General features: G+C 43.1%; 5 protein-coding genes across 10 annotated transcripts; 1 reads left to right on the top strand and 4 right to left on the bottom strand.

Moving 5' to 3' along the window:
- Positions 1–49,439: 49,439 nt before the first annotated feature.
- Positions 49,440–85,832, top strand: dhx34 (DEAH (Asp-Glu-Ala-His) box polypeptide 34). The gene is made up of 16 exons (XM_083695943.1): positions 49,440–50,528; positions 51,088–51,399; positions 53,071–53,325; positions 53,906–54,008; positions 54,171–54,388; positions 54,573–54,747; positions 54,881–55,074; positions 55,200–55,301; positions 55,394–55,651; positions 56,708–56,881; positions 57,007–57,112; positions 57,265–57,371; positions 63,841–64,107; positions 84,225–84,410; positions 84,506–84,656; positions 84,887–85,832. Exons 1-16 carry the CDS (start codon positions 49,791–49,793, stop codon positions 85,021–85,023), a joined length of 3,483 nt encoding a protein of 1,160 aa, XP_083552069.1. The 5' UTR covers positions 49,440–49,790; the 3' UTR covers positions 85,024–85,832.
- Positions 85,833–93,113: 7,281 nt separating this feature from the next.
- On the bottom strand, positions 93,114–94,629 carry spred3 (sprouty related EVH1 domain containing 3; the record flags this gene model as incomplete). The annotated part of the gene is made up of 2 exons (XM_083694517.1): positions 93,114–94,124; positions 94,444–94,629. The coding sequence occupies 2 exons, from the start codon at positions 94,627–94,629 to the stop codon at positions 93,114–93,116; spliced, it is 1,197 nt and encodes a 398-aa protein (XP_083550643.1).
- A 10,160-nt stretch (positions 94,630–104,789) lies between these two features.
- On the bottom strand, positions 104,790–107,377 carry psmd8 (proteasome 26S subunit, non-ATPase 8). The gene is made up of 7 exons (XM_083694985.1): positions 107,245–107,377; positions 106,816–106,888; positions 106,497–106,599; positions 106,211–106,376; positions 105,872–105,972; positions 105,615–105,726; positions 104,790–105,473 (listed from the first exon to the last, which is right to left on the bottom strand). The coding sequence occupies exons 1-7, from the start codon at positions 107,353–107,355 to the stop codon at positions 105,336–105,338; spliced, it is 804 nt and encodes a 267-aa protein (XP_083551111.1). The 5' UTR covers positions 107,356–107,377; the 3' UTR covers positions 104,790–105,335.
- Positions 107,378–109,255: 1,878 nt separating this feature from the next.
- Positions 109,256–116,855, bottom strand: ehd2b (EH-domain containing 2b). 5 transcript variants are annotated; one of them, XM_083695564.1, is made up of 8 exons: positions 116,517–116,855; positions 115,636–115,727; positions 114,699–115,182; positions 113,757–113,933; positions 112,603–112,718; positions 111,394–111,806; positions 110,830–110,994; positions 109,256–110,625 (listed from the first exon to the last, which is right to left on the bottom strand). In XM_083695564.1, the coding sequence occupies exons 3-8, from the start codon at positions 114,917–114,919 to the stop codon at positions 110,077–110,079; spliced, it is 1,641 nt and encodes a 546-aa protein (XP_083551690.1). In that variant the 5' UTR covers positions 114,920–115,182; positions 115,636–115,727; positions 116,517–116,855; the 3' UTR covers positions 109,256–110,076. The 5 variants fall into 5 exon arrangements, with proteins under 5 accessions (XP_083551690.1, XP_083551692.1, XP_083551691.1 ...); XM_083695566.1 differs by having other exon boundaries at positions 112,621–112,718; XM_083695565.1 differs by lacking the exon at positions 115,636–115,727.
- Positions 116,856–117,390: 535 nt separating this feature from the next.
- bicra (BRD4 interacting chromatin remodeling complex associated protein) lies at positions 117,391–128,620 on the bottom strand. 2 transcript variants are annotated; one of them, XM_083695909.1, is made up of 13 exons: positions 128,525–128,620; positions 128,355–128,400; positions 125,325–127,385; positions 124,988–125,173; positions 121,600–122,223; positions 121,332–121,515; positions 121,091–121,188; positions 120,869–120,997; positions 120,680–120,729; positions 120,444–120,592; positions 120,243–120,337; positions 119,925–120,030; positions 117,391–119,776 (listed from the first exon to the last, which is right to left on the bottom strand). In XM_083695909.1, the coding sequence occupies exons 1-13, from the start codon at positions 128,563–128,565 to the stop codon at positions 118,068–118,070; spliced, it is 5,478 nt and encodes a 1,825-aa protein (XP_083552035.1). In that variant the 5' UTR covers positions 128,566–128,620; the 3' UTR covers positions 117,391–118,067. The 2 variants fall into 2 exon arrangements, with proteins under 2 accessions (XP_083552035.1, XP_083552036.1); XM_083695910.1 differs by having other exon boundaries at positions 119,925–120,027.
- Positions 128,621–144,179: the final 15,559 nt, after the last annotated feature.

Here is a 144,179-nt window from a genome sequence, read left to right as displayed (position 1 = left end):
AGTGATCAGCTTTCCAATAAAGTCTGCATGGATTTACTGTAGGCTATAGCCTATGTGGTTAAGAAAATGTTTTTAAGGCTACAGAAGCCACTAATATTTGCCGAATGCAAATGTATGGTTAGGTACAGGTATATTGGCCACCACGTCACTGTAGCATGTCTATAGTAACAAAATACTTAAAGATCAAATTTGCCATAAGGGGCATGTCCTTTCTCATTTATGTGAGAGGCCAATGCCACATTTATCAACCAATATCCTATGTGGGAAATCTGTTTGAGTGTTTTCAATGTGTGGAGGGCACCCTGCCCGGGCTCATACAGCCTATTATGAGTCATTTAGTCATGTGCTTGTGAGTGGAAAGCAAACTTTTACCACCACCTTATTATGTATGTGTTATGTGGCTGATACAATTACAGTGCTGTTTGATCTTCTATGAATGGTGATTAATACCCCCCTCTCTCAGCCCAGAGAACTTATTTATAGTTGAATAGGTCTGCTCTGATCTTACAGGCTAGCAACACACACAACAAACTTCTATTTGAAGGGGGTGTTACCTGTTTCCAAAAAAGGTTGGAGGGGGCGGGCAGAGAACTCACCTGGATGACGTCAGATCGATCGCACGTCTTCAGAAGGACATACCTTAGTTTTGAAGGATTTTGACTTTGGTTCTAAATATTAATGTTCTGAACAAAATTGCATATTTCAGACCAAAATGGTTGCGTTTAAAATGTGGCCGACGTTATGACGATGTCGCAGGCGTACCGCAACGGCACTAGTGAGTCAGCTCGACTATTTCAGTGAAAGTGAAATTCACCTTGTCAAAACAACCACCAGGAGGCATCGTTGAACAACCCTAATATGTATGTACAGACTAATTCTAATTGATATATAGGGTACAACAGTACAATCCTAGAAATGTAAGCATCAGAGAACATGCAATAAAGTTCTACAATAATATGACAGAATTACATGCTTTTATTTCTCACATTCATAACGTGAGTGTACAGTAGATTCCTCCTGTTTCCTCAAGCCTGTCTCTCCCAGGCAATAGGCTGTAATAGGCAATATTAGGCTATTTTTAAATAAATCATTTAAAAATGGTATTGTATTGTATTCATAGGCCTACTGTATCTATATTGATATACCCTATCACAATCAAAGAATACCATGACAATGTAAATATCTAGAGACAAAAAGAGCAAGCTTGCATAGAAAGATTTATAGGATACTGTAAATACATCTATTTTAAGGAGTCCCCTCATTCTAGTACCATTGGCCGCCAGAGACTCTCTATTTGTTTCTTATGTTATCTCTTTTAGTAAATTGGCGCTTTTTATTTGACCAGCTTATAAACCTGGCCCTTTTGTTAATTTCTGTTCAGTCTGAGCCTACTACGTTGTATGTACCTGTATACCTACATTTTCTAGTAAAGTTTCTAAGTTTTGGATTATTGCAAACCTTGACTGCAAGCTGTCACCATGGCCATCCAGCAGCACCAGGCGCAGGCGGCATCTCCTACTGACCCACCTCCACCGATTCATCCCAAGCATGTTAGCCAGCAAACCAGGGACCTACGACTGCTTACTCCAGAACGTTATAATGGTAATCCAGGTAGGTGCTGGGGGTTTCTGGCACGATGCTCCTTGGTTTTTGAACTACAGTCTGCTATGTTTCCTAATGATCACACTAAAGTGGTATATATAATTTCAGCACTCAGCAGTAGAGCTCTCTCTTGGGCCACAGCAGGGAGATGAAAAGGGTCTTCTACCATCCTGTCAGTAGTTTACCCACTATGCTCAACTGACCACGACCTCACTGTCGCGGGAGGACTTTGGAACTGCCAGTCAGCGGTCCGGAAAGACGAGGCTATCTCAGCTTACGCCTGCTTCATGTCCCTCCACTTCCTGGCTCTCACAGAGACATGGATTACACCGGAAAACACAGCTACTCTGGCAGCCCTCTCTGATGCCTACTCCTTTTCTCATTCCCCTACACTCTTTTGTCACCTCCCTTGTCAAACTTCACATTGTTGTTATCTATCGTCCCCCAAGTCAGCTTGGCGACTTCTTAGAGGAGATGGATGTCCTTCTCAGCTTCTTCCCTGAGGACGGCACACCGCTCACACTACTGGGTGACTTCAACATCCAGTCAGAGAAGTTTCACTCATCTGGAGTACTTGACCGTCTCTTCTCCTTCGACCTTACCCTATCCCACTCTCCTCCGACTCATAAGGCAGGCAATCAGCTCGACCTTGTCTTCACCAGATCCTCCCATACCTCCAACCTTACTGTTACTCCTCTTCCAGTTTCTGATCATCATTTTAGATCCTTCTCCCTTCCCCTCAAATCCACCCCCTCCCAGTCAGACTCTACCCACACTGTATCCTCTCGTCGCAACCTGCGTATCCTCTCCCTCACAATACTATTAACACAGTTTCTCTCTTTTTTTTTTAAAGTCTAGCATTGTGACTGCCAATGGCCCCTGGTCCTAGCATAGATTTGTATTTCTTATGATGACTGATGTATAGATGATTCACTTACTCTAGACAAATGTACTTGTTGTAAGTCCCTTTGGATATACAGTGGGGGAAATAATTATTTGATCCCCTGCTGATTTTGTTAGTTTGCCCAATTACAAAGAAATAAGCGGTCTATAATTTTTATGGTACTTTTATTTTAACAAATAGAGACAGAATATCAACAAACAAGTCCAGAAAAAACACATTATATAAAGTTATAAATTCATTTGCATTTGATCGAAGGAAATAAATATTTGATCCCCAAGCAAAACATGACTTAGTACTTGGTGGAGAAACCCTTGCTGGCAAGCACACAAGTCAGATGTTTCTTATAGTTGGTCACCAGGTTTGCACACATCTCAGGAGGGATTTTGGTCCACTCCTCTTTACAGATCCTCTCCAAATCCTGAAGGTTTCAAGGCTTTTGCTTGGCAACTCGAAGCTTCAGCTCCCTCCACAAATTTTCTATAGGATTAAGGTCTAGAGACTAGCTAGGCCACTCCATGACCTTAGTGTGCTTCTTCTTGAGCCACTCCTTTGTTGCCTTGGCTGTATGTTTTGGGTCATTGTCATGCTGGAAGACCCATCCACGACCCATCCTCAGTGCTCTGGCTGAGGGAAGGAGGTTCTCGTCCAAGATCTTATGGTACATGGCCCCGTCCATTGGCCCCTCAATGCAGTGAAGTCGTCCTGTACCCTTAGCAGAGAAACAACCCCAAAGCATAATGTTTCCACCTCCGTGTTTGACGGTGGGGATGGTGTTCTTGGTATTGTAGCATTCAGCATTTCTCTCCCTCCAAACACGACGAGTCGAATTTATGCCAAAGAGTTCAATTTTGGTCTCATCTGACCACATCACCTTCTCCCAAGCCTTCTCTGAATCATTTAGGTGTTCATTGGCAAACTTCAGATGGGCCTGTACATGTGCCTTCTTGAGCAGGGGGACCTTGCGGGCACTGCAGGATTTCAATCCGTTACGGTGTAGTGTGTTACCAATGGTTTTCTTGGTGACTGTGGTCCCAGCTGCCTTGAGATCATTACCAAGCTCCTCCCGTATAGTTCTGGGCTGATCCCTCACCCTTCTCATGATCATCCTTACCCCACGAGGCAAGATCTTGCATGGAGCTCCAGGCCAAGGGCGATTGATGGTTATTTTGTATTTCTTCCATTTTCTAATAATTGCACCAACAGTTGTCTCCTTCTCACCAAGCTTCTTGCTGATGGTCTTGTAGCCCATTCCAGCCTTGTGCAGGTCTACAACTCTTACCCTGATGTCCTTTGAATGTTCTTTAGTCTTGCCCATGGTGGTGGAGAGGTTGGAATGGAAGAGATTGATTCTATGGTCAGGTGTCTTTTATACCCATAACAAGCAGAGATTAGGAGTACTTTAGTTTCCTAAAGTGACAAGACTAATCTGTGTGCCTCATGGGCATATAACCGGTCTGTATGAGCCAGAATTCTTGCTGGTTTGTAGGGGATCAAATACTTATTTCCTTCGATCAAATGCAAATGAATTTATAACTTTATATAATGTGTTTTTTCTGGACTTCTTTGTTGATATTCTGTCTCTATTTGTTAAAATAAAAGTACCATAAAAATTATAGACCACTCATTTCTTTGTAATCGGGCAAACGAACAAAATCAGCAGGGGATCAAATAATTATTTCCCCCACTGTAGGTGTCTGTTCACGGAGTGTGGTGGACATTGCCATTGAGTTTCGTACTCTCGCCGCTGATAGCAGATGGAACCCCGAGGCCCTCATCACCACTTTTTTCCACGGGTTTACAGAGGAGGTTAAGGATTACCTGGCTACCCAAGAAACTGGCTATGACTTTGACACCTTTGTGGATATGTCCATGCATGTGGATAATCGCATACAGGAAAGATGATGAGAACACTGGTCCAAACAGCTCCTGCTCCGTCATCACCCGAGCGCCCGACAAGTCTCCCAGAGTCCCCTTCGGTCTACGGTCAAGGAGGGTGGAACCCAACTCACTTAGCAGGAATGGGATCTTAGAATGAGGGAGAGGTGCTGTCTCTATTGTGGACTATCGGGTCACTTCCGCTCAGCCTGTCCAGAGCTGTCTGGAAAAGGACAGACTGGTGATGAGCGGTGCCTGGTTTCCTCAAGACATGACACTTGGCATTCAGGCCAACATCTTGTTCAATCTTAATTTCATCAACCCAGAGAATCTTGTTTCTCATGGTCTGAGAGTCCTGCTTTTTGGCAAACTTCAAGCGGGCTGTCATGTGCTTTTTACTCAGGAGTGGCTTCCATCTGGCCACTCACACACCATAAAGGCCTGATTGGTGGAGTGCTGCAGAGATGGTTGTCCTACTGGAAGGTTCTCCCATCTCCACAGAGGACCTCTGGAGCTCTGTCAGAGTGACCATTGGGTTCTTGGTCACCTCCCTGACGATGGCCCTTCTCCCCCGATAGCTCAGTTTGGCCAGGCGGCCAGCTCTAGGAAGAGTCTTGGTGGTTCCAAACTTCTTCCATTCTTGGGGACCTTCAATATTGCAGAATTGTTTTTGTACCCTTCCCCAGATCTGTGCCTCAACACAATCCTGTCTTGGAGGTCGACGGACAATTCCTTCGACCTCATGGCCGGGTTTTTGCTCTGACATGCACTGTCAACTGTGGGACCTTATATAGACAGGTGTGTGCCATTCCAAATCATGTCCAATCAATTGAATTTACCACAGGTGGACTCCAATCACGTCGTAGAAACATCTCAAGGATGATCAATGGAAACAGGATGCACCTGAGCTCAATTTCGAGTGTCATAGCAAAGAGTCTGAATACTTATGTAAATGTGATATTTCTTTATTTTTATTTTTAATAAATTAGCAAAAATGTCTAAAAACCTGTTTTTGCTTTGTCATTATGGGGTATTGTGGGTAGACTGAGGGAAAAAAATAATTTAATCCATTTTAGAATAAGGCTGTAACATAACAAAATGTGGAAAAAGTGAAGGTGTCTGAATACTTTCCAAAGGCACTGACAATATCTCATCTTCTCTAAGAACCCTCACGAATACGTTCAACATGTTAGGCAGGTCCCGCAGCACCTCCTGAGTCAAGGTAGAGAAGAGCCATATTGGTTATAGTTGATCGTTTCTCAAAGACCTGTTGATTTGTGCTCTCCCCAAACTCCCTACAGCCCGGGAGATGGCAGATCTCATGGTCCAGCATGTTTTCTGAGTGTTTGGTCTCCTGCTGGACATCGTCTCCGGGTTGGGGTCCGCAGTTCTGGAGGGCCTTCTGGATACCATACTCAGTCGAATGGCCAGAGAAAGAGGGTCATGAAGAGAGAGCCACCTACTGTGGGCTGAGTATGCGCACAACACTCTAACCTGTTCCTCCACGGGCATGTCTCCCTTCCAGTGTCTCTCGTTTACCAGCCCCCACTGTTCCCAGAGCAGGAGCCTGAGGTGGGGGTGCAAGCCACGCAGAGGTTTGTTGGTCATTGCCGCAGCATCATCGAGGGTCAGCCTGGGTCCTGGATTCCAGCCCATGAGGAGAAACACCACTTGTGCCTTGTTATTTGACCAGTTTAGCCCTTTTGTTACTCTGTGTTCAGTCTTGAGACTACTACGTTACTGCTTTTCGTCTTGAACATTGGATTATGCTGCTGTTTTACAGGTCCCTGCCACTCGCTGGAATTGATTTATCTGTTGTCTTTTACTACCAAACCTGAGAAATCCTTGGATTATCCGCTCCTTTGATCCTTGAAGTGCTCGTCAGTGAAGCACTCGCCTGCTTGTCTGCCGGCCTGCTCCACAAACTCCTTTAATCTAAAATACCTTTCTCCCTGGCCTTCATTGTTAATTCAGCCTTCATTGCGTTGCTGTCTGATGGGCCTGGCAGTTAAATCGCATTGAGTAAGTCTCCGCTCTCCCGTTGCTGTTTTTTCTGCTGGTGAGAATTGTGTTTTGAAAGTGATTTCTGACTGTGGGTTCTAGTGCTGGCTGGTTTCAAGTCTGTGGTTGGGCTCTGGCTTGCTATGTATACCGTTTGTGGTGGGGTTTTTTTAATGGTCTGATTCTTGGTGGTCTTTTTGTTCCGACACGGACATTTCTATTTTTCTACACTTTACTTCTGGATATTACTGTACTGGATATCTGCACACATCCTAATATTGGAACATGCCTCCTTTTAATTCTCCTTCAGTGGACATTGAGGAGGCTTCTGCAGAAGAGCCGCCACTCTCGCTCACAAATTGTAACTCGGAGGACATTGTTTTTCGTATCTATGAAGGGAGACTCCTATTTAGAGTCAGAGGTACCTTTCATGTGTGGAAGGTGAGGAACCTTTCATGTGTGGAAGGGTAACTAAATGAAGCTACTTCCTAGGTGCTATCTTGGATTCTGCTGGTGATCCTACACAATCATGGAAAACAATTAATGCCCTGAAGCGTGGAAATTCCTCTTCATCCCTACCTAAAGAGGTTTTGTCAGATTCTGGCTCCATTACAGAGAAAATTCAGATAAGAAATGCCATTATCAAGCATTTTATTTCAGCAGGCTCTTTGAGAGAAATGGTGGTTTTGCTGACCATGGTCAGGCAGGCGACTACGCTCCCATCTCCCAGCCCCCAGTTGGCTCAATCACAGATCAGTCAACTACTGACAAATCTTTTTAATTTAAACCATTTTCTACTTGTGATGTACTAGATGCCCTGCTTAAAATTGATTATTTGGGTCTGATCTGCTTGATCCAATCCTATTGCAGCTTTCGGCCCCCCTGATTGCTGAGTCATTGACACATATTTTTAAATTGACTGTTATCTCAGGTACTATCCCCAAGGTTTGGAAGGCAGCTCATGTGCTACCTCTCCATAAATGTGGTGACCCCTCCAACCTAGATAACTACCACCCAATAATCAAGCTACCAAAGTATTCCAAAGTATTAGTTCCTGGTGAACTCCTAGTTAAGAACCTTTTTATCTTTGCATTCTATTCTAAATGTGCACCAATCTGGCTTTAGACCTAGTCATAGCACAATCTCAGCTGCTACGCTTGCCTTAGGTAATGTATTAAATTGCCTAGATCAGAAAAAAAACATTGTGCTGCCTAATTTATAGATCTCTCCAAGGCATTCGACATGGTCAACCATTACCTATTCATTCAGAGGTTGTCTGAAATTGGCCTGGATCAGGCTTCATGTAGACCAGGGGTGCCCAATACGTCGAGAGTAGTGCGGTAGTAGGGAGCTGGACCAAGTAAGAAGCCAAAAACTTACCACTTCCATGCAGAATGGGAGGAGGACTTTTTTTTCACCATGTCACATTCGAAATGCGTTTGTCTGATCTGTCAATCTGTCATTGCTATTCCAAAGAAGGGAAATGTGGAAAGGCATTTTCGAACTGTTCACAAACAGTACGACACTGACTTCCCTCTGAAAAGCAAGCTGAGAAAAACAAAGGTGAGCGAACTAAAATCACAGTTAATCGGACAGCAGTCGTTTTTCACAAAGCCGAATTCAAAAGCAAAGGCAGCCACGAAGCATCTTTTCGGGTGAGTCACTCCATCATTAAGCATAAGAAGTCCTTCCAAGATGGAGAGATGTTCAAAGAGGCCTTCGTTGAGGCAGCGGACTCGTTGTTTCGGGGTTTTAAAAACAAACCAGAAATATTGTCTTCAATAAAAGCTCTTCAGCTGTCAAGAAGTACAGTTACAAGGCGCTGTGAAGTAATGGCCGATGATTTGACACAGCAGGTTTGGAAGGACATCACGGACTGCGAGTGTTTCTCACTGCAACTAGACGAGTCCACAGACATAGGTGATATAGCCCAGTTGTGCATTTTTATTCGGATGGTGTTTACAGATATGCAAAAGAGGAGCTTTTAACAATACTGCCCATGAAAGAACACACGCGGGGAGAGGACATTTTTCAGTCTTTCAAAAACGTTATCGATAAAACCCAGCTCCCGGTGTGTAAATTAATGTCAATTACCACGGACGGTGCGCCCGCAATGGTGGGCCGCTCGAATGGATTTATTGCCAAGTGCAGGTAGGACGATGCCTTCCCCGACTTCCTTAATTACCACTGCATAATACACCAACAAGCATTGTGTGCTAAAATGCTAAACATGAAAGAGATAATGGATGTGGCAACGAAAATCGCCTGTTCTATTCGAGCGAGACCTCTACAAAGACGACTGTTCTGTGCACATCTGGAGGAGGCGGACTGCAACTACTCTGACCTACTGCTACACACTGACGTGAGATGGCTTAGTAGGGGAAAATTCCTGCAGAGATTTCGAGAACTCTGTCCGGAGATAAAGGACTTTCTCCTTGACAGTAAACATGCAGAATATACGCAACTTAATGACAGTAAGTGGCTGCTAGACTTGGCATTTTTAACTGATCTGACCAGGATGCTGAATGACCTTAATTTAAAGCTGCAAGGAAAAGAAAAAAACGTGGTCAATATGATCAGCTCAGTTAATGCTTTCAAACGAAAAATGCAACATATGTCCTCAAAGCTGCAGCGCCATGATTTGGGGAACTTCCAAAACCTCGCATCAGAGCTGGAGACGCAAGGGAAGGTGTGTGCGCAACTTGACAGTGCGCGCTACACAGAGCAGATTGAAAATTGTCTGTTAGACTTTGACAAACGGTTTCAAGACTTTGCTTTACTCGAGCCAATCGCTACACTTATGTGCTATCCATTTAGGGAAGATGTTGATGTTGATTTACTCGCATCAAAAATTGCAACACTGTTTCAACTGAACTCGTCTGCAGTGGAGGATGAGATTTTGACACTACAGGCTGACATTGAGCTTAAGTCCAGGGCTCATGGACAATTTTTTACTCACAGAAGAAAAGTATCCAAACATGAGGAAATGTGCTACCTCCTTGACTGCATTATTTGGATCTACTTTTATATGCGAATCAGCCTTTTCCCACATGAAGATTATTAAGTCCAAATACCGCTTTTTGGGCATAACAAAGGGTGTTCCACAAGGATCAATTCTTGGTCCAGTTCTTTTTACATCAATAATATTGGATTATCTGTAAATAATTATAAACTGCATCTATATGCCGATGACACTGTTGTATATGCTATATACCAGGCTCTTTCTGAGCTACAGTCTGCATTCACTGTCCTGCAGAGAGCATTTGTTGGGCTGATGTTGGTGCTTAATGCTGTTAAGACAAATTATATGTTATTTACCAAATCACAGAAACATTTATCTGATTTATGCATATGTACTTTGGGTGGTGCTCCGATTGAGCGTGTCCCCACTTATAAATACTTGGGCATTTGGTTTGACAAAGACTTGACGTTCAGAAAACATACGGAGGAGCTTGTTAAAAAGCTAAAAATTGAAGGTGGTGTAACGTCTCGTCCGTTTTCTTAGTTTATGTTTGTCTTTGTTTCATGTGATTCATTTTTTGTTTCCTGTCTGTTTTGTCTCTCGTTTCAGACACTTTACCACCTGCCCTTATGTGTTTTTCCGCCTGTGTGATTGTCATGCCACCCTGATTAGCTTCACCTGTTCCTCATCATCCTTCCCTGTGTATTTCATCTGTGTGTTCCCCTGTCTCTGTCAAGTGTTCCAACTATTTTTCCTAGTGATAAGTATTACTGTTTTTTTTAAATGTTTTTGACTTTGCATTTTTGCCTAGACCTTTTCGGATTATCTGCCTGCCTTTTTAAACTGCCTGCCTGTGTACCAAACTCCCTTTTTGTGTATAAAGCCTTACTGTATAAACTCCCGGCTTACCTAACCTCATTATTAAAATTCATGGACATAAATGACCTATCCCATTCTCAGAATTGGTTAATTCTTGAGGTTCCCCGGGTCTCCACCAAATTGGGTCAATCCCCTTTTAGTGACGGTGCACCTAACTGCTGGAACAATCTACAGAAAAAAAATCTGTTGGATGTTCTGGTGCCGCTTGGGGAATTTAGCGTGTCAATTGAGGACCTCCTTGGTGAAAGATGTGATTGATTCTTCTAACATTGTGGTTTTATATTAGGTATTTTGTATGTGTTGTTTTGTTTTGTTTTGTTATTGTGGACAGGGTGCACCTGCAAAAGAGGCCTTGGTCTCAGTGTGTTTCCCCTGTATAAATAAATCTTAAATAAATATTACTTGGAGAGCAGAGTCAGCTCACAACATTGACATCAAGCAAATGTTTAAATATACACTGTGTTGCACCCATGAAATGAACATTGTTAATGTTGTTTTTGTTTAAATCATATTCCCAGTGTATCTTGTGCAGTTCAGTTAGGAAGTATTTTAGCATCTAGTGAGTTATCGTAGGCTATATTATTTGTGAGTTTATTGTACATTGACACCCCGAATAAAGAGAATACACATTTTGATAAAGATGCTGAGGAAGAAATAAAAATGCAGAAAAGTTTTTATTTAAGGTATCATGTGTTAGTCTACAGACTACAGAATATATGGCCTACAGTACATTGTGCCATTTGTAGTGTACACGACACGGACAGCCCGAGAGGTTAGCCTTAGGAGAGCGCAACCATTCATTTATCCTGTTCTTGACGCTTCTTCGATCTCCATCTGTCATGGCAGCGTTGTGTCTGTTGTAGAGTGGGATACTTACATCTTACCACTAGGGGCAGTAGTGCCGTTGCTGTGTACATTAACATACACTCTCCATCCTGAGCGTAGGCAGTTGAAGTTTGGTCGCTATGCCAGAGAGCCACGTTTCGGGTTCTCAATAAAGAAGTCGTATAAGTAAAGTCTGTGGCAGTCCATTTAATACCCAAGATACTACATATGGCAACGAGGATAAATACATAATCGGTGAAGATAAGATGTTTACAGAGTAAGCGACGGAGGAAACTGAGAAACTAGCAACAGGCTAGTTAGCTAGGAAACACTAAAGGTGTGAAGATATCGACGTTGGGCAAGCTAGCACATGCTTCGCTCTCTCTTTGGCAGCAGTGACTGGACGACAGACAGGATGGCAGGCACATTCGGTTCGGTGGCATCATTTGACAACACGACACAGTTGTGGGAAGAATATTGTGAAATTCTGGAGCATTTTTTTGTTCCAAATGAGATCGACGATGCTGGAAGGAAAAGGGCCATCCTACTGAGCTGTGTGGGCGCGCAGACCTACGCATTGATGAGAAACTTACTGAGCCCGGCAACGCCAGGAGAAAAATTATATGAGGACTTGGTGAGTCTACTGAAATCCCATTTCAACTCTAAACCGAGTGAAATAGTACAAAGATGGAAATTCAACTCAAGAAATAGGAAACCTGAGGAAAGTGTAATTGAATATGTGGCGGAGCTGATGAAGCTCGCGCAGGACTGCAACTATGGAGACACGCTCACAGTGATGCTACGTCACAGATTAGTGTGCGGGATAAATGACGACAGAATGCAGGAGACTTTTGTCAGAGGATGGTTTGACATTTGACACAACGCTAAAGAAAGCGCTGGCCATGGAAGGACATAAAATAATTGAATTCGATGAGCTATGGGAAAGGGAACCGTGACCGTTTACAAAGTGGACGCCCGCGCGAAGACTCAGCAGTGCAGGGGGCGCCAAATGCTACAAGATGTGGCGGGAGCAGCCACTTGGCAAACGAGTGCAGGTTCGCGGGAGAAAAGTGTCACAACTGCGGTAAGACAGGGTACATAAAGAGGGCCTGCAAAATGACATTGAAAGAGAAGTTGAGCACTCACAGACTTAAAAATATTAAAGGGGTGAGAGAGAGACATTCAAGGAGTGCACATTTCATACAGGAAGAGGAAGAGAGTAGTGAGGAGAGTAATGAGGAGGTATTTATTATACAGCAAAATCGACAGACTCAAATTAACACTAATAGAGGTAATTTCAACACTTTTAAAGTGTCTGGAGGGGTCCACTCCCCACAGAGTGAATTTAACACTTTTGAAAGTGTTGCCATGTTTACACTATAATAGAGTTAATATCAACTCTTTCTATAGTTGAAATTTAACACTGCTAAACACTTACCAGTGTTAAATTTTTTCAACATCAGTGCTTAGTGTTAGAAATTAACACTCTGTGATTTGCATACTATAAAAGGAGTTGCCTCATTAACACTATAAAGTGAAAATATGCTACTTTACAATTAAAATAAAACATTTAAATATTTAAATAATTCGTAATAAACCAATTAAAAATAAGAATGACATACAAGTTGATTGCTTTATAAATTGTATTTTTTATTTTGTTGTCATCCAGATCTTGATGGCAGATAAATGGCAGACAAAACAAAGACAATTTAAATGTACACGTCACACTGGCTCCTTTCTGTAGGTTAGCAAAGGTACAAAGTAAATATGCGTGGTTTTTATTACTAAGCATTTCATCACATCTTATTTACAGATGGAATGAACAAAATTAGATGATGTATGTCGCAGAATAGTACCAGACTTTGAGGCTTATTTATTCAAAATAACAACTTCACTGCGACAACTTTGTGACAGAAGTGCAATCTGTATTTACTGAGAACTTTTCTACATATAAGAATAGGGCACTATGTATGCTTTGTGACTATTCTCATTAGAGCACTGCTTGTCAAATGGTTTGAAATGAGTCAGTTCATCCACGCAGATAACAGAAAACTCATCCATTTGGTCTTCTATACAGTAGGCATTAAAGTGGTCATCATAGTACATTGTTTCTACATTACAGGCTATTATGAAAGCACGCTCTTCGTATATAATAATATCACAGATCTTTTTGAAAGCAGGGAGATCATCGGTACATCCAGTGCATATGAACAAATCAACCTGGTACTCAGTAGCATCATTTCTGACCCAGTTGGTGCTTGAAACACTTGAACATGCTTCTAAATATAATGTCTGACTAAGTTCTTCCCCACCTTGCAAGGTGCTGATTGTTTTTGATGTTGTAGGACCAAATTCAAATCGTCTAAAACAATAATTTTCAAATTGAAACGCCAATTGGCACTGATGCTGCTTCACCAATGATTTGGTGAGATTTTTGAAATTTTTACCACATCTTTTGAAAAATGTGTGTTTGGCTTCAAATCTCATGCACCACATATGAATAAGAGGGCCAATTTTTTGTATGCATCTCGGATAGTGTATCATCAAATGGTGCTTGGGGATCAACTTCTTGTCGGGAAACAATGCTTTGAACAGAGTATGGTGATCACAGATCAGGTTTCAAGTAAGATATCATCCCATCAGTTATGGTGTAGGAAAACACTATATTGACTATCTGTATTAGAAGCAGAAGAAAGTTCCAGTGACTGTTATCCCTTTCAATGACATCACCCAATATAAGTGGAGTGTTGCGCAGAAGACACCATGACTGGACGGCATTCTGACCCAGGTGTTTGCTCTTATCATCCATCTTTAACCCACTTGGTTTGTTTTTATGTTCTGTGTAACCGTAATTGAAGTTCTGTATCCTGTCTGACAATGAGTTCAAAGAGACATAGCCCTGTTTAACAAGGTACTCAAAAACCAGCTTAAGTTCATACTGTACCACACCCTCTAGCAAATCATGCATTATATCAACGCAGGGGTGCCCAAATTCTTCCCAGTGGAGGGCCAAAATTTAATCTGGGGGGAGGGTCGTGGGCCAAAATGTTAATTTTGCAGTACATTAAGTTGAATATGGGTATATATAGCATGCGTGTGCAAAATAAACACTATCACAAAGTAATTTTGAAAAAGGAATGACACTGTTTATTGTGCTTCACATTAATGTTAAAAAAATTACTGACGTCAATCTGGCTTCTTTAAATTAGAAAAATAATTGAAGCACTATGAAATATTTGAAGACAGACATGGAACATTACTAGGCCTTGGGCCTATATCTTCAAATACAAAGACATTTAGTGCAAAGTACCATGGGACAAAACATGTCTCCATGGGGCCAAAATACATTCTTCACTGGTTTGAACAATCATTTTAAAATCAGGAATAGTAGTAGAATTGGACAACAGCTTGAGAAGGTTTGTAGAAATCAGTACTGTACTTACAAGTGCAATAAACAAAGTAACATGGGACAAAACAGGTGGGGCTACGATTGAAAAGGAGTAAGTGCAACTTCATGGAGAAGGAAGTGACATTCCTAGGACACAGGGTGGACACTACGGGGCTGCATCCAGTGTCAGAGAAAGTTAAGGCGGTCCAGGACGCACCAGCGCCTACTACAGTCACAGAACTGAAAGCGTATCTGGGACTGTTAAACTACTACTATAGGTTCCTACCGAATTTGTCTACGCAATTGGCTCCTCTGCACAAGCTGCTTAGGAAGGACGAGCCATGGTGTTGGGGATCAGAGCAAAAACAGGCCTTCAACCAGTCAAAAGAACTGTTACAGTCGAGCAGAGTGTTTTATGTACATTATGATGTTTTAGTACATTATGATGAAGGAAAACTACTGATACTATCCTGTGATGCCTCGGAGCGGTATTGTCACACCTTATGCCAGATGGGGTTGAGAAACCAATAGGGTTTGTATTGCGCACACTCTCACCTGCTGAAAATAACTATTCACAACTTGATAAGGAGGGGGAAGCTATCATATTTGGTGTGAAGAAGTTTCATAAATACTTATATGGGAGGAGGTTTGAAATCTGTACTGACCATAAGCCTCTTATCAGTTTGTTGAATGCCACAAATGGCATCTCCCAGAATAATGAGATGGGCAGTAACATTATGAGCATATGAGTATGTCATTACTTACAGAGCAGGCAAGGACAATGGTAACGCTGATGCTCTCAGCTGCCTTCCTCTCCAAGCAGTCCACCTCCTGAGGAACGAGTGCTGATGCTGGATCAGGAGAACAGCCCAATGATGACCTCGCAGCAAATCCAGAGCTGGACAGCCAAAGATCCAGTCCTGTCGAGGGTCCGTGAGTATCTACTGAGGGGGTGGCCAAATCACAATGAGGGACATGAGTTTGCTGCTTACAAACAGAGACAGCACGAGCTCAGTGTCCAGGACGGCTGTGTGCTGTGGGGAGCCTGTGTCGTCGTTCCAGAGAGAGGACGCACAGCAATGATGGAACAACTGCATCAGAGTCATCCCGGCATGACCAGAATGAAAGGCTTGGCCATGTGGTAGCCTAATATGGATTCTGACATTGAAAAGAAGGTAAAATCATGCATCACATGTCAAGAGCAGAGAAAAGCACCTGCTAGTGCCCCACTCCATCCCTGGGAGTGGCCCAGTAAGCCATGGAGAAGGCTACACATAGACTATGCAGGTCCCTTCATGGGGAAGTTGTTTTTGATATTAGTAGACGCTCACTCAAAATGGATGGATGTATACCCAGTGAACTCAACTACGTCAGCTGCTACCGTGGATCATCTCAGGCACAGTTTCAGTAGTCACGGCATTCCAGATATGATCGTTTCAGATAATGCTCAGTGTTTTGTGGGTGAGAACACCAAAGAGTTCATGACAAAGAATGGAATCACACATCAACTCAGCACCCCACCACCCTTCTTCCAATGGGCTGGCTGAGTGTGCAGTTCAAACTTTTAAGAGCTAATGAAAAAGAGCTCAGGTAACACATTGGAGACAAAACTGAATAGAGTTTTGTTTACATATCGTATAACTCCACAGTCCACCACTGGACTTTCACCTGCTTAGATGATGATGGGAAGGAAGTTGAGGTGCACATTAGACTTGATACACCCAGATCTAAAGAGTAAAGTGGAGGCTAAACAAGCAGGACAGAAAACATACCATGACAGACACACAAAAGCTTGCAGTTTTGTTGTCGGAGACTCAGTGTATACCAGGAACTTTGGGTACGGCCCTAAATGGATACCTGGGCTGGTTCAGGAGATCACAGGGCCTGTGTCGTACACTGTACTATTGGGGGATGATCGAGTGGTACGTCGGCATGTTGACCAGCTGTTCAGCAAACAGGAAAATGATATGCTGACAACACTGTGCTGTTGGGGTGATTGTTCACAACAGAGAGCCAGCATTGATGTGCGCCTCTCGGTAGGGGGGGGTTGGTGGCAGCTCCTCTCTGAGTCTGGGGCTGGCAGGGAGTGCTGGGGGAAGCTCCTCTCTGGGGCTGGCAGGCCCTCATTTAACAAAATCCGTTCATAGACGATATGCAAACATTGATTGTACTGTAGCCAAAATGTTGCATATTTTAGAGAACAGTTATCAATTCCATTATACATCAAGATAGTTACAGATAGGCTTACTGCTAATTTGTCAGTTATCACTGACTGGTACACTTTTATTTAATATCCCCCAAATATTAAATCATGTCGCCAGTTATGATAGAAAGATGTTTGATTGAGAAGTGTTTTAATGGGAGGACTGGGCTTTCTTCACTGCAGCCTCCCCTCACTTAGAGACACTCCCAAACCACATCAAAGAATCCATCACACTTTCCTCCTTCAAATGATCCCTCAAAAAGCGCTTATACAAAATAAATGCATTATTATTATTAGTATTAGTATTATTATTTTTATTATTATTAGTAGTAGTAGTAGTAGTAGTAGTAGTATTACATTGTGTGAACGAGAGAAGGCTGCCCTTGCTGAAAATGTGGACGTTCGCTCCTGATTACTATGATTTTAATGATAACAACTGCTACTTTTCTATCCAGTCTCAATCCCACTGAAACCAAAAATCTTTACTGTCTGGCATGAAAATTCCTAACTTCATTCTGTAATCAATATGTTGCATTATTAAAGCCGAATCACGCTTCTTCACGTCAGACTGCGCTAAAACATGTCCCCCTTTCACTGCGCTGTGAGACAATGCGTGATGATGGTATGAGAGTAGATAGGAGTTTGTCCCCTGTGCTTGGACCCTGATATTTAAAACATTTACCTCTTCATCTCTGCAATTGATGAGCTGCTATAATAAACTTGATTTTGCCAATCTATCTGATAAGGCAAACCATAATGGTGGTGGCTTTCAGCAGCACTTCATACCTTGTGTCTGCTTGCAGCAGCGGCATTGGGGTATACCACCGCTGCGATGTCGGTGTGCACGTATAAACCACTGGTCCACTGTATATTGATATAGTTATACTTAAAATTTTCAGCTAAAAATGTTACATTTTGACTGGAGGTGATATTTAAACTTTTTAAACTATAAACTTGAAAGTGCACTTTTAACATGGAGGTCTATGGAAACCAAAAGATGCATTTTTTTTTTAAATTACTACCGCTCCTACACCTTTTAAGCTATTCACACTATTTCAACTGTAATATGTGGCAAATGTGATCTGATACTGTACCTTATTAAACTTTTTAAACTATTACGTTTTTTGTAACTCCAAAACCTCTGGTGGAATGATTTAGAACAACATTCTGTGAGCTCCTTTGTTACTGCATCTGCCATAGACCTTTCAGGACTCTTAAATAAAAACAATAGGAGACCTTAGAATAATTAAACAAGATGCACTCTCTTTGCTAAAACAATCCTGAAAAGCCACACCTCTGTACTGGGGTAGGAAATTAAGTTTCCCCATTGACAAATAGCTTACTGTTGGCCACCTTATTTTTATGTTTCATGCTCTTAATGCTGGTTAGGCAACAATCCATATTTCAATAAGGACCTGAAATGATCTCCATTCATAAATAGAGCAATATTTATTTATTTTTATGTGCAGAATTACTTGTACTATGCCAAATGATAATTTAAAATGTTCAGTGCACTACATATTGATTTCAGTGATTTGCTGTTCATTCTAACCTGTTGTGAGACAGTTTGATCATCCACTGAATTATTTTTGTTATACTCTCTGCACTGCAGGTCAATTAGCTCCATTTGAAGCACAGGAGGGGCATCTTGCACATCGAAGGAGAAGGGGTCAGCACTTCCTAAGTCCTCTGTACCTTGCACTGGGTGACAGGATATATTTTCCTTCCACTTGGTGTCACTCCGGAATCACGTTTCAACCAACCAACCATTAACGTTGCTAATTCGCGTTGGCTAACTTGTCAACAAACACCACCGGAAGCTGTCACGAGCCTGAGCTATGGTAGCCCATAAGTGATAAAAAAATATAAAACGCCCAGGGCAACGACTCAGCAAAAAGGTGCGTGTGAGAAAAAACGCGCAGGCCGCACTAACACTAAACTTTGATGTCAAGTAGGGGGCCACAAAATATCGAGTTTGAGACCCCTGTCTTAGAGACTGATATTCCAATGTCCAGGTTTAAAAATACAGGAGCGTGATCGGAAAGCACTATAGAGCCTATGGAACAGAACTGCACAATATGCATATACAGGATGTAGAGGGAATGAAAAAAGAGTCAACCTAGAATAACAGTCTCCGCTGCAACTATTTGGGAAAGCCACTGTAAGGGTCTATATTATTTCACAAGCATCTGATTTAGAAGCTGAACATGCCTTTTGTCTTGTTCGAGGGCCAAACTAAATTAAGACCATACAAAGCATGTTAAGAAGCTGCTGTTTTTCACTAAGCGGAAAAACTATTTTTGGCAATAGACCGAGCTGTTTCTTGCCTACGAACTTAAAAAAGGTGAAAGATCAATCAAATGTCTACAGATGAACGATGGTTCTGTGACCTATGACCTAGTATTAATCAATAGCACATTTGTGGAAGTTTACAAGTCTCTCTATACTTCAAAAAATGTCTGATGAGATAGTATCATATTTGGATCAGATCTCTTAAACTATGTATAACAGATGAGGATCGAGCCATTTTAAATGGGCCTTTCACTTCAGAAGAGGTTTTGGAATCTTTCAAGGCAATGCCTTCAGTAAAAGCTCAGTACAAGAGCATTAACACTCTGAATATTGAATATAAACAAAATTGAGAGATGAAACTAATGGTCAAACTGCAATCAAAAACATGAAATCTTACTGCCTTTAGTCAATATTCAGACATCACGCCACTCATGATCAGAAAGGTCCTGAATCAAGGTCAGGACTCTGGGGTTCACATGAAAACGGGATGTGCTTGTCTTCTCCACTTTCGTGCCCTTCTCTGGTTGATAGAGAAGAAATACCTTGGGAAATTGAAGAAAATAGACTGTATTAATAATAAAATAGCTTTATTACAAACACACACACACAAAAAAACATAATTATTCTTATTTTAGATATTATTTTAAAGCCAATGGTAATAGGTGAGATGACAAGTCCCTTAAATCACCGTAGCAGCTACTTTATATTAGTTTCAGTTAAATAAAATAATCCAAAAAGACACACCTCTGCAGAAACTCCAGGGTTGATGCCAGCTCTGATGGGTAATGGATGTTGAAGCAATAATAGCTCCCAAACATCATGCACAGGGCAGAAGTGAAGGAGGGGATGTTGTCATGTACAATGGTTCGATCCACACTCAGCATGAAGCGTCTTGAAGAGTAGCAGGATTGTCCTTAAGAAACAAACAGAAACAAAAGAAAACATTTGATCTCAATTAAAAACAGTGCTTGTTTTCATGAGATGTTTCACAAAACAACATAACACAAAAAACCCCATTATACAACATGAATTTGTGTCCAAATAAACACAAAACTGAGAAGGAAACAGAAGAAAGAATAGAGATATTCAAAAGACAGAATGAAAGAAAGTCCAAAAAAGGAAAGAAAAGTTAACTTACCACACACAACAATGGTTGGGGTTAAGGGAACTTGGTCGATCTGCACCTCCCCAGCAAGGCATGTGTCCTCCACATAACAGAACATTGCATCTTCTTTCTCATCAAAGTAAGAAAGCAGAAGCAGCACCATCTCTTTGATGTTTTCATGGCAACCACTCAGCTCTCCTCTCATAACTTGAATCTTTATCACAGCCTGTAGAAACTTTTTGCCCTTCTTCACGCAAACAGTATTCATGTAGTTCTGGAGACGTTTCCCCTTCAGATCCACATTCCGCGTGAATGTTTCTTGCAGCCCAATTCTGGTGAGTTCCTTAAAGTGAACTGCCATGCCAAGTTGGTCAAACCAAAATGGCCACTCTTCCAGGAGGTATTTTATATCTTTCCCCTGGTTGACTTGTTTACGCTGTGTGTAGAAAGTCGACTTCATTAGTCGTTTGACCTCCTCTGGACTTGCATCAGTTTGCTGACACATATTTTTCAGCTTGTCTTTACTCTGCTGCTGGCTCTCTGCAGTCTCTCCAAGGGGCAGGAATTTAAGATCCCAGTTGATGCAACCATAAGTGTCCTGGATGGCTGCTCACTTCTCTGGAGGAATTTCATCTGTGTCCGAATCATCAGTGCGATGCTTTTGTTTTCTGATTTTCAGGGTCGTAGATCGCTTCACATTCTCAATCCTATTCAGCAGTTGCTTAAGGAGAGAGTGATAGCCTGGCCCAATAACGTCTCCCTCTATTTTGTCTTGTAGAGATTTGGGATATTTTGCCACCATCTTTTTGGCAACTTCAGTAGAGTTCCTTTTACTTACGGAAGAAGTTTTTTGTGTCATCTCACAAACCACAATCCGGACCAACTCCCTCCTCATTCGTGGACTTGGTCGTTTCCCCCTCTCCAATGCCTGCATCAGTTCCTCTGGGAACTTCTCCCATGGTATGATAAACGTGTCCACCCAGTCTATACCAGGGCTTTGGCAGCTGCTGGAAGAGGTTGAGGCAGAACTTCTGGGTGAAAGAGATTGCAAGGACGGGGAAGGTCCTGGCGAGGCACTAACAAATGAGCATTCGGGTTCAGGAGTGTGGCCTGCAAAAACACACACATACACACAAAAAATGTTTAGGAACAATATGTGAATGTTTTTATATTTAGGACTGATCTTTTATGTAGGCTACTTTCGGGACTGGTTGCATCCTGTACTGCAATATTTTACTTACATTTTCGCTTCCAGGCAGCAAGGACTTTTCGAGCTTGAATTGGCCGTAGGGCTGACAACAAATCAGCTTCCTCAATGAACTGAAAATCATTGTATGTCTCCACCCCAAGGGATTGTAAGGTCTCTTCTAGAATGTCTTTTGACACCTCTGGAAGCTCGGGCAAGACTTCAGTGATTGCGGTGCGTAGAAATGTTTGTTCCAAGTCAGTCATTCCTGCTATTAAGGAAGACTGACATCAGTTTTCTAGATTAAAAATGAAAAAAGACAATAGTAGTTTAGACATATAGACAGGCAACATGGTACCATATACTGTATTCAGATAAGAGGCGTCTCTACTTTGAGTATATAATGTGACAGTGAGAGAAAATGTACAACTTTTTTTTTCTGTATATCTTAAAGGAAAAAATGTGGTCACTTTCCGAGGAAGTAATTTCGAGTAAGCATACATGTGCATTTTTAGAGCGCATTCTCTGGCCAAGATCATATTTATTGTTCCAAAACACTGTGTTTCAGTGGAATTACTTGGTGCCCATCAAGCATGTATGACGGTAACGGATAGAAATCTTCCAAGTCATTTATGTTAACACACTGCATCCTTGTACTCTGTTTTGTTACCAAGTACAGGTGGTATTCAGTGTGATAGTCAGATGTATGTGTGTCCATCACAAAATACACAGCTAGATTATTTTGAATTAAAATAATGACAAGCTCTCCGAACTCCATGGACTCCTCATTTTTTGATACAATGAAATGGCCTTTTTTATATGATGTACCTTTAAACTGTATTTCTGTTGAAACACTGGTATCATTTTCTGAAAAGCCAAAATCGCTAACTGCATGTTTAATTGGGTCACTGTAAAGGTTGGGGAAAAACGTACAACTGTCTTTGACTTGCAGTAACTGACTGCATCCTGGCCCAGCCGAAAGATATGCCTGAAACATCTGATGTCTTTCGGATAAAGTTAGGCAGATGTTTTTGAAGTTTTTTAAATGTCTGGCAAATCTCTTGAAGTAGCTGTGTTTGCTTTCAAAATGCATTGTCCATACTCTGATCAGGGGGCCAAATTTTAAAGTTAGTGCTGGATAGTGCCGCAAGAAGTGGTGTTTTGGTTTTAGTGGACTCTCAGGAAACAAACACTTTCTTGAATCCAAATACTCTTGGATGATAATATCAAGATAGGCTACCTGTGACAATTAAATCTTTTGTGCACAAATCAATCAATCATCGACAATATCCTTAAGCTGGAGAGTTAACTGCCACACATCATCTTCTGGATTTTGCACTTTGTCACCAATTAATACAGGCAGCAACCTCAAGAAATTCCAGTTCTGGATGGCTTGACCCGAAAGTTTGGACATCTCAGAGTTGGCAGCACATGGTTTTGTGAGAGCATCAGATCCTTTGTACTTTTTTTTTAGATTAGATTAGATTAGATTCAACTTTATTGTCATTGTGCAGAGTACAAGTACAGAGACAACGAAATGCAGTTAGCGTCTAACCAGAAGTGCAAAATAGCAGAAAGTGCAATGAACAGTATTTACAGGTAGTGCAATATATGAGCAGTAAGTAGTGCAGTATAATATAAGTAGTGCAGTGTGAGCAGTATATGAGTAGCATTAGCATTATAGCAGAGTAAATAAGTTACAGTATGAACAGTGTAGCAGCATATGAACTGTATAGTAATGCAGTCTAGCAGTATATATGTAACATTAACAGTACATGAGGTAGATAGCAGAATAAATATAAATATGGAATGCCGTATGAACAGTATAAACAGGTATGTACAGTATGTGCAGAGTATTAACAGTAGTATTAAGAAAATATAAAGATATGTGCATTATGAACAGTATGGACAGATATGTACAGAAGAGCAGTGGTATTGAGTAAGAGCAGGGGAGGGGAGTGACAGTGCAATTGTCCGGGTGGGGGGGGGGGGGGGGTTGCAGGGGTAGTAGGTTGTCAGGTAGGTGCAGTGTTCGAGTTCAGCAGGGTGACAGCCGCAGGGAAGAAGCTGCCTCTGAACCTGCTGGTTCGGGTGCGGAGAGACCTGTAGCGCCTCCCGGAGGGAAGTGGGGTGAAAAGTCTGTGGTTGGGGTGAGAAATGTCCTTGACGATGCTGCGTGCCTTACGCAAGCATCGTTTGCCCTGGACAGCTTCGATGGAGGGGAGTGAGGAACCGGTGATGCGTTGGGCAGTTTTCACCACCCTCTGCAGTGCTTTCCGGTCAGATGCCGAGCAGTTGCCATACCACACTGTGACACAGTTGGTAAGGATACTCTCAATGGTGCAGCGGTAGAAGTTCACCAGGATCTGAGGAGACAGATGTACCTTCTTTAGTCTCCTCAGGAAGAAGAGACGCTGGTGAGTCTTCTTTATCAGGGTGGAGGTGTTGAGGGTCCAGGAGAGGTCCTCAGAGATGTGGACACCCAGAAACTTGAAGCTGGTGACTCGCTCCACCTCAGTCCCGTTGATGAGGATGGGGGTGTGTGCGCCAGCTTTAGACTTCCTGAAGTCCACAATGAGCTCTTTGGTCTTCCTGGTGTTGAGAGCCAGGTTATTTTCGTTGCACCACACTGTTAGGTGCTGGACCTCCTCCCTGTAGGCCTACTCATCGTTGTTGCTGATGAGACCGATCACCGTTGTGTCGTCTTCAAACTTAACAATGGTGTTTGAGCCATGTACAGGTGTGCAGTCGTGCTTGATGCGCTGGTTCAAAAGTGAATACGTAAGCCATTTCTTTTTCTTAATGAAATACTTCAAGTACAGCGCAACATTATAGGATAAGACACCCTCAAATATGTCATGACCTAAACAAGGTGGGAGACCAGGCTGGCAAACATGAAAAGATTTCAAAGCATTGAAAATAGAGTTTACCTTAATTCCTTTGATGAATTGACTGTCTCCAGCTTGTAGCTCACCAACAGCAGTATCGTAACTTTCAGGGGTGCGCTGTGGACCACAAACATTTGGATCATCACTCTGAAATTCACTTTGTGTGACTTCACAGTAACTACAAAAGTAGTAAGAACGACTGAAGTTTTCAGTAAACCCACCAATGCCGTGGGAGCCCAAATTTTCCCCAGCAATACAAAACAAAGCCCCTTTGACTGTTTCAACACCTATAGTTAGTCCATTTTCTTCCAAATCTTTTAAATCCACTAACATCTCAGAGAAAACCTTAGCAAATCCAAAGTGTTTTAGGTCATTCTCTCCACAAAGCAAGACAAGGGACATGTGATTAGTATTGGACTGCACATGAACAGGTAAATTTGCCACAGAAAGATAGACTGCAACAACCTTGTGTTTTTTCTTAGCAGAGCCGAGGGGATTGACAATGTCAAAAGCATCCTGGTACAGAATTAGCTTCAGGCATCCTGGATTGTCAATGAAGAATTGGTTTGACTTAAAACTTTGTCCATCAATTATGTCACCAAAACCATCTGAGTCTGTTTCACAAGATTGTTGGGACACTGAATTCTTCCACAATTCTGATTCTAATAAGTTAATTAACGTTTGCTTCAGAGGTATGTAGTAAGCAAACCTTTTTGTCAGATTTTCATCATTTCCTAATGTAACTTTTTTAGGAACTATGTATTTGAACATACTTTTAAGTGTCTGAGCTCTTGAATATATTGTTCTCAGTGGTCCCTGGTGACAGGTAGAGAACAGATCGGAATCCTTCACGCAATCACAGATTTTAGCAATAGCATCATCTGTTAGACTCATGTCATGTTTTAAAAGTGAATGCGGTTTATTTAATGTGTAATTGTTACGTCCCCACATTTGTGTGCGTGTGGTGTCGTTTGTCTGTTTGTTTTTCCCTCTGTCTCTCCCAGGTATTGGTTCATCCCCCTGTCAATCATCGTTTCGTCCGTCACTCCCCTGTTGCCCTTCGACCAATGGGTTCACCTGGCGGCCTCCATCAACGTATCAGATCATCATCCGTCTCTGTTTAAAAGTCCCGCGCACTCTTCAGGAAGGGGGAGGGGTGTGGTAGCATCGTAGCGGTTTTACTCTGTAATTTGTACTCGTATCCTACTGTTCTGGTTAGTTGTCTGTCCTACCATTGTGTCCGCTGCCACACCTGTAGTTAGCCCCAGGGGAGGGCGAGTTAGGCAGGTAAGACGCCCATGGGCTTACACCTCCATCACGCAGGTTGGTTTTGTTATATACATCAGGTCAGTTTCCCCAGGCGGGCGCCACCTCTTGTATTTTGGGTCTAGGGTAGGCGGGCAAGATTTAGTTAGTTAGTTAGCCGATGTTTCATAATTAGAACAGATAGGACTAGAAATTAGCTTTGGGGTTATTTTTGTTTTCATTTATTTGGCGCCGTCTGGCGTCCTCCCCTTAGTTCCCTCTCTATGTTTCCCCCCGTGTTGTCTGGTTGTTTGTTGTATGTATTTCTAATAAATCTGTCTTATTTTCATTTTATACTCAGTTGTTGTGTGTGTTGCACTACCACCGCACCAGCGGGTCTCAGCCGCATACACAGATACAGTATGTTATGTTTCTCCCCCCTTTTATATCCCTAGACGTAGTATCTGGGGGGGGGGGGGGGTTCGTAACAGTAATCCTGCCCCAACTCATGCAGATTTTGCATCTCTTCGACAATAGTCTGTATTGTTGAAGCTGGAAGGAGGAGCTGCCCTTGCAATTTTAGGTAGAATAAACATATTTAATCATACCAAACACATTCCACAGGCTCTCATTAGCATAAAGTTGGGGATTCGCTCTCTCAATAAAAGTTGAAAAAAATATCTATATATTATATAGATAATATATTACATACAGTCATGTTAAAAAGTTAGGACACCCTATGAAAACATTTGTCTTTTTCAATATACTCAAACATATGGACATTTGATCTTAATTTTACTTTAAATGGAGGTAATATAACTAAACAAATACAACTGAAAAAAAAGATCTTTAAACATTTTGGTAAAATGTAATTAATAGAAATGCTTTTTTCTTAGAATCAAGTGCACCACATCAGGTACAAATGATAAGAACATCGTTAGAGAGGATTTTGGAGGAGCCTGTCTTATTTAAACCTCAGACATTAAGTTTGGTTTTCTCTTGACTGTTGAAGTGAGTGGTATCACCATGGCGAGATCAAAAGAGCTCTCTGAGGCCTTCAGAAAGAAGGTTGTAGATGTGTATGAGTCTGGGAAGGGATTTTAAAAGATCTCCAAACAATTAATAAATCAGCCATTCCACTGTTCTGAAAATTATTTACAATTGGAAAACATTTAAAACAACTGCCAACATGGCCAGGTCAGGCCGTCATAGCAAGGTCAGCCCAAGAGCAGACCGCAAGATGCTTAAAGAAGTCTCCAACAATCCTAAAATGTAATCAAAGGACCTACAGGTAGCTCTTGCCACAGTTGATGTCAAAGTACATGCATCTACCATCAGAAAGAGACTGCACAAGTTTGATTTTCATGGGAGGTTTGCAAGAAGGAAACCCTTGCTGTCCAAAAAAACACAAGGGCAAGACTAAAGTTTGCCAGAGAACACCAAGACAAAGACCAGGACTTCTGATACAATGCGCTTGGGTCAGATGAATCCAAAGTTGAATTATTTGGGCACAGTAACAAGACATGTTTGGTGCCAACCAAAGACAGCATTTAAGCACAAAAACCTCATACCAACTGTGAAGCATGGGGTCGAAATGTCATGGTTTGGGACTGCTTTGCTGCAGCAGGGCCTGACCAGCTCAACATCATAGAATCCACCATGAATTCTTTATTGTATCAGAGGGTGCTTGAGGAAAATGTGAGGCCATTCGTCCAAAAGTTGAAGCTGAAGCGGATGTGGACCATGCAACATGACAATGACCAAAAACATTCCAGTAAAGCCACAAAGGAACAGCTCAAAAGTAAAAAAATGGAGAGTTCTAGAATGGCCAAGTCAAAGCTCGGATCTTAATCCTATTCAGATGCTGTGGGGTGATTTGGGTCATGGATGCAAGATACCCCTCAAACATCACTCAGTTGAAATAAATCTGCATGGAGGAGTGGGAAAAACTTTCTTCCAATCGATGCCAGAGACTGGTAGACAGTTATAGGAAACGTCTAATTGAAGGTTATGTCAGCAAAAGGGGGCAATACTTGCTATTAGGGCATAGGGTGTCCTAACTTTTTCCTCAGTAGGAATTGGCGTCTTTGTGCATTTTTTAATGAAAAAAATGATAAAGTTACATTTTCATTGTTTTTGGTTCAATTACATCACCTTTATCTAAAGATATTGTTAGAAAGAAGATCAAATATTGATAAGTCCAATTTCTTTTTAAAGAACTAAATATTTTGTGGGGTCTCCTAACCTTTTCACATTACTGTATAAGTATAACATATGCATTTGTTAGCTGTAATAAGGTTTCTTTATATATAACAAAATTCTACTTGACAAAAACTGTTATTTTAACACTATTATGTTGTCATTTATATTGATTTTTGCATTGCAATTTTTGCATTTTGATGTTGGCATTGTATTGATTTTTGTATTACGGTTTTTCTGCGTTAAAACTACAGTAATAGGTAATTTATACAAATAAATATACATATTCTTTATTATTTATTATAAAGAATATGTATTCTTCATATTCTTCTTTATTTATTATTCTAAATTAACAGTTATGTTTGGTTAAGTATTTTACTAAATATTATTGTAAAGTTAACAGTGCTAAGTTGTATTTCCAATTACATTTTTTTTATGTGAGGATTTGACGGCATTGCAGTGTTAATTCTACGGACATCTTTTACAGTGTAGGCAAAGAGCTAATGTTATTTCTCTAAATGCAACCACTTAAGTATGCACTCCAGTAACAGTAAACGCAATTAAACAAGTTTATTCATTCATAAAAATCGATATATGTATATATTTTCCTCTGGAAAAACCCAATTACACTGATTTTCTATCATTTATGAATGTGAGGCTGACGCACATCTTTAGTGCTGTATCGGTGCATCGGTGGAATATGTGCCGGTACAGATATTTCTATGAAAGGCAAATATCGGTGCTCTGTCGGGGTCTACAAAACTTCTCCAATTAATCTGTCAATCATTTTCACGTTTTTATCCAGCTAATGTTACATGACCTTGAAACTTGCAAAGGACCTGCATGGTTGAAAGTCCAGTCGTTATTTCGTTTGGAAATGTTCACACTGAAATGAGCCAGCCAGCAGAGACACTCACATTCGCTAAAGGCTGATGTCAAGCAGGACGTTTACTCGGAAGAATCATCAGAATACATGTTCCAAAAGTATCTGCACACAAAAGCTTCCGTTGCTTATGTCGGCTTCCAGCTGAAGACTACATGAACGTTGAAGTCTGACGTCACCTGATTCATTTCAATACCTCTGGGCAGCCACGTGCAGGCCTCTGCCGATCTGGGTTACCAATACGAGAAGCACATGGGAACGCGCCTCAGCCACCAAGCAATGTTTGCAACAAGGGCAATACAGATACAGTACATTATTCAGCAGATAAAACAAAACCACTATAGAAGCAGATTTTCTTTAACCAAGGCTAACGCAAATATAGATAAACAGTAATGGGTAGCCTACATCGAAATTATTGATTTTGTTTTGTTCTGATGTTTAATAATTTATGCCCTATTAGGATCAATGACTGTAACAGAAGGAAACCCATAGTGTAATTTATCCAGATTCTGTGCAAATCCTTTTTTGTATTATTTATGAGAAGCTCCTAATCTGGCTAGGTGTTCAAAATATACCAAGCAATTAGTTTCAATATGGCCATGTTATTTAATCTGTAGTTATGCCATAACAGTAATTATGCCTATGCCTACAATTTGAGATGCAAGATGACAAATGCTAGCACAGCTAATCAACATCAAGATGAAAATGACGTGCTGAATTACCTGTGCATAATAAGTAGCCAGGCCATAGATCAATAGGCTCTGTTGCTTAGTTTGTCCCATCTTTCATGAAAAACACCAGTACGATTAGTACAATTATAAGCAGAACAAGACGGCATTTTGACACACAACTGATCGGTTTGAACTATTGAAAGAAATTGATGCAAAATTCTCAAAGCTTTATACACACATTTTTGGGGGAGCGAATGTGTAACAGGTGGTTTAACCTTCCTGTAGTGTTCGTTGCTAACCTGCCACTCATGGTGTTCGCGGCCAAATTTGGCCAGTCTGTTTTAACTGCTATTATTTTAACACAAAAAACATAAATCATCACCAAATTTTGTTTAAAGACCTTTTTAAGGTGAAACCATGTATGCTGTGTGACAATGCTGTGTAGCATTTGTCTCCAACTAGAAGTAAAAATGAGTAACTGCAGTGAATATAGAAAGAACAGACACTGAAAATCTGTTTCTCAATGAAAATGTATTGTAAAAACATAAACAAATTCAAAAGAGAGACCAAATGAACATAACATTTACATAAACAGTCCTCTGTGAGTGTGTCTGTGTGTATGGCTTGGAGCTCTGCCCGGTCCAATTCTCCACTTGTCCCCAAACACACGCCTCCCCTCCAAGTTTGTCATGTCCAGTAAAGTTTTCTCAATTGACTCTGGTAAAAAGAGTTGGAATCTGGACTTGATGTCATCCACACGAGATGTTGCATACCGTGTTGGACCTGGGGTCATCCTCACTATGTTTTCCTCTCTTGCTCTGCCTTCTTTGTCCATGGAAGATGAATACCACAGCAAGTTGCCATTCTTGGACTGGAATGTCACCTCAGGGGTCTCTTCCTCAGGGGCCTCTTCTTCATCTGTTGACTTGGTCAGTCTCATAAAAGTCTGGTTCAAAATCTGGATCCATGTTGTCTTCCATTTCCGAGACGTCCTCCTCTATCTCTGGTTCAATTTCCATCTCCTCTCCATCATCGAAAATATGGTCCAGAGCCTCTCTGACAGACAGTCGCCTTCTCAGTCGCTTATACATTGTGTTCACAGAGTAAAATGAGAGCAAGGCACAAAGAAGGCTTTATATATGGGGTCTGTGAGAAGATATGATACATTGTTTAATCTGGAAGGTGTGGTTCCCATGGGGGGATGGGCACATACAGTAAGCACAGAAAGAAAGGTTCCCATAAATACAAAATTGTTTAGTCTGGAAGGTGCAAAGAGAGAGGTTCTCATAACTAACACCAAATTGTTTGCTTTGAAGGTGTGAGAACCAACCGCCCTCTGTGTGTGTGTGTGCAGGGGGTGTGTGGGGGGGGGGCTGAATGTGTGTGGGGGGGGGCAGGGTGGGGGGGATAGATGAAAGGGTGGGGGGCTGAGGGGGTTGTGGGTGACTGGGTGACTGGGTGTGTGTATGGGGATGTTTGTTGCTATTTAGTGTTTCTCATTCATTTCTTATGGCCGGTCATTTTTGACCGGGAACACCACAGGTGTAACAAAGTTGACTAAACCACTCAAAATTCAATGAAAGTGGTGATCAGCAATTTGATATGTTCAAATGCCTAGTGTGGAGGATATCATAAGATCTTGAGGCAATCAAATGAAAAACACGATATTTATGATTAGTTAAAGTTGTAAATCGGCTAGATTTGACCCGAACACCATAGGAGGACCCAAGTGCAGAGAGGAGACAGGAGTTGCCAAAATCAAACATAGCTTTACTTAGAATGTCGCAGGGAAACACAGGTATGTCCATAGAACTGGACAAAATAACTAGGCATAGGTCTATTAACTAAAAGCGAAGAACAAGGAAAACAATAAAGGAGTCTCTGATGGCCAATGGTGGCCAGTAGGGGAAGCAGCAGTAAGACTCGTCACAGAACCCCCTCCTCAAGGAACGGCACTTGACGTTCCCCCGGGACGCCCAGGGTGGAGTCGACGAAACTCTTGGACCAAGGCCAGATCCAGGACGTCATGGGCCGGAATCCCGGATCACTCCTCGGGCCCATACCGTGTAGATGGGCTGGACCCCATTGATGTGCAGAGGCGGTGGCAGCCTAGTAGCGGGCTGGACATTGGTCTGGGACACAGACTGGAAGCTGGTCTGGGGCATGAGCTGAAAGCTGGTCTGGGTCACAGGCTGGGGCTAGAAGCTGGTCTGGGTCACAGGCTGGGGCTTGAAGCTGGTCTGGGGCAAAAGCTGGAAGCTGGTCTGGGGCACGGGCTGGGAGCTGGTCTAGGGCACAAGCTGGATCTGGTCTGGGGCATCGGCTAGAAACTGGTCTGGGGGGGCACGACCTGGAAGCTGGTCTGGGTCACTGGCTGGAAGCTGGTCTGGGGCACAGGCCCTTTTCTTACTGAACACTTTGTTAAGGCCAGCGCATCTGGGAGAACTCAGGACAACTCAGGAGGGTCTGGAGACTGGAGGAGCTGAGAAAATGGGGGGGGGGGGGGGGGGTTAGGGATAGTGTGAACCCGTCCGGAACCCAGAGGTCTAACGGAGCAGTAATAACGGTGACAGGATGGTCAAGCAACAGGATGAGGAGTACTCCTCACAGAATGTGGTAGGCTAATCACAAATTGTGTAGCAATTACAATCTTCGGATTCAGTTCACTTCTCACTTGCTGATCCTGGGAGGCCGTCAATGACAAGGTTATTCCTTCTTGACTGGTTCTCTGCCTTCCCCATAATGGCAAGGAGGCTCTCGCACACTGGATGAATCCGATTGCAAGATAGATCATCCACATCCCTCTGCATAAACTGGAGACTAGTTTTAAGTTACTGGACATCCTTGTATATGACATCCAATCTTTTATTGGAAAAGTCAAAGATCATCTGCACAAAGCCCTGGAAGCTTTTTTCTTGTCGTTGAATTGATTCCATGAATAAAACTTTCTGCTGCCAAATCATAATAATCAATTAAATGTTATTGTCCTTTAACTTCACCATCATCTTAGGCATCCAAGTAATGGATTGCCATCTAATGATGGTGAGGGTGCCTGATGTGGACAGTGACCCTCTCCACGTTAGCTGGTATGAGCCATTGGCCAGGTAGGATACAAACCAGTAGAGTGCAGAGCCTGAGATTCCCAGCTCTGAGAGGGTGGAGAGAAGGACCTGGTGGTTTACTGTGTCAAAGGCAGCAGACAAGTCCAGAAGAATGAGAACAGAGGAGGAAGCTCTAGCAGTGTGGAGGGCCTCTGTGATAGCAAGAGGACTGAGCAGAAAGAAAGGAAATGAGCAGTCTCAGTAGATAGATAGATAGATAGATAGATAGAAACTTTATTTATCCCAGGGGGAAATTCAGTAGAGTGAGTATCCTTGAAGCTGGATTGATGTGGGTCAAGGAGATTCTTCAGAGAGAGAAAATGCGAGAGTTTGTTACAAACAGTATGTTCAAGAGTTTTAGATAAGAATGAAAGAAGGGATATAGTTTTGGACAACACAATCTCCATTTCCTCTCCTGCTCGAAGGCCTGTTTTAGTAGCTCACAGAGATTCAGACAGCCATGGTGCGGGGGGAGAGGATTCAACATCAGTGTCTATTGTTTATGCCTCATAGTCATCATTAAAATCAATTAATTATCATTCAATTTTTATTGGGCTCCTATATTGCTCCTATATATCACATTCATGATTGTGTGGTATAGCTACATGTTACAACTATTATTGAGAATATACAAAATAATAATGCATGTACTGGCCTATACTGAAGACAATATGATTTTATATACTGAAGTGTTAGTGTTCAATTGTAGTTCTGGATGCAAAGTGTGGAACTCTAGCATGGATCATAGTTTCAATGCACATTCTCAGTGCCTCGCTTGTGCTGATACAATCCCTGCATGTTCCCTCCCCTTGGCTGGCTCAGATGCTTCCATATGATGTCAGCACTTTATAGCGGTAAGAGAAATGCTTCTATCGTCCAAGTTGGGCTATAAAAAATGACGATGGCCATGGCATGAATTTGTATATTTGAAGTAATTGTAGAACTTCAAAGTCATCCTGGAATCGACCTAATTTGAATAGGAACAATACTGACTCCACCACTGTTATTGCATTGGGAATTGTTTTGGGGGGCCAGAACTACAAGTGAAAATTACAATGGTACCTGGAGTGACTGCTAGGTTTTGCAGCGGGCCTGCCAGACGGCTGACTGATCCCCTGCTTCCAGCACTGAGAAATGATAGGCAGCAAGTAGCCAGCCAATGAGCCGCACACACGCAAGTTGTGGATGTCCAGAAGATTTTGGAAAGACTTGTCAGCGTAAGATGCCTACTCCTTTTCTCATTCCCCTAGACTCTTTGGTCGAGGGGGAGGAACAGGACTCCTCATCTCGCCTAAGTGGTCACATAATTTCCTTCCCCTGTCACACCTGTCCATAACCACCTTCGAATTCCATGCTGTTTCTGTCACCTCCCCTGTCAAACTTCACATTGTTGTTATCTATCGTCCACCAGGTCAGCTTGGCCACTTCTTAGACGAGATGGATGTCCTTCTCAGCTTCTTGCCTGAGGACGGTACACCGCTCACACTACTGGATGACTTCAATATCCAGTCGGAGAAGCTTCACTCGTCTGGAGCACTTGACCTTCTCTCCTCCTTCAGCCTTACCCTGTCTCACTCTCCTCCGACTCACTCCCCTCCGACTCATCAACCTTGTCGATCCTCCCATACATCCAACCTTACTGTTACACCTCTTCCGGTTTCTGATGATCATTTTGTATCCTTCTCCCTTCCTCTCAAATCCTCCCCCTCCCAGTCAGTCTCTACCCACACGGTATCCTCTCGTCGCAACCTGCGTACCCTCTTACTCACCGCTCTCTCTTCCTCTGTCTTATCCGCCCTACCCTCTATTGAATCATTCTCCCTTCTATCCGCAGGTGGACTAGAGGTTAGAGAGGCTGGCCAGCAATTGGGAGGTTGCTGGTTCAGTCCCCACCCTAGGAGGGAGCCGGATGTGAACTGGTAATTGGAAGGTTACTGGCATCATATCTAAGGCTCCTTGTGCCCTTGAGCAAGGCACTTAACCCCTAACTGCTCCAGCGGTGCCGAATATGGCTGCCCTGTGCCCAAAGCCCAGAGCTCTGTTCTCCCTTGGGGGTGTGGTGTGTGCAGTGTGTGTGTGTTGTCTTGGGATGGGTGTGCATGTGTCAAATTGATGAGAATTGATTTTTTGGCCAAATAAAGAGTCTTCTTCTGGTGCAGCCTCCTCCACCCTCCTGTCCACTCTTTCCTCATCCTTCAACTCTCTCTGTCCATAGACCTCAAGGCTAGAACAATCCTCTCCACGTGCTCCCTGGCTGTCTGAAACCCTGCCAGCTTGTAGAATAAGGCTCCGGGCAGCTGAGAGGAAATAGAGAAAAACCGGCCTCCCTGATGACCTAGACCCTTATCTCTCTCTCCTCCTCAACTACACCTCATCTGCATCAGCTGCTAAAGCTTCTTACTACCATTCCAAAATTCAATCCTCTGCCTCTGACCCAAGGAAACTGTTCTCCACATTTTCCTCACTCCTCAACCCCCCTCCTCCTTCCTCCCTGTCTGCGGATGACTTTGTCACCTACTTTGAAAAGAAGGTTGATGACAGCTCTGTCCCTCTACCTCTCACCAACACTGCTACCTCTCCTCCCAAACCCACTGCGCTACACCCGGTCTCTGGTTTATCAGATTTTTCCCCCTCTCCCCTGATGATGTTCTAAAACTGGTCACATCCAAACAGGCAACCACCTGCCCCCTCGATCCTATCCCCTCCCCCTTTCTCCAATCCATCTCCAAAGACCTCCTTCTGTTCCTTACCACCTTAATCAATTCCTCTCTATTCACAGGATCTGTCCCAGCGGCCTTCAAGACAGCCAGAGTCAAGCCTCTTCTCAAGAAACCAAACTCTTGACCCGTCCAACTCTTGACATCGTCTAAGATGGCGCTGAGTATGGCTGCCGTGCTTCGGGCTCCTGAACGACTGTGGGGGGACATGCAGCGTTCGGCCTGTAGAGGGCGCTATAGGACCGTGGCCAGGGCTACGGGGGGACGAGGCTTTCTTGCACACCGGGTGCGAATGAAGCCTCGTTTAACGAAATGCTTAAGATGTGTGTGCCTCTGCATTTCAGTAAGTGGGCTGGGAACGGCGGAGAAGGAGGAAGTAGGACGACTGAAAAGTCGCCGAGCGTTTAAAGGGCTGAAAAGCCAGAGACTGTATGAGTAACAAGAATTGTCTTAATAAACGGGACATTCCCTCACCAACACGCTGCGTCTGCCTCTGTGTGACAACGAACCTTGCTACAACGACAATGCTGCTTTTTGCTTATTTTATTGTTATTTTGTGTTATTTTACCTTCTAAAGTAGCCTGCTACTTTAGATATGACAGAGATGCACTACTGCACACGAGAGAATTGATGACCATGTACCCAAAACCACTTTTTTTCATTGGGACCCGCTGCTCGCTCCAGACGCTGGCCAAACAACAACAATAGCTGGACCACAACAGAAGCGCCGACGGCAGCGATGACGACCGAGAGGCCGCAGGGCTGGAGTGCTGATGAAGCTGAGACACAGTGGAAACAAACCTCTGCTCCCCAGCATTCTGCTAGTGAATGTCCAGTCACTAGACAACAAGCTCTGCGAGCTAAGAGCAAGGATTGCCTTCCAGAGAGAAACAAGAGACTGTAACATCGTTTGTTTGACTGAAACCTGTCTTACAGAAAACAGGCGATTGCCCTTCCGGGGTTCTCCGTCTGCCACGCAGACAGGTCAGCAGAACTTTCTGGACAAAGCAAAGGAGGTGGGGTGTGTTTTATGATCAATAACACTTGGTGCAAACCAGAGAGTGTTCATACACTTAAGACTTTCTGCTCTCCAGACTTAGAATACCTAGCGCTGCTGTATCGCCCTCACTGGCTACCTGGCGAATTCACTGCCGTTATAGCAATAGCGGTGTACATTAGACCAGTAGCAAACACATGTACAGTGCTCAGCAAATCAGACCACTCCTCCATCCTGCTCCTGCCCACCTACAGACACAGGCTGAAACTCGCTCCACCCACCGTGAGAACGATCCAGGTTTGGTCCAGGGAGACAGAGGCTGTTCTACAAGACTACCTGGACGATGCGGACTGCGACATCTACTGCGAGATGAATGACGACATCCATGGGTACGTGCAAGGAGTCATGGGATTCATACAACACGGAATACAGGAAGTTGTCCCCAAAAAGACTGTCCGGCTGTTTCCAAATCAAAAACCATGGATTAATAGCACAGTCAGAGCTGCACTCACCACGAGAGATACAGCCTTCAAATCCGGTGACATCACCTACGACAAGAAAGCCCGCTACGACCTCCGCAGAGTGATCAAGGTAGCCAAATGGGAATACAGCAATAAGATAGACAACTATGCAGCAACAACTCACGCAGCATGTGGCAAGGGCTACACACCATCACAGACTTCAAAGGGAGACCTGGCTGCGAAGCTAGTGTTGCTAGCTCTCTCCCGGACGAGCTGAATAGCTTCTACGCCCGCTTCGAGAACTCCAACGCCACCCCACCAGAGAGGACACACACCGCGGACAGCACTGCCAGTGCCCTGGTCATCACCGAAGCAGACGTGCGCAGGCAGTTCGGGCGCGTCAACATCCACAAAGCGGCCGGACCAGACAGCATCCCAGGCCGGGTGATCAAACTGGCTGGTGTGTTCACGGACATATTCAACCTCTCCCTCTCCACAGGAATAGTGCCCTCCTGATTCAAGTCATCCACCATTGTCCCAGTGCCGAAGAAGAACAAGGTAACATGCCCAAACGACTGGCACCCTGTTGCTCTCATTTTTGAGAGGCATGTCAAGGCCCAGATCTGCAGCATGCTCCCTCGCACCCTGGATCCTCACCAATTTGCCTATAGGCAAAACAGATCCACTAACGACACCATCGCCACCGCACTCCACTCCGCCCTCACCCACCTGGAGTAGAGGAACACCTACGTGATGATGCTGTTCGTTGACTACAGTTCAGGATTCAACACTATTGTCCCCTCCAGACTCGTCACCAAGCTGAGAAACCTAGGCCTCAACCGTGGCCTATGCGACTGGATACTGGACTTCCTGTCGGACCGATGACAGGTGGTGAGAATGGGCTCGAAGACCTCCACCTCCCTGACCCTCAACACAGGAGCCCCCCAGGGCTGTGTCCTGAGTCCCCTCCTCTACTCCCTGTAGACCCACGACTGCGTGGCCATTCATGGCTCCAACTCTGTGATCAAATTCGCTGATGACACCACAGTGATTGGCCTGATCACAGATGGTGATGAGAAGGCCTACAGGAGAGAGGTCGACCGCCTGGCCCAGTACAGCCAGGAGAACAACCTCTCTCTCAACACCGACAAGACCAAGGAGCTGGTGGTGGACTTCAGGAAGAAAGGCCGGAAACAGGACCCTATCACCATCAACGGGTCCGCAGTAGAGAGGGTCAACAGCTTTAAGTTCCTTGGCGTCCATATCTCCGATGACCTCACCTGGGACGAGCACACCAATCAGGTGTTGAGAAAGGCACAGCAGCGCCATTTTCACCTCAGGTGGCTAAGGATGGTTGGCATGGGGCCCGAGATCCTGCGGACCTTCTACAGGGGCACTACTGAGAGCATCCTGATGGGATGCATCACTGCCTGGCACGGCAACTGCACCGCCCTCAACCACAAGGTGCTGCAGAAGGTGGTGCGGACAGCTGAGCGCGTCAGTGGATGTGAGTTTCCCTCCATCCAAGACATACAACAAAAGATGTGTCAGCAAAGCCCAGAGGATCATCAGGGACCCCAGACACCCCAACCACAGCCTGTTTGAACTGATGCCGTCCAAAAGACGGTGCCTCAGGGCCAAAACTCAGAGGCTCACCAACAGCTACTTCCCCCAGGCCATCAGGCTCATGAACAAGCCTACCCCGAACTCTTGACTTTACCCCCAGCACACCCACAACATGGACTTCACTAGCACACAGTCACTTTAAACAAACACCTCTTACACCAATGGCACAGTGCAATAATAATGACATTCCACTGACCCACTTGCCCTCCACTCTGCTCGAGCTTCCTCCCCCTCCTCTGTTCTCATACTTCTGGACCTGTCCGCTGCATTTGACACAGTAAACCACCCGATCCTTCTGTCCACCCTCTCAGAATTGGGCATCTCTGGCTCTGCACTCTCCTGGTTTGCATCCTACCTGACCGATCGCTCTCACCAAGTGACGTGGAGTGGAGAGCCCTCACCACTGGGGTCCCCACTGTCCTAGGGCCCTTACTGTTCTCCCTCTATACCAAATCTCTTGGCTCTGTAATTTCCTCACATGATTTCTCTTACCACAGCTACGCAGATGACATTCAACGTTTTCTCTCTTTCCCCCCTTCTGACTCACAGGTGGCAACAAGTGTCTCTGCGTGTCTTGCAGACATTTTTTAGATTAGATTAGATTAGATTAGATTCAACTTTATTGTCATTGTGCAGAGTACAAGTACAGAGACAACGAAATGCAGTTAGCGTCTAACCAGAAGTGCAAAAAAGCAGAAAAGTGCAGTGTGAGCAGTATATACAGGTAGTGCAGTATATGAGCAGTCTAGTAGTGCAGTATAGTATAAGTAGTGCAGTATATGAATTAGCAGTAGCATTATAAGCAGAATAAATAGGATGCAGTATGAACAGTGCAGCAGCGTATGAGCTGTATAGGCAATACAGTCTAGCAGTATGTGTGTATTAACAGTAACATTAGGGTAATAGCAGAATAAATATGGAATACAGTATAAACAGGTATGTACAGATATGTGCAGTGTATTAACAGCAGTATTAAAGAAAATATAGAGATATGTGCATTATGAACAGAAAAGACAGATTATGTACAGTATAGACAGATATGTACAGAAGAGCAGTGGTATGGAGTAGGAGCAGTTTGTACAAGTGTGGATGCAGTATGTACAGTTTATAGGAGTACTGTAAGGGTAGTGCAATCATCGTTTGCCCTGGACAGCCTCAATGGAGGGGAGTGAGGAACCAGTGATGCGTTGGGCAGTTTTCACCACCCTCTGCAGTGCTTTCCGGTCAGATGCCGAGCAGTTGCCATACCATACTGTGACAGTTGGTGAGGATGCTCTCGATGGTGCAGCGGTAGAAATTCACCAGGATCTGAGGAGACAGATGGACCTTCTTTAGTCTCCTCAGGAAGAAGAGACGCTGGTGAGCCTTCTTGATCAGGGTAGAGGTGTTGAGGGTCCAGGAGAGATCCTCAGAGATGTGGACACCCAGAAACTTGAAGCTGGTGACTCGCTCCACCTCAGTCTCGTTGATGAGGATGGGGGTGTGTGTGCCAGCTTTTGACTTCCTGAAGTCCACAATTAGCTCTTTGGTCTTCCTGGTGTTGAGAGCCAGGTTGTTGTCGTTGCACCACACTGTTAGGTGCTGGACCTCCTCCCTGTAGGCCGTCTCATCGTTGTTGCTGATGAGACCAATCACCGTTGTGTCGTCTCCAAACTTAACAATGGTGTTTGAGCCATGTACAGGTGTGCAGTCCTAGGTGAAGAGGGAGTAAAGGAGGGGGCTCAGCACACAGCCTTGTGGAACGCCGGTGTTCAGGGTGAGGGTTGAGGAGGTGTGGTTGTGTAGCCTAACAGACTGCGGCCTGTTGGTTAGAAAGTCCAGAATCCAGTTGCAGAGGGAGGGGTTGATGCCCAGTTGACTGAGTTTGGAGATCAGTTTGGAGGGGATGATGGTGTTGAATGCTGAACTGAAGTCAATGAACAGCATTCTCACATAAGAGTTGGTATTGTCGAGGTTAGACAGGGCGGAGTGAAGTGCCCTTGAGATGGCATCCTCTGTACTCCTGTTCTGCCGGTAAGCGAATTGGAAGGGGTCCAGTGTGGGTGGTAAACAGGTCTTGAGTTGAGCTAAGACCAGCCTCTCAAAGCACTTCATGATGATGGGGGTGAGTGCAACTGGGCGGAAGTCATTTAAGCTCGTTGCAGTGGAGTGTTTTGGCACCGGCATGATGGAGGTAGTTTTGAAGCACGCGGGGACAGCTGCTTGGGCTAGGGACAGGTTGAATACATCAGTCCAAACCTCATTTCTGCTAGGATGTAAGCCCACCACCTCAAGCTCAACCTTAACAAGACTGAGCTGCTCTTCCTCCCAGGGAAAGCCTGCCCTCTCCAAGACTTCTCCATCACAGTAGAGAACTCTACTGTGACCTCCCAGACAGCCAAGAACCTTGGGGTGTTCCTTGACAACAACTTATCCTGTGTGGCGAACATCACAGCGACAGCACACTCATGTAGATTTTTCCTCTACAACATCAGAAGGATATGTCCATTCCTCACCAGAGAAGCAGGACAACTTTTGGTCCAAACACTTGTCATCTCTTGCCTTGACTACTGCAACGCACACTTGGCCAGTCTCCCCGCCTCCACCATCAGGCCTTTGCAGCTCATCCAGAACACTGCCGCACGTCGGGTGTTCAATCTCCCCAAATTCTCCCATGTCACTCCTCTCCTCCGCACCTTTCATTGGCTCCCGGTAGCAGCTTACATCAGATTCAAGACCCTGGTGCTCGCCTGCCAGGCGGCAAATGGAACAGCCCCTCCCTACTTGCAAGCAATGGTCAGCCCTCAAACCTCTGCCCGATCACTCCACTCTTCCACCTCGGCTGGCCGCCTGGCACTGCCGCCTCTACGTGGATGCAGCAGCCGCACTACTCAGGTGACGGCTTTTCACTGTCCTGGCACCCCGCTGGTGGAACGAGCTTCCCACTGCTGTCATGACTGCACTACTACTGCACTAGTCACTACCAATCTTCCGCCGTAGGTTGAAGACCCATCTCTTCAGGCTACATCTTAACGGTCCCTCCTAAAGACCTCTTCACCCCCACTACCCCCCTGTACAAGTTTGTCTCCTGTTAAAAAAAATAAAATAATAATAATTGTTCCTTCTTCTAGCATTGTGACTGCCTATGGCCCCTGGTCCAAGCATTGATTACTTTATCTTATAATGACTGATAGATAGATGATTCACTTACTTAAACAAATGTATTTGTTTTAAGTTGCTTTGGATAAAGGCATCTGCTAAATGCCATAAATCTAAAACTAAGAACCAATGCTAAAAATACACTCACCAAACAGTTTATTAGGAACACTACACTAATATTGGGTAGGGCCTCCCTTTGCTCTCAAAACAGCTTCAATTCTTTGTGGCATTGATTCCACAAGATGTTGGAAACATTCCTTTGATATTCTGGTCCATGATGACATGATTGCATCATGCAATTCCTGTAGATTTTTCAGATGCACTTTCAAGCTGTGAATCTCCCGTTCTACCACATCCCAAAGGTGTTGTATTGGATTCAGATTTGTTGACTGGGAAGGCCACTGAAAAACACTGAAAACTCATTGTCATGGTCATGAAACCAGTTTGAGATGACTTTTGCTTTGTGACAAGGTGCAATATCATGCTGGAAGGCGGGGGGGTCTCAACCCGAGATTTCCCCGCCGAACTATCCGCTGCTAGGTGACTTCCTCCTCGAGCAGTCTCGTGACGAGACCCTACGATCGGCCTATGACCAAGTGATAGCGATTGATGGTACTTTGGTACGGCCAGACACAGTACGCGCCCACCCCTATTTCGCGATTATCAGCAACAGGTTGTACCGAGTAAGTCGTGACTCACATAGCCAGGAGGAAGTAACCCAGTTGTTGGTTCCCCGTAGCCGCCGGGAAATGGTCTTCCAGGCGGCTCATTTCAACCCCATGGCGGGCCATTTAGGGTATGATAAGACACTAAACCGTATAATGGCTCGATTTTATTGGCCGGGAATTCGGGCAGAGGTGCGTAGGTGGTGCGCTTCTTGTAGCAAATGTCAGTTGGTAAATCCCCCAGGCATTCCACGGGCCCCCTTGCGGCCCTTACCATTGGTCAAGGACCCATTCGACCGCATTGCCATGGATATTATCGGGCCATTTGATCGGTGTACACAGGGATATCGATTTGTGTTGGTCTTGATAGATTACGCAACCCGATACCCCGAGGCAATATCGCTGCGCAATATTTCTGCCAGGAGTGTAGCGCAGGCATTGTTTCAAGTAATCTCCCGCGTGGGAATCCCGAAAGAGATTCTCACCGACCAGGGCACTAATTTTATGTCATGCACCCTCAAAGAACTGTACGGGTTGTTGAACATCTAGGCGGTTCGAACCAGTGTTTACCACCCGGCCACTGATGGCCTTTGTGAGAGGTTCAATCAGATCTTGAAATCAATGATCCGGACGTTTGTACACAAGGATAGTCGGAATTGGCATAAATGGCTAGATCCCCTGCTGTTTGCGGTACGGGAAGTCCCCCAAGCTTCCACCAGGTTTTCCCCATTTGAATTACTCTACGGGCGTAAGCCCCGGGGTGTCCTAGACCTTCTTAAAGAAAATTGGGAGGAAGGGTCTAGCGACAGTAAAAGTGAGATTCAATACGTCCTGGACTTGCGCACAAAGCTCCACGCCCTAGGGGTTATTTCACGCGAGTATTTGCAGCAAGCCCAGGAGCGTCAAAAGCGCCTATACGACAGGGGAACTAACCTGCGAGAATTTACACCGGGAGACAAGGTGCTCGTACTGTTACCCACCTCCAGCACGAAATTACTCGCGAAGTGGCAAGGGCCGTTTGTGGTCACACGTCGCATGGGGGATGTGGATTATGAGGTAGTACGCTCGGACCGGGGGGATAGCTTGCAGGTGTATCACGTAAATCTCCTAAAAAAATGGAACGACGTGGTCACTGTTGCTCTGGCTACAATAATTCCAGAGAGAGATGAGTTCGGACCGGAAGTCCCAAAATCAAAAGTTATCACTCAGGTCGGTATTGATAACCATCTCTCTGCTAGCCAGGCCACGGACGTTGCAGATTTGCAAGCTAAATTCGCCGACGTGTTCTCTCCCCTGCCCGGTCCGACTACGCTTATCGACCACCATATGGAAACGCAGCCGGGTTTAATGGTGCGCACGCGTCCCTATAGGTTACCGGTACACAAACGAGACATTGTGTTCTGGGAATTGAAAGCCATGCTGGAGCTGGGTGTGGTCGAGGAATCCCGCAGTGACTGGTGTAGCCCCATCGTGCTTGTCAACAAGCTGGATGGGGCTTTACGGTTCTGTGTGGATTATAGACGGGTTAATGCGGTCTCCAAATTCGATGCCTACCCGATGCCCCGGGTTGACGAGCTCTTGGACCAGCTTGGCACGGCCAAATATTTCACGAACATCAAAACTAATGAAAAAAAAGGCGACAATTCTGAAAATTTATAAAAAATTAAAAACAAGAATAACAGGGTTGGAAAAGTCATCAGTCCCCTGATTTAATACTTTGTAGAACCACCTTTTGCTGCAATTACAGCCATCAATCTGTTTGGATATGTCTCTACTAGCTTTGCACACCTAGATTGGAGAATATTTGCCCATTCTTCCTTGCAGAATTGTTCGAGTTCAGTCAAATTCCGTGGTGAGCGGCGATGGACTGCTCTCTTCAAGTCCATGCACAGATTTTCGTGGATGGACTTGGATTTAAGTCAGCATGCCTGAGTGAGCTGGAGGTGTGTCTACCCACCCTGACCACCTGTGGCCTGGCTGTCAGAAAGTCCAGGATCCAGGCACACAGGAGAATGTTCAGTCCTAACCCAATCATCTTATCAGCCAGTCTGGTGGGGACTATGGTATTGAACGCTGAGCTGTAGTCTATAAACAGCATTCTCACATAGCCCCCCTTCTGACTGTCAAGGTGAGAGAGAGTGGTGTGGTGGACCTGGGAAACTGCATCGTCCGTAGATCTGTTTGGTCTATATGCGAACTGCAGTGGGTCCAGGGTCGGAGGGAGGGAGGAGCAGATGTAATCCTTAATCAGCCTCTCAAAGCACTTCATGACCACTGAGGTTAGAGCCACGGGTCTATAGTCATTTAAGCAGGCTGGAGAGGTGGTCTTGGGCACAGGGACGATAGAGGATCTTTTAAAACAGGTGGGAACTACTGAATTTGCCAGTGATAAGTTGAATATGGTAGTGAACACAGGAGCTAGCTGGTTAGCCCAGGTCTTAACTACTCTCCCCGGAATGCCATCCGGGCCAGCAGCTTTCCTAGTGTTCACCTTCAGCAGAGCCCTCCTCACGTCGTGAAACATCCCCACAACATAATGTTGCCACCACCATGCTTCACAGCAGGTATGGTGTGTTTTGGGTGGTGTGCTGTGTTTGGTTTTCGCCAAACATAGCACTTGGAGTTCAGTCCAAAAAGTTCAATCTTAGTCTTGTCTGACCATAAAACCTTTTTCCACATGGCAACAGAATCTTCCAGGTGTGTTTTTGCATAGCACAAACGAGACTGAGTGTGGCACTTTTTCAGAAAAGGCTTCTTTCTTGCTACCCTGCCATACAGGCCAGCTTTGTATAAAGCTTGTGAGATTGTTGTCACATGCACAGACAGACCAGTCCCAGCCATAAAGACTTGTAAGTCCTTCAAAGTTGCCTTTGGCCTCTTGGTAGCTTCTCTGATCAATGTCCTCCTGGCTCGTCATCCAGTTTGGACGGACGGCATGATCTAGGCAAGGTGTTGGTGGTGCCATACACCTTCCACTTCTTAATGATGCTCTGAACGGTACTCAGAGAGATAGCTAAAGCCTTCGAAATCTTTTTGTAGCCTTCACCTAACTTCCTTCCTACAACTTTATCCCGGAGGCCTTTTGAAAGTACTTTTCCGACCATGGTGAATTCTTTGCAGAACTATGCACTTCTAGTAGTGGAATCCTCAAGAAACAGCTGGTTTTATTCTGAAATAATCAAAACCACTACAATTGATGTCAGGTGGGGGGCAATTAGCCTGGTGTTTGATCTGGAAGTTGATTGGTTGCACCTGATCAAGTTTATAATGGTATACTCTTAGGGGCTGATCACTTAACCAAACCAGTTATTTCACTAATTAATTTTTAATAATTGTCCCGAATTTTTAAAATTGTTATTTTCACTTTGATGATGAGGGTTATAATGTGTACATACAGCTCAAAAAAAGTTAGATTTGATTTTTCTTAATTTCCAGGGTGTAATGTGACAAAAGGTAAAGATTTTACAGGGTATGATGACTTTCTATAGGCACTGTATTTGCATCTACGCCTCTACAACGCTCACGCTGACAATGAAAATAGGCTCAAAGTGTAAAACTATGCTGCTTCAAGCAAGCCTCGCTTCGCGGACGTGCTGCATTCGCATGCTGTATAGTACGTCTCATAGGTCACCGTGAGTTGTTAAACTGCGGTGCCATAACGGCGTTGGTATAGTTTGGCCCTTATGGGTCTGTTATATCATATGTATGTTTAATGTATTGACAAAAAGAAAAAAATGATTTTTTTTTTTATCTGCAGTGCATCACCGAATTTGCAATTGCAAGTTTTCTCCTCAGATCAGCCCTCACAGATAGTTTTCAACATTTTACCTACCATTCCACCTTCATTCATCTTGTAGTGTTTCAGGGTTAAATTAACCTAATATGCGTTTATATTGAGCTATCTTAATAGATTGTAAATTAGCATGTGTTACACTTCTTTGCGATTTCGCGATTGTAATGTTGGATAATTTATAGCTAATAAACAATAGGCAGCCATAAGCGTTGTTCAACTCGATCTTTCAAATCTAATTACACTTCACTCCCCCGAAATAGATGCTCCAGATAATGAGAGTAATATGCAAGGGATATGTCTCTTATCTTATATGTAATATAAGTATTAACGGTCTTTGGTACCCGGGGCCGTAGCAAAAATCAAATCAATGAAAAGTGCACGTCATCATTGGCCCTCATTCAGTAGCCCGTTTCTGTGCCGCGCAATAATTTGCTGTGACTACGTCTGAAATCGCTGTCAATCTCTGACGGTTGATTTGAGGAGATAAACTATGACGAATTAGTTGCTATAGATTTTTTTTGTTAAGGTCCAGGGTAGCAAAGAGTGTTAATACATTCACATAGGCCAATTTACAATCTTTTAAGCCAGCTCGATATAAACGCATATTATCTTTAACCCCTAAACACCCGTTAAGTACACTGCTGCTTGTCTTTCACCTTGTAATAGTAAGATTATTGCGCAATATCAACAACGCGTCACAATGTGGAGCGACGCAAATCGGGAATTACACCATACCGGTGTCAACTGAGTCTTTGTGCCAAACTACTCGGGTGGCATTGGATTTTGATATTGCGCAATAATCAGAATTATGAGTGCGTGTGTATTTAATGGCTTTTTCGGGTGCAATTTAGGTAATATGCGTTTGTATTTATGGATCGTAAATTAGTTGTAATTTAGGTAATATGCATTCGTATTCATGGATCGTAAAATAAGTGTAATTTAGCTAATATGCGTTTGTATCGAGCTAGCTTTATGTAATGTAGAGAGTCATCACAGTGTTTATCCAATTAAACGTTAGGCAGCTATAACTGCTGTTCAACATTAAAATTAAATTACTTAAATCCCCCCAAAAACATGCTCCAGACAGGGATTGAACCTTGTTTCTTCTTCTTCTTATTATTATTGCAATTCTTCCGATTTTTCGGTAAACTACTCCTCCTACAGCTTTTAAGCTATTCACACCATTCCAACTAAAACGTGCAGAGAGGTCTAACTTGAGTTGCTTACATTTATATTTTTTTAAACTCATTATACTTTTTAAAATATTCAGCTTTTTGTCATTTAAAAACTCTTTTAACATGGTGAAATATGTGACTGTCGGGCTACCTGATGCAGTGCCTTAGCTGGCAGGGTAGCTAGCAATAATTAGTGGTTATGTTAACACGAATGTCGTAGGAATTTCTATGCTAGTAACAGAGCAGCTTACTAGTAAGAGGGGGTAAAATACATTCAGAAAGTGTTTGTTTCATACAAAAAGAGTGTATATTTATTTCAGAAACTTGTAGTGGAAGACATCCTCATTTTCCAGTGAAGTAGCTGCCATCTTGTTGTGAAATGTTTGTTTGCCCCGCCCCTCCATCAATTTGATTGGTTTCTTGGCCCAAAGAACTACTATATGTTACTACATTTGGCCACTGAGACCAGAAATGATGTGTCCCTCAATAGTAATGTCTGCTATTCAATAAAAAAAAATGTCATACCATTTATACGTTTTGCGCTGTACCCCATTTTGCCTGAAATCCTATTAATTCCTGTGGCCATTTGCTCTGTATGGGGGCATTTCAAAATGTATCCACTTTTTCATATTTTAAGCTTGACACCTCAATTAAATTTTAAAATGTGTAGACTGACTCCACTTAAATAACTTCCATTCAGAGTTTTGATACTATTTAGACTTGTTAAGCCTTTTTAAGTTGCATGAACGAATATGGGTTTCTATGAGGATCATTGGGTTCTATGATACATTCTATCTATAGCTCCCCCTCTCTAATCTCTATCCTCTCTTTCATCTATCCATTCATCCATCCAACCAAACCAGCTTCTATCTATCTATCCTTCTCTCATCTATCTATCTTTCCCTCATCTATCTAACTTCATCAGTCTATCTATCTATCTATCTATCTATCTATCTATCTATCTATCTATCTATCTAACCTACTATTCTCGTCACTTTTTTCTACTACCAAAATATGACTTCGCAAGCCCACGAAGTTTCTTCTGGAAGTTCTTTTTCTAGTTCCCAGCTACTTTCATAAATATATAATACCAAATAAGAAACCTATCTCTGACAAAACCCTGCGCATGCCTGCACTGGCTACGTTGCTAGATCCTGTAGTTCCACTTGATTTCGAGCCACTCAACCAATGATGTGTTGTATTATATTTTACTGAACAGTAGGCTCTACATAATATGTAGTATGGTTAGTATGCAGTATATAGCCAATTTAAGAATAAGAAATCAGTAGTATGAACTTTCGGACACACCCACCACATTATCTCGGACCAGTGTGCTTCGGAAAAAAAGACACAAGTGCCTTCCCAAAGGTGCCTTCCCAAAGGTGCCTTCCCAAAGGTGCCTTCCCAAAGGTGCCTTCCCAAAGGTGCCTTCCCAAAGGTGCCTTCCCAAAGGTGCCTTCCCAAAACTACCACTTACCACCACCACTCGCTCCTACCCCGGAAATATCTGAAGTAGATGAGTGGAGGAGACAATAGCTGAGGAGTAGTGGTGAAAATTGGGACATCCTACCCACTTTGGCATCATATGTTGCGACGAAAATTACTGATGACCACAAACCTTCCAATCGGGCCATGTTCATTGAAGAGTGGGACAATGGCAGCATTTAGAAAGAAAATGTTATTCATATGGATAAAATGTGTTAAAATGCAATGATTGTCAGCATTCAAAAACGAATTGAAATGCTACTGAAATGAAATGCTCTCTGCTACTGACGAATAAATTCAAGAATGACAATTTTTCATTAGCTGACTGTTCCGCTGATTGCATCCAGGCACGTAGGAAGTCCCCTGTCAGCGACTGTCTTTTTTTTGTGTTCTTCATTCTGGATGAGGTTGATGTCCCCGCTCTCATCAAGACTTTCATCTGGCGCACAACAGAGAAACGTTTTCCCCCAAAGCATTGCCGACGCCAGACAAGAGCTCCATAATGATCACTGCTTGCAAATGTTTACTATTGTATTCAGGCTTCATAGAACATAGTCATAACGAACCATATATGATCAATAAAGTAGATATGTGGTTGCTGTCATGGCTTGATCAGAACTGGGTAGGTTTGTCGTGCATCACGCGCCTGGAGTGAACTGGCTGAACAATTTGATGGTAGGCTAAAGTATTACACCAAAAGAAAACATATTCGTGTTTAACATGTCTCAAATACACCTATGCACATATCCTGCTTTGCATGACCCACTGACATGTGACAGGCTAAATCTGAAAAAGTTTAATAAACTACCAGCATGCCATCAGCGGAACTGATTTTTTTTTTTTTTTTTTTTTTTTTTACATATTTGTGAACGATTATTACGACAAAAGACCAGAATTTAATTTAATCAAAGTAAGAAACTGCAATTTAATTTGGCGCAACGGTGCAAAAGGAACTTTAGAGTCAGGTGGGGATGGCTACGATGTAACACAGGAGTGAAATGTGCGCTGAAGAATCCGATTTCCGTTTTGAACACGCAAATCGGATGGGCGCGAAACCTTCCTCCCCGAAGTCGACTTCGGCAGGTATTTGAAGTGGACTTCAACTTCTTCTACACTATTGCGACACCCTTCCAAACGGCAACACGAAAATCGAGTTCCGGGTCAGGAGGAGAAAGTGGTAGTGGAAAGGAGAAATTCTTTCGACTAATGCAACGCACCACCGGTATCAATTGCCCCATCAGGAAGTAGTCCTACCATATTATTGTTCCGCTGGAGACTCCTGTGTGTGTATCGTTGCTCATAGTTTGTGTGAATTACCTAACTACGTTTTTCTGTTGCTTCTGTCTTCGATATGTATCTTTAACGATAAAACCATGGTATGTACTAATAATAGTAAAATGCTATTGCTAACCAAAGTTTGGAATGCTTAAACTGCAATGTGAATGAGGTTAAGGATTACAGATCAGATATTTTCCTTGGCTTGAGCCATCTAGCTGCCAACTCAAACTCCCTGCCTCTTACTGTATGCCAGAGTCAGTGTCTAATAATTCAACTTGGAGATCAGAGATGGAGAGAAGGATGGAGAGTCGGAGCTGGGATTGGGATAGCCCACAGTACCGTTCTCAGCTGGATGAGATCTTCTTCCGTCAACATGACTACATCCAGGCAGGCAGCCCTGAGCACAAGGAGTTCTGGGCCTTCTTTGAACGCTTCCAGAGGTTTAAGACAAAAAGGGACATGTCCGGAGCCAACAGAAAAGAAGACACGGATGAGTTTAAAGACAGGAATAAGACTGGCAGTGGAGGGGTAGATCTCTGTCTACCTAAAGAGTATGATGCCCACTATCGGATCAATGTGTCTGTGTGCACCAGAGACGTTGAGGAGCGCCTTGGGAGGTCTGAGCACAGACATAGACAGAGCTCATCAGGGCCAAGGGCTCAAGAGATAACAGACTGTCGTCTGGCCCTTCTCCACTTCCTGGACTTCAGCCAGAGACAGAGCTTTGGGAAATTGGCCAAACTGTGCCGGGAGCAGAACAATCTGCCCATTTTCCAGTACCGGGATCGGATCGTGGAGCTCGTCCGAGCCCACTCTGTAGTGGTGGTGGCAGGGGACACTGGCTGTGGAAAGTCCACTCAAGTGCCCCAATACCTCCTGTCCTCTGGCTTCAGTCACATTGCCTGCACACAGCCTCGTCGTATTGCCTGTATATCACTCGCAAAGAGGGTCAGCTTTGAGAGTCTCAACCAGTATGGCTCCAAGGTATGCAGTTATGTTAGATCCTATTGTCCTATTGAGTTCTTAAAAAGTATTTTCAGAATTGTAATTGTTAAGTGTTAGTGTACATTTATTTTAATTTTTTGGTATTTAATTTTATTTATGCAGGGGAGTCTCTCTGAGACCAGGGGTCTCTTTTTCAGGAGAGCCCTGCTTACAAAGGCACAAGAGAAACAAAACAAGAAAACAATTTAAGCCATACTATGAGCTAGGTGAAACATATGCAGTCCTCTTTAGGATTACCAGCATCTTAAATTGCCTCAGAGGCACTAAAGAGTACATTTTTAGAGAATCTTGGATTTTGTTACAATATTATGGTGCATAAAAAAATAAAAGCTGTCCTAACTCAGATTTCCTTTTTAAATGGCATGGTTTGTTGAAGAGATTGACCTATATCTATGTCGTCTTCCTATCTACAATAAAGCAAACTGATACAATAAAGCAAACTCATATGGAACCTTGTCTAGAATAGAGATGTAGATAAAACACTGCATTGCAGTATATATATGTATATATTATATGTATATGCTGCTGTTACTTTCAGGTGGGGTACCAGATCCGCTTTGAGACCACCCGCACCCCTGCCACAAAGCTGCTTTTCCTGACAGAGGGGCTGCTGCTCAGGCAGATCCAGCAGGAAGGGACATTGGCTCAGTACCAGGTTCTGATAGTGGACGAGGTGCATGAGAGGCATCTCCACTGTGACTTCCTCCTGGGGGTTCTGCGCTCACTCCTTGCCACCCGTCCAGACCTGCGTCTGGTCCTCATGTCTGCCACCATCAACATCCAACTCTTCTCCAACTATTTTAACAGTGCCCCTGTGCTGCAGGTACCGGGCAGGCTCTTCCCCATACAGGTCAGTATTGGACAATATAATGGGAATAGGCAGCACTATATACGATGGAGTATGACTATAATTTATATAGATTTACATGAATAAGTCTAGTGAACTTGAGAGTCTGTCTGTCTAGCAAAGTGATATATGGGCAATTCCACGCTAACAGAATAACCCTGGGACTAGATTTTTCAAACATATGCCAAACAAAAACCCTTGATAGCAAAGTTGAACAAACTATGCAGGACTACTTCTAACAATTCCAACTGAAAATAAAAATAAAACCACGTTTCCCCAGAAATATTTGCTCCAAATTAAAATTAAAATATGTCTGCAGAAAGAGTAGGATGTTAGCTGTCATATGATATTTTGAGTTAGAAAATATCTATTTTGTTTGTTAAGCTTTGTTTGTTAAGCCAAATTGGATTTGGGGTTTGAATTCTGAATATTATTGAACCCCACTAAATGAAAATGGCCAATTTGGGTACAATCAATTAGCTTATTTCTCAGGGATAAAACTATATTTCTACAAAATAATGATGCAGGAATACTAATCTTATCTGTTTCTACAGTTCTTCAGAACAATCTGAGATGGTGGGTGTCGAACTCCTCTTTTGTCCGTTGAATTGTCATGGAATGATCTATATATATTATGTATCATATATAAGTTGATAAAATAATACATTATTACCTTAATGATAGTGTCTATTGTATATTTCTATCTTTGTTTCCATATTTTAGCTACATCATCATGTACAGAATGACATTCAAGTCCACCAATTAGTCATTCTGTTACCGGATGTAAATCCACTTCACTTACTGTAGCTTAACAACCAAAACAGATATTTTCTAATTCAAGGTATCATATAATAGCTAACACCCCACTCTTTCTGCAGAAATATTTGAATCTTAATAAAAAGCAAATATTTAACAGAGTTTTGGAGAAACGTGGTTACATAAAACATCTAGGGAGATTTTAGGGTCATTCCATTACATTTACATTTATGGCATTTAGCAGACGCCTTTATCCAAGGCGACTTACAACATCATTACCGAATTTTGAAGCTGCACAGTTCTTAAAGTAAATGTGCTTTTTTAAAATTATTTTCAAGTTGAACTATTAGAAGTAGTCCTTATGTGAGTTTGTTAAACTTTGCTATCAAGTGTGTTTGTTTGGCATTCGATTGAAAGTCCCAGTCATTCTGTTACCGTGGAATTGCCCCTATACTTTGTTTTTCGTCTTTGAATTTTGAAAATATCTTACATTTATGTGGACTTTTGGTAACAGAATGACCCAGAGACTGGGCAAACAATTTCCTAAAAATAATAAGTGTTAGAATGTGTTATATCATATTAGTTGACCGGGGTCTATAATTCAACGTTAATGACATTAATATTAATGAGGTTTGATGTTTTTCTAAACACCTTTTAAAGACTTTTTCTGGTAGAGGTTTTCTTAGACGCTTTTCCAAGCGTTTGACCAGAAGTCAAAGCCTTTGCTTATCCCTATTCTTATTATGGAAGATGGTTGAGAAATGTATTTCTGACTTGATTTGCCTAAAATATACTTGTAGCTTTCATTTGACACCCAATTTGATATGCTCCGATGAATTTCACATTTTGGTCGTCATGGGTTTTCTTACACGCAACTGCCCATATGCAATAAAGCGCTCACCCACTTCTTCTGTCCAGGTGATCTACCAGCCCATTCCCCCAGAGGAGCAGCCCTCACGCTCTGAGAAGCTGGACCCCCGGCCCTACCTCCATGTGCTACAGGGCATTGACCAACGCTACGCTCCAGAGGAGCGCGGGGACCTGCTGCTCTTTCTTAGTGGTGTGGCAGAGATCTCCACTATCCTGGAGGCCTGTCAGATGTATGCCACACACACCCGCCGCTGGATAGTTCTACCTCTACACAGCACCCTCTCTTTGGCTCAACAGGACAAGGTACACTGCCAGTCATGACCAAGTCTAATAGCTAAACTGCCCTTTACAGACTTTGATGGAATTGAGGATGGTTAAACTCATAGGGTTTTACAATGCAAATACAATACAACTGTATATGGCCCCTTATCCTTAGGGCAATGCGAGTTTAGGACTGCAACAATGCATACATACAACATACAGAGAGACTAACATAAACAAAATATAAAGATCATGGTTGATAATGCAGCATGAATACATTATAGATTGATAGAATCTGAGACATATGCAAACGGCATTAGGTACAAAAAAGTCTCGTGTTATTACATGAGAGGAGGGTCATATCATCATTTGGTGGGTGATGGATTTTGATACCAGATCCTTTTACTGTCACACAAATGTGGTTGGTGGATGTTATTTTCTGTACAGCTTAATGGGGGAGCTCAACATTCACCGACATATACAGCAATCAGGGCAAGAAAACGCTGTAACTATGTAGAATGAGTGTGCGAGATGCACTAAGATGTGCAAGACTGTGAATGTTGCCATTGAGGGTAAGGATAAATCCCTCATTAACTGTGTATAACTTGTCATCACTCTGTAGGTGTTTGACATTTCTCCTCCAGGAGTGAGAAAGTGCATCATCTCCACCAACATTGCGGAGACCTCTGTCACTATTGATGGTGTGAGATTTGTTGTGGACTCAGGTAAGGAACCAGCGGTGCACTGCAAAAGTCTACTACACAGGCAAGAAGCGGGGGGTAACAACTACCAAGTGGCAAAAAAGTGGAGCATGGTCAGGGCCTTTTATCAATCGGTGAGGAAAATGGAAGTAGGCATTGAGTTATCACTGTTGTGTCCCATTTTAGGAAAGGTGAAGGAGATGAGTTTTGATCCCAAGGCCAAGATGCAGCGGCTTCAGGAGTTCTGGATCAGTAGGGCCAGCTCTGAGCAGCGGAAGGGCCGAGCTGGGCGTACTGGGCCTGGGGTGTGCTACCGCCTCTATGCTGAGTCTGACTATGAGGCCTTTGCCCCCTACCCAGTCCCAGAAATCCACAGGGTGGCTCTGGACTCTCTTGTACTCCAGGTACTGTAAGAAACAAAATCCCCATCACTTTTTTAGTGCCTTCATGTAGTTTCATAACTAACATAGACCAGACACAAATGTATACTGTATGGATATTATCATCCTCTTCCAAATTACGTAGCTGCATAGTTGCTGGGAAAAAGAAAAATTATATTGTGTCTTAACACACTCTGTGTCTTTGCAGATGAAGAGTATGAGGCTAGGAGATCCACGCTCTTTTGTATTCATTGACCCTCCTCCTGCTGCCAGTATTCAGACTGCAGTGACTTACCTGAGGGAGCAGGGGGCACTAGACGCTCGTGCGGAGCTCACATCCATCGGGAGGCTGCTGGCACAGCTGCCTGTGGATGTGGTCATAGGTAAAGCCTCCTGAAGTCATGTCATGTCCCAGTATGAGCTACAATTATTACTACATACATTCAATGCCTCCTGCAAAATTACCTCTCTTTCTTCCTTGATCCCTAACCTCTGTGATGTGTGATGTGTTCTTAGGGAAGATGCTGGTGCTGGGCTCTGTGTTTAATCTTGTGGAACCTGTGTTAACGGTGGCAGCAGCCCTCAGTGTTCAGTCCCCATTCCTGCGCAGCGCACAGCACAACCCAGACTGTGCCACTGCCCGCCAGCCCCTGCACAGCAACCAGGGAGACCCCTTCACCCTGCTCAACACCTTCAATGCATGGGTGCAGGTCAGTGTGTGAATCAGGAGACAATGAAACTATGGTTGCCCATATGTACCATGAGAAAAATCATATGTTTTGCAGCATTCTTTAATGGAACAGTATGTAATAGTGCTTTAATTGGTCCTCATCAGGTAAAGGGTGAAAGGGGGGGGGGCTCGAGGAAGTGGTGCAGGAGAAGGGGACTGGAGGAACAACGGTTGTATGAGATGGTCAACTTACGCAGGCAATTCAAGGTAAGAGAGACCAGACTTATTATTTGTGTGTGTGTGACTTTATGTGTTTAAAGTGCATTGTACAGTATTGTCCCTCTCTGCCCTGGTGACAGGAGTTGCTGAGGAGCCATGGCTTGCTGGATGTGGAGCACAGGGCTACCTCAAGTGGTGGCCGGGAGCAGCGCAGAGAGAGGCTGAGTGAGAGGCGGAAACTGCATCAGCTCAAGAGGGATCATGACCTGCAGGAGGGCAGCCGCCGCAAAGTCCTGAGACTTGAGGAGGGCCAGGAGGGAGACGGTTCTTCAGGGTCAGACACAGAGGACAGAGGCAGGGCCAGCAAGGACAGTGCAGAACAGAACATGGACATACAGGTGAGACTCCCAGAGAACAATGACCCTCTTCGCAGTTAATATGGTACTGTATTTCTGTATTACCCAGCTGCACAGCCGCGAGAGAGAAACAATTGTAAAATGTATGTTTGACAGTCAAACAACTGTAACGAAATTCATTAAACAAAACACTTTATACGATTGTTATATGAGTGGCTTGAGTCTAGGTTGTGGAGAGAAATAAAGCACTAAGTTAGCTATGAAGCTTTTGAGAAACTGGGCCCATCAATTTTGACTGTGAAATGACAGACAAAGTTCTGTCTGACTAATTGATTTGTTAGTTTATTTAAGTTTGTCTTATACCTTTTATAGTGCCCAGCCCATATGGGCGTATAAGACACTGTACATTTAACAGCGTATAAATAAAATAAAGCAAGGTTTATACATAAAACAAAACAAAATTCCCTACACATGCATCGTATTTTGCCTTTGATTCCAGGCCTAAAAATATAATTTGCAGAATCAAAGGCTGCCTCCCTGACTAGCCATTCAAGTTTCTCCTCATCTATCCAAAATAAATCAGGCTTCCATTGAAGCACCTTTATCATAGAACTGAGCTCCCATGTCATCATATAATGTGCAATAAAATAATAAATGGAATTCATATATTTATTTTAAATTTCATAGACTGTACGTAACATCTCCTCTTCCTTTATGGCATTGTACCTACGTACCTCAATTTCCAGCTCTCAATTGGGTACAAATAGACCTTTGGCTTCTAATATATAATATAATATATGCCATTTAGCTGATGCTTTTATCCAAAGTGACTTACATTGCAATTAGTGCATAAATCTTTCAGTATATATGGTCCCAGCGGGAATCAAACCCATACCCTAGATCCGTATAAGGTGACATAAGGTTCAGGGGCATAGTTGTATTTGATTTGGACATAGGTTTGGTTTGGACCATATACCACTTCAAAGTTAGAATTAACTTGTGTTTAATCATTGGCATTGCATCTGCAGCTGTCCTCTTGTTCTTAATTGGTCATGGATTTTGATACTGTGATGTTTGGGCTGGCCCTGCCCCATACAGGAAGTAAAGTTCAAGCTGCGCCACAACGTGTCAGAGCTCCAGCAGGCTACCAGCGCCAGTCAGGACCTCTCGTCTCGCCAGCAGGCCCTGCTCAAACTGCTGCTGTGCCGGGGGCTCTACCCCCAGCTGGCGCTGCCCGATGAGCACAACGCCACGCGCAAAGACTCTGAGCAGGTCAGCTCAGGCCTGATGCCTCCCAGTCCCCCAAGTTGTTCTCACTGTGTGCGTGCGTGTGTCTGTGAGAGCAGTCGCTGTGTGTGACCATGTGAAATCTCAGGTTCTGGTGTCCTGTCCTGCAGGTATTCCACACACGGAACAAGCAGGGTGTGGTGATTCACCCCACCAGTGTGTTTGCCAGTGACCCAGAGGTGCTGCATGTCCCTGAGCAGGAGTCCAGAGAGATGGGTAAAACTACTGTCATCTAGTAGACTGTATATAAATGACCTAATGACCTCATCTGCAGAGCAAGTTTAGCAGTTGGCTAGCATCAGGCCTAGCATTAGGCCTCAGCTCTGTTATTTACTGTTTTATTCCCCAACTCTGTCTCTTGGCTTCAGGGTCTGATAAAGGGGAGAGCAGTAGACACCAGCTGCTGGCCTTTGTCACTCTGCTGGAGACCAACAAGCCCTATGTGTCCAACTGTGTGCGTGTCCCAGCACTTCAGGTCAGTACTAGGTGTGGGGATTCCATGCTCACCACTCCCTCTCTGTTCAGCTCTGAGGTGAATGTGTTGAAATGCCAAAACATGACTCAAATACAGAGGCCTGCATAATTATTGGGACAGTGGTAAACATTTTTCTTCTTTTGGCTCTATACTCCTAAGTTTGGATTTTAAATCAAACAATTACTATGAGGTTAAAATATTATGGTTTAACCATTTAGAAATGACAACAGTTTTTATACAGTCATGAGAAAAAATTAGGACACCCTATGAAAATCTTTGTCTTCTTCAACATATTCAATTTGATTCATTTGTTATTCATTTGAACAATATTGAAAAATTGAGGTAATATAACTAAACAAATACAACTGAAACAAATTATTTAAAAAATGATTGGTAAAATGTAATTAATAGAAATGCAATCTTCTTGTGAGGAAAAAGTTAGGACACCCCCACATTTAGTTCCTCTTAAAATGGCTAAAATTATAATCAAGAGCACCACATCAGGTGCAAATGATTAGAACATCGTTACAGAGGATTTTGGAGGAGCCTGTCCTATTTAAACCTCAGACATTTAGTTTGGTTTGCTCTTGATTGTTGAAGTGAGTTGCATCACCATGGCGAGATCAAAAGAGCTCTCTGAGGCCTTCAGAAGAAAGATTGTCGATGCATATGAGTCTGGGAAGGGATATAAAAAGATCTCCAAACAATTCGAAATTAGCCATTCCACTGTCCGGAAAATTATTTAGAAGTGGAGAACATTTAAAACCACCACCAACATGGCCAGGTCAGGCCGCCCAAGCAAGTTCAGCCCAAGAGCTGACCGAAAGATGCTTAAAGAAGTCTCCAACAATCCCAGAATGTCATCACGGGACCTACAGGTATCTCTTGCCACAATTGATGTCAAAGTACATGCATCCACCATAAGAAAGAGACTGAACAAGTTTGCATTACATGGGAGGCGTGCCAGGAGGAAACCCCTGCTGTCAAAAAAAAACATCAGGGCAAGACTAAAGTTTGCCAGAGAACACCTAGAGAAAGACCAGAACTTCTGGAACATTGTGCTTTGGACAGATGAATCCAAAGTTGAACTATTTGGGCACAGTAAGAGTAGACATGTTTGGCGCAAAACCAAGACAGCATTTGAAAACAAGAACCTCATACCAACTGTGAAGCATGGGGGTGGAAATGTCATGGTTTGGGGCTGCTTTTCTGCAGCAGGGCCTGGTCAGCTCACCATCATAGAATCCACTATGAATTCTATATTGTATCAGAGGGTGCTTGAGGAAAATGTGAGACCATCTGTTCGAAAGTTGAAGCTGAAGCGGATGTGGACCATGCAACATGACAATGACCCAAAACATTCCAGTAAATCTACCAAGGAATGGCTCAAGAAAAAGAAATTGAGAGTTCTGGAATGGCCAAGTCAAAGCCCGGATCTTAATCCTATTGAGATGCTGTGGATTGATTTGAAACTGGCTGTGCATGCAAGACACCCCTTGAACATCACACAGCTGAAAGAATCCTGCAAGGAGGAGTGGGAAAAACTTTCTCCCAATCAATGTCAGAGACTTGTAGACAGTTATAAGAAACGTCTAATTGAGGTTATTTCAGCCAAGGGGGGCAATACTTGCTATTAGGGCATAGGGTGTCCTAACTTTTTCCTCAGTAGGAATTGGCATTATTGTTAATTTTTCGTTAAATAAATTATTACAAAGTTACATTTTCATAGTTTTTTGTTCAATTACATCCCCTTTATCTATAGATATTGTTATAAAGAAGATAAAATATTGATATGTCCATATTTATACAAGAGAATAACTTAATATTTTGGGGGGTGTCCTAACTTTTTCTCATGACTGTACATAGTCCCCCTATTTCAGGGAACCAAGAGTATTGGGAAAGATTCATATAATATCCAAATTAGGCACTCATGTTGAGTATTTGGTCGCAAATCCTTTGAATGCAATAACTGCCTGAAGTCTACGATGCACTGACACCACCAGACACTGGGTATCTTCTTTGGTGATGCTCTACCAGGCCTGTACTGCAGCCATCAGGTGAGTTGCTCAGCCTCAGCCAAGCCTGTCATGCTGGCCTCAGATACACATCTGGAATGGAATGGTGCTGATGTGGTGCTCCTCCTCCCTCTCCCTACTTTGAAAGAAAAGCTTTTACAAACATGCCTTCTACCTCTTTTGACAACTTGACTCCATTCAGCAAGCAGCAAATGTAGAATTTGAGTGACTTTTCAAAAATCAATTCAATAATGTATAAATAGTTCCATGTCGCAAATGCAGTTCTGAATCAGAAGGTTAGATTAGGTTAATAATAATAATAATAATAATAATAATAATAATAACGATAAGTTATTCTTACTACTTTCATTTCATATAATCTCTGTCAGCATTTAAATACAATGAGTGAGTGTATAGACAGTGCATATGCATGCTTTGTCATACTCGTGCATGTTGTGTATCACAGAAAAAGAGTTTAGCATTCATTGCTAGAGTACATTATTTTCGCAGAGATATCTAGGATATGTTGCAGAAAATCTGCAGCTACAGGCTGCGAGTGTGCATAATATGCATAATTACTTTGTGTGTGCAATGTGTGCATCTGCATCTGCAAAAAAGCAGTTGCTTACAATACATTGTGAGGTGAAGTTCAATAATTTAACTTCACCTCATGTTGTAAAAAAATAAATAAAAGTGTATACAGTTGGTAGAAGTTTAGAGTTTAAAGTGTTGTTGTGTGAGTTATTTTTTTCAGGTCATTCACTTTGTCAAAACTATCACCAGGAGGCATCGTTGAGCATGATGGATATGTTTGAACCTCGCACCTCACATTTGGGAAAGGACTGTCGATTAGTTATTTGCAGAGTATCAACTCATAGTGAAATAATAGTGCAATGACAAGAATAAAACAAACTATATTTTCACTGTTTTACTGTCCACACAGTATGAGTTATTTGAACACCTCACATTCTCACAGCGGCCGCATCCCCTGGCAGCGGGTGTGTTTGGATGAGTTGGGCTTGATATATTGACAAATGTATGCAACACTCTCATGATCAAAGCAGTTTTTCTGGTCGGACAGATGCACTTGTGTCATTTACCTGAGACCCGATCAATTCATGCTTTTCACTTGCACTAACCACTACGTTATTCTTCCATCAAACTCCCCAGAATTAGTTGTTTAACACCCCCCCCCCCCCCTTCAACCACCTCACTACATTTTTGCCAGCACCCCCTCGCGAAATATGTCCATGGATAGGCTACATTTTCGCTGGGTACATAAAGGGGCAGGACGGGGGGATGACGACGATGACTACGACGATGTTCTGTCATTGTAGTCATCGGGACAAATAGCCAAAATGTAAGGTGTTCTTACTCTTGAATTACGCTGCTCTCTCTCACTATACAGTATGAGATATGCAACAACCCCCTCATAACATTTTAGACACTTCCCCCCACTCATAGCAACTTGTGGTTATAAGAAGCTCAAATCGTTTACCGTATCATATGATGACACTCCTCCCCTATAATAGTACAGTTCTTCATTTAACGAATTCCGTTAGTTCATAGATTGACATGCATTAGCTAGGAGAATGGAATATATCATCCAATATGCTGTAATAGAAATAACGCCATGCTCATAAGAAAAATAATCGTCCTCCCTAATCTTGAATGGCACCCCCCAAATAGGCAATGGCATTATGATAAAAAATGTGTGCACAAAACAAGATTACATTATTTTATTTGCTCCACGTTTTAACGAAAGTCAATATTTAGCCTACTGGTGATACTTGTTCTCAACTGTATCAAACAGACCTGTGTCATTATAACAGAGGTCAGAGCAAAACAAATCTCCCTTTTGGTGCATCTTTCTTCAGTCAAAGTTAAGGCTGATGTATTGTTGACGGGGGAGGGTAATATTTCCATTACAATGAGTTTGAGAGGACCGGAGGGGGATATAAGAGTGTGCAGGATGTTATTGAATGCATCACTGTCAACTTGATTACTTCAATGTTACTCTCCTTCTGTGCACTTATATAAACATTTGTTGTCTAAGTTGTAGCAACCTCATGATGGGTATAGGGTGGGTAAATTTGAATATCATGCCCTGGGTGGGTATGTAAATAGCCTAAACCTATCGATGTTACATTGAGCTGGTTAATGGAATATGAATCACAATCATTCAATGTGCTGTAATAGAAATAACGCCATGCTTGTTGCCTGCGCGCCTCCTTTCCCCTTTACATATTTCGGAGAAAATACATGGCTGCAGTTGGATGGACCTGTAGTCTTATATTGATCACATCAGGTATTCAGTAGTCATTGCAAGTCCAAAAGTTTGTTTGCATTTGCGTCAATATGGAATGAGAGAAACCAAGGGGAATACATTCCAGTCGGCTATACAGAAAAAAAAGACACACCTCTGCTGTGGAAGACATTGAAGAGACGTGGCCAAATTAGTTGTCAATAATGGTTGTCATTTTTACTAACACAGCCTCTCAATAGTGTCCTATTCGTCACCAAAAATATCCAACTTTGCCTCTCTCGCCAGAGAGGATGGAGAGAGCACACGGTGGATGGTTAGAGCCACCTAAAATCTAGTGTGACTGGAACAAGATGTGTTTTTGTAATTGTTTAAAGTTGAAACTACAAGTTCCCAAGCCAGCCAGGAGTTGAAAGTTTAATCTTAGGATATACTGATGGGGGATGGTAATGGTTTCCGATTAACAAACAAAGGTGTGACAATTTATCCAGCACGTTCTCCCCCTTCAAAAAGTGCTATACAAAATAAATGTATTATTATTATTATTATTATTATTATTATTATTATTATTATTATTATTATTATTATTATTACATTGTGTGAATGAGGGATGGCTGCCCTTGCTGAAAATGTGGACGTTCTGCTATTATAACTGTAGGCTACTCTAACCAGTCTCATTCCCACTGAAACCCAACTTACTGCTGTCACACATGAAAATTCCTAACTTCATTCTGTAATCATTCTGTTATTATTAAAGCCGACTCACACTTATTCATGTTTGACTGTGCTAAAACATTTCCCCATTTCTCTGCGCTGTGAGAGATTGTGTGATCTGCAATTCATGAGCTGCTATAATAAACTTGATTTTGCCAATCTACTTTACATCTGATAAGGCAAACCATTTTCTTTTCAAACATCCTTCACAGCTTTTCTCACCACCTTGTGGTTGTTTTCGGCAGCACTATTGGCGACGGCTTTGAAGTGCAGCGGCGGTGTGCAGGGATTAAACCCCTGCCAACTGTATGAGTGACCATGCATTGCATTGCATTAAGCTGGCCCAACGAAACAATATAGTTATGTAGGTTATTTCGCTTAAATAACTAGGATATTTTGCAGAATCTCTCAGCAGCTATATGCATTGCATACCGTATGCATGCTCCTAATTGGTGTGCAATTTGTTCGTCAGTGAAAAAGCAGAGCTACTTGTATTGCAATTGAATCTCAACTCACCCCTTGTAAGAAAATAAATACAAGTTGAAATATAGCAGCTACTTAGGTTTTGTCATAGTGTAATGCGATCCATGCATTCATTGTATTTAGCTGGCTGACCCAATGAGCAAGTTAGTTCTGCCTAGATCTAGTAACTAGCAAAGTGCATAATCATCTATTTGGGTTGAAAATCAAACAATTACTGTTTTTCACCATTTAGAAATGACAATACTTGTTCTACATAGTTTGTGCCTCTATTGCAGGGCACCAAAAGTAATGGAACAGATTAAACACTCACATTTAGTATTTTGTCCAAGTTAAACACTCATGTTTAGTATTTGGTCAACAAAACTTTCCATGCAACAACTTCCTGAAACCTGTGACCCTTTGACTCCACCAGATGCTGGGTATCTTCTCTGCTGAAGTTCTGCCAGGCCTGTACTGCAGCCATCTTCAGTTGTTTTGAGGATGTTTTGCCTTAAGTCTCCTCTTCAACAAACAAAATGCATGTTCAATTGGATTTAAATCTGAAGATTGACTTGGCCAATCAACAACTTTCCACTTGTTGGCCCTGAAAAACAGCAGTTACAGCAGTTATAGCATCAATTAAGACAAGTTAGCCAGTTCTAGTGGCAATGATAATATTCGTCTTATCTGTCCCATTACTAACATAGGGCACTGTATTTGGTCATGGTCATTTGAAAGTTTAATCATGTAGTAATTTCAAATCAAACTTTTAGAGTATAGATTAAGAAGCAGAACAAATGCTTCACTGTCCCAATAATTATGCAGGACACTGTACGTCCTGTAAAGGATGCTCTCTCATCACTACCTGTACATCACAGCCTCAGTACTTCAGGTCCGTTTCTTAGTGTGTGTGCGTGCGTGGATGCGTTGAATGTGTTCGGTGACCGTTAATGATAAATGTCCCTGAAGTAAGTGTGTAATGCTGATTCATTGAGTGATTGTCCCTTTGTCCCAGGCTCTGCTGCTTGTAGCTAACTCATTGGACAGTAACGCTGACTGCACACGTCTGGTGGTGGACGGCTGGCTGGAGCTGGGGCTGAGTGATGGGGAGGGAGCTCTACGTGTGCTCTCCACCTCCCTCACCCTTAGGGCAGACTGGGAACGCCTGCTATTGGCCCAGCTGGGGCAGGGCGCCACCGGGGGGCTGGCAGGACCAGGAATCTCCCGGAGGGACCTGGAGAAGCTGAGTGAAGGCCTTGTCCGATTCCTGCTTTACACTGAGGTAGCGACTGAGTTATCTACCTCTCTCTGCTGTACTGACCAGTTTTCTGATGTTCATGTAGGTCTTTCACACTATTGTGCCAACCCAAACCGTGCTATTTTCTGTGAATATGGCATGCTTTAGCTGGTCAGCCTGCTCATTTTTCACTTCATCATCTAACACACTTCAAATTAGTTAGCTAAAAGCTGCAATCGATTTGCAGGCTTGTAATAAAAGCATGACCCTACTGTCTAGTATACAGTAATAATTTAGTCCTACATGGCGTTCAAGAAGTAGCTTTGCTACACTGTGTGCACACCAGGCCTTTGCGTTCCGTTGCTGTATGTTGTTTTGAGGCAACCCCCCTGCTGGCGGTGCCGCAACATAGCAATCTGGAGGATGCAAAGTGAAACTGAAAGACAAACTTGAGTTTTACTTTCAGCCTTGAACCAGTGTTGACTATTCAACACAACAATAAAACCATAACTGATATTGACGTTTCTCTCCAGCTAATTTCTTAGTTTATGGATTTTATGACAATACAAAGCAAAGGAGTTTTGAAGTTGAGGGTTAAGTATTTATTAAGTTTGACAATGAGGACGAAAACTTGCATAAGCAGCCAGTCATATTTCATGAAACGCATGCTCACCATGCCATTACAAAACAGTGCATACAAATGCTTCTAATACTAAAAAAGCCAGTTAATATCATTTTTAAGCTAACAGCTTTTGTCTTGTTGCTATCGCACAAAACTATTGCTGAGAGCTACATATTTCTGTCCTCCTTGGTGGTTTGACAACTTCCTGTTCTGTTGCCGCACGGTAACTTGCGGGAACTTTCCACATAAGATGAGAAAATCCAGAGCATGCTGGACACACAATGCAACACAGAGACAGTCTGGTAGCATGGATGCAGAGGTGCAGATCGCCCCATTCTGAATTAATGACTTTCGCCGCTGTTGAGTGTAAGGCAGACAACCTTAAATGTCAACCCTGTTCCCCATAGAGCAGGGGTTCTCAACCTTGTGCAAGCTGGGCCCCCCTAAAGCTGGTTCATTGCAGTTGGGGCCCCCCCTCCTCCCGGCGCCACCCCCCCCCCCTTCCCGGCGCCACCCCCACTACACCACCTTGCATAGATAGATAGATAGATAGATAGATAGATAGATAGATAGATAGATAGATAGATAGCCCTAGGCTAGGCTATTATTGTTAGGCCCACACTATTATTATTATTATTATTATTATTATTATTATTATTATTATCATCATCAGTAGCGGTAGGTAGGCCTATTATCATTACTAGGCTATTGTTATAATTGGCAGTAGCACCAGACTTCTAATGTGAGCTTGCAGGCATTATTATTATTATTATTATTATGAGTAGTGGTAGGCCTATTATCATTACTAGGCTATTGCTATATAATTATATGAGGTTACATGCTTTATTGTTGTTGTTATTATTATTATCATCATCAGTAGGCCTATTATCATTACTAGGCTATTGCTATAATTGGGAATTGGCACCAGACCTCTGATATGAATTTATGCTTTATTATTGTTATTATTACTAGGCCTATTAGTAGGCATATCATCTGCATTTTTTACAGAAGCTTGCAGGTAGGCGATGTTAATGTGAGACCTGAGCCTGCTTTGCCTGGCAAAGATCCTCAATTCTTGGCGCAATGTCTGATAAACATAGCCTCAAATCATCCTCTATTTGTGCACGATTGCGGTATTTCATTTTGAGTGCAGTCATTTTTGAGAATCCTGCCTCACACAAATATGTCGACGCGAAAGGGAGGAGAATCTTCAAGGCGACGTCACAGAGTTGAGGGTATTCCTGCATCAATGCTGCCCAGAATGACGAAAGAGGGCAGGAGGTAAAGAGTTCCTTCAGCCTACTGTCACTCTTCAGCTCAATAAGCTGTTCCTGCATATCAATTGACAGCTCGTTTGCTGTGCACACAAATGGATCTCGAACCCACGCAAAAGAGCGATAATCCTCTTTAAAGTACGTCACAAATTGTTCTCTCATTGCTGACAGGTGCTCAGACACTGATTGAAAAAGAGAGGAGAAATCGTGTGACGTGCGTGCATCAGTGATAAAGTCTGCAAGGCTGGGGAACATGTCGCAGTTCCCTCGAGTGATGCGGCCATGCCAGAGGTCAAGTTTTTGTGTGAAGGCGTCCACTCTGTCTGCGAGGAGCAAAATATGAGTTTCGCGGCCTTGCAAAGACAGGTTGAGGCCATTCAAGCGGTCAAATATATCGACCAAATAGGACAGAGACGCAAGCCACATAGTGTCATCCAGATGCTTCGCCAGATCTGATTTGATTTCTGTCAAAAACCACTTCACCTCCTCTCGCAGCTCATACAACCGCTGTAACTCCCACCCCCTGGAGAGCCAGCGAACTTCAGTGTGCAGAAGCAGCTGTTCATGCCCTGACCCCATCTCCTGGCAGAGGACCCCAAACAAGCGATAGTTTAGCGGCCGTGATTTGATGAGATTTATCATTTTCACGGATTGGTTCAGCACGGAGTCAAAGAGAACCGGCATTTTTTTAGCAGCTAGTGCTTCGCGATGGACCATGCAATGTGTCCATTTCACAAGTGGAGCTACTTGCTGAACGCGAGCAGCTAGGCCACGCTCACGGCCCGTCATTGCCCGCGCACCATCCGTGCATAGGCCAACGCATCGGTCCCAAGCCAAACCATTTTCATTGATAAATATATCAAGGACATTGAAGATGGCTTCTCCTGTAGTGTGCGACTGAAGAGGCCGGCAAAACAGGACATCCTCCTCAATCGCCTTGTCCCGCAGATACCTGACATAGGTGAGGAGCTGGGCCTGCCCAGCAATATCAGTGGATTCGTCCAGCTGCAGCGCGTAGTAAGGACTCTTTTTTATGAACTCTATCAGTTGCTCTCTGATATCATTAGACATGTCTGAAATTCTCCTAGCGACTGTGTCATTGGACAGTGGTACTGTACCGAGTTTGGCTGCTGCACTGTCTCCTATCATTATTCTGCACATGTCTTGCGCGGCCGGCAAAATGAGAGTCTCGGCAATTGTATGCGGTTTACCCAGTTTACCTATTCTTTTGGCCACTGCATACGATGCCTCCAAACACTGTTTAGACACAGTGCTGTGCATTGAAATGGTTGCCTGTTGCTGATGGAGGCCATCAAGCTTTCTTTTAAAATATTCAGCCGGTTTATCCTTAATGCCAGCATGCTTTGTTTCGAGGTGCCTTTTTAGTTTGCAGGGCTTCATGCTGTCGTTTGCCAGCACCTCGGCACACACGACACACTGAGGTCTCAGATCAGCCGTGACTGTAAACCCAAACTGCAGGTATGCTTCATCGTACCTTCGAAGCTTTTTTGCAGCTGGTGGTGCGTCGGTTGCCTTGTTGGTCCTCACAAGAAATCTCTCCATTTTTGTTTGGTTTTGAAATAATTTGGATGTGGATTAGTTGTGTTTTCAATAAAGTTTATGCTATGATATAACGATGTGTGCGTGTGTGTGGCGTGTATGTTGAGAGACTAGTATCGGGGGCTAATCAGTCGGGACTTAGGCACGATCTTTAATACAACAGTACACAATAACGATTTTGCAGGCAATGCAGATTTTATTTTAAGACTTAACAATTGTAGTCCTTTGTGAGTGAGTGAGTGTGTGTGTGTGTGTGTCTTAGTCGCGTGGGTCGTATAGTTGTGTTGCAACACGGTGAAAAAGTTGCTAGCTAGTTAGCTAAGTGCACGCCTAGCAGTTCAAATTTTTTGGCTAGGGCTGAGATGGGGATAATCTTTAAAAAGACTGTTTGTGGGGTTAGTCTTTAAAAAGACTGTTTGGGTTTTGAAGTATAGGCCTAAGTAAATCGATATCGAGATTGATAACAGATAGACTAGCGAGAGCTGGCACAAACGAACTTGGCAAGAGACTAGACTAGAGTGAATGGAGCTACGACGCGTGTGCGGACGCTTATATAGTAGCACTTACGTGACGTTGCGTCACAGGCTCAAAAAACTACCCCCTGTATTGGTAGATTTGAAATGAAACTGTGTGGTTGATTTGTTTGTGTGTTATAATAGTCCAACCACTTGCATTTCGACATGGGGGGGAATCTGTTGCATCTCCTTTGTAGGTCTACTAATAGCCAGTGAGTCCGTGATTTTTCGTGTTTCTTTTTTTTTTGGTTCTCAACCCACCGGTTGAGAACCACTGCCATAGAGGATCAGATAAGAAATGTGTTTGACAAGTTCAAATAGTGTTACGGTGGCATTCAATTGTCCCTCCCTGTTGCACACAATAAGCGTTCATTCCCCGTCACATGGGTAGTTTTGAGTAAAGCCTGTTATCATCAAGCCTGTTATCGTCAACCCTACCCTTACCAATACATAGTCATTTAATGGTAACTGTCCCTTTTTATACATTTTATTAACACAATTTTGCACCTATATCTATAATGAAATCTATGGGAGATGAAAAATGCATGAAATAACATTATAGCAAAAATACAGTCCTCAAGGGTTTCATAGGCTTGAAATATATTGAAACCACAAGATCTTAAGTTCACAATGTTTAGGTTTTCTTAAATATTTTGTTCATCAGCTTTGATGTTTTACTGTTTGAAAAAAATCGAACGACTAACTTTTATAGACCTTACGCAAGTGTCAACCCTGTTCCCTGCAAAAATTCCTTATTTTTAGCTATGAAAAATATATTCCTATGAATGTTTGTAGAGAAAGATGATCTATATTTGCCAATATAAAAATACTGGTGGATTTCTTGGGTTTTCTTTCAATGTTGATCAGAAATAGTAGTGCTCTAGGTGCCAAACTAAAATCGCTTTCTAATAGAATTTTGGGATTTCAAAAATTAATTAATGACCCAGTGGGGGCACTTTCTGGGTCCCGAGGTCTCATTCTAACAAGATATTGTTGACAGAGATGAAGGCTACATTTCACATCCTGCATACACAGAAATGGATAGCTAATACAGGGTCCATCGGGGTGCCCGATCAAGACACTGGACACATTCCCATATTGCTATGGTAGCTATATTGTGCTAACTGGAAGGTGTCTACCTGAACTGTTCTGCTCCTCCTCCGCTAATAGGCTATTTGCACAAAGCAACGTCACAAAAAGGTTATCCCTGTACATTCGCTTCTGGTCAAGAATATTTTCTCTGCAATACACTCAGTCTCAATTCAGATGAGGCACAGGCAAAATTGAAGTAGTAGTAATTTAACTCAGGCACCCTTAACTCATTCATTTATTTCATGTGACTAAGCATCCCAGCTGGGTTGGCCAGCCACATTGTACTGCAAAGGGAGACTTTGGCACCTTCTAGCGGAAAATTATGGCTTCATCTTCTCGAGATTGTTTACCTTTTCTCCTATTGAATTTCTCCTATTGAACAATTACTATGAGGTTAAATGAGAGATTCTCAGCTTTTATTGATGGTATTTATGTACATCATAACCCACAACATCACACAAAGAAATGTCCCAACTAGGTTTACAAACAAGTAGCACACTCAACAAGGTGCATGGAAACGTGCGTCTGTAGCCTAATAAACCATCGCAATTCACATAACCAAGGACAGTCTCTCCTGTTTGCTATTAAATTGTAGGCCAAATTAATCAATTGAATTATTAACAACTAGACAGCATAAGCAGCACCAGCAGTGTCTTAGATTTAGCCGAAATAGGAGATGCGCCTCTCACACAGCAGAACCGAAACATTCATCCATCCGTGTAGCCTGTTTTTGTATTTTGGAGTCCATTTCAGGCCATATGGTGTCATGACAAAGGCTACAGTAAGCCTAGGCTGCAGGCCGATTATTATGTTATATTATTAATAATTATTAATTTGAATAATTAGTATCATATTATTATCAAAAATTCATGGCTTGTTGGAGACTGGCACGTATTTGGAGACCAAATGCCCACTCTTTGTGGAGTACACAGCCCTGAAGGTTCATTCTAGCTACACAGGTGAATAAATACAACTATCATTCATCTTTCACCATTGATAGACAATACGCAAAAATGACTGAAAAAAAAACAACTGAACTTGTGTATAGGGCCTCGAACAATTTGCGCATAGGTGGACAAACTGGACCATGGGGGGCAGGTCCTGTCTTGTTGTCAGAGGCTAGGGCCTATGCGGTGGAGAAAATGTCCAATCATGTTAGAGCGTTGAGATCAGTGTTTAGCCTATACCTAATTGCCATGTCGCAGCCTGAGAACGGTGAGCACAGCATTTTCCCGCCACTCAGGCTTTTGTGAGAACGTTTCATGAAAATGACAGAGGCTACCATATAGGCCTAACGATTCTATGATGATTTCCCAAGGAGAGAGGATAATAGGAGTGTATTAAGCAGACATATAGGCTAGGTGTAGGCCTCCTACATATCATAATATTTTAGGATATCAGGATTAGGGAGAAAGCAGAGGGTTTCCAGATAAAAGCAGTGAAAAAAGCAGTGAACGGTGGCGTCAGTCTCTCTCTACCACCTCTCATATAGAGTGTAACCACATCCCAGAGCTTGACCCGAACGCCAAAATCCTACTCTTACTAGGGAGAGACATTGTCCGATTGCATAAAGTGAGACAGCAGATTAATGGTCCACACAATGCCCCCTTTGCTCAGAGACTTGATTTGGGCTGGGTTCTGGTGGGTGAAGTATGCTTCGGGAATGTTTACAAGCCCATTCAAGACAGATGTTTTGGACAGTGAACAGTCTTCCTTTCCCTGTGAAAGCTTCATGCTGCTGAAAGATAAAGATAGCTATGGCTGGGAGAGAGATGGTGCCTCCAGCCCATTTGTGGCCAACAGAAAAAAGGTGACTGAGCACAACATTGAACAGAGTGTGTTCATCAGGACTGAGATGACAACAAACCTGCTCCATCCATTGAAGATACAGTCTTTCTAAAGACTATGGATAAGGAAGTTTACCAAGATGAGGCAAACAGCTGGGTTGCCCCTCTTCTGTTCAGAGTGCCGAGGCAGCTTCTTCCCAACAACCGCGAGCTGGCTCCTACACATCTCTCTACAGCGCAGTCTGGACAGGAAGCCAGACGTGAAAGAGCAGTTCATTGCTTTCATGGGAAAGATCTTTGAGAACGACCATGCTGAGCCTGTACCTCCACTGGAAGAGGGTACGGAGTGCTGGTACCTACCAACCTTCGGAGTCTACCACCCACAAATGCCTGGGCAGATCAGAGTGGTCTTCGACTCCAGCGCGCAGCAGTGTGGTCTCCCTCAACAACGTGCTCCTGACTGGATAACAGTCTAGTAGGGGTCCTGATATGCTTCAGGAAAGAGCCTGTGGCCGTCACTACCAACATTCAACAGATATTTCATTGTTTCCTCGTCCGACAAGATCACAGAGACTAGATTTCTGTGGTTCAGAGACAATTACATTACCAAGGACATCATGGAGTATAGGATGAAGGTTCATGTCTAGGGCAACAGCCCTTCTCCTGCTGTTGCCACCTATGGTCTCAGACTTGCCGCCCAGGAAGGTGCACCTGAGCACGGTGCAGACACACAACAGTTTGTAGAGAGACACTTCTATGTTGATGATCCAGTCCTTGCCCACCGCTACAGAAGCTATTGACTTCCTCAGGAGGACTCAAGTGTCGCTGGCTGAGTCAAATCTACGCCTGCACAAAATTGCTTCAAACAGTGCTGCTGTTATGGATGCCTTTTGACCTGAGGACCACACAAAGGGCATAAAAGATATGGACCTCAGTGGAGAAAACACACCTATGCAACGTAGCCTAGGACTGTGCTGGGAAATAGCAACAGATACGTTCACCTTCAGAGTATCAGCCAATGACACACCGTTCACGCCCCGGGGTGTCCTGTCCACAGTGAACAGCCTCTTCGACCCACTCCGACTGGTAGCTCTAGTAACTATACAGGGAAGAGCTTTACTGCGGGAGTTCACCACAGGCACGTGTGACTGGGACACGCCACTCTAAGAAGAAAAGCTAAAGGAATGGTAAGTATGGAGAGATTCTTTTCAAGATCTGAAGCAGCTTCACCTCCCATGTACGTATACCTCCAACTCACTCTCCAATGTGAAACGCACAGAACTATGTGTGTTTTCAGATGCATCCACCAAAGCAGTCGGAGCTGTGGCTTACCTGAAAGCCATAGATGAACACAGAGAATCTGACATAGGATTTGTTCTAGGGAAAGCCAAGCTAGCTCCCCTGTCTGATCCTACCATTCCTTGACTTGAACTATGCGCTGCAGTGCTTGCAGTAGAGATGCTCATCCTCGGAGAGATGGAGCTCAAACCCAATGCAGATAAGCCAGGGGTACTTCAGTGGAGTAGGTAGAGAGTTGGTTGGTTGAGAGTTGTAGAGTTGGTTGGTTACCCTTAGCTCATGTGCCAGACAAAACATGAACTCTCTCCTGCTTATGTCCTTGTTCATGCATTGCTTGAACAAAATGTGAGCGTTGATACAAGTGAAGTCAAGCATGTTGTAAAACACAGCAACCAGCCAGTGGCGAGTTCCTCCTTTTACAGAGTTCAATCTGGCCATCTGGTTGAGCACATCCACAACAAACTAATGGAATAGATTAGAAAAGGTTAGTATTATTTTCCTAAAGTAGAAAATAACAACATACTCAGTACAATAGATGCTCACAGAGGCTACATGCACTGTGCACATCTATTGTACTGAATATGTTGTTATTACAGGATAGATAATTGGCAGATGCATCCCCTCTGTGCGATTGTAGGTCACCGTGTCTGGTTTTCTTTTTGGGTCACTGCCGATTGCCACCGTGGGATGCATGGTGCTGAGAATGTAGATGTTCTTTCTTGTTTTACCTCTGGACACCGTGAGGGGTGCTTTGTCATCACCACCAATGTTGAAAGCAGCTCTCCCCATGCTGCAAAGTTCTGCACAGAGGGCTGAAGCTCCCGTCTCGCCTATTTATGGTTTTGACCAGACTTGTTTTCCTCGCAATCAACTTGTTTGCCAGGGAAATTGAAGAACTTGTCCATGGTCACATTTCCTCCTTTGCCCAGGAAAGGCTCCATGAGTTTCATCACCACATTCTCAGACTCTCAGTCACACGCTGGCCGAGATGCATCTATCCCCAGGTATGGAATTGCATGATGTTGTCTACAGGCTTTTAACAAGGAATCAAGTTACGCACAAAAGTCTGTAACCAGGCCGAATTTGTCCATCTCCTAGGTTTGCACAGCCTATTACAGAACCGATGGATTTTCCAAAACGATGTGCTCACCCAACATCATGCACGGTAGGGTGACTGTAGGCCTAGTTTAACCGCAAGAGTCCAAACCCAAACTCATGTTGTGGAGTAAATAGTTTTAATTTCTCTTCCTTTTATAATACTTTCCGTTCTTGATCCTACCCAATCCAACCAATAACCACTGCATGTTGGTAAATTTCACAGTTGTGGTTTCAGGTGGCCAAATATACACAAAACAGATAATAAAGTAAAATTAATAGTACGAAGTGCATCTCTAAAATGCCACATTTTGCCCTGTATTATGTAAGAACAATAATAATAATTTATTACATATAAAACAAGTATACATAACCATATCATAAAAGCAGCAATCAAAGTCTAGGAGGAAGGGTAGGCCAGCCAATAAAGATGCGTCTTAAGGCCTGCTTTAAAGTGTGGTGCATGGTAGGAAAAGGCACATTCCCCCATTGTGCAGAGCCTGGTTCTGGGTGCATTCAGCAGATTGGCGTGGCTTGACCATAGGGTTCAATGGGGGAGAGTAAATCCGACAGGTAGGCAGTTCCGGTGACATTTAGGGCTTTGTAGACCAGGAGGAGAATTTTAAAGTCAATTCGTTGAGGGACTGGTAGCCAATGGAGGTCAGCAAGGATGGGGGTTATGTGGGCAGATTTTTGGGTTTGTGTCAGAATCCTTGCATTCCCATAATGAATTCCGGAGAAAATGGAAGCATGGATATGCTTTTCTGTGTCAGAATTGTTTGGAGAGGGTCTTAGAATTATCATCCAGTTTATATCATAGATTATAATTGCTGCACAGGTCATTTGATAGGGGTAGTGCATATTTGTTTTACAATACCAGAAAATCTTCACATATAGCTAGCTAGTTATAATTAATCCTACACCTGATTTTAGAAAACATGGAGCTAGCTGCACTAAATGTTAAGCCTAATACAGAGTAAGTTATCTAGCTAGTTAACTAGCCATGCTATGTCGCTGTCCCTGACTCCCTGGTGCTGAAAAAGGACACCTGTTAAGTAGCTGAAAACTAACACAAACCGTCATAATCACATAAATGACTCAAATATAAACCCTTTTTTTAACTCTTTGCAACTTTTGTTGAAGATTTATTAAGCAGGAGGACCTCATTTCCAGTTTAGGCAAATCCTCAAGACAGCTGGAGAAAAATGCCATCTTTTCGAGTCGGAATGCTTGCAGCTGTCGAAACAAATTTACAGAGATTTAGATATGTGGAAGTTCTAAGTGTAAATAGCCCATTCTAATGTCCATGCCAGCACTGACAGCAGGTTGGCTACTCAACTGACCGAAAACGTGTGATTGATATGAATATTATCATGTGCCACTTTATTAGGTACACCTTGCTACTACCGGGTTGGACCCCGTTTTGCCTTCAGAACTGCCTTAATTCTTTGTGGCATAGAATCAACAAGGTGCTGGAAACATTCCTCAGAGATTTTGGTCCATATTGACATGATAGCATCACGCAGTTGCTGCAGATTTGTCAGCTGCACATCCATGATGCGAATCTCCTGTTCCACCACATCCCAAAGGTGCTCTATTGGATTGAGAACTGGTGACTGTGGAGGCCATTGGAGTACAGTGAACTCATTGTCATGTTCAAAAAAAGCGAATTGTAGCCTCAGTTTCCTGTTCTTAGCTGACAGGAGTGGCACCCGGTGTGGTCTTCTGCTGCTGTAGCCCATCTGCTTCAAGGTTTGACGTGTTGTGCATTCAGAGATGGTCTTCTGCATACCTTGGTTGTAACGAGTGGTTATTTGAGTTACTGTTCTATCATCTCGAACCAATCTGGCCATTCTCCTCTGACCTCTGGCATCAACAAGGCATTTTCGCCCAGAGAACTGCCGCTCACTGGATATTTTCTCTTTTTCAGACCATTCTCTGTAAGCCCTAGAGATGGTTGTGAGTGAAAATCCCAGTAGATCAGCAGTTTCTGAAATACTCAGACCAGCCCGTCTGGCAGCAACAACCATGCCACGTTCAAAGTCACTTAAATCACCTTTTTTCCCCATTCTGATGCTTGGTTTGAACTTCAGCAGGTCGTCTTGACCTTTTGCTGTCATGGTTGCTGCCATGTGATTGGCTGATTAGATATTTGCGATAACGTGCAGTTGAACAAGTGTACCTAATAAAGTGGCCGGTGAGTGTATAGTGCCTTCAATAATTCACCCCCCTTGACTTTTTCCACATTTGTTGTCACTGATCTACACAATATACCCCATAATGTCAAAGTGGAAATAATTTTTTAGAAACCTTTACTAATGAATTAAAAATGAAAAGCTGAAATGTCTTGAGTCAATAAGTACTCACCCCCTTTCCTATGACACTCGTAAAATTAGTTTAAATGCAAACATTTCTGCAACAAGTCACTCAATAAGTTGAATTGAGACCACCTGAGTGCAAGGACAATATTTAATGATTTAGGATTTAATCATTTTGTTTTTTATAGGGTCTCTGATTTGCATAGGAATCATGTACACACTGTATGGATTAGGCTGTCACTACCAACTCAGCAAATTTAATAATTTTCTCTTGATCCTGACAAAATCGTAATGCCTGCTGGTGACAAGCATACCCATAACATGATGCAGCTACCAGGTTGTCACTATAAACTGAGCAAATGGAGAGGAACAAAACTGCTCAGGAATGCTACCCTGAGGTCTGAGGAGAAAAATCTAGAAAATTGAATGGCTGAGAGGAAATAGCAGTCAGTGGGACAACATCATCCCTGTCGCTCTACAAAATTGGTCTATACAACCGAGTGGCCAAAATAAATATTTCACATCCATAATTGTGTTTGCAACAATGAATTCAAGTGATATAGCAAAGAAACTGGCTGGAAATGTGTTCTAGTATTTGGTTTTACTACAAAGCATTAAGTTTAGTGCAAATCCAGTACATGCATTGCTTTTGTTTCTGCACAATCCCTTGTGTGAAAATAGTGGTAGCTGCATCATGTTATGGGTATGCTTGTCACCGGCAGGCATTGGGATTTTGTCAGGATCAAGAGAAAATTATGAAATTTGCCTAATCCACACAGTGTAATTGATTCCTATGCAACTCAGAGACCCTATAAAACAAAATATTAATTCCAAAATCACAAACTGATATCCTTGCACTCAGATGGACTCAATTCAACTTATTGAGTGAATTGTTGAAAAACAAAATCCATTTACTATTGACTCAAGACATTTCACCTTTTTTTTTTCTTCTTTCTTTTTAAGATTATTTTTATTAAAGCGTAGACATTGAAAATTATAATGACAATTCATTAACAACATTGTTACCATGCCGCCCTCCCCTCAAAAAGAAAAGCAAACAAGAAGAAAACACAGACATCATAGCAGCAGCGTTACATTAAACATATTTGAATAGATGACATACATTATTTGGCAAAAATTAACAAAAAAACCCAGAAAGGGTGGTCATCTATCTTATGGATCGTCACAGATTTACATTCAGATGTCACATTAATCACTATTTGAATCCCCAAGGCAATGTAGAACATGTCTCCAGGCTTTCTTAAATACATTGCTCCTGCCCACTTTTTTAAATCTCAACCTCTCTAGGTAGAGGACTATCTAATTTCCATTGTTGCAGTATACATTTTCTGGCCAACACCATGTACAAGTAAACAGCCCATTTGTCCCTTCAAGGTTCAAGCTCCCATTGTTAGTGGTATACAAAATGGCTATCAGAGGGTCTGGTTCCAAATTCTTTGTAAATGCTTTCGTGAAAAAGATTGAGGACCAGTAAGTATATAGCTTGGCACATGTGAAATATTGGTGGGTGAGGGTGCCCTCTTCACGGTTTCATTTATTGCATACAGAGACAGTGGGAAACAATTTGTTTATCTTGACCTTTGAATAGTGAAGTCTGTGGACAACCTTAAATTGTGTAAGGTTATGTCTAGCATTAATAGAGCAGTGATATATGTTTGTTAGAGATCTTTCCCATACCTCATTACTAATCTCCAGACCTAGCTCAGTTTCCCAATCAGCCTTGAACTTGGCTGTACTGGTGTCCACCTCAATCAAAAGGCCATGCTGAAGAGTGGAAACTGCACCACTGGCTCCAGGCTTGATACTAATTATCCTGTGTAATGCATAATGTGATGGCATTTTTGCATAGTCCTTAGGTAATGGAAAAAAATAGAGTTAGGTAAACCATATTTTTGTCTAAGCTGTTCAAATAATACAAATTGGTCATCCAGATACAAGTCCCTCACAGTCAAGATGTCCAGTTTATTCTGTTGTGCAAAAGCAGGATCGACCTTTGTGGGAAGCATGATTATCTCCAATTGGCTGTTGATGTACATATTCGGGGCACCAATATGACTCATCTGTTTCTATACCTTAAGATAGTTATGTATCAGGAAGTTCCCCTCATATAATGATTTGTCTGTCTTAACAGGGCTGAGAGTGATGTCCCTCTACAGGCTGCTCGCTCTAGATTCAACCAGACTGGAATTTCATCAGCTGAATTGTCATTAGGACATATTCTCTAGTATGACAATCTATTGAAATGAGCTGCCCAATAAAAGCACTTGAAATTAGGAAGACCGAGTCCACTATCCATCTTTAGCTTGCAAAGATGCTTTTTACTAATCTTAGCTTAGTCTTATATTGCCAAATAAATGGCAAAATGATTGAGTCAATCTTTCCAAAGAACCTTTGAGGGATAAAAGAAGGAATTGTTTGGAACAGTAAAGAAATCTTGGAACAACCACCATTTTTATTGCATTGACTCGTCCCACCAAGGAGACGTGTAGTGTTTTCCAAAACTCTATATTCTGCTTCAATTGCTCCATCCTTTGATGCCAGTTCACCCGAAGCAGCAGTTCTGTTTTTCTGGTGACAGTAATGGCCAGGTAAGTAAATTGGTCCCAGGCCATTTTAAATGGGGCCGTGTCAAGTAGGGAATTGTCCTGTTTCAGATTAACTAGCATCGCTTTTCTCCCAGTTTATCTGGAACCCTGAAAATGTACCAAAATGATTGAATGGCTCATGGAGATACTGTATAGAGTCCTGAGGGCTGCTGAGAAACAGGAGCACATCATCCGTGTTTAGCAAAATATGGTGAGGCTGACCTTTAAGAATTATAGTGATGCTCTACAACCAGAGTGAATAAAAAAGGGGATAAGCAACATCCCTACCTTGTGGATCTATGTAACCTGAATGGAGGGGAAACATCCTGATTTGTGATTGTACTTGCTGTAGGTTGGGCATGAAGTATCTTTATCCAATCTATGAACGTTTTACCAAAAACACTTTTTTCTAAGGTGTCATACATGTAAGCCCATTCAATCTAGTCAAAGGCTTTTTGAGCATCTAGTGAGATCACTGCTTCTGTGTCATGTTTACAATATAGAACATTAAATATGTGACACAAGTTGGAGTACATATGTCGCTTTGGAATAAATCCTGTTTGATCAGGGTGCACTATGGTGTGCATCTAAGCTTTCAAAAAGTTGGCTAATATCTTGCTAATCATCTTTGTTTCGATTGGGAGCAGTGAGACAGGCCTATACAAGACGGGATCTAATTCATCACAATCTTTCTTAAGTAAAAGTGCTGTTTGATTTATGTAACGTTTGAGGGAGTAGCCCAGTAGCAGCAGAATGTTGGAATATTCGCAACATTAAAGGGGAGAGAGGCTTGGAGAAGGCCTTATAAAACTCCTCAACTGCTTCATTAGGATGTTGAGGGAGGTTTAGGTTAGACAGGAATTCATCAGGATTGTGGTTACATTTGGATTCATATAACTTAGAGTAATACTCCATAAAGCGTTTATTAATTGCTTTAGGATTTGTAAGGATATCACTGTTTTCGGATTTAATCTTCAAAAAGCATGTGAGGCTTGGGCTTGTGTCAATTGATGAGAAAGCAGTTTTTGAGGTTTATCCCCTAATTCAAATTGTTTCTGTTTAATGCTATGTATTCATATCTCAAGGCCACAATAGACTTCAATGTATCTGAGTTTGACGTGGATCTGTAAGTCTGCTCTAGTTGAGCTATAGACTCCTCAATCTCCTTCAATCTTAAATTAGCCTGCTTCTTAGCTTGGTATGAAATAATACTACCTCTTAATACTGCTTTCATAGATTCCCGTAACAATGAGTCATCAACATCACCTGTGTCATTCGTCTCAACAAAACAAGAAATGTGTTCTGTCAGATGCTTCAAGAAATATTGAAGAAATATACATTAAGAATTTAATGATCAAACTGCCATGTATGGTCGCTTTTGACGTTATTCAACTGAATGTCAAGCAAAGTGGGTGTGTGATCACTAATTAAAATATTGTGATACTTAGACATCACCACATTTGATATCAATTTAGTCAAGGAGGAAAACATCTATTCTAGAATATGATTTATGGACTGAGGAGGTGAATCAATCTCCAAATATCCACCAAGTTAAGATTAAGCAATGCACTTTTCAGTACAGCACTGGTTTTACTAATTGCTGAAGAACAGGAGGATTGCTTGTCTAATATGGGATCTAGAATACAGTTGAATTCTCCTCCCATTATATTATTAGCATTGGAGATTTTATTCTTTTTTTTTATAAAACTGAGATGTCAAAATTGGGTTGTCAAAATTTGGCCCATATACATTTACTAGTGTGATTGGGACACTGTTTAGCACACCTGACACAATGATGTATCTCCTATTAGGATAGGACACCCATGATCAAAAGATAAATTTTTGTGTATAATTATCGCCATACCTCTTGCTCTAGCACCATAGGTTGACTGATAGATTTATGATGGCCAACTGAGACGTAGTTTACAATTTGCAGTTTGCTTAATGTGAGTCTCTTGAAGTCTGCTTTCAAGCTTTTCAAATGCGTAAATACCTTTCCCCGTTTCATCGGATGATTAATCCCTTGTATATTCCAAATCTATGTTCTAGTTGGGGTGACTGATCCATTTCTCATATTAGTTCTAACCAGCGGCGGGCTGTCAGGGCCAGCAAGGCCTTCTCTGCTGGCCTAGCGATTGTCAGAATCAGAAAATTATATTTTACAGTTGTGCTGCTTCCAGTGCAGCTCATAAATTAGAGTTTTTATCCAATCAGATTTTCCACCTGTGCTGTCTCGGGGTGAAAAATCTACCCTGGGGCCTTCAGAATTTCGAGTGAATCCCCTCTGCTGTTGAAGCAAATGGGGACGATTTTGTTGATTGTTATATTCTTTAACCAATCAGATTTCGAGTTTGCCATGTTCGGCGTATTCTTTGACACGCCGGAGCCTTCTAGCATGCCTAGCCGCCTACGTCAGCATTTTTCTAGCCAACTAGTAAAACTAGCTAGCACATAATGTAGCATCATCTAAGATTTATTTAAACTTTCTTTCGTAACGTTTAGATGTAGTGCTTTAGATTTTTTGGTTAGATTTTTACTTAGTCCTATTGTTTTTTAACGCACAAGCATTTGAATGAATTTGAGTAGTCTGTACGCGTATCATTTAACATCTACTTCTAAAAGCAGGTACCTGTGCTGTTTTTGAGCGTAAATGCACATTATGATTTGAGAGCATGTATCACTTACATAATGTGCTTTGTGAATTGTGCTCACGCCCTCACACCACCACCTTCACTTTACGTCAGCATTCAAAACTTGCCGCACTTAACCATTAGTGTAACAAGAAGATGGCTATGATATTGCATCTAAAACAATTTGCTAGGTTTTCCTTTGAGGAAAGGTGTACAGTAATACATGATGGGAGACCCGAATTTGCAGATCATCAGCAGCAGAGGAAGGGACAGAGAATAATTCACTGCTTTACCAAAGCACGGTACACAAGAAAGGACTGGCAATGTGGCTGTGCTGATCAAAGCAGGCTTTTCTGCTTCCCCTGCTTGCTGTTCAGTACTAGTGTATGGACAAATGCTGGTTACTGCAACCTCAACAATTTAGCAAAAGCCATTGCCAAGCATGAGAAATCGGCTGTCCATATTCAGCACCAGATATCTCTGAAAACCTTTGGGAATACGAGAATCGACCTCGCTTTGAATGAGCAGCAGAGGCTGAACATCACTGTGCGACCTGATGGGCAATAAAGATGTCACGTTAGCCTCTTATTTAAAGTCATCAACAGTGTTTTTCTGGCACATCAAACAGAATTCAGAACAATCTTATTGAGGCCGGAGCTGATGTTGTTAAGTAAGATATAAACAAAGAGTTCAGAGTGGCACCATTTGTAGCAGTGGAGGTAGATGAATCTACTGACATAACAAACGAGGTACAAATCTCAGGCGTTCTACCACATGTCTTGGGTAGTGAGGTAAAGGAGGCTTTTTGGGGTTTTGACGATGTCAGTGATGACAGGCGAGCAGCAGCTATAACAGATTATGTATTGAGTGTGTTGGATAAGTTTAGCTGTGTTCGGTCGCTCAAACATACAGTGGGCCATCTGTGATGGCATCATACCTCAATGGAGTACAAGCGAAAATAAAAGAAACAGTCCCCGAAGCTCTTTTCCTCACTGCTTTGGCACCAAATTGAACCTGGTGCTCTCAGACAGCAAAATCGATTCCTGAGATTTTCATCAAGACAGTGGAAGGACTTGCATAATTTTTAAACAAATTTACCAAACGCAGCCATCTACTGGATGAAGTGGTGAAACAGCGCATACCGAGGGCAGCACCCACAAGATGGAACGCAAACTCTAGGCTTGTACAGACCATCGCCCTCTACCAGTCAGAGCTTCGCGAGGTGCAGCTCATGCAGGAGAACCCCGATGACTGGGATGGGGAGACACTGGCCATGGCCTCCGGTTTTGATCTCTGGCTTTCAAAGGCATCCACCTGCTTCCTTCTCATGGCCTATGACATGATTTTCAACAAGACCGATGCACTCTTCTATGTTCTGCAGAACAAAGTGATGGACATAGGGTTCTGCTGTGTACGTGTTAGGGCCAGGCCTCCGACCCTTTTTATGATCATTTTCAGTAGCGTTGCACAGAGAAAAACTTGGTTGACAATGGCAGCCAGTCAGAGATGAGAGAAGGAGACTCTATTACAGCATCCTTGACAACATCAATGTCCAAATGAAGATAAGATTTGACAACTTGGGGGAGCTTGATTTTTATCAAGTTTAGTTGATAGTAAAATGTTTGAAATGTCAGTCCACTTTGATGACACCAAACTGCAGTCTCGCTAAACATGAGACTCAAGGCCATCCTTGTGATTATATAATTCACAAATGGTCCAGGGATCTCGCCTGTTCAGCTTCTCAGTTCCTCACTGAAAATGACCTCGAACAGACTGTCCCAGAGGCAACAAAATTGCAGAAATTCGTGTTGACCATTCCAGCCACCACAGCATCGATGGAGAGGCCTTAAAACACATCAAGACGTACTGTCGCAACAGGATGGAGCAAGGAAGACTTTCTTTGGCCTTGAAATCAACTGAAAAAGAGAGATTGAAGGCCAAGAAATAGGAGTTCTACAATGCTGTCATCAATATATTCATAAAGACGGATAGACGCATGGACTTCGTCTTCAAATAAAGTAACTAAAACACTTTATTGTTTGTTGGGTGTTTGTCAAGTCTGTTGTGTTGTTGGCCTACTCATAGCCTTTTGAGTGAAGTTCACATTGTTGTGTTTGGCTGCTTAAGTTTGTATGTTATTGGTGCACCGACACCAGCATTCATCATGAAACTAATATTACACTAGACTTCACTTATAGCGTTATGAGTGGAGTCTGTGCATTGCCTTGAATGGCTTGCTGATTGTAGGCAGACTGTGCCTTTTTTATTATGAGTAGGCAGGCTAATTAGCTGCCGTAGGATAACTGTATTGCGGCATCGGGTGGACAAGGATTCAATGGTTGCATCTTGAGTTAATTGATTTAGGCCTAGGCTATTCTGCTATAGCATATAGGCCTATTTCATCTGCAGTTCTCTCTCTCCTCTCTTATAACCCACTATAGTTATCATTCTTCCTGACTGGACAAATGGGGGCTGTTGTGGTGTAATAATTTCTACATTATTTGGCAATACATTGCGCATGCTCTTTTGAGACATTGATGTGCGTGGCTTTTGACGAGGTGTGTAGTGCACTTGCTTGTTGCCACAGATAATACACACTAATAGTTTCTGCATGTGTTGAAACTTGATTTGCGACTGCCTACCCAGCCTGAGACCTCAACACACGTTACTGAACAATGCATGTACATTTCTAAAGGATTTGCCATACCAATAAGTAAGCCTCCTACTAATCACAAACAGTAACCGTAAATAAACAACACAAACATGAAAAACAACAAACACACATAACCCATACCCCCCCACCTCTGGGGTCCACTATTCTCACCCACCCCTCTGAGAATACACCCGTACCTTTTTCTGCGTTCTTGATTTTATTTGTCTATTTCTGTGGCATATTTACTCAGCCACTTTGATAGAAAAGTTTGGTTATCCATGCCTTTCACACCGGAAGAGGAGCCTTTTAAAAATAATAATTTTCACTTTAGGACTATGGAGTATTGTACTAAATACTAAACATTAGTGCTTAATTTGGTCCCATTACTTTTGGTGCCCTGAAATAGGAAGACTATAAAAAGTGTAATTTATTAATGGTGAAACCAATATGTACACAAATACCTTCAAATAAAAGCTGAGAATCTATACTTTAGCCTAAGTAATTGTTTGATTTCAAATCCAAACATTTGGAGTATAGAGCCAAAAGATGAAAAAATAGTTCATTGTCCCATTACGTATGCAGAGCACTGTATGTAAGCCAGTACAGTATGGTTTGGGTTGGCACAGTTTTGTGAAACCCATAACATCCTCACTGTGTTTACATGTAACAGATGCAGAAAATGTCCTGGTGAGGTCCTTGTTTTCTTCCCAGGTCGGTTACAGCCTGCAGCGACTCACTGCTTTCCAGACCCAGAACCTGTACATCGGACCCCAGCCTCACTCAGAGCTCTCTGAGGCTAAGGCCTCCAACATCTTGTTCCCTGGTGTAGAGGCTCAGCGTGACCCTATCAAAGGAGGGCTGCGTGTCACCAACTACTTCACATACAACTGTCTGAGTGTGAGTGTACACTGAATTGAAAAGGGACCTATAGTAATGTTACAGGTCAGTAGGAATGGCAAGATTTTTAATAGCCTAAACCCATGTGTTTTCAGGACTCGAAGGATCTTTACAGTGAATGTCTGCGTACTTTCTGGAGCTGCCCGAACTGTGACCTGTACATGCCTCTCACACCCCTGGAGCGCATGCACCATGAGGCCTCCTGCACGCCAGCTGGGGAACAGCAACAGCTGCAGGAAGAGGAGGGTGAGAGAGACATTCCCAGATCTTCTTCTGCTTTCAGCAATGTACCTTCAATGTAGCAATGTACCTTCAAGACTTTACCATTACCCTTTGCCATTGCATTATTTTACTGTTTCATACCATAACAAAAAATGCCATCAGTTAGGAATGATAGATTGGCTTCTTGATTTTTCCTATTAGTATTGAGGAATGGTTTGCCACTAAATGACTGATAATGATCTTCCTCTTTTAAGAGCCAGAGAGTGGGAAGGCAAGCTCCTCCTCCGTGTCCAGTCTGACCAGGGTGTACCACTGTGACATCTGTGACCAAGACCTGACCCTCACCTCCACTGAGATCCTGAAACACAAGAGACAGCACTCTGCTAGGTGATAGCGCCACCCAGAGGAGCTCTGTGGACCTAGTAGTCTTTCATCTGCAAGGGCCTAAATTTATTTGTGTAGCTCATCTTATTTTATGCAATTTTAACTATTTTTAATTTCTTACTTTGCATAAGTCTCTACAGTTCTCACTTGATTATTCTCCTGTTTTTATCTCGTTCTGTCTTTATTTTCTCCCTTCTTTATTCATTCTTTAGGTCAAGTGTGTTGTATTGTATCTGTGTATGAAATGTGCAACATTAGTAGTTTGATTTGATATATGCATGAGTAAAGTTGTGTAATGCTGAATAAAGTAAGCTTGTTTCTTTACTAAACTAAAAATGTTAATACAACATTTTATGTAAATTGCCCATTTTCACATCAAGTAAAAAATGTAGAAATCAGAACTTTGCATTCAAATCTATACATACAAACCTTTTATAAATGAGGCCGAGTGCACACACTTCAGTAGGAGGATAGAGAATCTGAACAAAACCCTAGTTTAACAAGTGATCACCCTGCAATCATCCCTCTGTCAAAGGTGGCAGCAATTGGCCCTTTGGCTTCAAATTAAATTGAATGCTGTATAGATACAGTGCTTGAGAAGGGATATGACACTCATGTTGAAGCTCAAGGACACTGAATGAATGACATGAACACATTATAGAGAGAGTAAACTTTTCCTTAAAATATAGAGTGAGGGTTTAATAATGATACAAACCCACGATATGTAACACTTCAAAGCAGCACATTGGCACAAAGTCAGAAGTAAGACAGCACGGAAGATAAAAACCTGTCTCCAAAAATAAATAAAGAATCAGAATAAATATCTCAATAAATAAATAAACAGGTAATATTTCATTAATTACTTTGAAACTTATAGATACATATATATTAAAATATGCACATTGGCAGAAATCAATGACACAAAAGTAAAGTAAGTACTTAATACAGAGTTACTCAGAAATCATATGTTATTGATTAATCAAATCAAAAGGCACATTTATTAAGATGTAAGAATGGGGCCTTCAATTGTGATTTCATGTCTCTCATTACTGTATCTCACACTGTGTAGCTGGATCTGCGGTCAGTGTCTGTGTGTGAGTGACAAAATGACTAGTTTTGCGATTTTGCAGCAAAACTGATAAAAGGTTTGTGTCTAAGTGTTTAGATCAATATATCCTTGGTAGATGTGTGGGTGTGAGTGAATATATAGGTAATGCCAGCCTTCTAACTGTCTGTCTTGGGTTAGAGTTGTACTCTTGCTATTTCAGCCAAAAGGAGGTGGTTTGTGAGTGGTGAAACAGACTGGGATGGCTCCTGTAAGAGCACTGCTTGCCATTATTCCCTGTCTGAGTAGGGTTTTCCATTGTGACACTGTAATATAATTTGAATTCAAACCATGGCAATACAATGTTGGTCATTAACTTATCTTATCCTCTCTGACAATAAAGGAATATCTTACTGGATTTTGTACCAGTATTACCACTGATAGATGCCTCCCCTTGGTACCAGTGTTTCTCTACTGATGAAGAGGGACTAAGCACAATATCAGAACAATGTTCTCTTCTACTTCATAGATTACTTAGAGGTGTGTGTGTCGGGGGAGGGGGGTATAGCAGCTTTGAGACTCCATTCTTAGAGCAACATTTAAACAAACACATCTGCTGCACCAAGATCTGCTTTAGATCATCAACTCAATTAGTCTTTCACGATCAGAGGTCCACAGCATGTATGAGGTTAAATACCACATCTGATCTCATTCTCAACTCAGACCTACAGATGCACAGAGACCGTGTTGACTGTTCAGTTCAAGATGTGTCAGACACAAGAGCACTCTACTGTGTTCATCTCACCACCTTTGAGGTTTCTGGTCACTGTAACCTCTGCATCAGGTATTCAATTATTTAAAAAATAATCTCTCAATACATTGTTCATTGCACTATATTTTTGGTGGCATCTACTCACATTTGAAGGCCTTGTTGGGCCTAAGGATTGGTCGTTTACATGGGGTCTGTTTTTTTAGTAGTATCTGTGTACTGTAGGTAAAATAAACATAATTTATATGTTTATAAATAAAAAGGGTTTTAGTTGCTGCAGAATGCAGTAAATCTAGTCATTGTTGCAGAGGATTGTTTGAAGTCGCATCATGAATTTAAGTCTTTGAGGGAGTCATTGCTGAGCAAGACAACACAAGGGGGCTATTGCTGTGTCAGCTAGCTTAGCATAGTTTTGCATGAATGAATGGTGCAGTCAAGTGTTCCTCGGAAACTCAGAGCTTCCCACTAGGATTTTACGTAGGATTTGCATAGAGCTCCCTATTGGCAAATTCTGAGATAGCTCAGAGTGGGAAACTCTGAGATCTCAGGTACACGAGTTGCCAAGTCGTACATTTCCAAGTTTCCTATTCTTCAAAGAGCACTTGAATGCAGAATAATGGTGCATTTGGCTGCTGTCCAAAACTCTTTAGAGTTCCTGAGTGGGAAATAACCACTAGAACGACACTCTAAGTCGGAGTTCCAAGTGGGGAAACTTGGACCAGAATAATGATACCCGAGTTTGCGACGTATCCACTGTAACCTTTCCACTGTAATCAGAAAACATGGCAGCAAAGACTTTTACAGATTTTTCTGTAAAAATGTTACATATTTAATTGGTAGCATGTTTAGCGCACTATATTTTTGGTAGTATCTGACATTTGAAGGCCTTAGTAATCACATGTGTATGCATAATGTATGTTTGTAGTTTGTTAACATACCCACCTAACTACAACCTCATTGGTTGAAGTTGTTCTGACTTCAAGAGCTCTCAAATGCATTTATGTTGTAGTTATGACTTCACCAACTGGTAACTATGAGTTCCTTAGAACCAACTGAACGCATAATCGTGATTGCTGTGTCCTCGACACCTGTGGTTTAGAGCACACTTATGTTTTACCTTGAACTCAGTTGCAACCAGGGGCGCAATCATTTCGAGAGCCATTTGAAGCCAGCCATATGGCCATGGGAAAAACCGCACGGCATTGCCGTGACTGGTGTCGATAAGCATGATCCCCATTTAAACTTTGTATTCCATCTGGAAAAATAAGACTATATGGACTGCGAATCCGGTTTCTATTGTTTCCTACTATTATATGTAGTCTTTCCTGGGACTGTTTTTTTTTTTTTAAGCTCACACGCCATGTCAGAAGCAATTTTATGAATTGAAGGCATGTCCAAGGCTTGTGCATCAGTGAGTATTTAGTATCATTAATCTACTCAGCCTAACTTCTAGAGTCACACACAGGTGAGTTTCATCCTTGAGCTTTGGCGTTGATCTCTCTATTGAAAATAAGCACCCAAGAGAGGTTGCCATTGTAGCAGTGCTGTTTCTTGGCTTCCAATGAAAGAGGCTTTTACTATTGTTGCACAGCTCAAAGTGCAAAAAGGTGAGTTTACCTTGAGCTTTGTCATATCAAATGTTGCTGACCTGTAATTATAGCCGAACAGCTCAAAGTGCCCTATTTGGACTGCATAAGGCAAATATATTGGTTTGTACACAAATATTTTTACAAGGTTACACTTCATAATTAGTATTCATATAAATAATAAGTATAAATAAATATACTTAAACTCAATATACCTACTGTACAGTTTTATTTTAGTATATTTATAACAAATTTGTTTAATTGCAATGTAATTCATTACTCTTTATCCCTTGAAAAGTATACTACTCATATACTACTATTAGTATATATACTTAATGTAACTAAATTGTATAGCTATAAAAAGTACACTTTTTTTCATCCCTACTACTAGAGTATACTTTCTGAAAGTATACTTTAAGTTAATTTGACTAAAATTGCATTTCAGTATATATATGAAAAGCACAATTACTTTTCATCCCTGGAAAGTATATTGCTAGTGGTTGTAATGGCTTAATTTATTTTTACACTTTATTTGGCTCTGTCCTAGCCTTCTTAGCCTCCTGCTCTGGTCTTACACGTGCGTTGTTAGGGAAACGGTGCTAGAAAGATACGATCCTAGCAACGCGAACCTAGAAACAACAAGTGTCAGTAACGCTAATCTATAACTGCCTGGTAATTGGTCAGAAATGTATTCCCACGTGGCACTGGCGCCATCGTCCCCGTCTCTCGCAAGATCAATAGTAAATCAAGAGACTGACATATCTCGAGTATATACATTCTTTGATTTAACTGTTGTATACTTTTAAAATATATACTTTAATTTCCTGTCTTTTGACGTGTATACACTATCAAGAAGTATAGTTTACTTGATGATGTTGATATCATTGCACTATATGAGTACTGTAGTATACTTACAAAAAGTATATTTTATTGTCATATCCTATGTACTTCAGTATACTTATAAAATAGTATACTTGTATTTCAATGATTCGTAATCCCATACTTATTTAAAATATATTTTTTATTTTGACTGAGATGTCCCTGAGAGATGGTACGCAATGTTAGGTAACCTGTCCTTTAACTTTAATGCAGTTGCACCTCTAATGGGATCAATTAGAAACTCAGTTTTGGCAAGTAGATATCTTGGTCTTCTTGTGCCATGAGTAAACCATCTCAGCAGCAGCTTTGAACAATAAAATATCCTGAATACAATACAAATATATTACAGTAAATGAAGTATGTTTAGAATATAATGATAATATACTTTAAGTATATTTAATGTAATTTACATATTACCCAGTATTCCTGTCTGAAATGTACATTTTAGTTAACTATTGACACTTATAGATTGGTTATTTATTGGATTCAATGCTCATTTAGAGATTGGATTACATATTAACTGTGCTATCCTTCAGTTTGTATACTTAGTTGCTAACCATAACCATAAGCACATCTTAAGATCTTCAGGCAGGGCCCTTCTGGCCATTCCAGTCTAGACTGAAGACAAAAGGTGACTGTGCCTTTGTTAGCAAGATCGGTATTTTCTTTTAAATCTCTTTTTTTATAGACTAGCCCTTATTCTTTTTAATATGTTATGTTTTACTGTTTTCTACTTATATTTTTGTTTTTTGCATTTGTGTTTTATCTGCACATTTGTAAAACATTTTGTAATTTGTATTATTATTATTATTATTATTATTATTATTATTATTATTAACTTAAAATAATGATAGGTTATACCATTCAGTCCGAAGTCTAAGAGTAAAAGTCTGAAGCCCATGGGCCTCTTTGCTTGGCAGTTGACCTGCTGCAAGACTTGCAGAGTTGCATGGTAACATGTCATGTCTCCCTCAACCTCAATGGGACTTCATGCATTAATAAAGGTTGAATATTCAAATTAAAAAGAATATAAATACCAATGCATTTCTAATCTAATTGAAGTGTACTTTTAGTATACACAGAGATATGCAAGTGACACATTATTAGCACACTTCTAGGATACTAAATACCACCATTAAATTGCTATTAATGTTTCTTTAAGTGTATTTAGAATATGATAGTAACATAAAAGTGCACTAAGTATATTTAAAGTACAACAAAGTGTCCCAATTTAGCACAAAGTGCACTTAATATACTTTAAATAGTGCTTTAGTTAAACTTCTATACAACTTTAATATATTTAATACACTATTAGTTGTTCCAAAATAGCACACACAGTATTTTCTTGTACATGTATACTTTAAGTATATTACGTACTCACACTTGCAATGCCTGAAGTCTTAAAGGGGCAATCTGGGATTGGTACATACATGTTTTAACTTTTAAATTAATGATATATAGCCATTGATTATTGAAGAATATTATAAATGCTTTATGAGCTTAGTTCAACTGTCACCGTGTCCTAAATGCCTACGGCGCGGACAAGCGTCCAGGTGAAAAACAAATCTCTCCAACTATAATCAGTTAGTGTGTCCTAATCAGACGTGCCCGTCAAAAGGCTCTGCGTGATTAGCTAAATGCTTACATCTAGTTCGTTATCATGTTAGTAATCCAGTGAAGCAGGAGAACAACTGGTAATGACCATCAGCTGGTGCAAAATGTAATTCACTTGCAACCAAAAAGCAGCACAGATTTTGCTAGGGAACAATAGTGCTAGATATTCCTGTGTAAATTTGCTTTCATAGCAGATGGCGGAAAACGTCATGTCTGAGGCTCTCTACCCCCACCCATCTGAATTACCAACCTATCAAAGACGACAAAGACTGCACCCGCCTAAAATTCATGAACATTAACATCTCCGATAATGAAAGAATCCAAGTTGTAATCGTTTCTCACTCATGAAATAATTTGTAAGCACGAAATAAGATGAATGAATGAATAATAGCCTAACATAGGCCCATCATTGGTCAACCTCAAAGGGGTTGATCAAATGGCTGCACAAAAATATAGTAACATTTTTGTAGGTAGGACTGGGCATATGCCATAGTAATATGGTGTCTTTTGTCCCAGATGTGTAATTAAATTGGCTTGAAAAATATGCTATCATTAATATATTATATGAATATTAAGTGAATTGAAATTGCAAAGCAAAAATAAATATTGGAAATCGGAAATATTGTTTTTATTTTCAATGACGGATTAAGTGAACATGAAAAATGTAAATCATTATCATAATTATCTTGAATTGTAATTGGTATTCAATTAAATTGCGAAAATTTACAGAATATTTTTTTCCAACTATGAAAGCACCTTATTCTGGTTGAAAAGCAGGTTTAAGTTTAGGCCTGTTAGAGCGTCCTCGGGAGGGAGCATGTCGCTTGCAAATGTTTGGGAACAATTGAATTATCTAATAACAAGATGAGCCCCAGGTTAATGCTAATTGATACGTCTAGTGTTCTAGTCGCAGGGGGAATCTTGGTTGCAATTGGGATCATCTCTTTTACAACTGTATCTGAATTAACAAGAGAACAGCTTATGGTCATCCCGTTATGAATTTTAGTTGCAATAGACCCAGCTTGTTTTACTCCATTATTTGTAAACAATGTAATTGTAAATAAACACTGTATAGCTTCAAAACTATCATTTTGATCTCATAGACAGTCTATTCTTGCATCCATAGCCACTGTTTACTTTAAAATGTCTATATCCGTCATGACGCTTCTAATGCTAAAAATGTATGTTGATTATTGTGTGAAAGAGAAAGTCAAAAATAATGCAATCCATCTTTGTTTGTCTATTGTGCTCCCTGTACTCCTACTGAAAGGCGGCAGCCGTCACATGCATGGTAGCATTCCGACAGTAAAATTAAGAATAGCGCACTTAGACTCAAGTCTCGTATCTCCAGACAGTTTTGCTGAGTCAGCTAAATTCAGGATTGTTTTGACAGAGCAATCACGATTAAGCTCACATACAACTGTGGTGTAAACTTGTAATAGACAATTTTTTGGGAACACGTTCGAAAGCACAGCTAGCCTGATGCTAGGTGGCACAGCAATTGCCCCAAGTGGTCTAAATACTGCACACAGTCTAATTTCTGACCGTACACGCTTTTTCACTTCCTCTCTCTCTGGGACTTGAGATACAACTGAGGTAAATCAGAGGTAAGATGTGACAAGTGTGTTCATACCATTGATAAATAGGTCATATAACAAAAATCACAAACTCCCCCATATCTAATGTTTGTGAATGTGTGCTATGGGGGGTTCTGTCAATGTCTTTAAATTTAATAAAATATACCAATCAAAATGATAACAATCATATATATCTAAACATCCTTTGTTTCTGTGTCCCCCCCCCCCCACACACCCCAAAAAGAAAAAAAAAGAAAACATGTGAAACAGTGTACACATCATTGCCTCTGGCACTCTCCTCCTCCTCCTACAGTAGACTGACCCCTAAACCCAGACCAGCCAATCCTCAGTAAATCATTCACTATGAAGGCTCCTGGTGAATCCCACAGAGCCTGGGTCTGTGTGCAATGCATCTCCCACAGACATGGACCAGTGAGGAAGGGTCCAGGTTGAAAAGAGAAAGAGCGGAATGCAGTGGAAGGCCAAGGGGCCATGGAGGGCTATGCAAGAGATTTGGGTCTACTGAGAGCACTGTTCTCTCCCACTGTGCTCATCCCTAGTCACTATGCTTACTTATCCCATGGCCTAAACCCCCCTTGGTCCAGGAACCTCCCCCATCGCCTGGCCTCATCGGACCGCCTTGTGCTTTCCCCCACAGCAGCCGCACCTCTCCCCACACCGCAAGCAGGCGCGCAAGGGCAGGTAGCAGCACATGCAGGGCACGAAGAGCGACAGGGCCAGGAGGGCCAACCAGCGGGCACAGCAGAGAGGGTGCGGGTGCCCCCCGAGTGAGTCCTCACATGAGCAGGGCTCCCAGAACTCTCCCTCAGAATCCGACATGCAGTGGTAGAGCAGACTCTCTGCACACCACACACAGGTCCACTGGCGCAGACAGTGCAGGGCGGGGTCCGGGGCATCTCGGCAGCGGCCCCGCCCGTTTTCTGAGGCGCTGAAGACTGAGCGGCAGTACACGCAACGTGATGAGCACGATGACGAACCCTGGGGACATGGACTGTCATCGTCAGGGGAGATAGCAACACCCCCAGAGTCGCTTCCACTGCCAGCCCCTCCCCCTCGCTTGCGAGTCCGTGATCGAGGTGTAGCCAAGGAAGTGTGGATGCAGCAGGGAGAGGGCGAGCCCTTACCCGTCTCCTGGGGCGACCCGGCGCCTGAGGACCCCCCTGACACAGCGTTGGGCATGGACATGCAGGTGGGCGAAGATGAGGACAGGTGCTGGGAACCTTTACTATCTAGTGTCTCTGTCACCTCACAGCCTGCTGTTCCCACCCCAGCCAGCTCCTTCTCAAAGTGAACCACACATAGCTCTGACTTGTCCTGCAGACTGCCCCCCCCTCCCACCACCACACCACCGGTCAGCCCCCCCACCATAGTCCTTGTTGCCCCCGCCCGCCGATAGTCCTCATAACCTCGGGAGCCCCACAGGTCCTTGCAGGGGTCCAGACTGCGAAGGTCGCCCTCCTCCAGCAGAGAGATGGAGGGGGAGAGGGGAGACAGGGGAGATGAAGCAGGGGGCCCCACTGGCGGGGTTGGGGGAGCAGGGGGAGGGGGTGGGGGTGCTGGGGGATTTAACACAACAGTTCCTGGTGAGAGCTGGTGCTGCGAAGGCCTAGTGTGGATCTGTAAAAAAGGAGTGAGATAATGAATAACGATCAGTTTTGAAAAACGCATCAGTAATGGGAGGCATTATAACATTATAAACACCATCAACACAAGAGCAGTGCTCAACACTGAGGAAGAAACACCCTGGATTTGCATTCACAATTCCCAATATCTGTCAATTGCAAGCCTCTCACATCTTTCTCGATTCAAGAAATGCAAAAAAGACAATACATTTTATTAGACACAAGAGTGTACCTTTGAAACATGACAATATTATCCCATTTTCTCCATCCACATAAAATGTAATGATAGATTTTGAACAGATGAGTGTCTTTACCTGGGCAGGGGTCTGAGTGGTGACAGCATGGCTGGCTCCAAACCCAAACTCCTCTGCAGCAGACCGCACAAAGCAGGTGGAGGACGACTCGCTGGTCACTATGGTGATGGGTTTTGGAAGCATCTCCTTCCTGCTGTTGGATGACGACTCACTGCCTGTATGAGACTGACACAGACTACAAGTCATCACACATGCAGAAGGGACAAACACCTGCATGGCTAAAACAGTCGAGAATTGAAGCCAACAGCAACAATCACTGTTGCTGTTGGCTTGAGCTATTGACTGTTACAGCCATGCAGGCTTTTGACCCTTATGCATGTGACAAATATTATGACAACACAGATGTGACGTATGGTATATAGAGATGATATTCAGTGCTTTCATACAACGCAGATAAAGGGGTGAAGACACTCACTGCTTGACCATCATCCTCGGTGTCTCCCTCTTCAGGGGTGGAGGAGGAAGGCGAGTCAGAGCCTGGATCACACGGAAACCAAGTGGGTTTATATGAAACGTGCAGTTTAGAGAAGGGACTTACACACACTTAGGCCCCGTACACACTACACCTACATTCAGTTGTCAGTCCTCTTCTTAGTGCTTAATCCTGTCAAATTCACACAGTCTTGTTCCGAACGAGAGCGATAATCAAAGTTATATGTCCTAAAAAAAGCAGGTAGTGACTACCGAGGTTGACTCCAGGTACTATGCAAATTAGCAAAGTCATGCGTGTGTCTATGACAATCAATCGGAGTTAACGGTAGTTGATGTGTAGTGGCTACCTGTACAGTGATCTGTGACACACCCACATAAAAAAGCAATCTGGAGCCAGTCCTGTTTTTTTTAACATACTGGCAGTGTTCTTTCTCCTCTCTGATATGAGTGTATGTACAGAATAACAATTGCAGTGACAACAGTTATATCTTCGAATGTCGAGCCAAAAGTTGGTAATGTGTACGTGACCATAGAGTTTGATGCATGTTTCATATTTATTGAGCAAGACTTCCTGTTAAACAACCTTCCATCTATATTGCTCTGACAAAAGGCTATATTGTTCTGACAAAATTTGACTCAAAGCCAGGTCTAGTATGTAGATTTGAGCTTTAAAAAAGTGCTAAATGGCCATGATAAATCGGTAACAATCAAGGAATGAGATCACATGATAAAGAACGTTCAGTGAAGAGCAATGTTGTAGTCCAAACAAAGCACTTTCTTAAATCTGTTGTTGAGGTCTAGCACTGGCCTTTACGTACCTATTTTACGTTTAGTTGTTTACAAGGATGTGCACATTATTACCGCTATTAGAAAATGTAGTGCCCTGCGTAAGTAATGGGACAGTGAAGCATTTTTTCTTCTTTTGGTTCTATACTCCAAAAGTTTAGATTTGAAATCATACAACTACTATGAGGTTAAAGTATAAATTGTCAGCTTTTATTTATTTATTCAGAAATTACAACACTTTCAGGTATCAAAAGTAATGGGACAGATTCATACAATGTTCAAATTAAGCAGTCATGTTTAGTATTTGGTCAACAATTCTTTGCATGCAATAACTGCCTGAAGGCTGCGACCCATTGACCCCACCAGACGCTGGGTATCTTCTCTGGTAATGCTCTGCCAAGCCTGTGCTGCAGCCATCTTCAGTTGTTGTTTGTTTTGAGGTATTTTTTCCTAAAATCTTATCAGGAAATGAAATTAATGAATTTTGAGGCATTTGCTTGTACTGAAGCAGACAAGATGTTTCTGTACACTTCAGATTACAATCTTCTGCTGCCGTAAGCAGTTATATCATCAATTAAGACAAGTTAGCCAGTTCTAGTGGCAGCTATACATGCCCAAATCATAACACCCCCTTCACCATGTTTCACAGATGAGGTAATATGCTGTAAATCTTGGGCAGATCCTTTTTTCCCCCAAACTTTCCTCTTGCAATCACTCTGGTACATGATAATGTGTGTCTTATCTGTCCATAAGACCTTTTTCCAGATCTCTGCAGGCTTTTAAGGTACTTTTTAGTAAACTGTAACCTGACCATCCTTTTTGAGTATAACTAGTGGCTTGCACCTTGCAGTGAAGCCTCTGTAGTTGGTTGGTGATGTATTCTGATCTGTGGGACAGTTGTGTTGGGGGTTTTCTTAATTATGGTGAGCATTCTTCGGTCATCCACTGTAGAAGTCTTTCTTGGCCTACCAGCTGTTTGCGATTGCTGAGCTCACTACTGCTTTTCTTTCTTTTAATAATGTTCCTAACTGTTGTTTTTGGCAAGCCTAAGTTTTTGGCTATGTTTTGATCGTTTTTTCAGATTCTTCAGCCTAATAATGGCTTCCTTGACTTTCATTGACATCTCTTTGGTCCTCATGTTGCCAGACACCAATAGCAGACTCAAATGCAAACGCAAAGCCTAGAATCAATACGAGACATTGACAGATCTCTTATGCCTGTAAAAGTTATGTGATGGATCACACCTGACTTACCAGAAACACCTGTCATGCCAATTGTCCCATTACTTTTGGTGCCCTGAAATAGGGGAATTATGTATAAAAAGTGTTGTCATTTCTAAATGGTGATACCAATATGTACACAAATACCCTCAAATAAAAGATGATAATCTCTACTTTAACCTCTTAGTTTTCAAATCTAAACTTGTGGAGTATAGAGCCAAAAGAAGAAAAAATGCTTCACTGTCCCGTTACTTACGCAGGGCACTGTATGTACATTTTCAAAATGTCTGTGTGGCTAAAGAGGGCAGCAAAGCACACATTTTGCATGTGCTTTTGTCAAGTTTTGTTATTTCCAAGCAGGACTATTGAAGTAAGAAAACCTGGCATAGATCAATCTTGAAAACATCTTGGTGTAAGAGAAATGAGGCATAATCCAAATGTGGCAATTCTAATTTGTCAATGTTGTTCATCTCCCCATGCTCTACCTCTGTCCAGCTTGTCAATGATGCTCTGGAGCCCTCGCTCAAAGGAGATGGCATCAGCAGGACTCTGGAAAGTCAGGCCAAACTTGCGATCCTCCACACGCCAGTGATGGAAGATGGGGTTCACTTTGTTGTATACCAGTCCCCTCTGCACAGCGCAATCCAACACCGGCTATACAGACAGAGAGGAAGGTAGGGGGTCACATAAAGTATGGACACATGAAGGTACAATCATGTTCCTCAGGTGGCATTAAGAAACAACATGGCACCAGAGACAGACATAACACACACGCACACACTCACTGCTCGATCGCGCAGCCGTTCTCCACGTATGACGTATTCTCTCCACCCCCTGCCTTCATGTCTCCGCCCCTTACATATGACCACGTGACTGAGGCCACCACCTCCTAGGGGCACCCACCCGCCACTGGAGTCATCACGTGTCATCACCACTGCACGAACACGCACACTGTCAGAGAAATGAGAGGAGTGAGTGCAGGCCCAGGCTGATTAGACAACGCAAGAATAAACACACAAACACACAAACACACACACACAATGTTGAAGAAAAGAGACACCTAACAGAAAACAAATAATAATAATAATAATAATAATAATAATAATAATAATAATAATAATAATATTAATAATAATAATAATAATAATAATATCCCATTGTCCTGTTCACAAAGATGCAGAGGCAAATGGTCAGAGAACAGAGTAGACCTACAAAAAGCTCTCCCAAGCGCCTTACAATATACATTCATACAGTATGCCAAACCAAACCCTGCAACGTTGTATGACTGCTCATGTTGCAAGAAAATAATGAAGTGGAATTACTCTTTTGACATAGATGGTAATGTATTGTGTCATCCAACAACTCTAAATCATCCCCCTGCACAAAAATGTCAAGAAAAAAGCAATGTCTCATGTCACATGAACGCCTTTCTTTTATTACAATGTTAGCCGATGTTTTCCGATTGCAATAGCCTAAAATGTAGCAATGCAATAGATACTGTAGCCTACCAATGATAGGAAGCAAACCCATTCTTTAATGGATGGTCACGTGATCAAGGAAATCTAATTTTGTTCCTTGGGATGTGATGACTGTATAAAAGAACGTAAGGATATAGCCTACTGCACAAATATCATATCAAATTCAACAAATCATGAAGTGGGAATTCTCCGTTTTGTGTGAAACGATATCTTGAGTGAAATCCTGTCCAAGGATTTACTTACTGGGGACATAAATGCAGAGAGAGCGCCTGTGGTGAAGAGAGAATGACCGAATGGGAGGTGGTAGAAAGCATTAGTGTTTCCCTGATAGATGTATCAATGAACGCACCCATTCGCCATCTAGACAAAATAACTTATTTTCCAGATAAATTAAAATAAAAATCCCAATACAATGAATTGACATAGCCGTGGAGTCAGATGCATCATCGCGTAATTTGTGTTAGGCTACATTGGATTCCTTACTGTTGCAATTATTGTAACACATTGCGTTCTCCTTTCCCCTTAGATAGGCTACGCATGTTTCGCACTACTGGCTTTAAGCTACACACGCACTCACTAACACACCCTTAGGCGTATATCCGTTATTTTTATGAATGAAATACAATAAACTGACTGATTTGAACGGATATTCAATATCTCGGAAGAAAACAACCACGATCGTATGGAGAGGGCATGAGGGTGCGAGGGTAGAAAGAGGAAGCGAGAGATGGGGGAGGGGGCGATGAGAAAGGGAAGGAGAGGAGGGGTTGAGGGAGAGGGAGAGGGAGAGAGAAAAATCACATTTCATTCATAAAGTTTGGATTTAAAAATCATAATGAAACCCGAGACGCGTTGATAAAATCACATCGCTATCATCCCTCCCTCGTTGTATCGTAGCCTATGTCTGTGAATGACGCGATGTATGCCAAAACTCGCCATATTTCGTCAATTTTTTCAATACATTTTACACATTGACTGATTTATTTCATGTTTAACAGAACTACACATTACTTCGTGACTATTTTCCGCTATTATCGCACAGCCCATTTAGAATGTCATCGTTCGATTAGAAGCCTTTGATATCATTCATGGCCATGTTTTTTTTTTTTTTTTTTTTTTTTTTTTTTAAATCATAGCTGCCGTGTAAGCCTACATATTTATTACATAGTTGCGTGGATATCTCGGGAATGGGGTGTATACTGTTGATTTAAGACTACGTAATGGTGTTTATTCCCAACTACATCAATTGAGAGTGTCTAGCTTATCTGTCCTCAGTTTGCCTTTAGGTGTAACATTGGTGGTTCAAAGGGTCATTTTAATGGCCAAGCTTAGTTGATTGAATATAGAATTTAACAAATAAAAATGCAAGGACTTACTCGCCCTCCATGGCTTGGTGTTGCCCGCCGCTTCGAGCTTGCTGCCCCCGGTCTCCTGTCTTTTTACTTCCCTTCTCGGAACACAGCGCGCACTCACAGCCTCACTCGTTTACACGGTCTGTCTCTCTCTCTATCGTGCTCGCTGGTCTCATTTCTAACCTTTTCTTTCTCCACATTTATATCGTTTCGGTGTAACAGAATGGGCTTGAGGTTGCAGCAGCCATTTTCCGCTGGCAGCAGCGGCAGCATCCTCCCTCCCTCTCCCTCCCTCACCCTTTCTCCAAATCACTCCCTCCCTATTCCCATTTCTAACACTCTACCTGCCGCGTGCCATTCTCACTACCGTTATAACAGCCTGCACATCCGCACTAATAAATGACAGTAATGCACATAAATAAATAAAATTGTCGCTATCAATCGGAGAGTGCTTTTGACAAACGTGTAACCTACAGTAACAGATACGCAACATTGCCGCTGAGTAGACTGTAAAACACAGCAATCATTGCACAGTGAGGAAGTGTGACTTTGTCTAGGCTATACCGATGTACAATTTGAATACATCTTTGCGGTGTGTTAGTGACTGTTCGGCTCAACACACCTGGAATGACAACAGCCATGGCGTAGCCTTAGGCCACTATTTTGGAGGATTCTTCTTACACAAACGTTCGGCCTGTTTCAAGTTTCAGTAGCCTACCATGGACCGCCTCTACCAACTTGTGGCAACAAGAGAAATGAATATGACGTCGTATTAGATACGTCTATTTTTTCCTTTATTAGATACTGTTTATGGTTGTAATGATTCTATACTAAATCGGGGGAGTTCACCAAATTCACAAATTCACCTGTATGCCTGTAAGCAAAGAAAACTTCCCAGTGCGCAGCCAACGACTATAGTCGAGATATTTCAGCACCATGGACAGCACCCCCCAACTTGTGGCAAGATGCCGTAGTAGCATCTTTTATTGATTTGAAAAAGCCAACATAAGGTCGATCTATGGAAGTAGACTTACTCGGCAGTTTATACATCAAATTGTCATATTCTATGTCCATGTAATATTGCCACTGTCTGTACTTGATTCGAACACCGACAAGCAGCTCGTGCTCAAGAGAATGCCCAGAAACATGTATTTTCATTCAAAATTCCTGCACAGCAACTCTGCAGCCGTTTCCAACTTCTGCAGTTAGGCTCTATCTGGGCACAAAAAGCAGAAACATCAATGAGAGCCGCAATGATTTACCTGAGGTTCATTGCACGGTACGTATCGGCATAAGTTCTGTAGCTATTTTGAAACTTGTACGTGGCTAACATACCTTTATCCAAAAACTAGCTAGCTAAGCTAGTATAGGCTACGTTCGAGGATTGGACAATCATAATCTAAAGAACTCCCTCCAATAGCTGTTATCTCCGATGCAGAGACACACATTTAAAATGATAACCTTTAAACATGACCATCATAAGGTTACCGGAATTATCAACAATGTAGCCTTAAGAAATAACATTCTCATTCCTCACATCACAGAACAGCACAGGACCTGAGTGAGGTTCAATCACTTACGGCCTGATTCTCTTGAGTGACAAATGGCTGTAAGGTTGATCTCTGCAAGGAGAGATTCACTCTCACAGACCTTTCCTTTCCTTTCAAATTCCTATGAGAAAATCCAATAAAGAGGACAGCGTCTGCTTAGCCTAGCTAATGCCATGTATTACAATCATTTCAAACCCAAATCAGGTTCCTCCAAAACTTTTTTTAAGGTCATGAAGCTTAAAACTGTGATGAGTTGTGAAAGCTAAAATGTTACAGAAACATTGTTTGGATATCATGACCATTGAAATAGAATGAGTAGAATGGCAATTTGACTATAACACCAAAACATGACTGACATGGAATAAAAAATAACTAAAACTCAAATGCTACACCAATAGATGCCCGCTGGAACACTCACCATGGAATGTTGATTTAAATGGGTATATCCGTTCTACTTATTCTCTTTCTATTATCATGACATATGTGCTAAGCTAGGCCTGCTCATCTGTGATCAGGCAATGATATATTAGGCCCCAGTCATGATTTATTACTTTATATTTCTTTTCATTTTCAGGAAAGCTGAGTGAGAGAGAATGGGAAATAATCACTCTGAGCAAGAGCAACAAAAGGAAAAAGTTTCATCATGGGGGCAAGACATTGAGAAAGGAAAACTAAAAGAGACTGAAGTACCACACAAGACAGATACAGAAAGGTGCAGCTATAAGACCAAGATCAAGCATTCCACACCTCCAAGCTCAAATCACTTTAAACCTGTACCACCACATTTATTCAAGGGTATCCCCGATTTCACTGTGAGCATGGGGCAAGGACCATTCTGCCCACTGCAGCCTACTACATCTCCAACTGATGCTGGCACAGAGAGCCCAACAATCACACATAGTGTGCCCACATTCTCTGCAGTCCCCTCCCCTCCTAAAAAGGAGCAAAAAGAGCACTGTGTTCCGAACATTTCCTGGGACCTTCAAACTGAGAAACATGTTCAACAACAGGACCCCCCTCCCCAGTTTACATCTCTACCTAAACCACTGCAAAACCCCTCTACAGCCACCAGCGCTCCTCCTCCACCTTGTCAAAACGAGGAACTTGATGTCACATCAGAGAAGACAACCCCTAAGCCCCCAATAACCCTTAAGCCTCCGACAACAGAACAGAGACATGCTGTGAACCAGACCATCAAGGTGACTTCTGAGGCACCTGAAATTCTGTGCCCTAACCCTATCCCCCTCACAGCCCCAACTAGGGTAAAAGTGCCACCAAAAACGCAGCCCTCTGTCAAAATATCACCAAGTACTGCTTCCCCAAATAATGTGAGAACAGGGGCCCCTAGTGGTGACAGTTGCAGCAGGAGCACTACGGACACAACAGATAATTCAGAGATATCTTCTCCCTCTCTTAAAGTGCCGCCAAACTTTGTGCTCTCCAAGAAGACTATAGCACAGATAGAATTTAGGTGAGTTTGTCTATTTGACTGCCTGCCTAATAATTGCTGTAAATTCAGTCCTTTACTTCGACTCGATAGGATGTGTTTATGTGCAATAAATGCTTTGAGTCTAGTTTATGTTCATATGTGTCTCTAATATGAAGCTACATCGGTAACAGTTTGATATGTCTCCCTCATCAGGTTTGAGTACATAAAAAAACAGGAGATGATCCCCCCACCTCCCACTCCTCAGAGGCAGGCAGCAGTGCGTAGAGCTCTGAATGGAGTGCCTTACAGTGAGGCTGTCAAAGGCACGACAACTAAAGTTAACCCTGTGCGCAAAGAAGGCAAGGCCCAGAAGAAAGCAAAGATCATCAAATCATCAAGCAAACAAGCCACGGACACTCCCTCTCTTGCTCAAGTGCATGACTCTGGCATTGCCCAAACAAATCAACCATCAAGCAAGCCCTCAAACAACCAAGTGCCAACCACAACCATCAAACCAGCCATTGACCCAGAACCCATCCTAAAACCTCCCAACTCTACTACTCTTTCAGCACAAATGCAAAAAGAGAAACTGTCAAGAAATCCAGTTCAGGCAAAAGGACCAGATCCACAAGGAGTGAGTAGCATCCCAAACAGCACTAGTAAAACAGTGTGTAGCAGTCGGCCCCATTGCTCGCCCAACTCACCGCATGGCCGTGCTTTAGCAGCAAGGATGAGGCTGAAGCTCATGCGAGCGAACAAGTCAAAGGCTCAACCAGTAGATGGCAGCCAGGACACTCTAGAAACAGCAGAAGCACCTCAAGAACCCCCTGTCCCCGAGCAAGAAGACTGTCCCTCTGCAGAAAATAAGAGTTCACAGCAGGGGGGGGACACTGGTATAAAAGGACAGGGGCACAATACCCCCTTCCAAATGCCTTCCTTTATAGAGGCCAATTATGAGGCTGAGACCAAGATATTGATGGATAGATTTAAGGAGTATGCTAATGAACGGGCAGCTGATGCCGATTCTGATGTAACTGTAACTAGTTCCCATTACCAATTTCATCATTCCAGTGGTGGTGAATGCCCTTACCCATGGCCTGAATACCCATCATGGCCCATTCCTCCTCCATTTTGCATACCAAAAGCTCCAGTGAGACCACATGATAGTACCCTGTCTTCAGTCATTGATGTGCCCTTTGAAGAGCTCTACAGTCCCCCTAAAACTAACACTACAGTTATAGAAACACCCACTACCAAACCAGCAACTTCAGACTCAGACCTCAAACCTCCTGCAGTCCCAAATCCACCTCATGTTTCTACTCCCCCAGTTTCACCATCAAAGGCAAGGAAAAAATACAAACCTAGAGCATCTGCTCAAGCTAAGCCAAGCAAGAGTATAGGGAAGGACAAAAAAGAGGAGAAACAAGAGGACCCACCCAGTGCCTCTGCTCCATCTCCTAAGCGCCCACCCCGCCCAGAGGGCCGCTGGCATTCCTTCACTATAGACCAAACTTGCTCACGCAAGACACACTGCCAGCACAGAGACAAAGCAGCACTGCCACGCAACGTCACAAAGTGGTGAGTCATACATGACACTTCAATCTGTTTCCTGTAAAGCTGCAAAACTCCCCAGCAGTGTTCAATGTGATATTTTACTGGGAGGTTTTGTCATAAATACTTTAGTTATTACATTATGAGAGCAGATGTCCTGTTCCTTCATATTCTTCCTCATTACTGGCCGTTCCTAAGTCACAAAAGACTAACAACCTAACTGTCACTATTATTACATCCCTCCTCAGGTTGAATATACGTCGGAACTACCTGTGTGAACCTTCTTGGGTCACCACGGCAACACTGGCAGTTTCCTTGGCACTGAGAGAGAGGCAAGAAGGAGAGTCTCGGCAGTAATAATACACATCCTTAATAATCACAAGGGGTCATTCACAAATACTCATACTTTGTGTTTAGCAAATATTTATACTTCACTCAATGTCTGTGAAATTGGTCTTCAATATAAAGAATGAAATGAGAATAAGGAGGAGCTCCTGTTAAGTCATCTATTAAAATGAAATGTTAAGAATATACATTGGCCATTTGTCAGGAAAAAAAGCTTTAATAATTCAAATTTCAAGCATCACGCAATCATCTCTGAAACAAACATTGGTATTTTCCAGATCAAGTGGATTTAGAACCAATCTACGGGGGATGGGGGACAAGAAATTACCATTTAACAAACACACAAACTTTATTAGCAATTCTCCATCAGTTGCTAGGATACAAGGCATGGACATTGGAATTGAGTTCTGTGAGTACTACAGAACAAAAAAAACAATCAACTTACACTCAAGTATACTAAACGATGTTTATTGTTTATAACTTCTGAGTACAAGGGAAACCAAATACCAAGTGTATTGCAGTATGTTCTTAACTACCTGTATTTAGAGTGACATTGAAAGGCAAAGTCACTACATTGTTACTGTACTGAAGCAGACTACGTAATCCTAATTGGACCATATTATCGTCAAGAGTCATGAATGTAGTTTAGCATGTTTCTTTGTCATCAACAGCAAGGCCCACAATGTGTGTGTGTGTGTGTATATATATATTCGAGAGAAAGAGATAGCTTTTGGGCTCCTGTAGTTGCACTACACAATCATTTCCAGCTGCCTTGCATATTCAATGACCTGCTGTGCCAGCTCTGTGGAGGGGATGTTCACTTCTTCTGTCCGCTGCTGCTGACTGCTGAAAGAGTAATAGCCATCTGGGCTCTGAGTCCATCCCCTCTGCAAAAAACAACAAAATACAGCACAGATTATGATTGACTTGTTCTCTGAATGGAATAACATATCAGCCTAGTTCTGATTAATTGTCAAGGAGGGTGAATCATACACATTTCTTAGTAGATACAAATAATAATAACAAACCTTCTTGGCATACTCCGTCATCTTCTTTGGGGAAGTGAAGAAAAGCACACGGGTGGCTTCATTAAACTGGATCTGCTCATAAGCCTTCTCTATGCAGCCAGCGATCTCATCACTGAAACACAAAGACAAGAAATCCATGTCATAGTTGGACCTTGATTACCTGTGTGACTGGCTCCTGAATCAATTAATTAAGTCACTTGGAGGACATTGATTGTCAATTCATTGCTATGGAACCCAAAATTCATGCTCCCTCTTACCGAATAGTGTCAAGAAGAATATCTATGAAGAAGGTGTAGCTCTCAGCAGGGATATTTCCTTTGGCAAGAAATACCTTGTTGTAACTTCCCTCCATCAAGTACTAAAGTTCACAGGAGAGTTAAGTTATTAAGTTACTTTGCTCAAAGGTTCATGGTTATAGGGCTCCACAAATGTGGATAATGAATTATTATTGTGGAGAGAACGGAAAAGCTTTTGCACAGTGCAGACCAGCTGCTTGTCAAACCACAGTAAACAAGAAAACAAAAAAGAACATCAAATAAACATTGAAACTTCCAGCTTAAACATTAGTACAATATTTTGCAAGGAACTAAAGGCACCTGCTCTAGGGAGACTGGATGTCTGATGTATACGTTGGTCTGGATGTCTCGTGCACTCAGTCTCTCAAGTTCTGTGTGAAACTCAGACACACGGTTCTGTGAGAGCAGGAAAAGTAGGTTCAGCCCAAGCAGCTGGTGCATATAGGCTGACTCAGGCAACTCATCCCTAAATGGAGGGGGGAAGAGAACGGAGGATTTTGACACTAGCTATACCATCTGAAAACAGCTTTAGTTTGATCGACCTGCTCAAACACATTATGTCTGTAATGCTCACAAACTGTATTACTTGTAATCAAAGTAGTAGCACTTCAGCTGGGCCATGTATCTTTCAAATGAAGGGATGTCCTTCTTGAGAATGCTCCACAGGGCTCCAATCTCCAAAACATCACCTGAAAAAAAGTTCGACATTTGTCAGAATACTTTGTTAAGGTTAGCGAGCTAGGTAAGTGCATTTGTAGAAGTTAAGATTCTGGAGCATTTCGGTATAGGGACATATGCTAATATAGCTCACTAGCTAGTGTGGCTGTTATCACAGACATTGCGTTTCCATTATGTCAACATCTACGCCTAGTCCTAGGTTTCTGGTCTATTAGTAGAATACTCACGAGCTAGAATCAGCTGCTGTTTGGTGAGCTTTGTCCCAGTAGTTGGTAAAAAGTTCAACTCCAATAAAGAGATCTGCGGACAGAAGAGTGACATCAAATTTACATAGCTTCAATAATTGAAAAGTAAACAGTCAAGTTAAGTGTATTTGCTGGATAGCTATAGCTAGCTAAACGCAGCAAACAAAAAACATTAGCTAGCCCACTAGTCTAGCTATGTATATCACAGTCTACAAAATGAAGGGATCTTTTCTATCGATAGAAATGGATTTCCGAGCTTACAGCGCTTTTAGACTTTCGTTTGCTAGCTCAGTAAGGTTAGCAGCTAACTGTTAGCTACTACTAGCTAGCAATGATGCTGGCACTGACAGCAACCATACTGCCAAGATGCAGTTATAGGGTTGGAAAACAAAACAAAGATCATAGCTTTACCTTAAGCTTACTCAAAATTTCTCCACATTTGTTCAGATTTGGATTTTTCTTGTTCCATTCCGTTTTCAATGTTTCATATAGACCTGCGGTCTCTTTCAATACAGACGCCATGGTGATTCTGCAAAATATACGACACCGGTCGCACTGAATACGGCGGATAATTGTCGTAAAACATCAATGTTGATGATGTTGCTATGGCAAATTCTTCTTCTTCGTTCAATTTGTTGAACAGGATGTATCGTGCACGTAGGTATGCGGGCGTGCCCTCTACAGATAGATAACAAGCTGCGCAGGAAAAAGTGTGTGAGCTTTGGTGCGCCAGAGGGCGCGTTTTCAACATGAAAATGTATTTTCCAAACTTTTTCATTCTTCACGGGGCGTCCTAGTGAGGAATTCCCCACATACGTTTGACGTATTGGGGTCCCCTGTTTAGTCAGTTCTTATTGGGAGGTGTTTCATTATCTCGATGATCTCTTATTGCGTTGTGTTCGTGCTAGTTTTAACACATTGCTAATAAATAAGCTCTACACTGACTGACCACTGTACTTCACATCTGCTGTCATCTCCATCATAGTAGCCGATTTGCAAGTGAAAGGTTTAACATCAATTCTCTGTCAATGAGGAAATGCCAGAACATTTGCTCCACATTTTGGTATGTTGGAACACTGTCAGCACTGCTGAGCTGATTGAGAAATGTGGGTAAAGTTTAGTTGAATATCTTTGGAGAGTTGCAGGGCGTTGCAAATATCTTGGCAATTATCAAGGTGCTTACTCTAACTGGTACCACTTTCTCAGACACTACCAACCCCCCCCCCCCCCCCCCCCCCCACACACACACACACTCTCTCTCTCTCTCTCTCTCTCTCTCTCTCTCTCTCTCTCTCTCTCTCTCACACACACACACACACACACACACACACACACACAAAAGCAGCAGAGGGTGGAGTTTAAACATGTTCCTAGGGAAAACTCCAAATAGGGGGATGTTGTTAATGTCTTTCATAAAGGTACAGTGTCTAAACCCTGTGCATGAGCCCAAGGAAACTTAGCGGACCCTAGGAAAGGAGATATTAATAACTCAGGCCAACCCACCACATTCTTAGCATGTGAGTCATACTGTAAACCAGAGAGCAGGGAGGAATGGGGCGGATTGCCTCTGTTTCTCATTTGTGTTTCTTTCCATGGAAGAGTGGAAGAAGGAGGCAGGGAGCTGGCCCCTTCCTTCACCAACCCTGAATGCTTCACAGACACACACACACACACACACACACACACACACACACACACACACACACACACACACACAAGAGAGTATAAACAAAGAGTATGATACCTAATGAAATATTTTGGTAGGTTAAGCTTGTGAGAGCTTGAACAAGAAGGCTGAGGAGAGATCAAGAGGTGTGTGTGTGTGTGTGTGTGTGTGTGTGTGTGTGTGTGTGTGTGTGTGTGTGTGTGTGTGTGTGTGTGTGTGTGTGTGTGTGTGTGTGTGTGTGTGTGTGTGTGTACCACAGTAAGTATGGGTTTAAGGGAGAATGAGACGGAGAGAGAGAGCGGGTGCAATGGAAAATGGTCGTATGGGTTTTTGGCAGGGAGGACTGTGAGTCACTGTGTATCTGGTCTGTCACTGAGAGACCAACTGAATAGTTTGTGTGTGTTACAAAGGAAGCCTATATGCGTGCACCAAACTTACTGAGTGTGCCATGTGTAATACTGTGTTGCAAAAATGTATGTAGCTCTGCAGAGTTTAATATTTAAGACAAGCTACTAACTGCACTGTATCACAATTCACCACAAATCCAAATAGTGAGACAGCATATTGACAATGATGATTGTATAAATGCGTAGCGGGGGAAATGCATTCTTCCAAATCTTTTAATGCTGTTTATCAGGTTATGCTTAATGTTTCATACAACAATAAAAGGTAATGTGTTGTTGTAGTTCTCTCTTTTTTTTTTTTTTACATTCATCAAATAAAGAACATCAAGAAAAGGTCAGAAGGCAGGAAGAACACAGTCAATAGAGTTTATTTGATAATGAATAGTTAATATTGGAGCAGTTGGTGAAGCTGTGTACAGTATAGTTGGTAAGATACCAATACACATTTTTGTATTTTCATAGCATGTGACATTCATTTAGAAAACAAAGATAGTTCTTGCTCTAGTACATACAAAATCAACAGCAATAATTACAAAAAAGTGAATGACCAAAATACATATATTCTGTTGTTGGGAGAAGTAAAATAATGTGACAGGAGAAAATGATGGCATGTAATCTGTAGAAGTGCATTCAGGTTATTAGTTGGACCAGGACACAGTGGTATGATTTAACTTATAGACAAGCTTCAAATACATCAATTGAGTATAGATTAGTGTATTTCCACATAGTACATTTCTGGCTTTCTTGTTTTGCTAGAAACATTCTCTACTGAATAGCTACATGTACATTTTGATGTACAATCTGAAATATAATCCTATAATCAGATATAGATGGAGACATATTAGTCAGTGCCACTGTGGTCCAGTCATTGTAGGAATGTTGCTGTGTGAGACAGTGAGGTTTTGTACTTAGCCTCCTTTTATATGATGACAACATATCAGTGTGAGCATACTGTATACAAAGAGGTGACAAAGAAAAATAAGTGGTGATTTACTATAGGAATCCTGCTAGCATTAATAGTCTGGCACTAGCCTTTACTTAAGCTCAGAAAACACACTTAGATTCAATAATGAAAAGACAAACAGGGACTTAATAAATGAACAGAGACAGTAGCGTGAGTGTGGCAGCCATCCGAGGAGCATCCCTGTTGGCCCCAGGGGCAGTGTGAATTGTCTATGCATCAGAGCCTTTCTGCCTGCGCTTTGAGGGTGGCACTAGACGGGCCGGAAGCTGAGGGGGAAGACCATGGCCCTCTAGTTTGACCTCAATCAGGTGGCTGGCCAGGGCAAACTCCTCATCATCCAGCATGCCATCACGGTCCACATCCGACAGCTTCCAGATGCGGCCTAGCACTGAGTTGGGCAGCCGGGTGCTCACCATCCAGTCCTTGGCCTTAGTGCCACTCAGCTTCCCCTCATTGGGAGCCAGGTTGTAGAAGATCTCATCATACTTGGGCTTATCCTTAGTCACCACCCAGTCCTCCTCCTCCTCAGTCCCCTCCCCGTTCTCCTCCGCGAATGGGTCCCCCTCCATGAAGGGCCCGGCGCGGGTCCCCAGGAAGGCCCCACCCTGCACCCCTGGCTGCACCCCAGCCTCCAGCTCCTCTTGCCGCAGGAGAGGCATCAGCTTGGCAATGTCGGTGGACAGCAGCTCATCCAGAGCAGCCATCAGGTTAGGTTTGAGGGCCTTGAACTTGGTGAAGTCATGAACTAGCAGCTGCTCCTGAGAATGGGATCAGAGAGAGGGAGAAGCAAAACAATCTGTTTCTCCTTTCAAATACATTCAAACCGTATATAAGAACATAATTGCAAATATCAGCAATGAACATAAAAAAGATACTCATGTTCAGAGTTTCAACATGAGTTTGTCCAACCAGAATGTAAAGCACATGTGAACAGTTCAAGAAAGCAGCAGCCCCAAGCATACCTGCATCTTGGCACAGTCTGGAAAGTCTCCAGGAGAGATGTGGTGCTGCAGCTGGATCTTGGAGAAGATGACAGGCAGCTGGTAGATGAGGTTCTTCTTCTTATTGTCCTTCCTGAAGACAGAGGGCATTTCCTGCTTCAGATAGCTGATGATGTGGGCATGAACCTGGGAGAGAGAGAGAGGTACAGATACTCATATCAGCAATGTAACTCTTACCTTAGGCTTTAGAAATAGTAGATTAACACTCACACCACAATGCTTTCTCATGTAGTGCAGGGAATTAAGGCCCCAAAAGTGATAATAGTAAAATAATTCCCCCACATACAATTATCTCCACAAATATATTGGGTCAACGTTTCTTTGGATAGGTTTTTCTAGACTCCAACCTTAACCTCTCATAAACCATATAAAGTTCACACTAATCCTACTTCTTACTTTTCAGCACTAGCAACTGGACATGAGTTTAGGCTACTGCACAACTACTGTATTTGTGACCACATGGTGTATGTAAGCAGAGGTGATATTTAGAGAGAGACAGAGACAGATACTCTCCATGTCACCCACCCTGACCAGCCGTGCTCTCTTGACCAGGTCATTTAGCTTGCGCAAAGCGGCGTTGCGGGGAAGGTTCTGGATGTCAGCAAACAGATCCTCCTCCTCCAGCTCAAACAGTCTGCGGCTGTCGGGGACCAGTAGCGGCTCGGACCAGAATGACCCAATGTAGACCCGAAGAACCTCAGGGGTGCCAAACACCTTCCCCAGAGACCACATGAGGGCGCCGTACACACGCATCAGCTGTTGGGTTCCTACCATGTCTGCCTTGTTCAACACCACACGCAGCTTGTCCTCGTTACCCCGCAGCGCACCAATGGCCTCTGAGAACTCATCTGAGATCTCCAGCTTATGGGCATCAAACAGCAGGATGATTCGGTCCACACGCTCCGCAAACCAGCGCAACACAGCTGGGAAATCATACCCTGCAGAGAGGAGACGGTGTTTGTCACTTCACATCGTACCTTTAGCAAAAGATTAGGGTCTTGACATGTTGAGACTCTCACATGAAGTTAGCTTGAGTGCACTTCATTGACTCACACACTGTACACACACACATGTGCACACACACACACACACACGCACACACACAGAGAAGGGAGGAGGTCAACATAGACACAGACCCTTCACACCTCTCATTTCCCTGTCTTTTAAATGTGCCAGTTTGTCTTCTCATTCCTGCCTTACCCTCTATATATGATAGTGTTTCCCCCTCTATCATAAGTTACAATGTGAGGCCAAGAAGACTTTGAGCAGAAAGGTCCCAAACTGATAATCAAATAATGTAATTCCTTGGTAGCATGCCCGAATACTGTTAAACTTGGCTTCTTTGTTCTTCCAACATCATGTTTAATCTTGTTAGTTACTTGTGCACAATGAATTATGTGATATTAGGTTGAATGCAGGGGTGGGTGAATGTCAGTAAGAGACAATGGATTGATGATGCATGCTCAAAGATCTATCCTCTGTTTATCTTTGTCTGTGTGCTTTTCCAGATGTGCTAGAGGAATCTAAAGAACTCTCTTGGTCTGTGCTCTCCCTCTTTATGTCTATCGTTCCTCTCCTTACCACTGAGAGTTGCATGCCTCACCCTGTTGCCATGGCTCAGTGGGACAGAACGTGGTGGTCACATGGGTTAGCCAGATGGGAGGAAGGAGACGGGTTTGTGAGCTGAGGTTCAGGGATGTGTCTCTCTGCAGGCCCCCCATACCCTCTCCTCACCTTTTTCACTCCTCTCACCTCGGCTCACTCTCTGCTTAGCACCAGACAGGATGCCTGGCGTGTCGATGATGCTGATACTCTCTAGGACCTGGTTTGGCAGCTGGGCACATTGGAACCTGTCATACATGACCAAAGATGGGAACACTCAGGGCAACATTCCACAAAATGGTCACCTAAACATCAATAGAAAGAATCTGAACATTGTGAAACATGGCTATCCCTTATTGTGGCTGAAAATGTGATCTAAGGAGCAGCCTGAGAGCTGCGCCCCTCCCAGATCTGCCCATTGTGTGGAAGCAGTCCACTCAATGCACTGGGCTTCCTGAAGGAAAATGACCACTACTGCCAGAATCAAACAATACGGCTAATGATCTCCTGCTTAGAACAACACCACCACTTCCTGCAGCAAATGAGTTTAACTGTTTCCCCAGAACAGGAAGTCAATGACAAAATAGAGGCACAAACATGCTCACAAATACAACCTGCAGAGGTGAGGAGGGACTCCCTTGGAACATTGGCATCAGAACTTAGCAGAGTGCTGTTCATAGCTCCATCTACAGGAACTTGGCCTCAATGGCTCAATAGTCTCATCAGTAGTAGATATAGCTTCAGTGTGACTGGTAAATGTGGCTTTTATGATTCTGCTTCAGTATACTGTATGTCAATGGAAAGATAATGAAAGCTGGCAGCCCAGTGAGTAAACACAGCAGAGAAAAGTACTTCAGTGTTATGCATCTTTTACACAATCTCTCAGTCTGCCCATGTCTCTGACCTCATCTATTTGTCTTATTGCTGCTGAGCCCTCTGACCCTGTCTTTGAACTGGTGCACATTGCAGTCCTCTCTGAGTACATTAGCTTTCATCACCCTCTCTGGTGATATCGTTCCCTTTCTCAAATTTTCCACAAATAAGGCAAGTCCCTCCCCGCTCTGAAATTTGGCACAGAGACTTGAAATTCCATAGAGCAAAAACTGACGCACTTTTTCTGTTATCTCTCCCTCCCTGCTCTCCTTGCCTCTCGGGGGGGGGGGGGGGGGGGGGGGGGGCTCAGTTGCTCCTCTCACTCAGTCTCTCCATTCCGGGCTTTAATCCTTATCTGACTTCCTCCCTCAGTAAAAAACGTTCTACAATGAGTTATGCATTCCTGTACTCACCTATTAAGAAAGGTGTTTCCAAAGGGGTTGAGTTTGCGGAAGGGTTTGTTGGGGTCCACAATGAGGGCGTTCCCAGGGATGACCCCCTCTACCTCCCCATGCATGATGGCTGTAAAGCAGTCAGTGGTGGGTTCAGGTCCCACCCGGCTCCCAGGAATGTCCTGCTCCAGTAGGTACCTGACAGTCACACAGCAAAACAGATCAGCCCTTAAGCACCCAGAGTCAAACATTTCAACAAATAGTTTTGTTGGCATTTCCAATTCCACATTGGCCAATTCCGGACCTTTGGAAATTTAATTTAATTCAAATTAATGAATTCAAACTTCAATTTCCATATTGTATACCGTACTTTGGAATTGGAATTAGCATTTACTAATGAATGTACTGTTTTGCATTCAGATAAACAGCATGATTTGGTATTAGCATTTGCAGTATAGGTGAGCAAACAGTAACATTAATAGATGATATGCTGTGGTTCTAATCAGATATCTAATCAATGTAGTTAATGGTTTTAGGTGTCTTAAATCATTACGGATGTAAGAGAATTGGAATTAAGCAAATTAAATTGGTCTAAAGTGGGAATTAAATTAAGGCAATTGTTCTGGAGAAATATTGAATTTGGAATTTTATTGTTTGAATTTAGAAAACAATTTAATTTAGAGGAATTGAATTGATCATGAATTAGAAGAGAGAATTTCTTAAATAAGGCAATTGAATTAGGAATTGACCCCAACCTTGGTTGCCATGCACAGCATATTTGCAGAGTGAATACAAATACTTGATATATATATTTAGTGAATCCTCAGGAATACTAGGTAGTAAGGTAGTCTTACTTACCACTATGTAAGACACAGAGAATATGGATAAGAAACTAGCAGTAGGGCTACAGGTAAACTTCACTTTATTTCAGATTTGTAGCAATATCTGTCTTTGATGGCTTACTTAATGAAGGTGGTCTTCCCTGTAGAGTATTGGCCCACCACCAGCACCATGGGCTTGTTGTCAAAGTCGGCATCCTCCAAACCAGCAGAGTGGAAGTCATGGAAGCCGTAGTACTGCTCCAGGGGCAGCAGCTTCTTACGGTACAGGGACTTAAGCCCATCTGTCACTGTGCGGATCACCTCTGGTGTCTTCTTCACGTCTTTCTGCCTCCAGCGTGACATTGTGATTGACTAGAAGAATGTGAGGGAGCTATGCAGTTTCTTAAGTTATCAGTGTTAGTTGCACCCCCCCGTGTTTGGCTTTATTTCCTTTGGCTGAACCTTGGAAGGCCCTCAGGTGTTTCCTGTATTTATGTGAAAGTCGCTCACTTATCCTTGGACCTCTTTGCCTTGAAATGGATAACAGGGCTTGTAAGTGTGTTTTTTTTCTATGGTATGGGTCTTCCCCTTAAATATAAAGTCACCACACTGACTTCAGAAAGCCTCTGAAAAAAAAAAATCAAACACCAATTATTACCACTGCAATGAAAGTAGACTAAACAACCAAGACCTGCAATAGGTCAGAGCTGACTAAGTGCTGAAAAGGCCTGCTGTGACTTTTCCTATGGTTGTGGAATCTGGAGAGAATCCGCTTTAGCCCACTGGGAAAGTACAGTGCATTGTCAGTGCATGCCTGGAAAAAGCTGGTGTATGTGGAAAACACACACCCAGCCCAGTGTACACATTTGCACACACGTAGCTCATTTCCTTACATTGAAATGAGTAAGACGCCTTTTTTTCCAAGGGTGGTTCTCAGTGGAACGTTAAATGAGCAAATCATTATCAATTGTTAGCACAATGAAAATGCCATTGAGTGCTGAAGCAGACACACCACCACACAGAGACAGTTTGCACATCCACAGGCACATTCACGCCTTCATTCACAGGCTGTTTATTACCAAAGTTTGCTCCAATAGCAGCATAAGATCAGGTATCAATGGTTCAGCAATATGACTGGGTGGTACAACCAGATGGCAGCTCACAGCTGTTTCTAATGATTTGAGAGAAGAGGATAAAGATCAGACACACATCAGCAGACATGAATTCTTCTGTTGAGAGGCACTCACACTTGCAAACCCCATTTGAACTTAGAGGAAAAACCCTGCCCAGGAGAGTGGGCAAGAAAGCCCTGATATGTCACAAGACAAGTGAGCTAAGAGGGTTTGTCAAAATGGCGAAGCCTGGTGATGGAAGAGAGGGGTTGGCAGTGATACCACATTTAAATTGACATGGATAGGAATCTTATGGAGAAAACTATTCCAGCAGTAGCCTAAGAGTGAGAGCTTATTCATAGGGTTGCTTTGATTATACTGACAGTTTGGGTTAGGCTTTTTACAGTGTTACTCAAAAACTTTGAAAGTGATGGAAAATGTCTTGTAGGTTCATATACCACAATTGCACAATTGCCGTTGGACTTGGAACAAAGTTAACATTCTAGACTGCCAGAGCAAAATGGAATCTATGTGAAAAGGCACAGTGCATTTAAAAGCACAGATGGCGCAGTATAATACATCACAAAGATGCAGTAGTTTAGATACACAGTAGAAAGTATCTAACACTAAATATTGGAAACAGTGACCCCCTAGTGCATATATATTACCTCTTACAAACATATTTGTTTCACTGATTAAATGCTATCATGACTCTCCATTTTCTATCCAGTCACTCATTATCTCCATTATTAGAGGAATTTGATATGGCCTTGAATATAGTTTAGGAAAACATTGAGACAGAAACAGACCACTAAGATCAGTTGTAGAATCAGAAAGGAAATCATTACCTGATAATGATGGTGAAAGAATAGTTTTCTTCAAGCTGCTCGATATATCTCCTTGCCCACAGGAGGTTATAAAGACTTCTAACTTGAGGACTGAAAAAATTAATTCCTTGGAAGAGCTGCTGCAACATGTAAGGGTGCACTTTTGCCAGCAAATATGAGCACTCAGCGGAGTCAACACAACCAGATGACTGCGGAATGGTTCCTCTCCAAGGTTTAATATGTTTCAGCTGAGCTTTGGGTCTGGCAGGGGTCTCTCTCTGCTTGCTGAGGGAGCACAGGGACACACACATACCACTGAAATACACAAATGGTTGCTCTCTCCTTCAATGCACCTCCTCTTCCAGCAATACCTGGCAAGCACTCTGGGGCAAGCCCTGAAACCTTGAATAGAGAAAAGACTGGGTATGGACAGAGGGTGTGTACATGTAAGGGGAGTTCAGAATAAATTATTTGCGTGGTCAATCTTTTAAAGTGACTTAATCCCACACACAAAATCGTCAGTGCACTCTCTCTGCCTCTGTAATATGAAAGTAAAGTACAACCATAACCTTATTTTTTTTCCTATTTATTCTTTTATATATTACTTGTATACTATCGGACCACCACGTGATACACTGTAACAACCCAGCATTGAGAGACGACAGTTTTTCCCCTCATTCTAAACTCTCTTGCTCCTCCCAAACTCTCTGAACCCTGCAGGCAGACGACCCAACTTGACTTTTCGCATCCGTGTGCCGCCTGCTGGCTGTCAGAAAAAAGACAGCCTTCCCACCTCACCCGACTTTTATTATCATTACTCATCCAATGCTGAATGTCCTGAAATGAGTTTCTCATCAACAACCACAACAGTCTAATAATAGGACGAGAAGTCATAAACCTTTCATAAAAGAAGCCAGGTTTAATTTACAGTTTTACTAAATGTACATTTCTTCTTAAAAAGTGTCATTATACACAATAAATACAATACAAAATTACTCTGTAATACTATACTTCAAATTCTGTTATGGTCTTTTTTTCATAATTATTGTTCTTTTTTCCATGTTGTTGCTCTTGCTGTGTTTGTGTTTGAATTGTCCACCAGGCTTTGAAGAGGAGGATGAGGGAGGCAGGGACAATGACAGGGGGTAGGGAGAAATGATAAACAAAGACAATACATCAACAACTGAAGACTGGCCATTCAACTGTTGACTGAAATGCATTAAGTACCAAGCCTGGTATGGTCAGCAACAGGGATCAACATTCAAACAGAAGAAAAATGTGTTTTAGCATGTAAGTCAATTTCATTATTACTTTACACATAGTTGTTACCTAATTATTAGCATCTCTCTCTCTCTCTCTCTGTGTGACAAAAATACCCCCCCCCCTCACCCCCTCCATGGTGCGAGCTTTGGTTCATGTAATAAACCATAAAGAAACATTTTTGGGACAATTCAAATGCACAAACAAAGCTGACAGAGTTTAGCACAGCAGTGATACTTTCCACTGTTTCCACTATCCCCATCTTGCTCTGTGTCCCTCTGTGTATCAGTCTGCCCTCTGGCTGAGTGGCTGTTATCTGCTGTGAGTCTGGGACACCAGGCTTCCATTGTGACCATGACCACTGACTTGAGGGCGCTGGGCCATGGAGGAGGACGAAGAGGAGGATGACGATGAGGAGGGTCTGAGTGACGAGGCTGCAGAGCCCCCTGGGCGCTGGCTGTGGTGGTGGTGGGCCCTGGCAGAGCCCCCTTTACCACTGTGGCCACGAGCAGAGGGACCCTGCTGCAAATTGAGGATGCTGTCAATGGCACACTGTAGGTGCTCGTTCAGAGAGTCATCAGGAGGGGGGCTGCCACTGGAAAAGCTGGCATTGTCCATGTCAGGGGAGTCTGACTTACAGCGCTTGGCAGGAAGTGAAGAGTCTCTTGTGCTAGAAGACTCGGGGGAGGGAGGCCCAGGGGCATGCTGGTCCATCCTGAATGTTCCGCCTGCTCTCTGTCTGTTTTTGCTGCTCACCCGCTTATATCGACCTATATCAGTCCCTCGGTCTACATGTTCTTCCTCCTCCTCTTCTCCCTCCTCCTCCTCCTCCTCCTGCTCCTCCTCCTCCTCTCCCTCCTCCTCCTCCTCTCTGTCTGAGACGTGTGGGCGGTGATAATGCTGGGTGTTTCTGATGCTGGGGTAGAACACCTCCTCCACACGGTCCAGCCCTTGCATGAGGCCTGGAGAGCAGGCCTGCTCTTGGATGTTACCCACCTCCTCATGGCCAGGCTCTCTGTGTGGCTGAGAGACCTCCCTACTACCCCTCTTCTCCAGTTTGACACTGGCTATCACTGTTCGCTCTGAGGGGGGAGAGGAGGCCTGTGGTTTAGGGGGAGAGGTGATGGGTCTGGGGTAGGGCACACTGTCACCCCCTCCACCGGGGACACCCGGCCTGACCCGTGGACTGATGTTCTCCCGGTATGTTTTACGAAGAGGCAGTCGACAGGTCGTCTGTGGGGGCGTGGCTGTAGAGGTGGGGTTGCGTTTGACTCCACCCACTTTGTGATGCTCTAGAATCCCATTCATTTGAGCAGTGGACGAGAATGATGTTGATGATGAGGACCACGGGTGAGTGGAGGAGAAGGGCGGGGCAGTGCCTCTCTGGGTGGGGTTGGACTGTGTGGTAGCTACGGTGACTGTTGATAAGGACACAGCGCTACAAGCAGGGGGCGGAGTCCTAATGACAGTAGTTGTGCTGGGCGTTGCAGACCGGGCCTTTAGGTGTGGCTCAGATGGTTGGGGCTGGGTGTTAGGTTGTGGTTGTGTGTGGACTGGGTCTAAGGCGGTGTTGTGGACCACCTTACTAAAGCCAGCCTCCTGTTTGATCTTAAGCTTTAAGCCAATTCGCCTCCGTGCCTCATATGTCTTCATGGGTGGTTTGCTGGTTCGCTGAGGGAGCGCATCATCATCATCAGTTGGCCGGGAGAAGGAAGGTGGTGGAGCATTCTCAGAGACTAGTTTAACCCCTGCTGCTGGTCCTGGCGAGCAACTGCTGGACCATGTCACAGAGGCTCCCCCTCCACCCTGCTTGATCACCAGCTTGGTGGGGGGGAAGTGGACCTGGGCTGGGGCAGGGGCAGGGGCAGGGGAAGCAACAGGAGTTGGAACGGGAGCCACAGGCACTGTAGCTGGCCCAACTGCAACCATTCTACTCCTCACTGAGCTAGGCTCATCAGATATGGGCCGCTGGGCCAAGGCAACTCCACTCTCCAGCATACAGGAACTGGCCACATACTCCTCTGGAGTAATAAAAAGAGAAAACAATTTTTTAGAGAAACAATTTTGAACAGATAAAACTACACACCAAAACGACTACAGTAGGCTACATATACTCAGCAAGAAAACGTGTGGTTCTCTTCTTTACGGATCTCAGTAGAGGTTGTGTACCTGGTCTCTCCTTAGCAAGAATCCTGTCCTGGCTCAGAGTGATCTTCTCCTCCTGAATGAACATCCTGTCGATCATCACCATCTCTGCTGAGGGACCCAGCCTCTGCTCAGGTACAAATACCAAACAAGTCAAGTCAAAGTTTATTGATCATATGCACAGGGTAAGGAATGTAAATTGTACAATGAAATGCTTACTTTGCAAACTTCCTCTCAACATTGCAAATAAACTGAATCAGTTTGAACGTTATAGTGAAGAGGGTGGAGTCGGAGGAGGGAAAAGACTGGGATTGATATGAGAAAAAATATTCATAAACTTACCTTTGATTCCTCAAACAGCAAGTGGCGATATTTATCTAGCATAGCCTGAGTTCGCTTCAGCAGCTGACTTGAGACACTCTCAAACTCGTCGTCCACTGGGCACGCAGAGAGAGATGAACAGAGGGGTTGTGTGTCAGACAGTGGGGATTAAAGCACATTAACATGTGTGGATACAGGATGGGACAGGGTTAGTTACAGTACCTCTGCGGTAGTCGTGAGGGGAGGAGGCAGTGCCCTGGTACAGGTGGTAAGGCAGCAATCTGTGCAGGGTGTCCTCAAAGGAGCGGAATGAAGCACTGTAGTCTGGGTGCAGCACTGAACCCTGCTGCTTCCTCAGCTGCTCCAGCATCCTACACACACACGCAGCAGAGAGGGTTAGAGCCATGGGATTCCTCCCCCCCCCCCCCCCCCCCCCACACACACACACACACACATACCTGGCTTCCTTGCTGGGCTCCATGCAGAAAGGCATCTTCAAAGTTGCAGTCTGTCACATGAACAAAGTCAACCAACCATCACCATATCACCAAATTCTCTCACTGAAGACACTGGTATTTGAAGAGCTAATACATAGTTAGTCTACAGGAACCAATGCATTGACCACAGGAATGTGAGCATCTCCTCACCTGTGTTTGTACCGGGGCAGGAGGCTGTGTCGCAGTCATCTGGGACAGACCCATTCCCAACAGCTGGAATTGCATGCCTCCTTTTCCCAGGGCCATCCCCCCGACTGAGCCCATCACCCCTGGCTTCGGCTGCAGAACAGGGAGAAAACAGAGATCCTATTACAGACATAATAGTTCCTTCTAGTTCCTAATACAGGCAGAGAGCATCAGCATATTATGCACCTGCACAGACTGTGTAAGGCTGGCTGGAGTGACCGATTGGTTAACAGTTACACAGCCTGGTCCTTGGGCTCCTGAGAAAACCTGTAAATCATTGGATGCTGAGGAGAGAGAAAAAAAAACAATTAAAAAGAGAAAATACACTTCACAGGTTCATCTATGGGGGACATGTGTGAATTGGTTTCTTTCTAAAACAGCACAGGGCATACATGCATAAGAATTGAACCTATAATACGTGTCTGACCTGTGATAGGAGTCTTGACCAGCACTGACGTCTGCTGCAACAGTGGGGGGAGCTGAGCAAGTGTGCCAGCGCTGATTGATGATGTCACAACCTGGGCAGTAGGCACATCTTGTTGGGGACTGAACTGACTGGAGGCCAGAGGCTGGGTCTGCTGCTTAGCCTGCAGGAGGATGTTCTGCTGGACCTGAGAGGAAGAGACAACGGAGAGTTCATAAAGCATACCAAGCGAAAAAAATATTATATTCCAAAAACCAAAGGCTACCATTACCTGATGCAGTTTATCTAGCAGCTGCTTCTGTTGAGGTGAGGGTTGGGAAATGGCTGACAGTGTCTGAAGCTGAGCCCCAACTACCTGTAGGTGGTGCTGCTGTTCAGCTGTCAGGCCCTGCAGGGAGGCTTGCGCTTTAACTGCAGTACCAGCGGAGGCACTGAGGGTGGGCGCAGTGAACTGGAACTGTGGTGGTGGGGTTTGAGGGGGTTTGGGGGAGCAGGAAGCAGGGGGCACGTCTTGCTGAAAAGGAGCAGGCTGGGAGGGCGGTCGAGACTGAGGCTGGAGTTGGACATGAATGTGCGCTTGCTGCGGCTGCTGCAGCTGTTGGGTTTGAGAGGCTGGTTGAGGGGACCCAGGGATTTGGTTGTGGATGATGAAGAGAGGGGGGAGAGAGGAGGGCGTGCAGGAGCGGGAGGGAGTCTGAGACTGCGGCTGGGGCTGAGAGGGCGGGCGAGACTGCTGGTGGTGGTGTGGAGAGAGGATCTGTTGACTCAGAGTGAGGGGAGACTGGGAGGGCTGGGGGCTGTCTGCCACAGGTGGGGCAGCTGTGTGAGTGGCCAAGGGCTGGGAGGGGGACATACTCTGTATCTTCAGTGGCTGTTGATGTCCTGTGGGGGGCATCTGAGGTAATGGGATCATAACACAAATAGGAAAAACTTTAGAGACCAAGAGAATGCATACATTTTCAGTTCCAAAATACACAACATCGAGAAAAAAAGCATATAGACAGCATTTTCACAAAAGACAAAGAAATAGAATATAAAGCACAAAACCACGCATGATAACAGCTCTGCAAGCAGAAAGAGGAGTTTCAGAGAGTAATGTGCATAGTTTACTGACAAATCACACAAGCTGTAGGTCTGAAGTATGCTACTACTTTGTCTATTGCCAATAGTATGGCTATAATTTTTACTTTGAGTAAATGTTTCACAACAAATTTAACAACAAACATATCTTGAGTCTGTCTTGGCTCTCGGAAAACTATAACTTTAAAAGAAGATATGATCATATGTAGTGCAGAAAGAAACCAGCGGAAAAAAGAAGTGGTCAAAATCTGGAGGGTTGTGATGGGAGCTTATAGGGTGATTTAAGGGTTTCAGGGAAGGGGGGTGGGTGGGAAGTGTCTTGGTTGTGGGTCGTCAAAGCCAGTAGGAGGGCTGAAGCATATTGTAGAGTCAACATTACAGGTGCAGGGTAAAGGATTCTTTGACGGTGAGCAGAAGAGAATGCCACTATTAGGTCCTTTGCAACAGGTGATAGGGAGGACTGGATGTGATCATGCAGACAGAAGTGGCCGAGATGGATGAGAAACGACATATCAATTACTCTTTCCATACATAAGTAAAGCCACTATTGAGAGCACAAGAATGTGTCATATTTGATGGTATTTTATTTGATGGTATTTCTGTGCATATTGATTTCACCATTTAGAAACACTTTTTATACATATTCCCCCAATTTCAGGGCACCATAAGTAATGGGACAGATTCATATAATGTCCAAATTAGGCACTTGTGAAGTATTTGGTCGACAATCTTTTGCATGCAATAACTGGCAGAAGTCTGCGACCCATTGACCCCATCAGACAGTGGGTATCTTCTCTGGTGATGCTCTGCCAGGCCTGTACTGCAGCCATCTTCGCAGCCATCTTCAGTTGTTTGTTTTGAGTTATTTTTGCTTACTATTTTATCATCAGGAAATGAAATGCATGTTCAATTGGATTTAAATCTGACCACTCAGGACCTTTCCCCCTTTTGGCCCTGAAAAACTCCCTAGTTGCTATGGCAGTATGTTTTCGGTAATTGTCTTACTGTATGATGAAGCCTCACCCAATGAATTTGGAGGCATTTGCTTGCACTCAAGCAGACGAGATGTTTTTGTACACTTCAGAATACATTCTGCTGCTGCCGTCAGCAGTTATATCAATTAAGACAAGTTAGCCAGTTCTAGTGGCAGCTATACATGCTCAAACCATAACACCCACTCCACCATGTTTCACAAATGAAGTGGTATGCTGTAAATCTTGGGCATATCCTTTTTTCTCCAAACTTTCCACTTGCAATCACTCTGGTAAATCATAAGATACATATTATCTGTCCACAAAACCTTTTACTAGACATCTGCAGGCTTTTTAGGTACTTTTTAGCTAACTGTAAACTGACCACCCTTTTTAAGGATAACTCGTGGTTTACACCTTGAAGTGAAGCTTCTGTAGTTCAGCAAGTACAATTCTGCGGAATGTAGTCTGACACGTTCACGCCTCCCTCCTGGAGAGTATTCCTGATCAGTGGGACAGTTGTTTTGGGGGGTTTCTTAATTATGGTGAGCATTCTTTGGTCACCCACTGTAGAAGTCTTCCTTGGCCTACCAGACCGTTTGCGATTGCTGAGCTCACCAGTGCTTTCTTTTTTCTTTGTAATGATGTTCCAAACTGTTGATTTAGGTTTTGGCTAAGTTTCTGAAAATATTTGTTCTGTTTTTTCAGCCTAATTATGGCTTCCTTATCACTCTTTGATACCTTTTTGGTCTTCATGTTGACAGACACCAATAGCAGACCCCAAAGGCAAATGCAAAGCCTAGAATACTAGACATTGACAGCTCTCTTATGCCTGCACAAATGATATGACAAAACACACCTGACTTACCAAAAACACCTGTCAAGCCAATTGCTTTTGGTGCCCTCAAATAAAGGGACTATGTATACAAAGTGTTGTCATTTCTAAATGATAAAACCAATATGTACACAAATACTCTAAAATAAAAGCTGAGAATCTCTACTTCAAGCTCAGAGTAGTTGTTTGATTTCAAATCCAAACTTTTGGAGTATAGAGCTAAAAGAAGAAAAAAAAAGTTCCATTACTTATGCAGGGCACTGTATCAATATATAGGCCTAGATGTATTTTGGTGCAAAACATCTACCATTGCTTACACAGCCACACACCTCATACAGGTGTTCAGTGTTCATTAAGCCCATTGCATTTCTATGACTGAAAATGTGAGACAAACAACATACATACAACCAATATACAGAGAGTAAACTTAGAGTCAGAGCATGCAGGGACAATGGAAATGTTATTACACAAAAAGTTAGGGATAGAAACACACTGAGTGAAACACAAAAAGCAAGATTTACAAGACAGAGAGACAGGTCATACAGCTTGGTATATGTCATGATTTATATAGTGATTATATTGCAGAAAAACAGGAATTAACTGACACACTAGCAAAGGAAAATATGGCCAAAGCAGATGGCAAAGCACACAAAGTAAGTGATATAGAAGAAGCTTTCTGAGACAATGCCCTGACGCAGTGGCAGCGGCAGCAACAGGTGTGTGTGTGTGTAGGGGGGGCAGAGGAGGGGCTTAGCATAAAGGGGCATTTCTACCTGCTTTACCACTGCTGCCATGTGGGTGGGGCCTGGGGAGGGGCTGGGACTCTGACCCACTCGTGTCTCAGCTAAGAGGCTGTCATGACCTGAGGGGGCTGGACCAGTGCTGCTGCTGCTGACGATAACAGACGCTGGTACACCCACAGAGGGGGTTGTGTCATTCTCTGTTTGGTGCCGCTGGTCCTGACATGAGCAAGTTTACCAATTCAGTGGGGAGGGAAGTAAAATAGTAAACCGAAGAGGTCAGACCAGGGTATCACTCTGCATGTTATCTTGTTGGCTAATGTTAACTGTTCACAAACAATGTCAATAAACGGGAGAGGAGCACACTGACCTGTTGAAGGAACATTTGCAGGGACTCTTGGCTCAGGATCATGCTGGACCCGTGGGGCGTGAACAACACCCTCCCTGGGCTGTGCTGGGCCTGAGGGGGAGCCAGCCCCAATGCTGTCATAGACGAGGAGGTGGACACAGACAAGGACGGAGAGGAGGAGGGGACTGAGACGGCAACAGACACCGAGGGAGCATGCTGCATGGTGAGGACGGAGGATTGTGGAGCAGGCTGGCCAGGGTGGGCAGCCTGGTCTGCGGAACTACCCAGCACAGTGACGCTCTCCCCAGGCTGACTCTGTGCCATGGCTGCTGATCCGCTGCTGCTGGGAACACCTCCAGCCTGGGGCTGCACTGCGGGCTGCAGGCTGACTGCTGGGCTCAGACCCTCCACCTGGCTCAGCATGGCCAGTGAGTTTTGGATGGGCATGCCCTGGATGACCGTTTGAGCGTGCCCCGTGACAGGGTGGGTCTGGCTCTGGTTCTGGGCTAGTGTGACGGGCATCTGGAAGAGTGTGGGATGACCCATCTGACCAGGCTGCAGCTGGATGTGTCCAGAGAGGATGTGGGCAGCACCAGGGTGACCCTGAGAGGTCAACATCTGGCCCAGATTGATGTTAGGGTTGGCAGACAGGATCTGATTGGCAATGAGCTGCCCCCCAGGGCCCTGGCTAGTGATGATGTGGCCTCCTGGGTGCTGGGTGAGGATCTGGCTGCCCGCTTGCAGCTGAGGCAGGAGGAACTGGTGGTTCTGGCCCTGCAGGACAGTCTGTACGATGTTGCCCGATTGGTTTAACAAGTGCACACTTAAGGGTTTGCCTGATGCATGAGCTGCCTGCTGCTTGAAGAGGGCCTGTTGGAACTGAGGCCCCTGTGATGCAGCCTGGGTGCTCAAGACAACATTAGAACCTGGCTTGCCAGTCAGGAAAGCTACATTCTGAGCAGCAGAAACTGGGACTTGCTGCACCCCTAGAGCCTTGTTGGCATCGTTTTGAAGAGAATGGGGCACTGGCTGCTGCTGTTTGAAATGTTTGGGCTGGATGGCTCCCCCCAGAGGGGGTTTGGGCTGAATGGGGGTTGGTGTGCGTTGGATTATAACGTTCTGCATGATTTGCCCTTGATTTTGCATTTGTGTTTGCGGTCCAATTCCTGCACTGCCAAAGCCCACAAGCCCACTGGGAGCAGTCATAGTGCTACCACTGCTGCTGCTGTTTGTGCTGCTGCTAACGCAAACTGCCGGTCCATTTAAAGCTCCCAGGGATCCAACTGTGGCTTTGCCCCCTTGTATCAAAAGTCCCCCTCCAGAGCTCAGAACAGAGCCTCCGAGCCCAGCCTGCGTCCCTACGCCTGCTGTCTCTTGTGCAGGCTGGTGCAACTGGTAACCACCCATGGCTTTGGCCAGGATTGGCTGCCCAGACTGATTTATAGTCATAACTGCGGGCTGGCCCACAACCTGAATCTGTCCAATGCCCAAATGTCCAGACTGACTCCCATTAGGAATGGCTTGGAGACCTGAAATGGGTTGAAGTGTAACGTTTCCCAGGCCAACTTGCTGCATGAATGGTTGAACACTGATAGCCTTGTTCATGACCTGGGGTTGAAGGTGCAGGCCCTGATGTGCCAAAACTGATCCAAGCATGTCAGCTGGAGCACTGGGAGGTGTGGCATTGGAGCTAGGGCCTGATCCAGGGAAGATCGTTGCGGCTCCTCCAACACCAATTCCTACACCGATAGCAGTGCCTCCAGCAGCAGACAAGCTGGCATCAGGCAGAGTCTGAACCACCTGCGTCAGGCCTGGTATCCCATAGGAGCCCAGGTCCAGCTCAGCTTCTGCCTCCTGCAGACTCTGCTCTGTGATGTTGGCTTCAGCCAGGCTCTGCTGCAGGATGTCACACGGCTCATGATTCGTCCCGATGCTGTTGCTCCCGCCATCTCCACCTTCTCCCGGGGAGCCCCCCAGGATGTCATCGTCCTCCAGGAAGTCCAGGTCCACACTGACTCTGGGCAGGCCTGGCGGCTCACTGACTGACAGCTGAACCGCGGGCTGGACCTCAGGAACATGGCCCTAAAGGAAAGAGGAAGGAAAAGTGAAGCTTGGTGATGAAAGATGAGCAAAGATGGGATGGGATGGGAAGGACTTCCAGAGACAAAGAGATGTTGACAAAGCAGGCCCCTAGCACTTTTGGCGTCACAAGAGGGTCAACCAGAGTATGGAGCGTGTAAATGTATGTTATTTGAAGGGTGGGGGTAGGAAATACATGCAACATATATTTATGGATGAAGACAAGAGGATGGGGGATGGGGGAACGTTACTCACCCCAGCAGTGGAGAAGTACGAGCTGGAGGGGTCGCTCGAGCCATCCAAAAGGTCGTCAGTGTCCAGCTACAGACAGACACACCCAGGATAGGACAGACAGCCACCACAGGCACCCAGACATACAGGCCAGAGGGGAAACGCCACAAGGACATCCAAAACGCAGACAGATGGTCAAACAGGGGAGGGCAAAGAAAAGATACAGACCCAATGAACCAAAGATTGAAGACAGAAAAAGATTGGGTTTAGAGGGACAGAGAAGGGCAGAATAAAGGAAGGGCAGAATAAAATCAGAAGATGGGAAGCATTATATTAGTATTTGTAAATGTGTGTATTAATAAAGGGGGAAAACTCAGGGTTTAAATCATAAGGACTGCAATCAAACAGTAAAGACACCCATAAGCATAACAGCAGAAAAGAGAGCACTAAAACAGAAAAAGACAAATCACCTGGGAAGGGGGTGGGAAAGTGTGTGTGTGTGTCTGTGCTGTAGCCAGTGTATCCCCATGTGTAGACAGTGTGTGTGTGTGCGTGTGTGTGTGTGTGTGTGTGTCAATAATTCGGTCTCAAGGCCCGACAGAAATATACATCAACCACATCCATTCATTCTAGTATGTCAATCGTTATGTCAGGTATAGTGCCATGCCTTCCATATAAATATGAAACATTTTAAAGCTTTTTTTTTTATTTATTTTTTATAAAACACCAGTCAACACTCACATGGGTGTCTGATCCATGAAGAAAGTCATTGAGTGCTTCTGGGTCACTGTAGGAGGGAGGGGAAAATTCAGAAAGACATAATTCACTCACTGGGTTCCAATCTTATAATTGAATGAGTACATAAGTAACTATAAGTACATAATTGATTAACAGCTTAAATATTGACTTACCAAATTACATCTAGCAGGCACCTGCCGTCTTCATCATCCATGTCAACTGCACAGCAATGACAGAAGCGCCAAAAAACACCAACCAAAACATCAGTTTCAATAAGCCAATATATTCACCAGTCAAGTACATTTATGCAGATATAATGCAAACATCTTGCTAGCAGAATCAACAGGACAACACTACTGCATTGTTGCTGTGGACTGTTGTAAATCACAGCACTGTAAGGTGAAATGTTACAAGAGCATAATCATTCTGAGACAACAATGAATATCATACTCACATGGTTTACACACTCATATTCAATTTCAAATGAATACCTTTCTCAGAGATATGCTAACTGAAATTACACAGACTATGACCAACCAGGATGGAGCCTGCTACCTCCACCCTATTCTGAATCACATCTGAAACCTAAAATGTAATAAAATGGAAACTATAGAATTTATTTTTAAAAAAAGAAAGAAAAAAGAAGAAAAAAAAAGAAAACTCCATCTACAGTCAAAATGCTGCACTGAAAGTGAAACCACCTTCGGGGATGTTGTGGTACTTTATGTTTCATATTTTGGGACAAATTCCATTGCTCCCTATGACCTAGGCAAAATCATAGGATCAATTTTTGTTTTAATCTTTTGTTGTTGTTGTTGTTGTTGTAATCTGAACATGGTAAGTACCCCATGGATCATCTCTTTGGGCAGATAGCACATCTTTCTAAAGTAGTACTTTAAAACTACAGTAGGCCTAAAGCGGAGTGAGTTGTACCATTGCACATCTCCTTGATAGGAGAATAGAACAGATGCAAGTGCTAACCCACTTTATTTTTGATTGTTACTCATCGCCACAGAAGCGTATGAGACACTGACAATCAGTGAAATCTTACAGTTTTGAATTAGCGTTGATAAATCTTTTTTAAATCGTCAAAACAAAACTTCGAGTAAAATTCAGTGCTCGAATAAACAAGCTATACCCTGGAATGATGCCCGCTTTGAAGATACCCTGACGTGAAAACGCGCGGTTTACATTCGTCAGTAAAATCTGTAACGTTAGGTAAACTCAAAAGGGCAGTTGATGAACTATCATATCGACATACATTTAGTTACCACATTTTGAAAATCACTAGGTGGAACGTTAGCGCCGATAGATCCACAAAGCAGAATAATATAGAGGACATTTTTTTCTGCAAATTGCCGCTCTCCAAATGTAAAGCGTTCGAGGCCATTGCATTGGTGCGCAGGATATGAATGGAGGGATACTGCGAACGACTAGGTGTTTTCAGTTAACGTTAGCTCCATGCAAAGCTTTAAGATAATCAAATCCTGTCCTTTAGATTGCTTAATCCTAAATTATTCGTGTGTAGACGACAACTGAATTTCAATAATGTGTCTTCATCTGTTATTTTGGCGTTTTGGTGCATACTGCTGCCTGGCATACAATTGTGTTAGCTATTTGGCTAGCTATCTAGTAGGCTAGCCGACTAACAACATTTTGGTGTTAACAGATTCAGACGTATATTATGTTGACAGTGACATTCAAAACACAGAACAAGGTGACCAATACATTTCTATTGCACGGTTGCATTTAATCTTAGCTAACACGACGCATTATTTTGTTTGCCTGAAATGCAATTGCGTAGCTCTCTGCAAGCAAAATATGAGTTAATGTTGGAATACTCTTGGACCAGGGGGTATGCTTGGGAATTCGTTGGAAAATTAATATGTTTGCCTGGCCGTGCAGGAGTACGGCGTTTTGATCACGGCAGAAGCGAGGGTTGCGATCCGCTTGCAGTATGCAAATGTTGCAGCTTTATTGTAGTTATTCAGAGTAATAGAGAAATTGCTACATTGTAACAAACTCACCCGAGACGATAGAGGAGCAGGCAGCGCGGGGTCTCCAGGACAGCCTCGCACGGGCTTCCATAGAGGACCCAACTACTGGCAGGAAACAGAAGACCGTTGCCTTCGCCTGATCGAAATTGTTGTCGCATGTGTGCGACCGGCGCTGAGATGTCTATTCTATCCGTCATAAAAATGCAATTGTTCTCCCCTATGCAACCATGAGGAAAGTATGGTGCCTTTAATAAAAAAGAAGCAAGAGCACGAACGCCTTACTAACATCGGGATCATGACGGGATACCATTGAAGGCTTGACTAACTCTCGACCGTAAACGCATGTCTAACGCCTTCATGACAGTACAGTTCATGACCTTACAAACGGGAACCCATATCTAACACATTCGTCTTCAAATAGACTGAAATTGTATTAATTCAATTTCCAAATGGTTGCGTTAATGGAATTTACTCCACAATAGCATAGCCACTGTATTAACAGGACCCCTGCAGTGTTGTTTACCTTTTGTAAAGGTAGAGGTTGTAATGCCTGTATAGAAACACAACACATTAAGCACATTATAACACATCAAGAGAAAAGCCCTCCCTGTGCGCAACGGGGACACTGTAATCCAGAGACAACCGGAGTGCATTAGTAAAAAGCTTATGAATAAACGTCCTGCTTCATTCACAGGCTTTATTCCATCACTCTCCTTTTATAGAGGGGCGCTACATCATTCGTGGGGGACAACCTGTTTACTGTGCAGTTGTTTGTCAATATTTTTAGCAAAAATAAGAGAAAATATTGTGTTTCAATCCACTTTCCATTTATCTCTTAACTCGCGCTTTTATTTTGAAGTTGCGAATAACGAAACCAGAAGTTTTAATGGAGGAAGATGGAGCTTGTTGGAGCTCAGAGAACACAAATGTATTTATCATTGTGTTGATGCAAATGTGTATGGTGGTGGAGTACAGATAGAAGACTAGTGGTAGTATATTAGATCACATAAAGATAGTAGAAAGGGGTGTTTGTATTGTATTAAAGTGTAATTATTATAACATGTTGAAATGGGTTTGAAATGTGACTGTTGAAACAACAACCTCAAAAAGACGTCTTTTTAACGACCCTAATGGATGTCAGCAAACTTTCACTTGGGTCCTTTATTGGCCGGTTCTCTGACGTCGGAGATTTCAACAGCCAATCGAAATCTAAATGGTTACTGGGATGCTACACACATGTTTAAAAACAATTTTAAAGACGTTTGCTAGTCGATCAGGCAAACGAGGGGCATTACTAAATAGTTGACCAATCCAAAACTCGTGTTACCATCTCATGACTTTGAGTTTGCCAATCACGTTTTTCCCAACAGAGAAAGGAAGTAAATAGACACTTGGTGTAAAGAGGTCGCCTATGGCAAATCTTCGCTCAGAGTCAATGGCAGAATAACCATTATGAACAAATGTATCAGTAACCTCATCCCAAAAAAGTTGGGATGAAAAAAAACGCAACTACCTTCAAGGTAGTCACAACAAGCATAAGTCTTGAGTTGCGGTGAGTGCCGTCATATTATCATTTACTATTGAGAAAAAGTGCAGTCTGCACAGGTCTGGTCTGCCAAACTGGATGATTCTCATGAAACCAACTAAAACTATGTCCTTGATGAATTAAACTGCAAAATCACACACAAATTACAAAAACGTAATAGCCTACTATTAAGCACACTTAAAGGATCTCATCACATAATGCGTCCTGATCAATTTTGTACTACTTTAAATGTATGTCATTCTAAAACTTATTTAAATAAAATAAATATAAATCTGTCAATAATGGCACATATTCAAATAAAAAGATAATCTGGGATTTTTACAACATACACAAAATATATTTTAGACAAAAACATTATATCTGAGCTCATTACCGTAATATTTGTTCAAGTTCTTGTCAAAATCGCTGTGATTTTTTATATGAGGTTATATTGACACATAATGCATTATTAAGAGGATAAAATCAAATATGGATAAAGGGTAAGCTAGCCTCCAATCTTACTTTACTTTAAAAGTTGATTCTAGTCTGTGTTTACAGTATTGAAGGCATGAAAGGCCATTATGTGACAATCACATTTTTTTTAGCTGAGTCATTAAGCCAACTACGCTAAGGGGTTTTACGCACATCTCTTATTACTATGCAATTCATTTGCCTCGTTTGGTAATGAGAAGCTAAATTATTGTAATGATAAAGATTGTCTCTAAATGCTTAAAGCTTACGGATTATAACATATATAAAATATTTGTAATTGTATTTTGTGAGGTATGTCAGACTGCACATTTTAAATTCGGAATGAGGTGTGTAGCTTCAAAGATGAAAGAGGAGTAGAGTTTTAGTATGACCATAGTAACATTGTCCTCATTGAATTAATTCAATTAATTCATGGACATGTATATGCTTATAGCTCATAAATTATACAGGGTGTCAAAAAGCTGTATGTCAATATTGTGTGGTATGTCAGTCTGCACATTTTAAAGTGGGATTGTTGTGTCTAGCCCAAATGATTAAAGAGGAGTAGTGTTTTGAGTATGACCATAGCAACTGTAAAGTTGCCATTGCAACTTATGTTAATTCCTGCAAAGTTAAATGCTTATATCTCAAGAATGGTAAAAGGTATCAAAAAACTGTATGTAAATCTTGTGAGGTATGCCAGGCTGCACATTTCAAAGTTGGAATGGAGTGTCTGGGATGAAAGATGAAAGAGCAGTAGTGTTTAAAATATCATCATGATGGCAATTAAAAGCCATGTTAATTCATGCAAATTTACATTATATTGTATTTTTTAAAGTATGGAAATGGTTCTTTACATGTATGTACTTATTTTATATCTTTGGCTCCAAAAAACTGAAATATTTTCAAAATGCTGGTTCACACATCACATATTATGGTAATGAGACAATTGATCAAATTAATATATATATATATATATATATATATATATATATATATATATATATATATATATATATATATATATATATATATATATAGTTAATAAAAAAATATTTTTCTTATTACATGTTTTTCTATGAAGTGTCCTACATCTGCCACATTTTTCTTTTTGTAAAATGTAACCCTTATCTTATAATAATAAGGATGAACCATTATTACCAAAAGTATTTAATTTAACATAAACAATAAATTAAGATAACATGATAAGCATGACACAAAGAAAAATGTTTGTCTCTGACATTGGAACATTTTCAAAGGGCAGGACCAAGTTCAGGAGAATCACCCGACTGCCCCCATTTTGGAGAAAACACAAGGTGAGAAAACACCTGCTGACCTTGATTAGTGTGTCCTTAGTTACACAGAACTGTCTAGAATGCATTTTTTCTCCATGGTAGAAGATGATATGATGGCATTGACTGCAACTCAAGACACCCCACCCCCGCTATAGATCAACGTCATACATGGCCAGACATGTTTACTGTACAGTGGAAACATAAATATTGGGATTTATTTAAGTATCTGGAGTAAAACCTGATCAAAGTTCAACTGTGATGGGTGAGTTGAGAAGACCGTCCAACTCAGTGGCAGGTGACATGGATTTGGATCATCCATCTCTGTGCATACCTGATGGCATAGTTCCCAAAAACATCCGACGCTCAGATTTAATTCAATGTTTTATTTTTTCTGATTGGTTTCACAATTTAGAAATGACAACCGTTTATACATAGTCTCCGTATTTCAGGGAACCAGTAGTATTGGGAAAACTATTGGGTGTTTCTGGTTAGTTAGGTGTGTTCCGTCACATCATTTGTGCAGGCATAAAAGAGCTGTCAATGTCTAGTATTGATTCTATCCTTTTCAATGTCCTTTGGAGTCCACTATTGGTGTCTTTCAAGATGAAGACAAAGGAGTTGTCACTGCAAGTCAAGGAAGCCATTATTTGGTTGAGAAATCAGAAAGAAATTATTATAAATATATCCAAAACCGCAGGCTTTTGCTAACAACAACAGTTTGGAACATCATCCAAAAGAAGAAAAACAATTTGCTAAAAATTGCTGCAGTACAGGCCTGGCAAAGCTTCACCAGAGAATGTACCCAACATCTGGTGGGGTCAGTGGGTCGCAGACTTCAGGCAGTTATTGCATGCAAAGGATTGTTGACCAAATATCTAACATGAGTTCAAGTTCAAGTTCAAGTTCAAGTTTATTTGTTACGTCTCATACACGAGTGCAGGGTGTAAAATTCTTGGGCTCGGTTCCTTGACAATACAGCATATAATACAAATAATACAAATACGCAGTAGTGCAATGAGGTAGGACAAGACAATAAGTGACAGTGCAAGATAAGTGAGACAAGACAATAAGTGACATAGTACAATATAAGTGAGACGGTTGGACAGTGACGATTGTTGGGGACAAAAGACAATAGACATGACACAATTGCAGCATAAATAGTAGAGTAAAAAAGTAAAGTGGTTATGAGGTACATGAGTGCTTTATTTGAAAATTATATGATTTTTCCAATACTTTTGGAGCACTGAAATAGGGGGAGTATGTTTAAAAAATGTACTTTCTAAATGGTGAAACCAATCTGAAAGAGAAAAACATTGCATTAAAGCTGAGAATCTCTACTTTGACACCCTAGTACTGTAATTGTTTGATTTCAAATCCAAACTGTTGGAGTATAGAGCTAAAAGAAGACAAAATGCTTCCTCTTTCCAATACTTATGGAGGGCACTGTAGGTCGGAAAACCCTAATGCAAATACCAGACCTAGCATAAAAGGTGGGTAAACCCTATAAACTGAGTTTACTTGGATTCACTGCACTGAATATCACTGATGCCAGAGATGAAACGTGACATGCACATTGTGTGGTTTAATCACAAATAAACAGGTGAAGTTGTTTCTTTGAACATTCCTCTGAACAGTCATGATTATGCACATAATTTAGAAACTATAGCCACAGGCCTTGGGATAGGTTCTCTGCTAGCCAATTTCTCAGATCATTACAATGTTTGATGATATAAACAGGCTTGAACAAAGCCACTTACACCACGATAATGACATTTCATAATTCAAGTGCACCCAAAAACAGATTAATCATGTACCAAACAGAAGGGCTACCGGCAATGCTACGCACATCTCATGGTACCACGTCTAACATTGTTTACTTCTTCATTCTGGTTTGGGGCACCCATTGGCTGCCTCTTCCATGGTGTAAAGTACCGGAGTTCTGATTGGACAATCAACAAAGTACTAAGACGAGAAAGCCTGAGCAGACAGATAAGTAAAAGTAAACTAGCGATGGCAACGCATTTTGTAGGCCTTCTAGAAATAAATTAGACTCAAATACAAAAAAAACAACTCCTACCTCGCCAGGAATCCCATGAATTTAACAATTTTGGTGTCCGGCCCATGCTCTAAGTGGATAAAGTTAAAAGTTAGATTGGACTGTCCAGCTTAAAAGATGAAAGAAGAGTAATGTTTTGAGTATGACCAGTATGCTCTATTGGAACCAATGTAAATACATGCAACTTTATGCTTATAGATTAAAAAGTCTAAATAGTATCGAAAGTATGTATAGTGGGGTTTAAGTGGGGTCAGTCTACACATTTCAAAGTTGAATTGAGGTGTGAAGATTAAAAGATGCAAGAGGAGATGCATTTTAAAATGTATCATAGGAAACCAATGGTCCTCATAGAAACTCATGTTAATTAATGCAACATAAAATGCTAAGTTTAAAAAGTCTAAATAGTATGAAATCTGAATCTTCACAGTCTACACAGAAAGAAAGTTAGATAGTAGGATGGACAGATGGATGACAGAAGGTTAGCGGATTGTTAAGGTAAGATAGACAGATAGAGAGTGTGCAAGGTGGTTTTATTGGGGTAGGACTGGTTGCCAAGAGAGTGCATTGTTCAATAAGTGCAATAACCATGTTGAAGAATGAGTTCTGCAGGTCTCATGCCGTTTTTATTAAATTGTTCCCGAAGGTTCCATGGTAGTTGCAGTAACAATGCAGCTTACAGAATGTTGGCCGAAATTTTATTTCTGCACATGCCACAGTTGGATTGGTGTGAATTGCTTAGATGTTGCAAGAGCAGCAATGGTTCAAAAATGGCATCTTTTGGTTTCCATAGACTTCAATGTTAAAATGTGCACTTTCAAGTTTGTACAGTTTCAAAAACTATAATGAGTTAAAAAATATATAAGTGTAAGCAACTTAAGTTAGATATCTGCATGTTTTAAAGTTGGATTGATGTGAATAGCTTAAAAGTTGTAGGAGTAACAGGTGGAAGAATAAGTCATTTGAATAATAAGTAATGTTAAGAAACACTAGACTAAACATTTTAAAATGAGAAAGGGGCTTGGACTACTACAATTAAATGCTAGAAGCAGAATAAATTAAATGGATTTCATCAATACATGCTCAGCAGGCAAACCCAGATATTTGTATGATCTCTGAAACATGGCTACATTTTCAGTGCCTGACAAATGTCCTTAAATGGGTATACCATATTTAGGACAGACAGAGAAGGGGGAGGTGTGACTATTTTTGTCAAATGCTGTTTTACTGTAACTGTTCTGCTGTCCTCCTCTGTCCCAAATCAATATAAATGTTTAGTCCTAAGTGTGTGTTTTGGACATAACTCTAAGCTGTCTGTGATCAGATTGTATCGCCCACTATGTGCTCATCATAGTGATCTTGATAACTTAGTTGAACGACTATCCTCCTATGAACATTCTGAAGTATTAATAATGGGTGATCTAAACCTAGACTGGTTGTCGCACATCTCAGATAAAATCAAAGACCTATGTGATGGTTTACAACTGTCACAGTTAACCTCCACACCAACATGGCCTAATTTGAAGAACCCAGATACATCCACCCTGTTCGACATCATCCTCACAAATAGGCCTTATAAATATATAGCCAGTGGTGTTTTTGCTAATGACATCAGCGATCACTGTCTGATTGCCTGTCTCAGAGATGAAAGGATAAAAAAATCTGGTCCAGGCTTCCTTACAAAAATGCATTTTAAAAATGTTAACAGGTAAGGTTTTTTACATGATCTTTATTGGTCTGATCTTTCTTTTATCAGCTGCATACCTGACCCTGAATTGGCTCTAGAATATTTTTCATCTATATTTATATCTCTTGCAGATAAACATACCCCCTTAAATGCCATAGAATTAAGGATAGAAAAAATCCTTGGATTTCTGATCTCCTTTTGTTGAGAACACAAGCATGGGCCAAAGCCAGAAAAGCTGACTCACTAGCTGATTGGATGAGTCGCTGATTGGACAAGTAAGAAATGGATACACTTCCTCAATTAAGAAAGTTTAGAAGTGCTATCTCAAATACAGCTGGTGATCCTACTAATTTTTTGGAAAAAAGTTAAGGCTCTTAAGCATTTAAATTCCGCTTCCTCCTTTCCTAAGCAAGTTTTGTCTGACTGCAGGCTTTTTGTTTGACAGAAATGGTGGTTTGGCTGAGCCTGATCCAGTTGGCTCAATGGGTCAACTACTAGCAAATCCTTGTTTCAGTTTCAACAATTCTCCTTTCAACAGTTTTCTATGTGTGATGTGCTAAATGCCTTACTTAAAATTGACAACAAAAATCCACTGGGGCTAATCTACTTGATCCAGGCCTATTACACCTCTCTACCCCCATGATTGCGGAATCATTGAAACATATGTTTAATCTTTCTATTATCTCAGGTGCTATCCCCAAAGTCTGAAAGGCAGCCCATGTGCTCCCTCTCCATAAAGGTGGTGACTTATCCAATCTAGATCACTTTCTTCCAATATCGAAACTATCTTGCCTTTCCAAAATATTAGAATCCTTGGTAAATTCTCAGCTTCACACTGTAACAAGTTCCGTGACACAGAGGCGGAGTCGAGGTTGTGTGGTCTGGGAAATCCCGTTTATTTTATAAAATGTTCGTAATCGGCTTTTCAGCCCTCCAAATACTCGGCAACTTTTCAGTTGCCGTCTCTCCCCTCAACGCAGAGGCACATACATCTTAAACCATTTAGTCAACGAGGCTTCATTTGCAACACCTGCGCAACGAAGCCTCGCTTTCGACAACCCCGGCCACGGTCCTGTAGCTCCCTCTACAGGCAGAACGCTGCATGTCCCCCCACATACCCCCACCACCCGACACAGGCCGGGGACACGCCGGCCGACAGCCTACTCCCCCCCCCCCCTGCACGGGAGAGGAAGTCTGCCACGACCATCTGCGCCCCCGGTCTGTGCACGACCGAAAAGTTGAAGGGTAGGCATCGAATTTGGAGACTGCATTAACCCTTCTATAATCCACACAGAACCGTATAGACCCATCCGGCTTGTTAACAAGCAACACCAGTCACTGCGGGACTCCTCGACCACACCCAGCTCCAGCATGGCTTCCAATTCCCTGCACACAATGTCTCGTTTGTGTACCGGCAACCTATAGGGACGCGTGCGCACAGTTAAACCCGACTCTATATGGTGGTCGATAAGCGTAGTCCGACCGGGCAGGGGAGAGAACACGTCAGCGAACCTAGCTTGCAAATCTGCAACGTCCGTGGCCTGGCTAGCAGAGAGATGGTTATCAATGCCGACCGGAGTGCTAACTTTTGATTTTGGGACTTCCGGTCCGAACTCCTCTCTCTCTGGAATTATTGTAGCCAGAGCAACAGTGACCACGTCGTTCCATTTTTTAAGGAGATTTACGTGATACACCTGTAAGCTATCCCCCGGTCCGAGCGTACTACCTCGTAATCCACGTCCCCCATGCGACGTGTGACCACAAACGGCCCTTGCCACTTCGCGAGTAGTGAAAAACCTTGTCTCCCGGTGTAAATTCTCGCAGGTTAGTTCCCCTGTCGTATAGGCGCTTTTGACGCTCCTGGGCTTGCTGCAAATGCTCGCGTGAGATAACCCCTAGGGCGTGGAGCTTTGTGTGCAAGTCCAGGGCGTATTGAATCTCACTTTTACTGTCACTAGACCCTTCCTCCCAATTTTCTTTAAGAAGGTCTAGGACACCCCGAGGCTTACGCCCGTAGAGTAATTCAAACGGGGAAAACCCGGTGGAAGCTTGGGGGACTTCCCGTAGCGCAAACAGCAGGGGATCTAGCCATTTATGCCAATTCCGACTATCCTCATGTACAAACTTCCGGATCATTGATTTCAAGGTTCGATTGACCCGCTCACAAAGGCCATCGGTGGCCGGATGGTACACACTGGTTCGAATCGCCTTGATGTTCAACAACCCATACAGTTCCCTGAGCGTGCGTGACATAAAATTAGTGCCCTGGCGGCTCATTTCAACCCCATGGCGGGCCATTTAGGGTATGATAAGACACTAAACCGTATAATGGCTCGATTTTATTGGCCGGGAATTCAGGCAGAGGTGCGTAGGTGGTGCGCTTCTTGTCGCGAATGTCAGTTGGTAAATCCCCCAGCCATTCCAAGGGCCCCCTTGCGGCCCTTACCATTGGTCGAGAACCCATTCGACCGCATTGCCATGGATATTATTGGGCCATTTGATCGGTGTACACAGGGATATCGATTTGTGTTGGTCTTGATAGATTACGCAACCCGATACCCCGAGGCAATACCGCTGCGCAATATTTCTGCCAGGAGTGTAGCGCAGGCATTGTTTCAAGTGATCTCCCATGTGGTAATCCCGAAAGAGATTCTCACCGACCAGGCCACTAATTTTATGTCAAGGCGGTTCGAACCAGTGTCTACCACCCGGCCACCGATGGCCTTTGTGAGAGGTTCAATCGGACCTTGAAGTCAATGATCCGGAAGTTTGTGCACGAGGATAGACAGAATTGGCATAAATGGCTAGATCCCCTGTTGTTTGCGGTACGGGAAGTCCCCCAAGCTTCCACCGGGTTTTCCCCGCTTGAATTACTCTACGGGCGTAAGCCCCGGGGTGTCCTAGACCTTCTTAAAGAAAATTGGGAGGAAGGGTCTAGCGACAGTAAGAATGAGATTCAATACGTCCTGGACTTGCGCACAAAGCTCCACGCCCTAGGGGTTATCTCACGCGAGCATTTGCTGCAAGCCCAGGAGCGTCAAAAGCGCCTATACGACAGGGGAACTAACCTACGAGAATTTACACCGGGAGACAAGGTGCTCGTACTGTTACCCACCTCCAGCACGAAATTACTCGCGAAGTGGCAAGGGCCGTTTGTGGTCACACGTCGCATGGGGGACGTGGATTATGAGGTAGTACGCTCGGACCGGGGGGATAGCTTGCAGGTGTATCACGTAAATCTCCTAAAAAAATGGAACGACGTGGTCACTGTTGCTCTGGCTACAATAATCCCAGAGAGAGAGGAGTTCGGTCCGGAAGTCCCAAAATCAAAATGTAGCACTACGGTCGGTATTGATAACCATCTCTCTGCTAGCCAGGCCACGGATGTTGCAGATTTGCAAGCTAAGTTCGCCGACGTGTTCTCTCCCCTGCCCGGTCGGACTACGCTTATCGACCACCATATAGAAACGCAGCCAGGTTTAACGGTGCGCACGCGTCCCTATAGGTTGCCGGTACACAAACGAGACATTGTGTGCAGGGAATTGGAAGCCATGCTGCAGCTGGGTGTGGTCGAGGAGTCCCGCAGTGACTGGTGTAGCCCCATCGTGCTCATCAACAAGCCGGATGGGGCTATACGGTTCTGTGTGGATTATAGACGGGTTAATGCGGTCTCCAAGTTTGATGCTTATCCGATGCCCCGGGATAAGCATGGACCGGCTTGGCACGGGCAAATATTTCACGACATTGGATTGCACGAAGGGACACTGGCAGATTCCACTCTCGCCGGTATCCCGGGAGAAAACTGCATTCTCCACTCCGCTCGGGCTGTTCCAGTTCACGGTGCTCCTATTCGGGTTGTTTGGAGCCCCAGCCACTTTTCTGCGCCTCATGGACCGCATTCTGCAACCGCACTCTGCCTATGCTGCGGCCTACCTGGATGACATTGTCATTCACAGTGACACCTGGGCGTAGCATGTGCAGAGTGTGGCTGCTGTTCTGCGGTCCCTGAGGCAGGCGGGGCTAACGGCCAACCCGAAGAAGTGCGTGATCGGGCGGAGGGAGATCCGGTATCTGGGGTACCACTTGGGTCGGGGGGAGGTGCGGCTGCAGATTGACAAGACTGCGGCCATCGCCACCTCTCCGCGGCCCAAGACGAAGAAGGAGGTGAGGGCCTTCCTGGGGCTGGCTGGCTATTACCGGCAGTTCGTGCCGGGATTTTCAGAGCTGGCCAGTCCCTTGACGGACCTCACCCGGAAGGGTGCCCTGGATCCGGTCCAATGGTCGGGCCAGTTCCAGGGGTCGTTCGATGCCCTTAAGGGAGCTCTTTGTGCAGAAACGGTCCTGTATGCGCCTGATTTTAACCTCCCTTTCTCCCTACAGACGGACGCGTCGAATAGAGGCCTGGGAGCAGTGCTGACCCAGCGGGTAGAGGGGGCTGACCGGCCGGTGCTGTACCTGAGCCGCAAGCTATCGGAGAGGGAGGGCCGGTACAGCACGGTGGAGAAGGAGTGCCTGGCCATCAAGTGGGCGGTCGGCGCCCTCCGCTACTACCTGCTGGGTCGCGCTTTCACCCTCTACTCCGACCATGCTCCCCTCCAGTGGCTCCACCGCATGAAGGATGTGAACGCGAGGATCACCCGGTGGTATCTCGCGTTGCAGCCCTTCAACTTTTCGGTCGTGCACAGACCGGGGGCGCAGATGGTCGTGGCAGACTTCCTCTTCCGTGCAGGGGGGGAGTAGGTTGTCGGGCGGTGGCGGTATGTGGGGGGACATGCAGCGTTCGGCCTGTAGAGGGAGCTACAGGACCGTGGCCAGGGTTATGTCGGTGAGGCTCCGTTGCACACCTGTTGCAAATGAAGCCTCGTTGACTAGATGCTTAAGATGTGTGTGCCTCTGCTTTTTCAGTAGGTGGGCTGGGAACGATGGAGCAGGTTTTCGAGACAGACGACTGGAAAGTCGCCAAAACTTTGAGACGGGCTGAAAAGCCAAGATATTGAATGACTGTGCTAATAAACGGGACCAAATCCCTCACTAAGATACTGCGTCTGCCTCTGTGTGAAAAGAACCTTGCTACAAACACTTTAACACTAACATTAACACTTACTCACTCCCACTCTGCTCAAATACTTGGGGGAAGGGACGTACTGTAAGAAGTCTATTTCACAACAAGGAATAATACAACGAGGAAAGTCATGCAGTATGTGGCTGCAATGAAAGTGTACTGTGTAAGCAGGTGATTTGAGTTGGGTGAATGACATAATATGAATGACAGTCATCCAATCTTAGATGAGATGGATGTCCTTCTCAGCTTCTTCCCTAAGGACGGTACACCGCTCTCATTACTGGGTGACTTCAACATCTAGTTAGAGAAGCTTCACTCGTCTGGAGTACTTGACCTTCTCTCCTCCTTCGGCCTTACCCTGTCCCACTCTCCTCCAACTTATAAGGCGGTCAATCAGCTCAACCTTGTCTTCACCAGATCCTCCCATACCTCCAACCTTACTACCCCTCTTCCAGTTTCTGATCATCATTTTGTATCCTTCTCCCTTCCCCTCAAATAAACCCCTTCCCAGTCAGTCTCTACCCACACTGTGTCCTCCCGTCACAACCTGCGTACCCTCTCATTCACTGCTCTCTCTTCCTCTGACTTATCCTCCCTACCCTCTGGTGAATCCTTCTCCCTTCTATCCACTGATGCAGCCTACTCCACCCTCCTGTCCACTCTTTCCTCATCATTCGATTCTCTCTGTCCACAGACCTCAAGGCTAGGACGATCCTCTCCATGCGCTCCTTAGCTGTCTGAAACCCTGCCAGCTTGTAGAATAGGGCTCCGGGCAGCTGAGAGGAAATGGGGAAAAACCAGCCTCCCTGATGACCTAAAACCTTATCTCTCTCTCCTCCTCAACTACACCTCATCTGCATCAGCTGCTAAAGCTTCTTACTACTATTCCAAAATTCAATCCTCTGCCTCTGACCCAAGGAAACTGTTCTCCACATTTTCCTCACTCCTCAACCCTCCTCCTCCCTCCTCCCTGTCTGCGGATGACTTTGTCACCTACTTTAAAAAGAAGGTTGATGACATTAGCAGCTCTTTCTCTCTACCTCTCGCCAACACTGCTACCTCTCCTCCCAAACCCACTGCACTACACTCAGTCTCTGGTTTATCAGCTTTTTCTCCCCTCTCCCCTGAACAACTTCCTTGACCCTCACCAATCCGGCTTTAAGGCTAGGCACTCTACTGAGACTGCTCTCCTCGCTGTCACGGAGGCCCTTCAATCTGCTCAAGCTTCCTCCCTCTTGTCTGTTCTCATTCTTCTGGACCTGTCTGCTGCATTCAACACAGTAACCACCCGATCCTTCTCTCCACCCTCTCAGAACTGGGCATCTCTGGCTCTGCACTCTCCTGGTTTGTATCCTACCTGGCCGATCACTCTTACCAGGTGATGTGGAGCCCTCACCACTGGGGTCCCCCAGGGCTCTGTCCTGAGGCCCTTACTGTTCTCCCTCTATACCAAATCTCTTGGCTCTGTAATTTCCACTCATGTGGTTTCTCCTACCACTGCTACGCAGATGACACTCAACTCTTTCTCTCTTTCCCCCCTTCTGACTCACAGGTGGCAACACGTGACTCTGCGTGTCTTGCGGACATTTCTGCTTTGATGTCAGCCCACCACCTCAAGCTCACCCTTAACAAGACTCTTATCACCACCTTAAATTTAACATGTTGTCTCCCGGCAACAAGACCCCGTACAAGGCCCCGGTAACTAGCCGTACTCCAAGGATTAATAAACTTTTAGTCT

Source organism: Argentina silus (genome assembly GCF_951799395.1).
Source record: "Argentina silus genome assembly, chromosome: X".
NCBI classification, from domain to species: domain Eukaryota; kingdom Metazoa; phylum Chordata; class Actinopteri; order Argentiniformes; family Argentinidae; genus Argentina; species Argentina silus.
The sequence above is the reverse complement of the archived record's forward strand: the minus strand, read 5'-3'. Positions and strand labels throughout refer to the sequence as shown.

Excerpts from the sequence above, each read along its gene's own strand:
- bicra (XM_083695909.1), bottom strand. The coding sequence starts at position 128,565 with ATGGATGATGAAGACGGCAGGTGCCTGCTAGATGTAATTTG. Across the intron at positions 122,224-124,987 it reads TGGCAGCAGTGGTAAAGCAG|ATGCCCCCCACAGGACATCA; the intron begins GTAGAAATGCCC and ends CCATTACCTCAG. Across the intron at positions 120,998-121,090 it reads GCCTTACACAGTCTGTGCAG|CCGAAGCCAGGGGTGATGGG; the intron begins GTGCATAATATG and ends CCTGTTCTGCAG.
- ehd2b (XM_083695562.1), bottom strand. The coding sequence starts at position 116,806 with ATGTGTGTGTCCCTGTGCTCCCTCAGCAAGCAGAGAGAGACCCCTGCC. Across the intron at positions 113,934-116,516 it reads TCTTTCACCATCATTATCAG|GTACCTACTGGAGCAGGACA; the intron begins GTAATGATTTCC and ends TGTGACTGTCAG. Across the intron at positions 112,719-113,756 it reads GGAAACACCTTTCTTAATAG|GTTCCAATGTGCCCAGCTGC; the intron begins GTGAGTACAGGA and ends CATGTATGACAG.
- psmd8 (XM_083694985.1), bottom strand. The coding sequence starts at position 107,355 with ATGGCGTCTGTATTGAAAGAGACCGCAGGTCTATATGAAACATTGAAA. Across the intron at positions 106,377-106,496 it reads TGCTACTACTTTGATTACAA|GGATGAGTTGCCTGAGTCAG; the intron begins GTAATACAGTTT and ends CCCTCCATTTAG. Across the intron at positions 105,474-105,614 it reads TGACGGAGTATGCCAAGAAG|AGGGGATGGACTCAGAGCCC; the intron begins GTTTGTTATTAT and ends TGTTTTTTGCAG.
- dhx34 (XM_083695943.1), top strand. The coding sequence starts at position 49,791 with ATGCCAGAGTCAGTGTCTAATAATTCAACTTGGAGATCAGAGATGGAG. Across the intron at positions 55,302-55,393 it reads ACTTACGCAGGCAATTCAAG|GAGTTGCTGAGGAGCCATGG; the intron begins GTAAGAGAGACC and ends CCCTGGTGACAG. Across the intron at positions 57,113-57,264 it reads GCAGGAGTCCAGAGAGATGG|GGTCTGATAAAGGGGAGAGC; the intron begins GTAAAACTACTG and ends TCTTGGCTTCAG.